The sequence below is a fragment of the Salmo salar genome, chromosome 06, assembly GCF_965601325.2.
Source record: "Salmo salar chromosome 06, fSalSal1, whole genome shotgun sequence".
Classification (NCBI taxonomy): domain Eukaryota; kingdom Metazoa; phylum Chordata; class Actinopteri; order Salmoniformes; family Salmonidae; genus Salmo; species Salmo salar.
Genome location: NC_138296.1, coordinates 62503403 through 62647581, shown reverse-complemented (window position 1 = coordinate 62647581; position 144179 = coordinate 62503403). Strand labels below are relative to the sequence as shown.

Genomic DNA, 144179 nt, shown 5'->3' with positions numbered 1-144179 from the left:
GGACATTAGGGGCTCTGAGAAATAGCCTTCCTGTGCCATTTTTCCTCTCTTTTTTTTCTTCAGGAAATGCCACCATTTGGATGGTGACAGTGAGAGTCTGATTGTCTCTCCTCCCTGGGCACTTGCCTCAGACACACGGTGACATTTGCAGATAAGACTTTAAGTGATTGATTGATCTGCAGAAAAATGGGCAGAATGTGATTTCTGAGAATTAATCAGGGAGTTAACTACTTGGAGCAGACAAATAAACCATCTGCCAGACAAGGTTTGGCTCTTGATGCTGAGGAAGTAGCTGTTGATTCCTCCTGGGGGTTACACTGCATATTTTGAATATGCTAATTCAAAGTTTCATTTTAGAACTGGCAGAAATACTTAAAAAATTAAAGGATCAAAATAGTTTATTTTCCAAAGCTAAACCTATTTAAATCCAATGAGCAAGCATCACAACTCTGGCTTAATTTTAATTCCAATGTTTTATATTCATGTTCTTTTTAAAAGCGAACAATAAACAAAAGATTTAGATGACCATACTTTCCATATTTACACCATGAAAGGGGATTTTCACTTCTATACTGTTTTATTGTCTCTCAAATAGATTTTGTTGATATGGATGCTGATGCAAGACATGTAAGTCATAGAGCTGAATTAGACTGTATTGAACAGAGTTCCAAATGCCTTCTGTTTCACTCCTCTATACTGTATTTCTGTCACAGTCAATCATAGACCCCTGCAGACATAGGAGAGGAGATGCACACGGAGAGTAACTCCGAGCTTATTTCTATGAATAAGGGAATTACCACCATACACATAGTGGCTTCAGAAAGTATTCATACCTCTTGACTTTTTCCACATTTTGTTGTAATACAACCTGGATTTAAAAATGATGAAATTAGATTTTTAGTCACTGGACTATACACAATACCCCATAATGTCAAAGTGAAATTGTTTTTTTTTAAATTATTATTAAAAAATGAAAAGCAGAAATTTCTTGAGTCAAAAAGTTTTCAACCCCTTTGTTATGGCAAGCCTATATACAGTGATTTCGGAAGTGTATTCAGACCCCTTGACTTTTTCTACATTTTGTTACGTTTTTATAATCCTCATCAATCTACACAAAAAAAGCCCAGAAATAACTTATTTACATATTCAAACCTTTGCTATGAGACTTGAAATTGAGCTCAGGTGCATCCTGTTTCCACAGATCATCCTTGAGATGTCTCTACAACTTCATTGGAGTCCACCTGTGGTAAATTCAATTGATTGGACATGATTTGGAAAGGCACATACCTGTCTATATAAGGTCCCACAGTTGACAGTGCATGTCAGAACAAAAATCAAGCCACGAGGTCGAAGGAATTGTCCGTAGAGCTCCGAGACAGGATTTTGTCAAGCCACAGATCTGGGGAAGGGTACCAAAACATTTCTGCAGCATTGAAGGTCCCCAAGAACACAGTGGCCTCCATCATTCTTAAATGGAAGAAGTTTGGAACCACCAAGACTCTTCCTAGAGCTGGCCGCCCGGCCAAACTGAGCAATCGGGGAGAAGGGCCTTGGCCAGGGAGGTGACCAAGCACCCGATGGTCACTCTGACAGAGTTCCAGCGTTCCTCTGTAGAGATGGGAGAACCTTCCAGAAGGACAGCCAGACAGAAGCCACTCCTCAGTAAAAGGCACATGACAGCCCACTTGGAGTTTGCCCAAAAGGCACTTTAAAGGACTCTGACCATCAGAAACGAGATTCTCTGGTCTGATGAAACCAAGATTGAACTGGCATGGATCAACAACATCGTAGTTACTCCATAATACTAACAAATGACAGAGTGAAAAGAAGGAAGCCTGTACAAAATAAAAATATTCCATAACATGCATCCTGTTTGCAATAAGGCGCTAAAGTAAAAATGTTGCTAAGAAATTGACTTTATGTCCTCAATACAAAGTGTTATGTTTGGGACAAATCCAACACAACACATTACTAAGTACCCCTCTTCATATTTTCAAGCATGGGGGTGGCTGCATTATGTTATGGGTATGCGTGTCATTGACAAGCACTAGGCAGTTTTTTAGGATAAAAGTTATCAGAATATAGCACAGGCAAAATTCTAGAGGAAAACCTGGTTCAGTCTGCTTTCCAACAGACACGGGGAGACAAATTCACCTTCCAGCAGGACCTAAAAATACTGGAGGCCAAATATACACTGGAGTTCAACTAAGACGACATTGAATGTTCATGGTTACAGTTTTAACTTCAATTGGCTTAAATCTATGGGAAGACTTGACAATGGCTGTCTAGCAATGGTCAACAACCAACTAGAGAGAGCTTGAAGAATTGTAAAAAGAAAAATGTGAAAATATTGTACAATCCAGGTGTGCAAAGCCCTTAGGGACTTACCCAGAAAGACACATCTATTATTGCTGCCGAAGGTGATTCTAACATGTATTGACTCAGGGGAGTGAACACTTATGTAAATGAGATATTTCTGTATTTCATTTCAATAAATCTGCAAAAAAATCTAAAAACACGTTTTTACTTCGCCATTATGGGGTACTGTGTGTAGATCGGTGAACTCAGGCTATAACACAACCGAATGTGGAATGAGTCAAGAGGTATTGTAGAAAAGGCTCACATTTGTCTGACACTGAAATTAGATATTTCTGTATTTCATTTTCAATAAATCTGAAGAAAAAAAAAATATTTATTTACTTTGTCATTATGGGGTATTGTGTGTAGATCGGTGAACTCAGGCTGTAACACAACAAAATGTGGAATAAGTCAAGGGGTATTGTAGAAAAGGCTCTCATTTGTGTGACACTTTTTAGTTAACTGTCCCTTTAATTGCACTTTTTAGTTAACTATTAAATGGACAGTTAACTAAAAAGTGCAATTAAAGGTACAGTTAACTGTCCCATTAATTGCAGGCACCTCTGAGCCATAGAGATGTACACTACCGGTCAAAAGTTTTAGAACACCTACTTATTCAAGGGTTTTTCTTTATTTTTACTATTTTCTACATTGTAGAATAATAGTGAAGACATCAAAACTATGAAATAACACATATGGAATCATGTAGAACCAAAAAAGTGTTAAACATATCAAAATAGCCACCCTTTGCCTTAATGACAGATTTGCACACTCTTGGCATTCTCTCAACCAGCTTCACCTGGAATGCTTTTCCAACAGTCTTGAAGGAGTTCCCATATATGCTTAGCACTTGTTGGCTGCTTTTCCTTCACTCTGTGGTCCGACTCATCCCAAACCATATAATTTGGGTTGAGGTCGGGGGCTTGTTTTCATTGCTCGTTTTTCTTGGCCCAAGCAAGTCTCTGCTTCTTATTGGTGTCCTTTAGTTGTGGTTTCTTTGCAGAAATTCAACCTGAAGGCCTGATTCACACAGTCTCCTCTGAACAGTTGATGTTGAGATGTGTCTGTTACTTGAACTCTGAAGTATTTATTAGGGCAGACATTTTTGAGACTGGTAACTCTAATGAACTTGTCCTCTGCAGCAGAGGTAACTCTGGGTCTTCCATTCCTGTGGTGTACCTCATAAGAGCCAGTTTCATCATAGTGCTTGATGGTTTTTGCGACTGCACAATTTTCCGTATTGACTGACCTTCATGTCTTAAAGCAATGATGGACTGTCATTTCTCTTTACTTATTTGAGCAGTTCTTGCCATAATATGGACTTAGCCCTATTTGGTAAAAGAACATATTCTGTATACCCCCCTACCTTGTCACAACACAAGTGATTGGCTCAAATGCATCAAAAAGGAAATAAATTCCACAAATTATCTTTTAACAAGGCACACCTGTTAATTGAAAAGCATTCCATGACGCTGGTTGAGAGAATGCCAAGAGTGAGCAAAGCTGTCATCAAGGCAAAGGGTGGCTATTTTAAGAATCTCAAACAAATCAAAATACTGTTTATTTAACACTTCTTTGGTTACTACATGATTCAATGTGTTAATTCATAGTTTTGATGTCTTCACTATTATTCTACAATGTAGAAAATAGTAAAAATAAAGAAAAACCCTTGAATGAGTAGGTTTTCTAAAACTTGTGACCGGTAGTGTATAGAGAACAAAATGTGTTAGTCCCCAATGACACTGGCCTTGTCCTCTAACCGGCACACCTGCACCTGTATCAGCTCCTGCCTTCACCCAGTGCATTTAAAATTGGCAACCTGCCTTATCAAGTGTACCTTCGAGACAAATATGGAGTGGGATACAGGTGTTCCCATCGATGGGGACCTCATTTCCTCCACCCTCACTGGCGAACCTCAGCCTGACTTCGCCATAGCTGGGATTGGCACATATGAGATGCAAGAAAGCGGAACCTTCATTTTCTCGCAGCCAATTGCAGCAAGTGCACTTCCAGCAGGAGCTGAGGAAGGGTGGAAAAATCCAGAGGGGGAAACAGCCCCCAGCCCATTTGAGAGACAATTAGGTTTTCTCCCACATAATCCGATTTCAGAAGAGATGATCCACACAAGCACAGCAGCTATCTGTGGCAGCCTACCTGGCTCAATATTCTCCATCCAAGCCCTTTTCCTCAGAGCCTATGGAGGCCCTAACACAAGAAGGCCTGCCATTTCACCAGTCTCTGGACACCTCACGGAGGATGTACACGAGGGGATCAGAGTGACATTCTGTTGAATCTCTCAGATCCACAAAATCATCTTATTCAATGAGAACAGAGGGCTGCTCCTCATCTCAGAGCAGTGGGAGTTAGGGTTGAATATTTTCCAAGTATTTTACAAATGTCCCATCCCAAGAATAAATCACTTTTCTCCTAGGAAACCCGGTGTTTCCCACCAAAACCAGAAGTGTCATTCAAAAGCATTATAAAAGCATAGAAATATGTATGGATTTGATTAGAACTTTGATCAGCATGAAAATCCTAACCTGACACTACCTGAGCCTGATGAGCCGTATGTTAAATACATTTTATGAGCCCTACATTAACAACATTTAATGAGCCCAAGCGCAAAAACGGCCAAATGATTGTGCCCTCTTCCGATACATATAGACTATACGATGTAGGTTACTGCACACTACTGTGAAGGAAAATGTTATGTTTGTGCTTTTCTAAATACCAATTGGACTGGGTTCATGCAAGTGACTGATTTGATCGTGCTTGGGAGGAATCTTCAGTGTACAGTGGTTCCTCCTTTAAAAGTCACGAGCTTACGCCGTGGGATTTATAGGTAATTTGTGGTTTAGTACGGTACCCTGCGTCACCACTTCATTGCTCCGGACAAGAGCAAGGGGGAGTTAGAGCACTGATTATGCATTTGGGTCCTACTGTGTCTCTAACTGACAATGAATGGGCGACATAAACCTAAATAGAAACTGATAATTGTGCACGACTTCAGTATTACTTACTAAAACTGTTGTTACACCTAGGTTTTAATTTAATTTTGTTAGGATTATTTTGCTCTTACTGTAGTACTGTAGGCCACTCCCGACCAGTCATGTTGTACAGCCCCTGAGTGGCGCAATGGTCTAAGACACTGCATAGCAGTGCAAGCTGTGTTGCTACAGCTGGTTCGATACCCGTGGCGCCCTTGACTGGGAGACCCATGAGATGACTAGGTTTTACTTTTTTCTCCCTCTAAATACAGAAATAAATCATTCAAAATTACAACCTGGCTTTATTTACAAATTAGTAACTATGTCTCACCCCATGTTCAAGAATGGCCTTTTTCTCGCTCATTTTACGTTATTTGAAAACGAAATCATCTCCAAAATATTTAAGGGGCATTGCACTAATAATGGCGCTGACTAGGGAAACATTCCCGCTGTTCTGTTAGTGCCAGTCTGCACGCTCAAACTAAACCAATGTAACTAATAATAGAATCTTTATGCTTTCATTAATAAAATAATGATAATATTCTTTCAAAATGCCTATGTTTATTTAGTTATGGATTCATAATGAATTACTATGGGAATAAATATCACTGAATTACAGAAATATTGGAACAAAATTGTCTAATGAAGGCAAACAAATTGTTGCTTACTGGAAAATACTCTTTCAAACACACATGGTCACGTTGTACAGCGTCATTATGGCTATTAGCAGGGCTATACTTTGGCTTTTATAAATATTATTTTGGCCTTTATTCGGATTACAATTCGCTCAGTCGTTTAAAAAAAAACACGTAATAATCTCCAAAATATCGTTATATAGCCTTCCCGCTGTGGACGTCTATTTCAGCACCGTTTCGCGCTGCTCTGAGACAAGCATGGAGAAACTAAATTGTTCAATTATATTCCATGATATTCTTAAGATATGTGTTGACTAAATATAAGCAAGTGATGTCTGCTAAATAATCAAGTTAGCTTTCTCCAGAAATAAATTATTCTAAATAACAAACTGGCTGTATTTACAAATAGGTGAGAATGTCTCACCCCATGTTCAAGAATTGCCTATTTCTCACTCACTCTAGGTTAAATGAAAATGAAATCTCCAAAATATCGTTACTTTTTAAACAAAGCGATTATTATTATTACTAATTAATTTAGAATTATATAAAAGCCCCTTAGATATTCTCACAGATCCTAACGGAAAATGCTCCTTAGATATTCTCACAGATCCTAACGGAAAATGCTCCTTAGATATTCTCACAGATCCTAACGGAAAATGCTCCTTAGATATTCTCACAGATCCTAACAGAAAATGCTCCTTAGATATTCATTTAGAATCCTCCAAACCTTTAAATGTAATTATTGGCAGAGTCACTTCATTGAACAAATATTTTTAGATATACTGTAGGCCTACCATAGGCGAAATGAGTATTGTTTACACTACAATTAGGGTGTGGAAATGTTATGCCCCTTAGATATTAATTTTAGAATCCTCCAATTCTCTTATGCTGTAACCTACTCCCGACCGTCACGTTGTACAGCACCATATTTTCCATTCCATCCTAACGGAAACCCTGAGGGTTTAGTTTTTCTCAGAATAGAAACACCATAATATTAATCAAATTAATTAAGCCAAATTTCTTAAAATAAATCCCATGTACTATGTTATTACAAAAAATTGTTGAAATTCTCTAGTAATGCCAATATGGGAAACTATCAAATGCTTGTCAAAGCTGGTGGTTGGTGGTCAAACTAGCACTAACTTGCATTAAATGTAAAAAATGTCTGACAATGAAATAACGTGCCATAGAATGCTTCAGCAGCCGGCAAGGTGTTCTGCAGTATGACGCAACTTTTAAAGGAGGAACCACTGCAAGCAATTTGGCAGTACGCCCAGAACATTGTTATGAGAACCGAAAGGGGTGTCTCAGTTTCAAGGTCTCAGCTTGGAGAGAAGAAGCCTCATGAGGTATTGGTTGGTCACATGCATGAACCAAACGTTAATTAACTAATTATGAGTAATGAATAAGCTAAATCATGCATATATAACTTGTCTGTGTAAGCAGCATATAAGAGAACTAATGGGACTGACCCGGTGGAGCTCCTGACAGACGCGTACTACTTGGTACATTAAGTTTGTTGGAACCTCTCCAGCTAATAAAGAATGATTCATTTAAAATTGACTTCAGGTGTCCCTGGTGGTAATTTCCACAACATTACACATGACAGAAAAAACAGAAATACCTTTGATAATATTTTCCCTAATGTTAATAACCTACCTCCTCTTTCTCTCTCTAGTGTTTCTTCAGTCCTTCCTCACTTTCAACAGTTAAATTAAACAAGTTTTGCTGTCCTTATCGTCATCATTCTAATGACATCCATGAATAACATAGGACGAGAATTAGATGCAAAAGACTTTCACTTCTCTTCACAAAGATTGAATAGTTATGGGTCTGAATAAATAACTGCTATAGCCTACTGCCATCGCTCATTCGCTCTTCTTTCAAACTACCTGCGAGTTCTGTATTTAATATTCAGTAAAAAAGAGCTTGCGTCCTTCTTTGAATATTCTACTGGTAAAACAATTCTAAAAACAGAATGTCTAGCAAGCCATTCTAGTCTAGCTTTTCCTGCATGCAAGATCTAAGGAGCTTTTTTTACGGGGAGGCCAGCGGGGGAGCATACAGTTGAAGTCGGAAGTTTACATACACCTTAGCCAAATACATTTAAACTCAGTTAACACTTCCTGACATTTAATCCTAGTAAAAATGTCCTGCCTTAGGTCAGTTAGGATTACCACTTTATTTTAAGAATGTGATATGTCAGAATAATAGTAGAGAGAATGACTTATTAAAGCTTTTATTTCTTTCATCACATTCCCAGTGGGTCAGAAGTTTACATACACTCAATTAGTATTTGGTAGCATTGCCTTTAAATTGTTTAACTTGGGTCAAACATTTCGGGTAGCCTTCCACAACCTTCCCACAATAAGTTGGGGGAATTTTGGCCCATTCCTCCTGACAGAACTGGTGTAACTGAATCAGGTTTGTAGGCCTCCTTGCTCGCACACACTTTTTCAGTCCTGTCCACAAATGTTCTATAGGATTGAGGTCAGGGCTTTGTGATGGCCTCTCCAATACCTTGACTTTGTTGTTCTTAAGCCATTTTGCCACAACTTTGGAAGTATGCTTGGGGTCATTGTCAATTTGGAAGACCCATTTGCGACCAAGCTTTAACTTCCTGACTGATGTCTTGATGTTGCTTCAATATATCCACATAATTTTCTTTCCTCATGATGCCATCTATTTTGTGAAGTGCACCAGTCCCTCCTGCAGCAAAGCACCCCCACAACATGATGTTGCCACCCCCGTGCTTCACGGTTGGGATGGTGTTCTTCGGCTTGCAAGCCTCCCCCTTTTTCCTCCAAACATAACGATGGTCATTATGGCCAAACAGTTCTATTTTTGTTTCATCAGACCAGAGGACATTTCTCCAAAAAGTACAATCTTTGTCCCCATGTGCAGTTGCAAACCATAGTCTGGCTTTTTTATGGCGGTTTTGGAGCAGTGGCAACTTCCTTGCTGAGCAGCCTTTCAGGTTATGTCGATATAGGACTCGTTTTACTGTGGATATAGATACTTTTGAACCTGTTTCCTCCAGCATCTTCACAAGCTCCTTTGCTGTTGTTCTGGGATTGATTTGCACTTTTCGCACCAAAGTACGTTCATCTCTAGGAGACAGAAAGCATCTCCTTCCTGAGCGGTATGATGGCTGCGTGGTCCCATGGTGTTTATACTTGCATACTATTGTTTGTACAGCTTAACGTGGTACCTTCAGGCATTTGGAAATTGCTCCCAAGGATGAACCAGACTTGTGGAGGTCTCCAATTTTTTTTTTGAGGTCTTGGCTTCTTTTGATTTTCCCATGATGTCAAGCAAAGAGGCACTGAGTTTGAAGGTAGGCCTTGAAATACATCCACAGGTACACCTCCAATTGAATCAACTGATGTCAGTTAGCCTATCAGAAGCTTCTAAAGCCATGACATCATTTTCTGGAATTTTTCAAGCTGTTTAAAGGCACAGTCAACTTAGTGTATGTAAATTTATGACCCACTGGAATTGTGATACAGTGAATTATAAGTGAAATAATCTGTCTTGAAAAACTTGTTGGAAAAATTACTTGTGTCATGCACAAAGTAGATGTCCTAACTGACTTGCCAAAACTATAGTTTGTTAACAAGAAATCTGTGGAGTGGTTGAAAAACGAGTTTTAATGACTCCAACCTAAGTGTATGTAAACTTCCGACTTCAACTGTAGGTGCTTGCATATTCCGCAAGAGACAGAGGCTATAAATTAGAAGCTTATTATGCATAACCAATCATTAATTAGCTAAATATAAGGCTAATACTGCATTGAATGCATTACCAGAAAAAGGTAGGCTAGAACATCTAAATATTGGGCTATATATCAATCTAGAACAGGATTATCTATTTTGGATGCAATTTGAATAGAGTTGATGGAGAGAGAGAAAGATTGCGAGAGAGTGCTCGCACGTGTACTGATTTAAAACAATGATATTAGAGTGATAGGCGGTTTTTAAACTCTGCAGCTGTAATAACAAAAAAATACATCTTTACAATTAAAAAACAAGGTGACACCCGAAAGACAGATGGGTAAATTAGACGTGCATTCTGTCTTTATATTACTGTAGCATAGGCTATGCTCCAGCAAATGCAGGCCTACCTATCACAAGAAAAAATGTGACCATAATGAGGTGAAAAGTCTACATGCATTGTGAGATGGGCTGTCTGTCCCCACCCTGAGCACTGATTCATCATGCAGAGGCCATAGAGAAGCCAGATTTAGACATTGCATATAATTGAACAGTTCACGCCATGCTGTTCATATAAATAATTTATTATAATTTACCGGTTTCTCGCAGTTATTTATCCTGGGAAAAGAGTGGTTTTGGGTGGTAAATCCCATTAAATCTCAGTAACCGGGTTCTCGCCATTCAACCCTAGTGGGAGTGGAGTCCCATCAGAGGCCATGAGTGACTCACAAGCTGCTGCTCTCCGGAAGCGTATGAAGCACCTTAAACTAGAAGACGTCAAACACCAAATCATAGAGGACACTCAAGCTGACGAGGAGTATAGGCGCTTGGACACCTAAACACGACAAGCCTTAGAAGCATGTGAAACCATAGTCAAACAGCTAGAAAGACATCGATGTCTACAGCAAGTTGAATGGGATCTGGAGGAGGTGCGGATGATAGCAGCCTTCTTAGAAAGGAACCGACAGTAAAGTGGTGAATCTGTGGCAACAACAAATGGTTGAGCCTGACCCCCACCATGGAGCTCATGGCCCTCTTCAACAGCAGGAGGGGCCTACAAAGCAGGCATAGCACCACAGCCTGTCATGTTGTCATTCTGCTCTGCCAGTGAAGAGTCAGAATGTGAGTCACAGGTTCAAGATCCAGGTCCGGATCAGGAGGAGTTGCAGGTTCAAGATCGAGATCAGGATGAATTGGAGTTTCAAGATCAAAATGGATCACAGGATCAGTCACCATCACCCCAATCTCCTTCACCATCACCTTATAGGCCTCTTCCTACACCCGGCTCAAAACCACCTCCTCATCCACCTTCTCCTACGCCACGCCCAGCTCCAAAACCTCCTCAGCCTTCAGAGACCATTTGGGTCCAAACTCAAACCCCACCTCAGCCAGTGCTTCCAAGCAGGGTTCTGGACTGCCAGTGGGGTCCAAATTGGTAACCTACCTCAGGCTTCCCTGCTTAGCTGGGTTCGAAACCCACATCAACCTTCTGGGCCACGCCCACCAGAAGAAGGCCAGGGGGCCCAGTCTGGCCCTGGCTCTGATCCACTAGCACAGCTATCCTCCCGGACTTCCACTCAGCAACTGACAGGGGTGGAGCACCTTGACCCCTTTCTCTCTCTATCGCTGCCACAGCCAGACAAGGGGGCCAACATGATGGAGCTCCTTGTTGCCTCCGCTTATGGTATACCAAGACCTACTGTTAGCTGCCTTACTTCGAAAGTGGGAAAGAGAGCTATTTCATCCACTTGAAAATGGTCCTAGACAGCCTCCTAGGTAACCATGGTCACCTCTCAGGGCAGTACAAGGTTCAAGTGCTCCTGGATCGTCTGAAACGGCCAGGTGCACAGAAACTGGAGAAGTTATACATGTACGACACCAGGCCATACACCTCAGCTCTCAATGCCCTGAATGCCAAGTATGGACAGACCCATCAGCTCATGCAGAGTGAAATTGGCAACATCCTCAACGTGTTACATGTGAGGGTAGGAGATGACACAGCCGTCCAAGAATTCACTCTCTCCATCCAATCCTTGATAGGCATGCTTTGGACATTGGAAGGTGACCAGGGCAGTGAGCTCAAGTGTGGTTCACATGTGGACAGGTTGCTGGGTAAACAGCCACCTGCATACTGTGAGGGGTTTATTGAGAACTGCTTGACTCGTGGTATCTTAGGAGATGGAGTAGGCCAACCCTATAACCTCCAGAACCTGTCTGACTGGTACCAGGTGAAAGCAAGGGCCAAAAGTCTGCAAGGAGTTACACCTCACCGTGCTACATGAGGTTATAACGCAAAAGCACAGGAGCGCCCTTATGGTAAGCACCGACAAAGCCAAGACGGGGGTCATCTACCCTGACCGCCCAAACCGCTCACGACGAGTGACGTTAAAAGTGGTCAGAGTCATACTACATCATGGTTAAGAGGTGACGGAGACATATGCCATTCTTGATGAGGGTTCTGAACGTTCCATCATTCTCCCTGCTGTTGCCTACTGCCTTGGGCTAGAGGGTGAACCAGAAGAACTGAGCATTCAAAATATATGTCAAGATGTACTGAAAGTAAGTAGAGCTTCTGTGTCATTCATCATATGCCCTGAAGGAGACAGTGGCAACTGGTATCAAATCCACAACGCTTTCACAGCAGATAGTCTCGGCTTAGCCGAGCACATCTCCCCCTCTGATATGCTTCAAATAAAATAAAATAAAATGTTATTTGTCACATGCACCGAATAGAACAAGTGTAAACCTTACAGTGAAATGCTTACTTACAAGCCCTTAACCAACAATGCAGTTTTAAGAAAATACCCCCAAAAAAGTAAGAGATAAGAATAACTAAAGAGTAGCAGTAAAAATAACAATAGCAGGGCTATATACAGGGGGTACCGGTACAGAGTCAATGTGCGGGGGCACCGGTGTCGAGGTAATTGAGGTAATATGTACATGTAGCTAGAGTTATTGAAGTGACTAAGCATAAATAATAACAGAGTAGCAGCAGCGTAGAGGGGGCGGGGCAATGCAAATAGTCTGGGTAGCCACAGGCACTTGACCTTGTGTAGGGATATGGTTCGAATGTGACCCGAAGGAGTGGGTTGGATGTTTTTATTTATTTTTCTGTTATCCCAACAGTTACCATAAAACTTTAAAGAAGAACCTCTCCAGCATTATCCATTTTATTTCTGTTTTCTGTGCGTCCAATACATAAATGTAAGTAACCCACAATATTGTCTACATTGTACTTTCTTTTTCATTTTTTAATTTCTGTGCATTTAGATGCCCTGTTTATTAGTGGTAGAATGTTTTGATGTTGCTGTGTATGGGTTGTAAAGTTGGATATGCCTTAATATATTTTGTAAATGCTTCGGAGAGAATTATGGTTTGGCTACTGGCTCTCTGAGATTGTTTATTTTTTTAATTTAACCAGGCAGGTCAGCTAAGAACAAATTATTATTTGCCATCTATCCCGGCCAAACCCTATCCCGGACGACCTATGGGAATCCCAATCACGGCCGGTTGTGATACATTCCAGGGACGAACCAGGGTCTGTAGTGACGCCTCTAGCATTGAGACACAGTGCCTTAGACCGCTGCGCCACTCTGGAGCCCGAAAGGAACACATACACACGTATTGTTTTACTGTGTATGACAAGGAATATTATTATGTTGTAAAATACCCCTAATGTATTTGTTTCTGTTTATTTTTAGCACATAATTCCATTGATTTATGATGAATTATGTTTGACTGGAGAAAATAAATGGGAGCTGAAGTCTCTCTCTCCCTATCCTTGTCCTTTAACCGGGACACCTGTATCATCTCCTACCTTCACCCAGTGCATTTAAAATAGGCAACCTGCATTAACAGGTATGAATAGAATCTGAAGGTACTGTAAATATGTTGGGGGGGATTACATATCCCATTCTATGGAGCCCAATTTTTTACAATATTCTTTCTCCATGCAAACAAGAGCAATTCATTTGAATAACTCTCCCTAAACCTGTCTCATCCACTTGTTCTCCCTTTGAGGAGCAATCACCCCTTGTCTGCTTGTAATTTATGAATGCAGTCAAATCCACAATGGTTCTACGGGGATGCCTAGAAGACCTATACTCTGTGTTATTGTGAAGTGTTATGGTAAATGAGGAAAAATACACTTTTTAATGGGAACAGACAGGTAGTTTCCATGCTGGATTTCCATCCCTATGCCTTTTTTTGAGACACTAAAAAGATTGATTGTTGTGTGTTGCTCACTTGTGCATCCTCGATAAATCAGATCCAAAATATACAAACAGTTTATCAATCTGAACAGTTTTAAGACTGTGCATATCTACAATTATGTTTTGTCTGAATTTCAGATGACACATTCAGCCTACACTTAACTATGGACAGGCTGTGTTCATTTACAGTATCACTCCTGTACATTAAAGTGCATTGTCTCATCTGCACCTATAACCAAGTGTAAACAAAGTTTTAATATACTTCTGGGCATATTTCTCCATTAGTAATAAGCCATAACTATTGTATATGCATCAGTGCACCCTTAGTTTTAGAACTGTTGTCTGGAAAGACGAGGGTGAAACGTTGTGTACCATCACAAGGAAGCCTTATGCAAGGTGCCATATGATGAACACATGAGTGTTGCTCACAAAGTAGGAGATTTGAAGATAACTTTTCTCCTCTCACAGCCTTGTCCTGTCAGACTAGGATACCCAACACCCTGTACGGAGAATGCCTAATGTTCCAAATTCTTCATGTAGAGAGTTGGACTGAGACTGCATTGGAACCATGACAGTATTAAGGACAGGGACATTGTCTCACATCAGATGGCGTCACTTCTTTGCGACGCTTGTCCCTCAACCGATATAAAGACAGTACCACAGAACAATGAGCCAGATATTTCCCCGGATGTAGAAGTGTGAAGGATCCAGTTGGCGTTTCCACTCACTACCAAATATTGTGATGAGAGGAAGCCCAGTGGCCGGCAGTGGGAGGAGATGGCTGTTTTTACACTGAACAAAAATATAAAACGCAACATGTAAAGTGTTGGTCCCATGTCTCATGAGCTGAAATAAAAGATCCCAGAAGTGTTCGATATGCACAGAAAGTTTATCTCAAAGTTTGTGGAGAAATGTGTTTACATCCCTGTTAGTGAGCATTTCTCCTTTGCCAAGATATTCCATCCACCTGAGAGGTGTGGCAGAAGAAGCTGATTAAACAGCATAATCATTACAGGTGCAACTTGTGCTGGGGACAAAAAAAAGGCCACTCTAAAATGTGCAGTTTTGTCACACAACACAATGCCACAGATGTCTCAAGCTTTGAGGGAGCGTGCAATTGGCATGCTGACTGCAGAAATGTCCACCAGAGCTTTTGCAAGAGAATTTAATGTTCATTTTGCGACCATAAACCACCTCCAACTTTGTTTTAGAGAACTTGGCAGTACGTCCAACCGGCCTCACAACCGCAGACCGTGTGAATGGCGTTGTGTGGGCAAGCGGTTTGCTGTTGTCAATGTTGTGAACAGAGTGCCCCATGGTGGCAGTGGGATTATGGTATGGGCATAAACTACGGATTTGTCGTGCCATTCATCCGCCGCTATCACCTCATTAACTAGATTTAAAAATGTGCATTTAGAAGGAGTGCATGGGCGAATTTAGTTATTGTACACGCCCACTTCAGAGTAGGCGTTCCTTAACGGAAATATGCAAATACATGCTACAATGCGCCTATAGGATCTCATTAGCTCGTGCTTGGCTCTGCCCCCCTCCTTGCTTGTTCTGTCCACTGCTTCTCCAATACAAACCTAGATCACACTTGTAGGCGATGTCATGGCGACATTGGCTAGCTAAGCTCACGCGTAGAAACACTTCATCGGGTCTAGCAATCTTCTTGCACCGAACTGCACATGTGCAAATCATAAAATCAAAGGTGCTCCTTCGATATAAAGTAGTGAAAACATGTCAGTTTGTCACTTTCATGAGGTTCAAGTAATAACTTGTTCAACTAAAGACATTGGCTTGAATCCACATTGTGCCTTTAGATTCAGAGAAAATTAACAACTAAGGAATAATTGTTCACTTCTCTCATTGACTCCTCAAACCCCAAACCCTGGCCTGGTCTGCTTGGTCTGTTGCGCAAGCGTTGCCTCTGGGTTTGTCTCTGGGTTTAGAAACTCTGTGACCAATCTGTCTTGTAGGATGTGGAACTTGTATTCAAATTTGATATTGAGCATCCACCATTCAAAAAATGAAACATAGTTGCCCATTTTTATACTACTGCGCTCTCTTATGACTCTTCATGAAATAGGTCGAATAACTATATACAGTTGAAGTCGGAAGTTTACATACACCTTAGCCAAATACATTTAAACTTAGTTTTTCACAATTCCTGACATTTAATCCTAGTAAGAATGTCCTGTCTTAGGTCAGTTATGATTACCACTATATTTTATGAATTTGAAATGTCAGAATAATAGTAGAGAGAAAAGCTTTTATTTCTTTCATCACATTCCCAGTGGGTCAGAAGTTTACATACACTCAATTAGTATTTGGTAGCATTGCCTTTAAATTGTTTAACTTGGGTCAAATGTTTTGGGTAGCCTTCCACAAGCTTCCCACAATAAGTTGGGTGAATGTTGGCCCATTCCTCCTGACAGAGCTGGTGTAACAGTCAGGTTTGTAGGCCACCTTGCTCGCACATGCTTTTTCAGTTCTGCCCACATATTTTCTATGGGATTGAGGTCAGGGCTTTGTGATGGCCACTCCAATACCTTGACTTTGTTGTCCTTAAGCCATTTTGCCACAACTTTGGAAGTATGCTTGGGGTCATTGTCAATTTGGAAGACCCATTTGCGACCAAGCTTTAACTTCCTGACTGATGTCTTGAGATGTTGCTTCAATATATCCACACAATTTTCTTTCCTCATGATGCCATCTATTTTGTGAAGTGCACCAGTCCCTCCTGCAGCAAAGCACCCCCACAACATGATGCTACCACCCCCGTGCTTCATGATTGGATAGTGTTTTTCAGCTTGCAAGCCTCCCCCTTTTTCCTCCAAACATAACGATTGTCATTATGGCCAAACAGTTCTATTTTTGTTTCATCAGACCAGAGGACATTTCTCCAAAACGTACGATCTTTGTCCCCATGTGCAGTTGCAAACTGTAGTCTGGCTTTTTTATTGCGGTTTTGGAGCAGTGGCATTTTCCTTGCTGAGCAGCCTTTCAGGTTATTTCGATATAGGACTTGTTTTACTGTGGATATAGATACTTTTATACCTGTTTCCTCCAGCATCTTCACAAGGTCCTTTGCTGTTGTTCTGGGATTGATTTGCACTTTTCGCACCAAAGTACATTCATCTCCAGGAGACAGAATGCATCTCCTTCCTGAGCGGTATGACGGCTGCGTGGTCCCATGGTGTTTATACTTGCGTACTATTGTTTGTACAGATGAATGTGGTACCTTCAGGCGTTTGGAAATTGCTCCCAAGGATGAACCAGACTTGTGAAGGTCTACAATTTCTTTTCTGAGGTCTTGGCTGATTTCTTTTGATTTCCCCATGATGTTAAGCAATGAGACACTGAGCTTGAAGGTAGGCCTTGAAATACATCCATAGGTACACCTCCAATTGAATCAACTGATGTCAGTTAGCCTATCAGAAGCTTCTAAAGCCATGACATTATTTTCTGGAATTTTCCAAGCTGTTTAAAGGCACAGTCAACTTAGTGTATGGACATTTCTGACCCACTGGAATTTTGATACAGTGAATTATAAGTGAAATAATCTGTCTGTAAACAATTGTTGGAAAAATTACTTGTGTCATGCACAAAGTAGATGTCCTAACCGACTTGCCAAAACTCTAGTTTGTTAACAAGAAATGTGTGGAGTGGTTGAAAAACAAGTTTTAATGACACCAACCTAAGTGTATGTAAACTTCCGACTTCAACTGTAGCTAGCTAAATTATTACAAACGTTGTGACTTTGATTTTATAGTTTGCAATTGTGAGAAAATAAAACAAGCCATCTCCTGAACATATTCTGTGCAAGGATGCTGATCAGCTGTGTAGCTAACTAGTTAGCTAGCTCTTCTGTCAATGACCTAAAAAGCTTGCTTAGCCTGTTTGAATGACCCTGAGTTGTAGACATGCAGCACTTGGGTTAGCTACTTTCGAGCTATCCCATTACCCTTTGCGAGACACAAGACAGATCAGTGCAGGCGGAATCAATGTGCGCTCTGACATAAGACAATGGGACAGGGACTCCTACCTCAGGAATGGGACTGTATTACAATATGCAACCTTATAACACCTGCTGTAAATATAAGACACTATAACATAGTATTCATTTTAAAAGCCATATGAATTCTTAGTTTCACAAACTGCAATCTATGGAACAGGATTTTCACAAGGAGTGACATCGAGGTCACAGCGGTCACTATGGCGATGACATCGTCTGCATCCCAACAAATATCAATTTAAACTTCTATAGCACTTTCCATAATAGAAATCTCAAAGCACTTCCCAATCACAAACAAACAAGCAATATATCCAATAGAGGCCAGTTCATGGCTTGAGCAGAGGCAGCTTGAAGAGGGCAAGTCTGGGAACCAGCCTGAGTCTTATAGCCACAGGACTTCTCCTCTTCCACTCTGTGCAGCATCCACTTGGGTGATGCCTCAGCAGCTCTGGGCACCAGAAAGCTCACCACACAAAGTTCAGAATAGTAGCCAGTGGTCCTCTTTACGAGCCCTCTGCCTCAGCACTGCTGGATTCCTCTGTCTCCCATTTCTTTCACACTTCAAGCAACTCCTCACATGATGTTTTCAAAAGCGGGTACTGTTTCCAGATGCATTTAAAAAATATATATATATTACATTTGTAATGCACTTTTCATTATACAGAATAATCTCAAAGTGCATTACTAGCATTTCATTTATGCATTTTTTTCAAACAAAAACCTTAGCCAGTTACCTAGCTAACTAACCAAGCCAAGAGTTGACCTATCAGTCAATCTGCGGCTCAAAACCAGCAGATATAAGCAATAAAACGTATTGTTATTGTAACCAACATTTTTTGTTGTTGATAACAATCAAAACCAAATGGCACCATATTCCCTATACAGTGAACAGTGGTGGAAAAAGCACAATATTTACATCCTTGAGTAAAATAAAGTTACCTTAAAAGAAAATGACTCAAGTAAAAGTGAAAGTCACCCAGTAAAATACTACTTGAGTAAAAGTCTAAAAGTATTTGGTTTTAAATGTACTTAGGTATCAAAAGCAAAAGTATAAATCATTTAAAATTCCTTATATTAAGCAAACCAGACTGCACAATTTTCTTGTTTTTTTTAATTTACAGATTGCCAGGGGCACACTACAACACTCAGACATAATTTACAAATGAAGCTTTTTTGTTTAGTGAGTCCGCCAGATCGTAGGCAGTAGGGATGACCAGGGATGTTCTCTTGATAAGTGTGTGAATCAGACAATTTTCCTGTCCTGCTAAGCATTCAAAATGTAATGAGTACATTTGGGTGTCAGGGAAATTGTAAGGAGTAAAAAGTACATAATTTTCTTTAGGAATGTAGTGGGGTAAAAGTAGTCATAAATAGTAAAGTAAAGTACAGATACCCCAAAAAACTACTTAAGTAGTACTTTGAAGTATTTTTACTTAAGTACTTTACACCACTGATATTGCACTACTCTTGTTTGAGGCGCTCAAAAAGCTTGTTTGAGGCGCTCAAAAAGCTTGTTTGAGGCGCTCAAAAAGCTTGTTTGAGGCGCTCAAAAAGCTTGTTTGAGGCGCTCGAGCAGCCCTCATTTTTATACAGGGCACATACCGCGGTGACGTCATTGATTATCTGAATGCATACAGGCTGGGATTTCAGCAGGAACGCTGGGGAAACTATTCCAACAGTTAGGACTACCTGAAACATGTTATAATGGAGAGGTATTTAGTATTATGTAATGTCTTGGTTCAGTTATAGCTAGGTCACACACACACCAGATATGGCATCTTTAAAGCTGGAATCCTTATTGGTGAAACAGACATGTTCGTTTGCGTTGTTACGACAACAAACATTTTGTTTCCCACTCGGACATCAGTGCAGGTGCGATAGTAGAGCACTGTGTACTGCAAAAAAAAATGTTTTACCATGCTGCGCAACGCTCCTCAGATCTGCCCGCAACAATAACAACATTGGTAGAGCGGCCAAGGATCGCTGTTTCCCCCTACGGCTAATTCCGTGTTTTAGTGCAACAATAACAAAGCATCTGCCCACCAGAGCCTCGAGAAATGTAACCACTCTCAATTAATAGACAGGGCTATAGATGCAAGGACTGACCATCCATGTTGAGGCTCTACAGTGTTTGTTTACCCACATTTGGAGTAAAACAAGCTTATATTTTGGGTTATGATGGGGGTACGACAGTTGAACTAAGCTCATGAGGCATTTACAGGTTATATTCTAATGGGTATATACAACTAATTTAATTCCAAAAATGGATGTAGCAACTAAGGATTCCAGCTTTAAACTGGTTTCATGTCATAGCAAGGCAATGTTATGAACAGTTCTAAGTACAAGGAGAATGTTAGCACCATCATGTGGTAAGAATGGTAAATTACACTTTTGAAGAATGAGGTTGAAATGACTTATTGCTTTGTAATATTATAACTTTAAAGAGCGACTGCCTTCAAAAAGTAACGAAGTCCTTTGAAAACGGCCTACGTGGCATTGATACGAGCCAAACAGTCTTTCTAGTGTCAAAAATTGATGCGTAAATAGGATAACTTTGGTCATAACGTCAGTCTTGTCTAAAACGGAGTTTGGAACATCCGTGCGTCACAACAGGTTGGGTTTTGTAAATGAAGGTTGGGTTTTGATTAGACGATGTACATTTGCCCATTGACATGAGATGAAAAGCTGTGTTGATTGCTCTCTATCCAATAGCATAGTGAGACAGACCTGCCCAGCAGTCCCGAGTTTGCGTACGTAAGACAACACGTCACACTTGTTTTAACTTGAGAAACACTGCACCAAACACCTTATTTTGATGTAAAATTGCGCAACTAAAACATCCGTTGCAAAAATGTCAACACTAATAAGATTTCGTGGATAAGGTCGGGAGCCATGCGTCCTCCGAAACACGACCCTGCCAAGCCGCACTATTTCTTGACACACTGAACGCGATGAAACAAGACATCCCGGCAGGCCAATGCTCACTAACAGGGATGTAAACAAATTTGTGCATACAATTTGAGAGAAGCTGTGTGTGTATGGAACCTTTCAGGGATCTTTTATTTCAGCTCATGAAACATGGGACCAACACTTTACATGTTGCATTTATATTTTTTGTTCAGTGTAGATTCTCACCACAGATTAAAAACAAATTTATACAAAAAAAGGTCTTATTCTTATGTATCAAACATGACATTCAATTCATCTTTCAATAAACACGTTTAAGGAAATAATCTGTTTTTTTTAATGAAGTGTACACTTTCATACAGGTTATGATCTACAAGTACAATCAGACATTTTTAAAAACGTATAAAATATTTTACAAAGTGATTGGTAATTATCAACAAGCACTTGTACAATTCCGGTCTCACCAAATAAGTCCAGTGTCACAACTTTTCAGTCATTGATCCATAAAATAGGCATGCTACAGAGCGAGAAAGGAGGTGGCACATTCCAACACCTCCGATCCATCATTCAATCAACATAAGGCCACTGCAGTGTGGAGAGCAAGCAGTCTCCGGTTATTCAATTCCAGTTCCTATTGCACAATAACAGCATCCCCACTATGACATACATAGACATTAGGTGAATGTACAATAAGATTTACTCTCCAAATCCTTCCCCCAAATCCAATTCCGTCCAGTTGAATCATATCTACTCTTTCTGTAAAACTATTCGATCAACATTACTCGGTCATTCCTATGTATTCATGAGTGTTCAGTGACATAGTGCCCTCTCTCACCATGCTTCAGAGTGGATAAAGCAAAACAAACAAAATATGCCTGATGAATACTTGGCAGCCAAGCAGTGGAAGAATGCGGAGTGAATGCAGAACTATTTCGCCAATCTAGATAGCTCCATCAGTCTTACTGGAGAACAGCTGTTGTTATGAAAGCCCAACCGGGCCATGGACAGAGTTTGTGACTTCATCAAAGGGCATCTAGTGAGTTTAGCAGTCTCAGTATCACGGATTTAGAAGTGCATTAAGTTTGGCGAACAAAATCTTAAAAAGTGGGAGTGTCACAAACGACAGTTACAATAGAGGATTATCCGTCATAGTCATGTCGGACTTTCTTTATTGACAATGCATGAGCAGCCAAATAAAACCTCCACAAACAATATTTTCTGATCAAACATTTTATGGTCCCACGTGTTCGACCGCAAAATATAATCCTAAAAAATAGATATTCAACCATAATGTGGTCAGGGAGAGGGAAGTTCAACTATGCTAAAATCAATTCTACCTGCATGCTAGATACAAAGTGTTGGGAGTATGAAATGCCTTTGATATTTGATTATATTACTTGTGGCACAGTGGACATACCCTACTTTCCTCTGCTGACCCATGAGCAGAGCATCATTGATCCCTGTATACAGTACTAGTAATGGTGGGCGTCATCGTAGGAGTTCACATCCAGGTCAAAGAAGTCCTCTAGCTTCCACTGTAAGGTCTCAAAGGTGGGTCTGTCGTTCTCATTCTCCTTCCAGCAGTCAGACATGATCTCATACATCACCTTGGGACAGCGTGATGGGTTCGGCATCCTGTAGCCTTTGGGCAGCTGCTGGACCACCTCGTAGTTGGTCATGGCTGGAACAATAACAGGGGACTATAGTTCTGATCTCACACAGTAACACAATCTAACCTGATGCTGTGCATTTAGTGTGGATAAACTATGAACGCTCCCTTGAAATTGCAAGTGGTGTACAAATAGACAGGGTGTCAGGTGTTTTTTTTAAACTGTTGACTGTAGTGCATGCTACTCATACAATATTCCTACCCCGCCCACTTACAATAATGTACACTCAAAAAGTCCACGGTAGTAAATAACAGGATTAACACCGACTGATCACACCAGCTTTATTTTCTATTGAGTAATACATTAAACATGCATGTAAAAGTCTTACTTGGATAGGGCATTCCGCCAAAGGTCATGATCTCATATAGCAGAATGCCGAAGGACCACACGTCAGACTTGATGGTGAACTTGCCGCTGTGGATGGCCTCTGGGGCGGTCCATTTCACAGGGAACTTAGTGCCCTCTTTAGCTTCGTAAACGTTCTCACTCTCCATCTAAAACAACAGGAATAAAATCTGAATCCTCAATACTTCAAAAGAGCAGAATAAATAAATACTTTTAGTGGGCCTCCAACAGTTTGATTTCATGTCTTAGAAAGAGAAATGGAGACTGGTCCTGAGAAAGACCTTGGTGCCAAATTTTTGACAAACAGTCCCAACTTATAACAAAATATCCCCTTTTCTTGTTTTTCTTACAAAAAGATAGAGATACCCACCATGAAGACTCTGGCGAGGCCAAAGTCAGCCACCTTGCAAATGTTGTTTTCTCCCACCAGAACGTTGCGGGCTGCCAGGTCTCTGTGGATGTAGTTCTGCAGCTCCAGGTAAGCCATCCCAGCAGCCACCTGGGCCGCCATCTCTATCTGGTCTGAGATTACCAGCTGCGTACCCTTGTCCTCTGTGGAGGAGGAGAGAAGGTAAGTACCATGGTCAGAGAACTGATATTTCATTCTAATGAGTGCTTAAGTAAAATGTTATAGTACAATTTCCAGAATAACAGTGTGCATGCAAAAGTATGACTATGCGATTCTTTGTAAAAGTTTCTGAAGTTTAGAGTCCCCCCTAAAACAATTGCTAGTAATGGCCGAATGTCTGAATTTGTGCCAGTGTGTAAGGGCATCCAGTAAAATATAGGGGATGTAATGCAGACAGCCTCGGGGCCACCAACATCAATTTCACATGGCTGCTCCAAGAGGTGACTATCACTCTGACAGGCAATGACACTGCATATTTCACGCTATGGCACAGCATCTCACATTGGGAGAAAAATTCAAGGAGTGCTGGCAGTCACCAGGGAGTCCATAACATCAGATTATATTAAATATACAGTGCATTCGGAAAGTATTCAGACCCCTTGACTTTTTCACATTTTGTTACATTACAGCCTTATTTTAAAATTGATTAAATAGTTATTTCCCCCTCAATCTACACACAATACCCCATAATGACAAAGTGAACAGGTTTTTAGAACAGTTATTTTTATTTTTTTACATTTACATAAATATTCAGACCCTCACTCAGCACTTTGTTGAAGCACCTTAGGCAGCAATTACAGCCTAGAGTCTTCTTGGGTATGACGCTACAAGCTTGGCACACCTGTACTTGGGGAGTTTCTCCCATTCTTCTCTGCAGATCCACTCATGCACTGTCAAGTTGGATGGGGAGTGTCGCTACACAGCTATTTTCAGGTCTCTCCAGAGATTTTTGATCAGGTTCAAGTCCAGGCTCTGGCTGGGCCACTCAAGGACATTCAGAGACTTGTCCCAAAGCCACTCCTGCAATGTCTTGGCTGTGTGCTTAGGGTCTTTGTCCTGTTGGAAGGTGAACCTTCGCCCCAGTCTGAAGTCCTAAGCAGGTTTTCATCAACTATCTCTGTACTTTGCTCCGTTCATATTTCCCTCTATCCTGACTAGTCTCCCAGTTCCTGCCGCTGAAAAACATCCCCACAGCATGATGCTGCCTCCCATGCTTCACCGTAGGGATGGTGCCAGGTTTCCTCCAGATGTGACACTTGGCATTCAGGCCAAAGAGTTTAATCTTGGTTTAATCAGACCAGAGAATCTTGTTTCTCATGATCTGAGTCTTTAGGTGCCTTTTAGCAAATGCCAAGCAGGCTGTCATGTGCCTTTAACTAAGGAATGGCTTCAGTCTGGCCACTACCAAAAGGCCTGATTGGTGGAGTGATGCAGAGATGGTTGTCCTTCTGGAAGGTTCTCCCATCTCCACAGAGGAACTCTGGAGCTTTGTCAGAGTGACCATTGGGTTCTTGGTCACCTCCCTGACCAAGGCCCTTCTACCCCGATTGCTCTGTTTGGCTGGGCGGCCAGCTCTAGGAAGAGTCTTGGTGGTTCCAAACTCCTTCCATGTAAGAATGATGGAGGCCACTGTGTTCTTGGGGACCTTCAATGCTGCAGAAATGTTTTGGTACCCTTCCCCATGCCTTGACACAATCCTCTCTCGGAGTTCTACGGACAGTTCCTTCAACCTCATGGCTTGGTTTTTGCTCTGACATGCACTGTCAACTGTGGGACCTTATATAGACAGGTATGTGCCTTTCCAAATCATGCACAATCAATTTAATTTATTACAGGTGGACTCCAATGAAGTTGTAGAAATATCTCAAGGATGATCAATGGAAACAGAATGCACCTGAGCTCAATTTCGAGTCTCGTAGCAAAGGGTCTGAATACTTCTGTAAATAATATTTTTTATACATTTGCAAAAAAAAGACACTTTTTCACTTTGTCATTATGAGGTATTGTGTGAAGACTGATGAGGATAAAAATAAAAATAAAAATTGAATAAGGCGTAACATAATAAATTGAGGAAAAAGGGAAGTGGTCTGAACACTTTCTGAATGCACTGTATGTAACTTTCAAAATATAGAAGCATGGCCCGTGTGATGCATTTAGCATATTCTTTACAGGCAACTGTATCACACAAAGTGAAGAGGGAGCAAAACTGTATCTTTTTTGGGTTGTTGCCAAATTAACACTTCATCCAAAACGTTCCCTATACACATCACTCAGTTACATAAGTTAAAGAAAAGTCTGTACTGTATTTCAACTCTCTACTGTTGGCACATTGTTGAGGTGGTGTTCTAATCTAAACGTCCAACAACAACCAGGGTCCGGTCCAATGAGGAAAGTGCAGTGGTCTTGTGTGTAGGTAGGTTACAATGCAATACACTAGTGTGTTCTTACTTTGGAGATAATCCAGCAGACTGCCATTCTTCATGAGCTCTGTGATGATGTAGATGGGTTCCTCCACAGTACACACAGCGTAGAGCTGGATCAGTTTGGGGTGCCGCAGTGTCTTCATGATATGGGCCTCCTGTAGGAAGTCCTTAGCGTCCATGGTGCCTAGGATAACAAGAACATGTATACGTTGTATTGCACTCTAACACTAGCTGGAATTCAATCCAACCTGCACTTTGACGAGAAATGTTAAGTGCAGTCAAAAACGGGATTTTCCTGTGTTTCATATACTGAACAAAAATATAAACACAACAATTTCAACGTTTTTACTGAGTTACAGTTCATATAAGGAAATGAGTAAATTTAAATAAATTCATTAGGATTTCACATGACTTAGAAAACAGGTATGCATCTGTTGGTCACAGATACCTTAAAAAAAGGTAGGGGGCCACCTGAGTGGCACAACGGTCTAAGGCATTGCATCGCAGTGCTTGAGGCGTCACTACAGACCTGGGTTCGATCCCAGGCTGTGTCACAACTGGCCGTGAAGCAGCAATATTGGCCCAGCATTGTCCGGGTTAGGGGAGGGTTTGGCCGAGGGGGCTTTACATGGCTCATCGCGCTCTAGTGACTCCTTGTGACGGGCCGGGTGCCTGCAGGCTGACTTCGCTCGTCAGTTGAACAGTGTTTCCTCCGACACACTTCCAGGTTAAGTGGGCGGGTATTAAGAAGCGCAGTTTGACGGGTCATGTTTTGGAAGATGCCTGACTAGACCTTCGCCTCTGCTGAGCCCATTGGGGAGTTGCAGAGATGAGACAAGAACGTAATTGGATATCACAAAATTGGGGAGAAGTGGCTCAGGTAGTGCAGCTCATCCAGGATGGCACATCAATGCGAGCTGTGGCAAGAAGGTTTGCTGTGTCTGTCAGCGTAGTGTCCAGAGCATGGAGGCGCTACCAGGAGACAGGCCAGTACATCAGGAGACGTGGAGGAGGCCGTAGGAGGGCAACAACCCAGCAGCAGGACCGCTACCTCCGCCTTTGTGCAAGAAGGAGCAGGAGAAGCACTGCCAGAGCCCTGCAAAATGAACTCCAGCAGGCCACAAATGTGCATGTGTCTGCTCAAACGGTCAGAAACAGACTCCATGAGGGTGGTATGAGGGCCCGACGTCCACAGGTGGGGGTTGTGCTTACAGCCCAACACAGTGCAGGACGTTTGGCATTTGCCAGAGAACACCAAGATTGGCAAATTCGCCACTGGTGCCCTGTGCTCTTCAGATGAAAGCAGGTTCACACTGAGCATGTGACAGACGTGACAGAGTCTGGAGACGCCGTGGAGAACGTTCTGCTGCCTGCAACATCCTCCAGCATGACCGGTTTGGCGGTGGGTCAGTCATGGTGTGGGGTGGCATTTCTTTGGGGGGCCGCACAGCCCTCCATGTGCTCGCCAGAGGTAGCCTGACTGCCATTAGGTACCGAGATGAGATCCTCAGACCCCTTTTGAGACCATATGCTGGTGCGGTTGGCCCTGGGTTCCTCCTAATGCAAGACAATGCTAGACCTCATGTGGCTGGAGTGTGTCAGCAGTTCCTGCAAGAGGAAGGCATTGATGCTATGGACTGGCCCGCCCGTTCCCCAGACCTGAATCCAATTGAGCACATCTGGGACATCATGTCTCGCTCCATCCACCAACGCCAAGTTGCACCACAGACTGTCCAGGAGTTGGCGGATGCTTTAGTCCAGGTCTGGGAGGAGATCCCTCAGGAGACCATCCCCCACCTCATCAGGAGCATGCCCAGGCGTTGTAGGGAGGTCATACAGGCACGTGGAGGCCACACACACTACTGAGCCTCATTTTGACTTGTTTTAAGGACATTACATCAAAGTTGGATCAGCCTGTAGTGTGGTTTTCCACTTTAATTTTGAGTGTGACTCCAAATCCAGACCTCCATGGGTTGATAAATTGGATTTCCATTGATTATTTTTGTGTGATTTTGTTGTCAGCACATTCAACTATGTAAAGAAAAAAAGTATTTAATAAGATTATTTCTTTCATTCAGATCTAGGATGTGTTGTTTAAGTGTTCCCTTTATTTTTTTGAGCAGTATATATATATATATATATATATATATAAATAATAAAAAATAAGGTAGGGTGTGGATAGGAAAATCAGTCAGTATCTGGTGTGACCACCATTTGCCTCATGCAGCACATCTCCTTCGCAGAGAGTTGAACATGCTGATTTTGGAATGTTGTCCCACTCCTCTGCAATGGCTGTGCGAAGTTGCTGGATATCAACGGGAACTGGAACATGCTATTGTACACGTCGATCCAAAGCATCCCAAACATGCTCAACGGGTGACATGTCTGGTGAGCATGCAGGCCATGGGAAAACTGGAACATTTTCAGCTTCCAGGAATTGTGTACAGATCCTTGAGACATTGGGCCGTGCATTATCATGCTGAAACATGAGGCGATGGCGGCAGATGAATGGCACAACAATGGTCCTCAGGATCTCATCACAGTATCTCTGCATTCAAATTTACATCAATAAAATGCCTGCCCATTCCACTCTTTTCACAGCGTTGACATCAGCAAACAGTTCCTCCACACAACTCCATACACGTGGTCTGCGGTTGTGAGGCCGGTTGGACGTACTGACAAATTCTTTAAAACGACACTGGAGGCGGTTTATGGTCGAGAAATTAACATTTAATTTTCTGGCAACAGTTTAGGTGGACATTCCTGCAGTCAGCATGCCAATTGCACACACCCGCATGACTAGAGACATCTGTGGCATTGTGTTGCGTGACAAAACTGCACATTTTAGAGTGGTCTTTTATTGTCCCCAGCACAAGGTGCACCTGTGTAATGATAATCCTGTTTAATCCGCTTCTTGATATGCCACACTTGTCAGGTGGATGGATTATCTTGGCAAATGAGAAATGCTCACTAACAGGGATGTAAACTAATTTGTGAAAAAAGATGAGAATTAAGCTTTTCTGGGCTCTTTAATTTCAGCTCATGAAACATGGGACCAACACATTACATGTTGCGTATATTTTTTTGTTCAGTGTATATACAGTACTTAATTGTTACCCAGAAATGATTTGATATTGAGATAAAAACAGCTGCATTGGAACTTTAAGGAGATACAAAATTAAGGATTTGAAATAACGTGATTTTATGGGTTTAAGTCCTGTGTTTGTGTTGTACAGGCTATTTACCAGGTTTGAGGGTCTTCACGGCTACTGCAGTGGTGTCGTTCCAGAGGCCTTCATGAACCTCTCCAAATTGCCCAGCGCCCAGTTTCTTCAGCAGTTTGACAGACGTCCGGTCAATCTCCCAGTGGTCGGCAGTGTTGTAGGACAGACCATGGGTCTGAGGCGCCTCCATCTGACACGAGAGAGATACAACAATCAGCAGAGACAGGAACTGTCCCAAAGTAGAACCTGACACCCTGTCCTCTTTACTGTTCAGGAAAACCACATGACTGTTGTTCTATTGTCCTTTGTGAACGGTCAATGGTGCTATACATGGTTGACACGGAACAGCATCAGGCTAGGAACAGCATCAGGCTAGGATTAGCATCAGGCTAGGATCAGCATCAGGCTAGGATCAGCATCAGGCTAGGATCAGCATCAGGCTAGGATCAGCATCAGGCTATTGTATTAGGCCCACTATTTGAAGAGGGTTTCTGTGATCTGGATATCTTTAGCAAATTTGCCAGGCACATTAGTTCCATAAAGTGTGTGTATGTCAATTCAGATCAAGAGGGCCACTAAACAAAGCCGATTTATCGCAATCACACGATACAGTAGTTAACAAAGAAAGTAAACGGAACACCATACCTTTTTACATGGTTCAAGCAGCCGTACACAGAGACCATCTTCCAGTTTTGAGTAGTGTTCCACCAACTCCCTCAGAGTTAGGAAGTTCTTGGACGCCGACACGTAGTAGCCTCCAGAGTCCATCTTCCTTACTTTGTAGTGCTTCACTTTGCACTGGTCCAGTACTGAAAGATCCATACAAAAGCATAAGGGCAGAATACTACAAAGTGTGAATGAAGACAGTAAAATCAACCATGGCCATGAAAATGTATGCCGAAGAGTAAATAAATGGGGAAAGTTCCATGTTAAAATCTGTTTATATGGCCATTATGGAATAATGAGCTGCCTACATGAAAACACTATTTTTGGTGATTTGGCTCATTGTACTGAAGACGTTCAGAATTTACAAGTCCGTGGTAACAGAAGGATGCCGAGACTCAATGCCAAACCCCAAAATATTGATTGCAAAGTTAAACAAACCATACAACTATGCACAAGGACTACTTTAAACAATTTCCACTGAAAAGTTAAAAACATATTTACTTGAAGAACAGTAGAGATGTAAAGTTTGGTTAACAGAATAACAGGAAATCTCCCTCAGTTTTTTTCGGTGACCATGTTTTCCAAAAACTCTTAAATATCTCCTCTGAATTAAGATCCAAAGATGTCTGCAGAAAGAATGGGGTGTCAGTTATGACACTGAGTTTGAATAAAATTACGTTTTATTTTGGGGTTATTGAACTACAGTAAGTGAAGTGGATTAACACCCGCTAACAGAATGACGTCATGGGTCCCTGATCTGTACTATACAGAAATGCATCATTATGAATGTCATTCTCCTCATGGTGATGTAACCCCTAGTACACAAAAGGTAGAAACATGTAATATCCTCTTTTGCATGTTTAGGTATTATTCTACACACTGGCTATTTTTCTAATGAGCTCAAACAAGACCAAATTTGGTTGGTCTGGACCAAATCTGTACCAATCATAGACGTCTATGTTTCGCAAGTTTGGACATCAATGTACAGCACAGTAGAGCACAGTAGAAATAAATTATACTGTACTCTACTCTACTCTTGTACTTAACTCTACTGACCTACTGAATACACTACTTATCTGTACTGTGCTGCCCAAATTTAGAAAACAGACACTTATGATTGGTTCAAATTTGGACTGACCAAATTTCAACTACTTTTTAAGATCATGGATGTCCGGTGTCGGTGTTCAGTGGGTGAGAAGGCTGGTTACAGTAAATGGGAAGATATTAATCCAGTTTAAAAATAATAAATATACAACAACAAAAAGTTACAAAACAACTGATTGTATCTCATGAAAGAGAAAAGAAACAGGGAGAAATATACACTGCTCAAAAAAATAAAGGGAACACTTAAACAACACAATGTAACTCCAAGTCAATCACACTTCTGTGAAATCAAACTGTCCACTTAGGAAGCAACACTGATTGACAATAAATGTCACATGCTGTTGTGCAAATGGAACAGACAACATGTGGAAATTATAGGCAATTAGCAAGACACCCCCAATAAAGGAGTGGTTCTGCAGGTGGGGACCACAGACCACTTCTCAGTTCCTATGCTTCCTGGCTGATGTTTTGGTCACTTTTGAATGCTGCCGGTGCTTTCACTCTAGTGGTAGCATGAGATGAAGTCTACAACCCACACAAGTGGCTCAGGTAGTGCAGCTCATCCAGGATGGCACATCAATGCGAGCTGTGGCAAGAAGGTTTGCTGTGTCTGTCAGCGTAGTGTCCATGGCATGGAGGCGCTACCAGGAGACAGGCCAGTACATCAGGAGACGTGGAGGAGGCCGTAGGAGGCCAACAACCCAGCAGCAGGACCGCTACCTCCACCTTTGTGCAAGGAGGAGCAGGAGAAGCACTGCCAGAGCCCTGCAAAATGACCTCCAGCAGGCCACAAATGTGCATGTGTCTGCTCAAACGGTCAGAAACAGACTCCATGATGGTGGTATGAGGGCCCGACGTCCACAGGTGGGGGTTGTGCTTACCGCCCAACAACGTGCAGGACGTTTGGCATTTGCCAGAGAACACCAAGATTGGCAAATTCGCCACTGGCGCCCTGTGCTCTTCACAGATGAAAGCAGGTTCACACTGAGCACGTGACAGACGTGACAGAGTCTGGAGACGCCGTGGAGAACGTTCTGCTGCCTGCAACATCCTCCAGCATGACCGGTTTGGCGGTGGGTCAGTCATGGTGTGGGGTGGCATTTCTTTGGGGGGCTGCACCATCCTCCATGTGCTCGCCAGAGGTAGCCTGACTGCCATTAGGTACCGAGATGAGATCCTTAGACCCCTTGTGAGACCATACGCTGGTGTGGTTGGCCCTGGGTTCCTCCTAATGCAAGACATTTACATTTTTTACATTTAAGTCATTTAGCAGACGCTCTTATCCAGAGCGACTTACAAAATGGTGCATTCACACAAGACAATGCTAGACCTCATGTAGCTGGAGTGTGTCAGCAGTTCCTGCAAGAGGAAGGCATTGATGCTATGGACTGGCCCGCCCGTTCCCCAGACCTGAATCCAATTGAGCCCATCTGGGACATCATGTCTCGCTCCATCCACCAACGCCACGTTGCACCACAGACTGTCCAGGAGTTGGCGGATGCTTTAGTCCAGGTCTGGGAGGAGATCCCTCAGGAGACCATCCGCCACCTCATCAGGAGCATTCCCAGGCGTTGTAGGGAGGTCATACAGGCACGTGGAGGCCACACACGCTACTGAGCCTCATTTTGACTTGTTTTAAGGACATTACATCAAAGTTGGATCAGCCTGTAGTGTGGTTTTCCACTTTAATTTTGAGTGTGACTCCAAATCCAGACCTCCATGGGTTGATAAATTGGATTTCCATTGATTATTTTTGTGTGATTTTGTTGTCAGCACATTCAACTATGTAAAGAAAAAAGTATTTAATAAGATTATTTATTTCATTCAGATCTAGGATGTGTTTTTTAAGTGTTCCCTTTATTTTTTTGAGCAGTATATTTTTAAAGCTGATCTTGTTTAATTTATTTATCCTTTTGGGGGGAAAATGGGAAGAGAGGGGGCCCATGGGTAAGTGTCAGTAAGAACAGGCAGAGTTGACTAACTGGAGAGAGAGGGAGAGCGACAGGGAGAGAGAAAGAGCGACATGGAGAAAGAAAGAGAGAAGAGCGACAAAGACAGATGGAGGGGTTGTCCAGACTGTTTTCACACTTTTGCTTTGACCACCACACCACAGAAAGAAAACAGTGGAAGGGAGGACAGTAGCAGGCGACCCAACTTTGGTTTGTGACAACTATGAATTCCCGTTGTAGCCAATTCAGTTGCAGCCATTCTTTTACCGATTTGATAAAATAATTATATGTGTTAAGCACTTAAATCAAACCACATTGTTATTAGTAAAAACATTAAGTAACAAGGGGTAGACCTACCAATTAGTTATGTAAACTTTCATTATCCGGGAGAGGAATTAGAAAATATCTTAAAGACATGTGGTCTTTTGGTAACAGAATTACAAGACAATGACAACATTTTATATTTTAGTCATTTAGCAGACGCTCTTATCCAGAGCGACTTACAGTAGTGAATACATACATTTTTTTTTAAACTTTTTTTTTGTACTGGCCCCCCGTGGGAATCGAACCCACAACCCTGGCGTTGCACACACCATGCTGGCTTGCAAACACCCTGCTCAACCAACTGAGCCACAGGGAAGACTCAATACTTTTTTTTTTACACTTACAGAAGGCAAATAATTTCTACAAAACCAGAGCTCCCAAGTGACGCAGCGATCTAAGGCACTGAATGAGCTGTTACTACAGTCCCTGGTTTGAATCCAGGCTGTATTACATTCGGCCGTGATTGGGAGTCCCATAGGGCGGTGCACAATTGGCCCAGCATCGTCCGGGTTTGGCTGGGGTAGGCCGTCATTGTAAATAAGAATTTGGTTCTTAACTGACTTGCCTAGTTAAACAAAGTTTAAATTAATAATATAAATCTTGATATTAGTTGGCAGGGGTCTTTACTTCAACGATGCGTTTTTATGCATTTCTAATACCTTTTAAGACTTTTTCTGCTAGATGTTTAAGACCCCTTTTCCATTTGTTTGACCAGAAATCAAAGTATTTTCTTTTTCCTAATTTTTAGGATAGAAAACGGTTGAAGAATGTATATATGCATTAATAACGTAAAAATAAACTCTTAGCTTTCATTTGACACCAAATTTCATGTGCTCCAACTACTTTATATATTAGTTAGTGCTCATGGGGCTTTTTACATTCAAACGCCCATGACTATTATTATGACTATTATAATATTATATGACTATTATTATGACTATTATTATATTATATGACTATTATTAACATGAACAATGCATAGGCAGATAGCAACACCACTGAACTTTCCTGTAATCAGGTTAATATGAGACTATCGCATTTATCGTGACTAAGTTTATACACCACTATAACTGTATAAGCAAGGGACTTTTTCCTTCCGACAGAAAAGGCCAGCCAGACTCATGTGGCCCTAAGTGATGTTATCACAGTCTCTTTTTGAGAATTAGAGGTCTCCCTATTTGTTTAACTTTATGACCTTGAACCATCAAACACTTCAGTGCACTATGGGAGACTGTGATTTACCCAGAGTGAAGTGGGGATTGTTCAGGAACAAAGAAACAACTTGAGTTATTTGTGCATCGAGTTCCCTCCTCATACCGGGATCACACGGAAATAGACTGATCGAAAAATAAAACAACAAAATACAATCCTGAACAATAGAGTCGAATACACAAAATGTGTCAAACATCACAAAGTCATTCAAAACCTGTTCCAAGAGCATATTGCGAGAGTGCATACTTGGTGGGTGACAGATCTGAGCTTTAGTCTCTTGCAGACGCGACAAGTACAAGACGACGACGCTGAGATTTACCTGAGAGTGAGAGCTCTCCTTTCTGACTCTCAGAGTGTCTGATGAGAAAGGCTCCATGCTGGTTCCCCTCAGACAGAAGAAGCTTCTCAGCATCCAGTCTCTTGGTGTCCGCAAAGTACCATCTGTATAGCAGAACAGGAGGAAACAACGGTCAACCCCAGCATCATAGATATTCACTGGCACTGCACAGTGATATTTACTTGGTGGGTAGGTACATTAAGGCGTTCGCCTAGCTTAGGGTTTTTACCAATACATCAAACAGATCTATATGATTGATACGATAGGCATCCACTGATCAAGTTAATCAGTTTATGTACACTACGAGACCGTGATACTTCAGTAAAACAAGTCCTGATTACCAAGACAAAACCCTCAAGGTTTCGCAGGATGCATCACACTCGGCCGTGACTGGGAGTCCCATCGGGCGGCGCACAATTGGCCCAGCGTTGTCTGGGTTTGGCCGTTGTAGGCAGTCATCGTAAATAAGAATGTGTTCTTAACTGACTTGCCTAGTTAAATAAAAGCTCAATTTAAAACAAATAAACATTCCCACAGACAGTGTGTTGAGAAAGGCAAAAACTAGACTGCAGCTTAACTAAAACCAGTTTCATGGGGATGATCACCAGGACAATACTTGAGTCACACCCAAAATAAGATCACTGACTTTGTTCAGAAGATGGACACCTCATTAGTAAATATTTGTTATATATATATACAGTGGGGAAAAAAAGTATTTAGTCAGCCACCAATTGTGCAAGTTCTCCCACTTAAAAAGATGAGAGAGGCCTGTAATTTTCATAATAGGTACACGTCAACAATGACAGACAAAATGAGAAGAAAAAAAATCCAGAAAATCACATTGTAGGATTTTTAATGAATTTATTTGCAAATTATGGTGGAAAATAAGTATTTGGTCAATAACAAAAGTTTATCTCAATACTTTGTTATATACCCTTTGTTGGCAATGACACAGGTCAAACGTTTTCTGTAAGTCTTCACAAGGTTTTCACACACTGTTGCTGGTATTTTGGCCCATTCCTCCATGCAGATCTCCTCTAGAGCAGTGATGTTTTGCGGCTGTCGCTGGGCAACACGGACTTTCAACTCCCTCCAAAGATTTTCTATGGGGTTGAGATCTGGAGACTGGCTAGGCCACTCCAGGACCTTGAAATGCTTCTTACGAAGCCACTCCTTCATTGCCCGGGCGGTGTGTTTGGGATCATTGTCATGCTGAAAGACCCAGCCACATTTCATCTTCAATGCCCTTGCTGATGGAAGGGGGTTTTCACTCAAAATCTCACAATACATGGCCCCATTCATTCTTTCCTTTACATGGATCAGTCGTCCTGGTCCTTTTGCAGAAAAACAGCCCCAAAGCATGATGTTTCCACCCCCATGCTTCACAGCAGGTATGGTGTTCTTTGGATGCAACTCAGCATTCTTTGTCCTCCAAACACGACGAGTTGAGATTTTACCAAAAAGTTATATTTTGGTTTCATCTGACCATATGACATTCTCCCAATCCTCTTCTGGATCATCCAAATGCTCTCTAGCAAACTTCAGACGGGCCTGGACATGTACTGGCTTAAGCAGGGGGACACGTCTGGCACTGCAGGATTTGAGTCCTTGGTGGCATATTGTGTTACTGATGGTAGGCTTTGTTACTTTGGTCCCAGCTCTCTGCAGGTCATTCACTAGGTCCCCCCGTGTGGTTCTGGGATTTTTGCTCACCGTTCTTGTGATCATTTTGACCCCACGGGTGAGATCTTGCGTGGAGCCACAGATCGAGGGAGATTATCAGTGGTCTTGCATGTCTTCCATTTCCTAATAATTGCTCCCACAGTTGATTTCTTCAAACCAAGCTGCTTACCTATTGCAGATTCAGTCTTCCCAGCCTGGTGCAGGTCTACAATTTTGTTTCTGGTGTCCTTTGACAGCTCTTTGGTCTTGGCCATAGTGGAGTTTGGAGTGTGACTGTTTGAGGTTGTGGACAGGTGTCTTTTATACTGATAACAAGTTCAAACAGGTGCCATTAATACAGGTAACAAGTGGAGGACATTTTAGCCTCTTAAAGAAGAAGTTACAGGTCTGTGAGAGCCAGAAATCTTGCTTGTTTGTAGGTGACCAAATACTTATTTTCCACCATAATTTGCAAATAAATTCATTAAAAATCCTACAATGTGATTTTCTGGAATTTTTTTTCTAATTTTGTCTGTCATAGTTGACGTGTACCTATGACGAAAATTACAGGCCTCTCTCATCTTTTTAAGTGGGGGAACTTGCACAATTGGTGGCTGACTAAATACTTTTTTCCCCCACTGTATATATATATATATATATTTTTTTATACATATGAAACACTTTACTTTGAATTGTATGTCTCACTGGCATTGATAAATTGAATAAAAGGTGCGGTTAGTTGTTTTTAATAGGGTATGATAAGATTAATTATTTCCATAATTCTTGAACAGCCCATTTCTGAATGGTACCTGTTCCATTATTTCAAAGCATTACCCAAACATTACTTTTGACCAAGATACCCAAGTTTTACTCTACGCCATGTCATGCGAAGTGCAATTTCCTTGCTTAACCGGTTTCTTTCTATATTTAAACAGTGCACTTGTATGTGTGTTGACCCTACACACGGTTGTCAAAATGTAAATACAGCTACATTGAATCGCTTTACACTTTAAGCACTTTTACAGTTGTATTTTCATCTGATCTGGATAATTATTAACTCATTCATTGTACTTCCTTATTAACTTGTTTGGCCAATCACTTAGGTCTAGATACATGGAACAGCACTAATAGTGTGGCATTTGCCTTTTGACTTAATCTGTTCACAATATCAAAAGTTGGCGTGCATTAAACCAAACTCTAGTGCTTTGTAAATTTCAAAACAATGACATTACTGTAGCCTATGTCAACTGTTGGTTAGTTGTGTGCCATGTGTTTGTTTGAGAGCAGTCACTCAAACCTCATCTAGGACTAGGTTATGAGGAAGTGCTGGGAATCCATAAAACACTTACAGTATGGTGACTCATCATATTCCACAACACCGAGTCAATGTGCAACTCTGAATTTAGCTCATTTTTGTATTGGGATAATAAACATTCAACACCAGATTGCACCAAGGCTATATAGAACATGCTCATAAACTGTGAATGTATTCAAATATTTGCCAGATCCTCATTGGAATGGTCCAGTGGTGTAGGGATACCAACAGGTCAGTTATGATGGTTAATCAAATAAGCACAACAGAAGAGTGTCAGGTAGATAGTGTCCCCTCCTAAAACGATGGCTAGGTGATCAGTGGGATCAGGGGTAAAGCAACTCTGGAACATGTCTCAAGTGTGAGAGTCTTTTCTGCTTTACTCTGGCCTCAAACTGCCCAAGAATAAGTAAAGGTTATAAGGGATGTAGAATGAATTTTAATAGGCTACTGTGTTTTCTGTAGCCCATTTTGTTCGTCGCCTCTTTGAATGAAGCCACCATTCATCAAACCTGACCTGGTGCTGTTCTAGTCTAGTCTATACAGTAGCATATATCAACTAGTTCAATAGAATCATTCACCCAGCGCATCATTTTAAATGTATATTGGTAGGCTACTTACGGCTCCGCATCCAGGCTCTCCACAGGTGCCACATAATTGGCTGGAATGTAACCCTTCTTGGTAGCTGAAATTCCAGTGAGTGCTTTTGCATACCACCAATCACCAGCACCTTTGTCTAGAGCGTCTAACTTGTCCCCGGCATTGAAACTCAAGTCCTCCACGGTTCGGGCGGTATAATCATAGAGGGCGATATAAACGTTGCCCGGTCTCCCAAGGGGTATTGGTGGCAAAGCCCTGTTGGTGGGATGCTCCGCGTGAATGTTTTTGATCACCACGATTTCGCTGATCTCCTTCCCCGGCTCTGAATCTGACGGCGGTTTATTAAAACACGGGAAAACAGTCTGACAACACCGCAAGCACGTACCTCGAATTTCCATTGTGAATACTCACTGGTTTATCATACTAAACCATGTTGTGATCAAATAAAATGTAAGCCGTCCCCTTTTGGCGTTTATATTCCACTTCGGTTAGAACTTATTTCACATGGATTGGATCCTAAAAAGTTTCACTCTTTCCAGAAACGTCTTGTCAACCCTGGTCTTTGGACTGGAATAGCACAAAACACCCTGCCCAACAGTAAAATAAAGCAATTTATTGCACGAGGCCAACAGTCACCATGTTTCCTGGTTAGCCTAGTTTAATTTATCAATCTTCTGCTGAGGAGACCTGTGTGCACTTTGAGCGCTACCCGCAGGGGTGTTTACTTCCATTGCACCGCCTGCAGTGCAATAAGTGTACCTGTATCATTCCTACCCCATTCGTAGACAACTACCTTTAGGGTCTATTAGACTTTAATATCACAGAGAAATACTTTAAAAAAAGGTTAAACTACTACACGCCTTTATAGGGTTAGTGTTCCCACATGTTACAGCCAGTGCCGTGTACTCATGGATTCTAAGGGAAACCAGGCTTCCCCCCCCAAAAAAAAATTGACCAAGAAAAAAAATACGTGATTTTATGTTTATCTCTAATTTTCCTTCAATTTGCAAGAGGCTGAATGTATATCACAGGAGAAAGCATCCGAACGAGCGAAATAGCGCTCCTTCTGTCGCCCTACGTGTAGGCCATTTATGTGACGTTGTCTGGTCCAAACGAGTATGACATTGTTGCTGCCAGCAGCATTGAACGCAAGGGAAGCCAGCGAGCATGGACTCTCTTGACAACAAAAAAAGTATAATAATTTGCTAATTAGCATTGAGCTAAACTGAGCGAGTTAAACTGTGAATGGTCCTGGCGCACCAGCTTGGATTTGCCATCACTCCTATCAAATCTCATTAAGAGCATAAATCATTGACTGAAAAACTTGTTGCATTTTGATGTGTCGTTTTCCTCCGGTGGTTAATTTAGTTGTCACTGTATTAGACTAAGCATATTTGATGATGTCGAAATGGTGCTGGAATAAAGGCGGCAGATGCTGTTTTCTTTGCGACTTGCGGTAACTATCTGTGGTTCTAAATGAATAGTTGTTTAGTGGTCCGAAAATGTTAACATTAACTTGCTTGACCATGCTGTAGGTCATGTCTGTTATTGTACAAGTAATATGCTTTGTGAATTTAACTGGACAGAGGTTGCCTGGTGATTTCACCCACGCACTGCTACTGGTTAAAGCACGTGTTACCTTATGTTAATAGCTATCAAGCGTACTCCAAACACCTGTGTCGGAACAAGCCCGCCAGAAACGTGTTGTATGGTGAATTCAGAGAGTAGGACATCATATAAACTGGGACAGCTTCATCCTGACATATTTATTTATTGGTCTGAGAAGAGCAAAGATCGAAACTAGTGTTGTTAATTAAGCCACATGATCAAATAACTAATAACTCGTTTTCTTCTTCGAGATTGGGTTGGCGGATCGCATCCAACTTTTAAGGTGCATACACCGCCACCGACTGTACTGGAGTGCGAGGCCAGTCATGGCCTACCTCATTACAGTTTCTTCACTTTCTTAGAGGAACACGACTAATGAAATGGAGCCCTAGACACCACTTCCCTCTGCTTTCCTCCCCCCACTACACCATGCAAACCCAACCCTGTCCAGCCTCTATAACGCTTTCACACAATTTCTACTTCATACAGTTCACAAAATATCAACACATGCTTCACCGTTTCCTCCCCTAAACACTCACACAGACCTGTTTCAAATCAAATCAAATTTTTATTTGTCACATACACATGGTTAGCAGATGATAATGCGAGTGTAGCGAATTCCTTGTGCTTCTAGTTCCGACCATGCAGTAATATCTAACAAGTAATAAGAATTTCACAACAACTACCTTATACACACACAAGTGTAAAGGAATAAATAAGAATATGTACATAAAAATATATGAATGAGCGATGGCCGAACGGCATAGGCAAGATGCAGTAGATGGTATAGAGTACAGTATATACATATGAGATGAGTAATGTAGGGTATGTAAACATTATATAAAGTGGCATTGTTTAAAGTGGCTAGTGATACATTTATTACATCCCATTTTTAATTATTAAAGTGGCTAGAGATTTGAGTCAGTATGTTGGAAGCAGCCACTCAATGTTAGTGATGGCTGTTTAACAGTCTGATGGCCTTGAGATAGAAGCTGTTTTTCAGTCTCCCGGTCCCTGCTTTGATGCACCTGTACTGACCTCGCCTTCTGGATGATAGCGGGGTGAACAGGCAGTGGCTCGGGTGGTTGTTGTCCTTGATGATCTTTTTGGCCTTCCTGTGTCATTGGGTGGTGTAGGTGTCCTGGAGGGCAGGTAGTTTGCCCCCGGTGATGCGTTGTGCAGACCGCACCACCCTCTGGAGAGCATAACGGTTGTGGGTGGAGCAGTTGCCGTACCAGGCGGTGATACAGCCCGACAGGATGCTCTCGATTGTGCATCTTTAAAAGTTTGAGAGTGTTTTTGGTGACAATCCGAATTTCTTCAGCCTCCTGAGGTTAAAGAGGCGCTGCTGCGCCTTCTTCACCACGCTGTCTGTGTGGGTGGACCATTTCAGTTTGTCCGTGATGTGTACGCCAAGGAACTTAAAACGTTCCACCTTCTCCACTACTGTCCCGTCGATGTGGATAGGGGGCTGCTCCCTCTGCTGTTTCCTGAAGTCCACGATCATCTCCTTTGTTTTGTTGACATTGAGTGTGAGGTTATGTCTGCCTATCATCCACAACGTGACAATCAACATTGAGGCGGCAGGTAGCCTAGTGGTTAGAGCGTTGGGCCAGTAACTGAAAGGTTGCTAGATCGAATCCCCAAGCTGACAAGGTAAAAATCTGTCTTATGAACAAGGCAGTTAACCCACTGTTCCAAGGCCATCATTGTAAATAAGAATTTGTTCTTAACTAAAATAAAAATTCAACCCCCCCAAATTAAAACCCTCTATCCTACATCCTTCCACCACATCAGCCTTCTCATTACGCTCCAACCCAACCTTACCTCCTATCCTCTCCAATCCAATTAACAGTACCATCATCTCCACAAACAAGTCTCCCCTATCCGACCTGCCCGTCTTCACACTACTCAACACTGCAGCCGAATCAGAACAGATCACCACTCTGAGTGGTTTCACCTCCTCCACCCATTTCGCAATCATTTTATTTGTATGTCCTATTGAAGAAAGCAGTTGTGTCACGAGTGGCTGTTTTTTCAGCGCATGAAAGGGGTTGCTGCCGTTGCCATGGCGACCTAGATAAACAAAACGATTGATTCCTGTTTTCAACAGCAACAAATGCATCAAGCTAGAAAGCTTCCTCTAAAAACTGCAACAGTAGCTATCACACCTGTAACCACTTTACACTGTGCCCTAAACATTAGTCTTGTTATTTCTGAAATGAACGGAGCTGATGTTTATTTAAACCATCTAACTTTATGCAAGATGTTGGCTAGCTAAGTCTAGCTACTGTCAGTGTCTCTTCTGATTAACGTCGTTAGCTCCATGGAGATTGTATTGTCATCATTTTTAAGCAAAGCATTGTTCTCTCTGTATTGTTTTCACAGTTCACAAATTTGGCCAGTAAAGCCCAGTGGTGTAAAGTACTTAAGTATTACTTATTATATTTACTTAAGTGCTACTTAAATCTGTACTTTACTACTTATATCTTTGACAACTTTTACTCCACTACATTCCTAAAGAAAAAATGTACTTTTTACTCCATACATTTTCCCTGACACCCAAAAGTACTCGTTACATTTTGAATGCTTAGCAGAACAGGAAAATGGTCCAATTCACACACGTATCAAGAAAACATCTGCCTCTGATCTGGTGGACTCACTAAACACAGATGCTTCGTTTGTAAATGATGTCTAAATGCTGGAGTGTGCCCCTGGCTATCTGTAAATAAAATAAAAACGGGTGCTATCTAGTTTGCTTAATAAAATAAGGAATTTTAAATGATTTATACTTCTCCTTTTACTTTCAACACTTCAATATATTTTTGCAATTACATTATACTTATTTTGATACTTAAGTATATTTAAAACTAAATACTTTTAGACTTTTACTCAAGTGACTTTCACTTTTACTTGCATCACTTTCTATTAATATATCTTTATTTTTACTGAAGTATGACAATTTGTTACTTTTTCCACCTCTGGTAAAGCCATGAAGAAATGCAACTCTTGTGAATTTCATTGGGCTGTTGTTAAGCATCCAGTCAAACTGTTAAGAAACACAGTGAGCACAGAACAGACATGATAGAGGGGGGCAGAGAGAGCTTCAAACAGGAAGCTCATCCCGCAAAGCACACGGTAAGATCATTGACATTGAGGGGCTATCTTTCTGTTTTGATGTTAAAGTGGAACTGGCAGCATTTTAGCAATATGACATCTTATTGAAATCTGTTCATATACACCACCAGGAAGAATATGACACTTTGTTTTTGTTACATTTTCTGACAAGCGAGAACATTTAGATATGGTCATTTTCATAAATTCGTAGAATGTTTGGGAATGATGTATATTAAGGCATTTGTGAAAATTCTATAGCAATATAGAATGGGAAAACGGCTGTGCGTTTTGGACAATTAATAGTCACTGCAGTAAATAAAACCTAGGAAAAAAATCATCTGTCGTGTTCAGGACCGGTGTTTCAATGCAGACTGGTGCGCCATAGCCAATCAGAGCTACAGTAGGCCTATATGAAAATAAACGATTTGCCATATGGGCCCTGCCATTCACTTTGAACTGGACTGTGTGTTTACAGGCAGTAGCAACACTGACTTTAGATCATTAGAACGCATCACCAAATGCCACAAAATAGACCAATGGATTTCTGCAAATATGGAAATACCACGGTAGTCCTCTTACATTTGGCAACTTCACCGTCCTATTGATCAAACAACCATGAAAAGGTAGGCTCTCCCCCTCAGTTGCCTATGCACATCAGCAACACGATCAACCAATGCTAGCCAGTGCGAATTGAGCTAAAAATCTAACGAAGGAACACTAGATAAACCCTCAAACTTTTTCAGCTAGATTGCAGTCAAAATTGCACTGATAAACGATTGGAATAGTAGCCTGCTCGTCATTCTGCAGCACGCCTGCCAATGCATGCTTGTCCCAATCCACGTTTTGACAACTGAATGGGAACTTGCCTGACAATACATTTGATTGACAACTAAGATAAACGACTGTTATCCACAGTTAGCTAGCTGTGCTGAACTTATGCTAACCATGACACCTGCTGCATCTCAAGCTCTAGCCACTGAAAAACGATGAGGGGAAGTCGGCCACTCACTCCTCCAATGACATAACATCCTCACAGCAGCTAGCTAGCTAACGTTAGGCTCCGTGTTTTTAGCCAGAGGTGGGACCAAGTCATTGTTTTACAAGTCACAAGTAAGTCTCAAGTAAGTCTCAAGTAAGTCTCAAGTAAGTCTCAAGTAAGTCTCAAGTAAGTCTCAAGTCTTAGCACTGAAGTCAGGCAAGTCCGATTCAAGTCTCAAGTCAAGACCGTCAAGTATCAAGTCAAGTCTCAAGTCCTAAACTTTGAGTTTCGAGTCCTAAACAAGTCATAATGTGCTCTTCACCAAATGTAATACCATTTCATATTTTTAACAATAGTAATAGTATATTACATTTACGCAAATCATTAATGCTTTTAAAAATATCTATATATTTATTACTTTCAAAATAAACGTTATATTTATATATTTAGGAAATCCTCAGATGTGTGTCCCAATTTCTCTAACCTGCTGTTCCAGTCTACCAAATGCGAACTGAAAATATGGTTTTGACCCAGTGTACACAAATGGGTGTGTCATGCCTCCTGTGAATATGATATCAACATTTTTTTGTGTGTGTGATTAGGAAAATTGAGGATTTCAGAAATGTATCTTGTGTTGGGCTAATACGTCGAAAGAGGTTACAGCAGACGGACATGCAAAAAGTTTCCCACCCTAACTGAAAAATACTGTTGGCTACAACTGTGATAAAGCCTGTTAAAACAGTCTACAGTAAGTGTATATTTTGCGTTTGTGAAATTATTTTGCTGTGATATGAAATTATAGGGCTTTATGTTTCTAGAACCGTATCGCAATTGAGAATCGATTCACGTTTAGATGGAGTAGTGTTTGACTGTTTTTGCTGCCAGAGCCAGTCCACCTCTGAAAATTACATATAATGTCCTTATAGGTCCATATAAGGCTCTACTACTGTGCACTCCTTAAAGCTAGAATCCTTAATTAAAACAATAACAAAGCGCCACCCCACCTCTGTTTTGGTATAAATCTGATATATGCTAGAAATGTGACCACTCTCAAATTAATTGACAGCGCTTTGGATGCAAGAATTGACCATCCATTATATCAAAATTATAGTTTTAACTGGGTTTTGAGTATATACAGTGTTTGTTTACATTATTTACAAACATGGATTTAGCAACTAAGGATTCTAGCTTTAAGAGTAGATTCTTGGGCTAGGCCTATCCATATGGGTGGGCAAAATGTTAAGCTTTTAGTTTAGTTAATTAACTAGCATAAATAATTAAGGCTACAATTTGAGAACTTCAAATTGTCTAGGATATGTGTGGACCCTATCAGAAAAGCTCCGCTCTTCGAATACCTATGCACATTGTTTTGATGTACTACGGTACACCCTGACCGGAAGCCTCGGGCCACAAACCTTTTGTGCACGTTCTGCGCACCTCCACCATGTATCACTATTGCGGTTAATACGGAATGTCAAACAATGAATGAACAATTCGTAGACCTTGATTTACTAAATGTGTACGATAGTGCCTGGTTATTGGAGACATTCTGTGAAGCATCCCCTTGTAACAGCAACCCACGTGTTGCCGTATAAACACATATATTGGAGGGTACAGATTCGACATTGACACATACAGTGTGCAGGCGTGTGTAGCCAACAGTACAATATCCTTGGTTTCGATTGTTACTAGCACCCTCGTTAAAATGAGCGAATATTTTTCCCTTTCAGATTGTGATGTAATTGGTTTTGATTTGGACCACACTCTCTGTCGGTACCATTTGAAGGAGACCTCTAGGGTGAGTTTATTTATAGCTCACGGGCTGTTCTTGTGATTTCTGACAATATGATACTGTAACAATAGCTAGCCGGCTAGTTAGCTACTAAGTATACTAACGCGTGCATTCAACATAAACCATCCTTTCCAGCTGGCAGTGTCAAGTTAGTCGTTCATGGCTCGCTGCATTTGATCAATAGCTAATACTCACAATGTATGATGGAACGAATGGAATGGAATACATACATCCTAGCTACATGGTGTTAATATGGTAAACATTGCAGTTGCGATGCATGCGCCCCCCAGAAACGACATTGTTATAATGCAACGTCTAGCTACCTACCTAACAACACTGTATAGTACGTGTTTACAGCATGCATACGTTTGATTTCTAAGCAATATGCTTGCAACAACAAATTAGGCAGCAGTCCAGCCAGAGTCACAGCTGAGTCTGTGTGACATCAGACTGCCAGCTGCAGAAACCCAATGGCATCCTCTCTTGTCAGGAACACATAAATGACATTGAAGTCGTGATTTATAAATAGGTTTACAGTGCATGCCAGCTCCATCACGGTAGTTGTCAATACAGCACAGTGTTTATGTATTGTACATACATAAAGGTTCAGTGTCACTGAATGTTCACCCTGCCGGTGGATAGAGTCACTGAATGTTCACCCTGCCGGTGGATAGAATAGAATGCAAGTGACCCTATATATTTGTGCTTCTTTGCAGCTGATCTATGAGAGCTTTACCAGGTATCTGGTAGAGCATAAAGACTATGACAAGGACCTTCTTATATTGACCCCTGCTTCCTGGGATTTCTGGTGAGTCACAAGCAGCAGCAGCAGAATGACTGAAGTAAATACATTGTTCTATAGGCTGTAATCATTAATCACTGTGGTGTGCCATTGTAAATTCAGACTACCTGCATGCATCATTCCACTACTGTGATTGACTACCACATTTTCAGTTTAGATAAAGGGCACTTTAAAAAATGAAAGGCATTGGATGAATGCATGGTGCCTCTGGGGAATATCGCTTACAGTTTCTTATTGTTATTGCTTAGCATAGGACATTGATCAACGTGCTTGTTCTTTGCCGGTGACCACTATGAAATGTGTGTTCTGTATGTCAAGTTTCAAAGGCTTAGTGGTAGACCTTGAGGATGGAAACTTGGTTAAGTTGGCTGAAGATGGAACTGTTTTACGGTAGGGTAACAGTAAATGATACAGTTAACTACATGCTCTGATATTGAGTTCCTTTTATATTGATAGGAAAAATGCCTGTTTTGAAGTGTTTGTATCAGTGTACAATATTTGGGCATGCCTTTTTGTTACTCCTCTTTCCTCCGCAAATTAATAAAAACCCTGATTTTTAAACCTGTTTGTTTTCATCAGAGCAACCCATGGGACCAATAACCTCAGAACAGAAGAGATCATTAAACATTATGGTTCAAAAAGGGAATGGAAAAACTTTAATAGCCTTAATACCTCATTTACAAAATCTAGTAAGTCTGTAATCTTGTCCCATCCAAATTGTGAAAGCAGTTTTTTCTTTATTTTTGTGATGCAGTTACATTTTTATATATGTAAAGACTAAAGAGTGTTTATTGATTGGATTGTTTCTTACAATGAATATGTTCTGTTTTATTCTCTGCAGCAAAGTACTATTTTTATGACAACTATTTTGATCTACCTGGGGCTCTTCTCTGTGGAAGGGTTGTGGACATGTTGCGTAAGGTAAAATATAAATGTTTTTAAGTGAATTATGACTAGATAATGAATATGTTTACACTTTTTTTTCTCCAAATTGTGTCTCCTTTCAAGAACATTATTTTGTTTTTGTGAACAGCGTGGGAATGAGGTGAATTCAGACTTCTGGAAAGACATTGTTGCTGCCATCGACCACAATTACAACACATCTGCATTTAAAGGTATGCTTATTACTTATGTAATAATCAATCACTTTCAGTTGTTGAAACAGTGCACCATATCAGAAATCACTATTTCAATTGGCCATATCAGTGGGCTGAAATAGTCCAACTCAAAACAATATTTTCAGTTTTCGTACTGTAGACTGACACAAAAAGAAAAGACAACAGCATCAGTTTCAGAAATAAGACTTTATTCTTTACTTTGATCAATAAGTTGAACATAGCATAATGCATCCTCAGGCATATAGTTGTTTTTGACTTAATACTTTTTTTTGTGACTGTTTTTCATCCTGTGTGTTGCAATATCACACTGCTGGTTTGTTAAAGGTGTTGCGATCTGACTTACAACATTGCCTAAAAAACAAGCATGATTTCCTTTGCATGTATATTACAAGATATTTATTAAAGACTTTGAAAACAACAACACAAATCTGCTATAAATGTTACAGGCAGTCAAAGAGCACCATTTTGTGAATTATTCAGACTGGTTTGTATTCCTTGATCATTGTTTGCTGAATACTTGTGCATATACTCGGAAAGGGAATAGTGATAACAACCAATTTAATTCCTAAATTATATTCTTCTTCTCATTTAATTTAAATGCCTTCATGAACCAAATGCCCTTCTTAATAGAATACTTGAGAGAATGCTGCTCTTGCCTTTTCAATGGCAAATTAACTTGTAGAATATTAAGTCAATCTTTTATTCTACAATGACAACCCAATCTCAATGGAAGTTATGAACTGAACTATTTCTTTAGGTAGTTTCTTTTAAGCTTTTCTTAGTGATTGTATCACGTTGAGGCAATCAGGAACCCAGAGAAAGAGCAGTGAACATTGTCGGCAGCGAAGACACCATTGGTCTCCTCATCAGGGACCTGAATGTAGACTTGGTCATGGGCATTCAGCATAAGGACAGTGCTGCCAGACAACTGATCCAAGAAGCCCTTGTTGTACTCATCGTATGAGAACATGATTGGCTCACCATTTTTGTACAGTGCCACCAATGCGTTAGCACCGTTAACATGCATATGGTAGGAGAAGTAGTAGAGACCTGGTACCTGGCAGGAGAAGATGCCAGTCTGGGGGTCATAGTGCTGCTCCCCATTGTAAATAATCTGGTTGAATGGAACGGGTGAACCCGCAGATGGGTAAGCCACCGTCAGAACAGCGCTGAAGGCGGACATAGGGGCCTTCATCATCTCATGAGGCATCATAATCTCATGGGACTTGATGGGCATGCTCTTCTCGTGATGGTAGACCATCTCACCAGGGGGACCAGGTGGGCCAGGAGGTCCCATAGCACCTGTGTTACCATCGTGACCTCTGGAACCAGGAGGTCCAGGTGGACCCATAGGACCAGACATTCCCTTGGCCATCTGGCCAGCTGGGCCGGGTGCGCCGGGAAGACCTGCGTGACCCCTAGGACCTGCTTGACCTGCTGGACCTGAAGGCCCCACTGGTCCTCTTGACCCTGGGATGCCGCTCTCGCCTGGTTTCCCTGGGCCTCCAGGTGTGCCTGGGTGTCCCTTTGCTCCTGCAAGCCCATTTGAACCTGGCTGACCAGGAGAGCCAGCATGGCCCTGAGCTCCCTTGTTACCCTGATGTCCTGTAGCGCCGGTTGCACCAGGAGGGCCTGCTGCCCCGGGGATACCTGCCTTCCCTGCGTAACCCTGATGTCCCTGATCCCCCTTGGTTCCCTTTGCCCCTGGAGCTCCCAGCATGCCGACATCCCCTTTAGATCCCTGCACACCTGGTTCTCCCTGGAATCCTCTAGCACCCTGTGGCCCAGCTGGACCCATAAGGCCAGTAGCACCTGTTGCCCCAGTGTAACCTGTTGGCCCTGGCTCTCCTTTCTGACCGGTGGTTCCTGATGTACCAGGTGATCCTCTGTCACCTGGCATACCATTAGCTCCTGGTTTACCAACTCCTGGAATGCCAGGTGCACCTGGTTGTCCGGCATGTCCCTGGGGACCTTTAGGTCCCATATTTCCAGGCATACCTGGACTGCCATTCTCACCTGATTTTCCTGGTGCTCCTACCCCAGGGTTTCCATTGTGGCCCTTTGGCCCTGGCTGACCCATAGCTCCTGGAGCTCCATCCCTACCTGGAGTACCTGACTTCCCAGGCTCCCCAGGGTATCCAGTGGCACCAGACTTACCAACTCCGGGTTGCCCTGGCATACCAGAGGGTCCCATTGGGCCCACTTGACCGTTTGCACCTGGTGCCCCAGGAATACCAACTCCCCTCTCTCCCTTTTGTCCTTGCAGACCAGGGATACCTGGATGTCCTTTAAGTCCACTCTCACCCCTTGGCCCCATGCCTCCGGGCAGACCGTGTGGGCCAGGTTTGCCAGGAGAAGAGTATCCAGCAGGTCCTGGGCTTCCAGCGGAACCGGGTGATCCTCTTGGACCCATGGCTCCAGGTGCGCCAGGATGGCCCTTCTCACCAGGCATTCCATTACTACCTGGTTTCCCAGGACCACCTGGATTGCCAGGCTTGCCAGGTGCGGAGTAGCCAGCGGGTCCGGAGGGCCCGGGTGGGCCCTGTTGTCCAGGATGTCCCACGCCGTTATTGCCGGGAGGCCCAGGGGGGCCCATAGGTCCTGGCTCACCAGGGGATCCGGGAATACCTGGCTCACCTGAAACAGCTGTGGAAATGGATAAATGTAATTACCTAAGATGCAGGTAACAACTACAGTTAACTGTAATAGGTTTAGATTTTAGGATATCTTTTTTTCATCTCATTAAGTTTGTCAGTTTTTCCAGAGTAGATTATTAGATTTCAGTCAAGGTGAATTTTCCAGTCCGTTAATTTGAATGGAAAGATATATTGATGCTTTCTCGGTGATGCCCCAAATGGATCTTAGATGTTTTGAAAAGCTGATGACTCTGATATCTGCGCCCTATTTGTATGGGTGTGGATGAACAACTCTGCCATGCACCAGTTGTTACACTTATTGATCCAGTCATGGTTGTTGTGTCCTATTGAGTCCTGTTGCAAACATATAGCATCGGGGGGTTTCCCTGACCTGACTAAACTACCATCTCTCAGATGTCCAACCTGTGCAAAATAGAATTCATAAAGCAAAGTATGAAATTTCTCTTGAATTTCAGTTGGAATTTTTTGTCATTTTGCCTCTGCCTGTCTTTGCTCCATGTTTTTATTGACATTTGTTTAGTCACATCCATTTCTCTCTCTCTTAGACCACTCGCTTGTCAAATTGGTTCCTTGAGTAACCTATGCTTTGGTATTCCACTCTAAAACACCACAATGTCATTTAAACCAACGAGGCTCTGTGATTATGGAGGGAGGTTGTGGGAACTGACTGCTTTTCCCAGGGTCATTTTGACAGCACCAGTGGTCTGAGAATATGTTCATATAAACACTGGGGTCCTTGTACAATGCTCAGCATATTGAGACTACATTAAACTACTGTAGCCAGTTATTTTAGTTTCATTTGCCCACGCAATGTTGAACCCTTTAATTTCACAAGTTGTCTGTAGTGCGTGATTATGGTTAGTGGTCCTCCAGTTGACGTATGTGCATCACCTTGAACTCTGGCCTAGGTCGTGAAATTCTGAAGGGATACTTTTATCCCCGTGTCTTTGAGAGGTTAGCCCACAATACCGCCACACCTTTGCCTATATCAATAACTTTCCTGAAGCCGTGTTGTTTGTTGCATATTATGCCTAACATTTTGTATTACCATTAATGTGTTCGCTTGAGCTATTTGTGTTAAATCCGTGACATTTTATCACTGTTCAGATATCAGAATTCAGTCCGTAGTGGTCAGTATTTGCCTTGTACTGTAGCTTGGCTGCATCTCTGAGTTGATGACCCCGCCCCCCTTGTATTATTAAAAGTGATTTTATAATTTACTGGCAAGGCTGTTGCTCCACAAGTAATGTGCGGTATAGTAGTGCCATGGTGTAAGATACATGCTACAGTACATGTACTGCTACAGAAGTCAGTAGGAAACATTTAGCTACAGTGACTGAAGTGGACTTGACGCATGATTTGTAGAAAAGCACATCAAGCGTTTGCCTTTTCCTGTTTTGGAATAGCACTTTGAGAACAAAATGGCCAGACAGGGCTGTAATTTGAAAGCCACTGAGGAGTAGGTTTGAAACCCGAGGAAAAACAGAAAGTGCCAAAACTGGACAGTTTGTCAGCCAAGTCAAACCTCAGAAACTGGAAGGTGATAACACTGTGGCATAGCCAGCTGTTCAACCTTGACTTGTCTAGGTAGGCCTAGGTCCTATGTCTATTGCCAGCCTCAAACCATACATCGTTCTATATATAGGCCATGCCATGGCTCTCACATTATACATCCTGAGGATGGCACTTTTTAAAATCTTACAGCATATTTAAGATGATTTGCATTTTTGTCTACTCTACTTTAGGGCATTTGTTTTGAGATGTGTCTGGGACAATTTAAGCACTACAAAAGCGGTTTGTTTGGGTGTGCCCAGTGCAACGTGGTAACATCTGTTTGCATTGTTGACGTGTGGGAAAGTTTTGTATTTCTGTCAGAGGACACCGGCCATTTAAAAAAAAATAAAAAAAAATGCATCAGAACATCTTAAACAAAGCTACTGAGTGACGTAGTCTGGTTGAGCGACAACACTCGTCTCTGGACCATATTCTTGACAGAATGGTCCCATCTCTGCCATTTTGTCAAGCCCCACTGTCTTACTCTCTATACTTTCCCCGCTGTCTTCTGAGCTTTCTCCTGAAGAGAGGACAGTAGGATATTTTGTAGGATATTTCAATATTTGTCAAGAGTGACATGGAATCTTGAAAGCAGTGTTATGTGGAAGCAAGCAACATTTAACTGGTGCGTTGGTGCTCTTTTCATGAGGCGTACAGAAGTGATAATTGCCCCTGGCTCTCACTTCTACAGAACCTCTGTGATCTGACTGTCAGCGTTGTTGTAGGAGAATGGTTATTATCTTAACTACTGTAATCATATTTTTATTATCCACTTTCTGTTGATGAATGACCGTGTCCTCTCTTGGGAGCTGTGGAAGGATGCATGGGCCCACGGTTTCCTATTTGTCACGACATCTATGGGCAGGTGAAAACCCTCAACAATTTGGACTGAGACATTGCCTCAGAATGCTACATTAAGTCTCAGTTTAAGTTACTTTCTCCCCTGTAAAGGATCATGTACTATCAATCCTGTTTCATAAGATAAGTATGTAGAGGTTTAATATACTACATCTGTGAGTGTTTTGGTAGCAATTAACTTCAACAGTAATGAAAGTTTTAAATGTAAAATAATGCTGCATATTTTGCTGTTTTACATTGATTTAACTTTTTTTTATTTTGATATGTTTATTTGTCCATATCCCAAATACATTTTTTTACCATGCTGTGCTTAGTTCCATTTGTTAAAGCTATATGGAATTCAAAACAGCCAAGTGTCTTCCAGTTTGACATTTGGGGTGTACTTGCACCCAGTATTTTCCTTTTGACACTGACGGCTATTAGGTGGCCAAGAAAAACTCCTGGCCCTAATGACAAACCTCCAGTACAGTCTAGAATTGTAATGAATTAAACCTTCCATCACCAAGAGAATGTACCGTAAAGCTGATACAGAATTATCTTCGGAACATTAACATGCTAATAGACATGAATATGTTGAGACTTACTTTGGACATGGCTCTTAGTAGGATAATGCTGCTGCTGCTTGGATACTTTCTGTACATGGTAGTATCTCTCTGGTGTTGCCACGGCCAAGGCCACCAGGAGGAGGAGAACGCTTGTCACTCTGAGGTCCATCCTGTGAAGCTAAATCTGCAAGAAAGAAATGTAGAACAAAATGTTGAAATGTGAATGGTCTTCAACATACAGAGACACTACACTGGGATCTCCTGTATTTCTCATACAGTAGCTTTGCTGTTCTATTGTCACTACAGCAGGGCCTGCAACAACAAACTAACATTTCTGTGTCAGAATGACAAGAAACGAGAACAGTAGGGAACGTTGCAGACCCCAAATCTTTAGTCAGACTTCCAGAGCTAAATCAGATTCAGACTCCCATGTATGGGTCGTTCCTTCCCTCGCCAAGTGAATCATCTCATCACAATGATAGATAAGACACCTGCTATGAGGACGACTTGAGGCCAGATGCCACCAGTACCTACTGCCCCAACCTGATCCTCAACCATGCCCCTAACTGCCTCCCCAATGGCCCAATGCACACTACACCTCACAGCACCAGGCACAGAGGGCCACACTCACATACACCCAGAGAGCAGACTAGAGAGAGCGGGCAGGGTACACTTACCAGCAGGCAGGCTCCAAAAGATCAGTGGGGGTCGGGAGGCTACTGTCCTGGCACGGTACTGTATAGTCCTTAGTCTGGCTGCTGCTACCCAGGCCACTGGGTACGGGGTATTTATACCAAATCTGTCTCCAGCATCACCCAGAATCTACCTAGTATAAAAGCCCCGCCCCGTTGTGATGTCAGCTTTAATGAGGGGTGCCATATCCTCAGAGAGAGAAGGCATGTCACTTCAGGATGATAGTCCTCTCATAGCATTTCAAAACCCCACAGCTCCTCCCTCATCCATCCATCCTCAATGGAGCAGCACTGAACCAGATTTAATTCAGTTAAAGATACGTTTTTATCTTTTTGTCTCTGAACTCTTTGACATTTGTGGGTATATGTGGTCGTATGTTCAAGTCGTAGTAATGTACAGAGCTATATGGGTATTCACTTTGATTCTTTGATGTCTTTGACATCTTAATTGCTGTGTTTTTTTTAGATGAATTAGAAAAACAACATAAGTGTTCCCCTCTTCTACCCAGTTATGCATATTTTCGACTGCTCAAATACAGGTGCTGGGGAACAGTACATTCATTGTCTCCAAAATAATTTTATTGACAGAGTGAGTATTTTGCCCTGGAAAATTAGACTGTCTGTACTTGAGCTTTTTCCTCCTGTCACCCCATGGAGTCCCTCTCTGTAACAGTAAATAACACTGTGGATGGCCCAGACCATTGAGTCCTTATGGAGGGAACTTCCAGGCAACAGTGAAGTTTCAGACAAATGTGTTGTTTTCTTAACAGGATTTTAATGTCAGATTGTGGTAGCAAAATCAATACAGTATGTCAGCTTAATGAACTCTGGTAAACATTGCTTACGTTTATAGACATTTATTTACTGGAGAGTTAAATTGATTCAACGGTGTGTGGTGTGGAGTGCATATAGCAGTACTGTGCCTCCACTGAGCCACAGTGCAAGATGGGTACACCAGAGGGCAGAGTTTAGTTTCTGTCCTCAGACCTCTGGTGGTCTGGCTTTCTCAAATGGCCATTGTCTCCTCCTTCAAATTATTTAGTGAAAGTCTACCGTGCACATTTGTCACATTTTTCTACCTTTTAAAATGAAGTCTTAATAGGAATAAAATGTATCTACACAACCCGCTCCACATTTTGAAAGTGAAAGAAAAAGTATAGAACATTTTCACAATAACATAAAATGTAAAAAATAAATAAATAATATTATCATTAAATGCAGATGTCTTGTATTTTCAAGTATTGTGGTGGCAGCGTTATGTTATGGGCATGCATGTCACGGGCAGGGACTGGAGAGTTTGTCAGAATCAAAATAAATAAATGATCAACACCCAGGTATAAAGTTAGAGGAGACCCTGTCTCAGTCTTTTGGATACCTAACCCTGGGATAGAGTTTTTATTTTTCAGTGGGACAATTACACAAATGTTAATGCACAACACACACCAGAATGGCTTTCCAAGAGGTGTTGATGATTGTTTCTAAGGGGTCTAGTCCCAGTCCTGACTTAAATCTGTTTGGAATTCAGAGACAAGTTTTTGATTTTGCTGTTCACCAATTATTCGTAACCAAATTTACTGAGCTTGAGCAATTTTGGCAAAAACAATGGATATGTTGCCGCAAGAGTTGTGCAGAGCTATTCAAAAATCATTTACAGCTGTAATCACTGCCAAAGGTGCTTCCACCAAGTATTACCTCTGGGGTTTGAAGACATACGCAATCATTACGTTTTTATTTTTTATTAATTTAGAAAATGTTTTATACTTTTTCTTTTACTTTGAAAATGTGTAGCAGGTTGTGCAGATTTGTAGGAAAAAATATGATGTAATCCCTTTTATAGATTTAATTTTAAGGCGACAAAATATGAGAACTGCACAAAGGGTGTGTTGACTTTCACTAGGCACTGTATCTACTCTTACGTGCAGTACCTGCCTTTCAGAGTCTAGCAACTGTGTTTTGTGATGTCACCATGGGCTAGTAGGAAATGCCTACTCCCCAAATAATGACGTTGTTATTACACACAATGTCAAGATAGCCTTCGATTTTGTATACAGAAGCTGTGCCTCAAATTGCTCCTTTTGTATATTTTGTTTGTCTATCGCCTAATCTGCAGTATTTATCTTTATTCTTCTATGAGTTGTTTTGCACCTGTTAATCCTTGCCAGCTCAAGTCCTTCTGTAGTAGACTGAAATGGGCTCGAGGATGTTTTAGGTTTAGAAAAACCGAAATAGTGTGTGCTTTTTTTTTCCCTCCGACATATTTCCAACTCCTAGTTTTACAGCCCGCAGAAGAAAGCCAATCAAGCCACCGGGCATCCTTGGTAAACCCCTTTAGTTAAATGACAGAGTTGCAGGAGGTGGAGTCAACACTTAAAAACTTTACAGGCTCCAGTCCCCCATCACACTTTCACCATGAAAGCTGTGTAGACCGCACAGTGCCAACATGTTTATTTTTTATTTGGGTCCACCATTTTTTGGTGTGTCAGGATTCATTCCTCCCTATCTAAAAGCATACTCTGTCATTTAACGTAAATGAATGCCTTGACTAGAGGCACACGAATGGAAGTGTACTGGAAATACCTTGTGGAGTATGAAAGGAGGAGTACCAGGTCTTACAGATCGTTTTTTTGCGCACAAGGATAGAAGTGAAATACCTTCAAGATCCCTCTATTTTGTACTTGTCATCAGTTTTGCATTGTGACCCTTGGGGGCCTGTTACAAAATGCATAAACATTGGCCTTTTTACAATAAGCATTGGTCACATCATATACATTGCCTCGTAGGACACTGTTACTGATTTGCTGCCGAGGTGTGGTGGTCTCTCAGGCTCTTTTAGCTGCCGAAGCATCACCCAGGTGCGTGCTAGACTTTCGGTGGTGGATGTTCCAGGCTACCTACCTACAGAGGATGAGTAGCCGGGAACTTCAGAGAAAGCGGTGCCTGATGAAAAGTTCTATGCCTGTCTGACTGACGTTCTCCCGCCCTGGCTTTACCATCAACCCAACCTCCACTCAAGCCAGTTACTCCTTTACTGAACTGCATCATCATCTGGCAGTGGAAGACCATCTCCCATGAACTGCCAGCTCCCTGAATTTGTTTTTTGTATGAAAAGCACTATATCAAATAAATATATTTATTATTATTATTATTATTATTACAGCACACCTGAGCCACTGTATGATGTGGTGGCATTCTGAGTCAATGAAAGGCTCTGGAGAGAGCGCTGCGGTTGAAACTGTAGAAGAATATGCAGCTTCTCTCTCCAGACGGGACTAATTCACTTTCATTAGTTTTAATTACTATGATAATGACAGGAATTCTCACACAACATAGAAAATGGGGCCAACCGTTTACCCCGTTATCTTAGTATGGGATACAGGCGTACTGTAGATCAAAAGTGCACTCTGCTATAATTTGTTTCTGATTAATAAGCACAAGGCAGATGTCTTAAATCTAGGCTAATTGATAGCGGAATCTTTTTCTATCTGTTTGAAATGGTCTTTTGCATTCGTCATTTAATTTTTTTTTTATGTCTGGTGTGCAAAATACCTACTGCTTTTCGTAGTTTATTATTCTCATGGGTAAAGTTGGTAGACTGGTAGTTAGGACTACAAATAAAATGAAGGCATTTTAAATCTTATAATGGGCAGCTCAGAAAAATCCCAATGATTTATAGCATTTTGTGTTTAGATTTATGAAATGTATGATTTTGCCATCATAATATCCCTCATAGTTGTCATAAAAATCATCATACATTTTCCCTGTGCTTGTCTTTGCTGCCCAAGTTCAGTTTTAGAGTGCTGTGGAAGGCACAGTCTGGGTTAGACAGATACGTTTTCTCTCTGTTATGAATCTCTCTCCTCTGTTTGTTCCCGGTGATTTGAGAATGCCACGCTGCCTGAGAGAAAGGAGGAAATAATTGCAGGTTGATGATATGACTAAGCTAGTTAGAAGAATGGAAAGTGGGAGTCTAAAGATGGCATGCTGGGAAGTGGCTGGGATACAGATTTAACATTTTAATAAACCCAATATGCCACTAAGAGGCAGTTGCAGCTTTATGAATGGAAGGGTTGATGTTGGCCCTCCAGGCTTAGTGTGGGTGCAATTACAGAGACCCGAAAGACAAACGTCTCGAAATCACGGTCGGAAGCAGAACCAACCAACCTGAGGAGTCTGAGGTTGTTTCAGAATAGGAACCCGAAATGCATCCCTCCCAACTTTTTTTTTTGTTGTCTTTTCGAAGTTATAAGTATTTAATTAGAGAAATTACTGAAAAGCTGGTAATTGGAGAAAGAGGGGAATTTAGGCCAATGTTTTATTTTTCACGCTGAAGTCTGAGAATGTTTCAAATCAGATTTGGTTCCAATTTTAGGCTCTCCTTGAGGACCAGGTAATGGGAGGGGATTGTTAGAAGTCAATTATGTTCATCGAGGCAGGACGCAACACAGAAGCAGAGCCTTAATGACTAGTGCCTTTAAGTCTAACTATGCCTTCCACACCCTCCAGAGCCCTTTAAGTGGAACAAACGGCTCACATGGATGCTTGAGCCAATCCCATGGCTTTTGTCTGGTGTTGAGACACCGTCACTGTCGCTCAATCTTCTTCTAAATATCTTTGAACTCAGACAAAGTAAGATTGAACATGTTGTCCAAAGCGCAACATTCTTGAGTCTGACAGAATTTTGTAATTTGCAGAATATTTTCTACTATGGATCTAAAAGTATGCTGACCAAGAAGTCTGCCTCCCGGATTGAAATCTGCCGACTATATATCTTTGTTTGACTCTGAACTAAGCCAAAAGTTGTGTTGTATAAGGTGCATGTAGCTTAGGTTGATGTCTATTGCCAGCTTATCAGAGTTAGCTGTTTTTGTAGGATTATTATAGTCATTTTATAGTGAGATGTGACATTCCATTAAAATGAGTAACTGGGGAAAGCTGGTATCCTATTTGGTTGGCTTGAGTTCCTGAAGAGGCCAAGGCTGCCATGTGTGCACTGACTGCATGTCTAATTTACATTACGTTAAACCTTTGATTAATGGTCACAATAAAGGAGGGGGAGTCTGCTTATATGGTTATATGCCTATATGGTTATATTCACCAAAAGCATATAATCTTATAGTCCTTTGAAAGACTATGGGATGTTTCCCATGTTTTTTCCATTATCCCTCACTCTGCTTCCCATGCACTTCTGTGTTGTTAATCAGATAGCTCCTGTCTAGTTTGTCATGTCCAACCCAGCCCCAAAGTCCAGCCCTTGAGCCTGGGGGCTTAGAGGGCTCTGTCCTGGGCTTGGCCGGGCTGGCTTGACTGTCTGGAGGTGGTGTTGGAGATAGGTGTCAGACGCCAAAGCTACCAACATGACTAGCCATGGTACTTTTTTGTTTATGCTTCACTGGAAGGAGCTCTTGTGTTTTAGCAAATTACGAAGCTCCCAAAATAATCATGGTCGGATGAAAACAAAGAATAAGCCATGAATAAGCTATGGAAAATCCAAGCCATTACATGTTTGTAAACAGCCCATAGCTATATTTTAGGGCTATCTTAGTATGCTGCGTTTTCACTTTGGTCTTTAGACCAGGATATGGTTGAAAACCTGAACTGCAGAGTGCCAAACCACCACTGGTATTCAAATGTGAAAAACCCACACTGATGCAGTAGGTTCACTTTTTAAGTTGCCTACCAACCGTACATGGATATAATGCCAATCCTCTTGCCTACAGTATGTTTTACACAGTGCCATTACACTGTAATGTCTGCACACACAATTTGTTTACGGTGCTTCTGAAGCTGCGGCCGATCATCCTTGGTGGCCTGCAGCACTAAAACATCTGGATATCCCCTTTCTGGGTTTCTGTCATAGGTCAGGTCTGTTTTTGTTTTTCTTGGTTAGATCTTTATTTTAGGTGTGTGGGTTGGGAAGAATCCCTGAACACCACTCTCAGTACGGTGGGAAGATTGTTTGGTAGAGTTTAAGAGGTAAGCTAGCTACTTCTTTTTTTTTTCAACAGAAATTCAGTGCCAATGAATGAGGAACAACTTCTGAATAACACTTTCTCTTGAATACCATGGTACCGAGGGATAAGCTCACTTTCCTTTTGTTGGAATTTAAATCAAATTACTCTCATTAGGCTGGCTAAAAAAAGGATTCCATATCTGCTCACCCAATTATTCTTGATGGTACTAAATTGTTTGGATAACAGTTTTTCTCTTATATTTTTAGTACTCGTGTTAGAAAAATGTAAATGTCTAGATCTTTGTAGTTCACCACCATATGTGTTCCCTCATTTTATACAATTGTTGTTGGCCATGTACACTGAGTATACAAAACATTAAGAACACCTTCCTAATGTTGCCCTCAGAACGGCCTCAATTCATCGGGGCATGGACTCTACTAGAAGTCGAAAGCGTTCCACAGAGATTCTGGCCCATGTTGACTCCAATGCTCTTCAAGTTGACTGGATGTCCTTTGGGTGGTGGACCATTCTTGATACACACAGGAAACTGTTGAGCATGAAACACCCAGCAGCGATGCAGTTCTTGACACACTCAAACTGGTGCGCCTGGCACCTGTTAACATACCCCAGTCAAAGGCACTTAAATCGTTTGCCTAGCCCATTCACCCTCTGAATGGCACACACATTGTCCATGTCGCAATTGTCTCAAGGCTTAAAAATCCCTCTTTAACCTGTCTCCTACACTGATTGGAGTGGATTGTACAAGTGACATCAATAAGGGATCATAGCGTTCACCTGTATTCACCTGGTCACTCTATGTCATGGAAAGAGAAGGTGTTCATAATGTTTTGTACCCTCAGTGCATAGGCCTAGGTGTTGTATGCATGTAACTATCATTAACTTAGCTCTTTCGAAATCCATACATTAAAGCCTGTTGAAACGTGTTGTTGTTTAGGTGTGTTTTGAGAAAAGAAAGAGTGGGAGGAGAATTACACATACTTTCTGGCATGGAGCAGAAAGTTCAGAACTTTTAAAGATAGTGTTGGGTTCTCCTCTCATCCCAAAATGGGTGCTTCACGTGTCCAATTAGGCTTTGTGTGGAATCAAGCTTTTTCCCATTTTCTCCACGTATTTGGCCTCCTGCAGTCGCAGGAGACGAATGAAATAGGGCTGTACAACACTGAACTTCGATTTCAAAGCACTTTCCTACCAGGAAAGAAATCATAGCATATAACCTATTTGAAAGGCATTTTGTCTCTGTGCTAATTTGGTTTCATATGCAGACCTGCCAACCTGCGCGCATTTTGCGTACCATGCACACAATTTGAGGTCAAAGTACGCTGGTACGAAAAACTACCCGAAAATATGCAACAACAGGCTTCTAGTTGGCACATTGTGGTTTTTGACTGAACCGTCTGGAGTTTAAGCTGAGCCAATCAGACTACTGAGCCAATCAGCTCTCCGCTCCGGCCTGCCCTCCATAGTCCGAGTACTATTTTCCTCCCTCAAGCTGGATGGCATCTCTCCACTTTGTCGGTTGATACCACTGATGTGTGAGGAAAAAGTTTAGGGAAAATGGAGAACGAGCTGTTTGCCAAATACATTTTCCAAAACTGTATTTGTTAGTCAAGCACATTACCACTACTATTTTGTAGTTAACTCCTTAGCTAAGGCATCATTATGACGAAGGTAGTAAGCTACAGCGTTTAGTCAACTAAGCGAGAACACTTTCTTGCCCAGACATGCTTTGACAGCAAAGAAACGTGCGGTTGTTCAGTGCGCGTCGCTGCGTGGATAGAAACAGACATGGCAGAGAGCTGTTAAACTAATACCGTCCTTCACAGAAAGTGATGTTAGTTAAAGATTAGTAGGACTATGTCAATTAATCAGTTATTGATCTATCCTCTTGATATAGCTGTATGTCAACAGTAAGCTAAGGATTTGATAATAGTCATTTCACCAATGACAACAAGGTGTGTTAAATGAAAGGTCTCCCTACTAGGCTACCAAACTGGATGGATTAGGTCAGGGATGGAGATCTGAAACCAGCTCATTATAGGCCTACTTTAGTTGTTTTATATTTCAAATAGCCTACAGTAAGCTAGAGTACAGTACTACAGTTGAAGTCGGAAGTTTACATACACCTTAGCCAAATACATTTAAACTCAGTTTTTCACAATTCCTGACATTTAATCCTACTAAAAATTCCCTGTCTTAGGTCAGTTAGGATCACCACTTTATTTTAAGAATGTGAAATGTCAGATTAAAAGTCCTAGAGAATGATTTATTTCAGCTTTTATTTCTTTCATCACATTCCCAGCGGGTCAGAAGTTTACATACACTCAATTAGTATTTGGTAGCATTGCCTTTAAATGGGTTAACTTGGGTCAAATGTTTCGGGTAGCCTTCCACAAGCTTCCCACAATAAGTCGGGTGAATTTTGGCCCATTCCTCCTGGCAGAGCTGGTGTAATTGAGTCAGGTTCGTAGGCACCCTTGCTCGTACATGCTTTTTCAGTTCTGCCCACAAATGTTCTATAGGATTGAGGTCAGGGCTTTGTGATGGCCACTCCAAGACCTTGACTTTGTTGTCCTTAAGCCATTTTGCCACAACTTTGGAAGTATGCTTGGGGTCATTGTCCATTTGAAAGACCCATTTGCGACCAAGCTTTAACTTTCTGACTGATGTCTTGAATTTTCCATCCTCATGATGTCATCTATTTTGTGAAGTGCACCAGTCCCTCCTGCAGCAAAGCACCCCCTCAACATGATGCTGCCACCCCCGTGCTTCACGGTTGGGATGGTGTTCTTCGGCTTGCAAGCCTCCCCCTTTTTCCTCCAAACACAACAATGGTCATTTTGGTCAAACAGTTCTATTTTTGTTTCATCAGACCAGAGGACACTAATCCAAAAAGTACAATCTTTGTCCCCATGTGCAGTTGCAAACCGTAGTCTGGCTTTTTTATGGCAGTTTTGGAGCAATGGCTTCTTCCTTGCTGAGCAGCCTTTCAGGTTTTGTCGATATAGGACTCATTTTACTGTGGATATAGATACTTTTGTACCTGTTTCCTCCAGCATCTTCACAAGGTCCTTTGCTGTTGTTCTGGAATTTATTTGCACTTTTTCGCACCAAAGTACGTTCATCTCTAGGAGACAGAACGTTTCTCCTTCCTGAGCAGTATGACAGCTGCATGGTCCCATGGTGTTTGTACTTGCGTACTATTGTTTGTACAGCTTAACGTGGTACCTTCAGGCATTTGGAAATTACTCCCAAGGATGAATCAGACTTGTGGAGGTCTACAATTTTTTTGGGGCTGATTTCTTTTGATTTTCCCATGATGCCAAGCAAAGAGGCACTGAGTTTGAAGGTAGGCCTTGAAATACATCCACAGGTACACCTCCAATTGGCTCAAATGATATCAATTAGCCTATCAGAAGCTTCTAAAGCCATGACATAATTATCTGGATTTTTCCAAGCTGTTTAAAGGCACAGTCAACTTAGTGTATGTAAACTTCTGACCCACTGGAATTGTGATACAGTGAATTATAAGTGAAATAATCTGTCTAAACAATTGTTGGAAAAATTACTTGTGTCATGCACAAAGTAGATGTCCTAAACGACTTACCAAAACTATAGTTTGTTAACAAGAAATTTGTGGAGTGGTTGAAAAACTAATTTTAATGACTCCCAACATAAGTGTATGTAAACTTCCGACTTCAACTGTACGTTGCATCAAGTAATGGAATTATCCTGAATTTTCACCCCAAACAAAATGAAGAAGAACACAGATTACTTTTTCACTAGACTATTCACATACAGAAAAATGTGAAACTGTCATTGAGACCACCTCAATTTAATTTAGGATCAAAAACAAGATTTCTGTGTTGGCAACCATTTTTTATATAATTTATGACTCTAGGTTTCAGGAAATGGCAGTTACAGGTAAATTATCCAACTTCCTTAAGCCAACATCAGCACCACCTTATCGGAAAATAAGGCGAGAGCCCTGATTTGTACATTTAAATGTATTTCTAGTCAGCTACTAAAGAGTAGCCAATTACCAAGTACCCATGAATCTATAGCCTACCATTGTTGCTGAGGCAGTCTTCTGCCCACATCATTATTAGGCTAAATAAGATGCATTTGCCTGTGATTTGAACAGTGTGGGTGTTGCACGCACGCCTTTGTGGGGTCCGCGGGGCAGTTCCCCAAATGGCATCAAGCACCAGACACTGTTTGTGATGTGGCAGTCTGACAAAAGCAATGACGTGGAGTCCCAGATTGTTTAGATAAGCTACAGTAAGTGGTAGTGTTTGGAAACTTTCACTCAGCTGAGGTGAAGGTCGTGAAGTCAACTTCCCCCACTTGAAAAGGCTCAAGTTATTCCTCCACAAATCATAAACCAATCGTTGGTGAGGCGAAGGGAGCATGTGAGATATGAGCCAGGTTTAACTGCATTGGGCTCTATAACTGCACTTTAATGATCACTGGTGAGGGCTTGTTAAGCATGTCCCCGACTTAATCACTATGAAGACATGAAAGTCAGGTTCGCTCAGTGGAAGTATTTTTGACTTAGCAAAGGAAAGCAAAGTGATGAATAGAACCCTCAATTTTCTTGGTGTTTTCAGCAATTAAGTCAGAATTAATCAAATATAGCCTACCATAATCAGCAAAAATGGTTGTACTACGACTGCTTATTTTGAAGTATTTTGGTGCAAGGAAAAAGTGACTTTTTTGCTGATTTTGCTGACTTTTTTGCTGATTTGCTGATTTGGTAAATACCAGTGAGCTTACGTTTGCTTTTCAAGATACTGCTGATGACAATGAAGTATCACACTAAATGAGAGAATGAAAATGATCACCGAACAACTGTACATATCATCAAGGAAACGTGTATTAGCCTAGTCCACATGTTGTTAAAAGTGGATTAAAGCTGGAAAGATGTGTGTTACTGGCAAAAAATAAACATAACCACTGGAACAACTATACTTATCTTTTACTGCACATTGGGGACACCAGCACATGCAGTCTACTCCACCATTTTGCCTGAGTTTTACTGAGTGACTGGGAGGAGCACACATGAGAATATACGTTTTTAATTGTGCCAGTAAACTGGGGTATGGCAACACTGAAATGTGCTTGGTTTCCCTGGCAATCCTGCAGATCTCAATAATAACTAGTTTGTTAGCTAATGCTTGTCAAGGGTAGCATTTAAAGGCAGAAAATATCAAACTAACCACGTCCTTGACCACTCATTGCCCTCCATGTGTTCCATATATAGATTTGCCAAACTTGTTTTTCTACCCTTAGTTTGACCATTCTTTGTTATTCCTATTTCTTGGGTCAGTTTCCGCAGGCGCAGATTAAGCCTACAGCAGGACTGCAAAGCATTCTCAATTGAGATTAACCATATCGTTTTAGTCCTGGTTTAGGCTTAATGTTACGGCTGTCGTAGAGAGGGGACCAAAGCGCAGCGTGGTAAGTGTTCATACTTTATTATAGATAACACTTAAACAAAAGAAACAAAACAAAAGCCAACAGTTCTGTCAGGTCACTGAATAACAAAACAGAAAGTAACCACCCACAAAACACAGGTGGGAAAAGGCTGCCTAAGTATGGTTCCCAATCAGAGACAACGATAGACAGCTGCCTCTGATTGGAAACCATACCTGGCCAAAACATAGAAATATAAATACATAGAATGCCCACCCCATATCACACCCTGACCTAACTAAACAGAGAAAAACGGCTCTCTCAGATCAGGGCGTGACAGTACCTCCCCAAAGGTGCTGACTCCCGGCTGCGGGTGGGCATCTATACTTGGCGGTGGCTCTGGTTCGGGGCGTAGCCCCCACACCGCCCGCTGATCCCCCCGCTTCTGTGTCGCCGGAGGAACCAGACCGTGGATCATCGCCGGAGGCTCTGAACTGCCGACCGCCGCTGAAGACTCTGAACTGCCGACCGCCGCTGAAGACTCTGGGCTGCAGGCCGTCGCTGGAGGCTCCGGGCTGCAGGCCGTCGCTGGAGGCTCCGGGCTGCGGACCGTCGCTGGAGGCTCCGGACCGGGGAGCGTCGCTGGAGGCTCTGTGCCGGGGATCATCGCTACAGGTTCCGTGCCATGGATCATCGCTACAGGTTCCGCGCCATGGATCATCACTGGAGGCTCCGCGCCATGGATCATCACTGGAGGCTCCGGGCCATGGATTATCACTGGAGGCTTTGTGCCATGGATCATCTCTATAGGCTCCGGGCCATGGATCATCCCTACAGGCTTCTTACAATGAATTATCCCTACAGGCTCCGGGCCATGGATCATCACTGGAGGCTTCGTGCCATGGATCATCCCTACAGGCTCCAGGCCATGGATCATCACTGGAGGCTTCGTGCCATGGATCATCACTGGAGGTTCGTGCCATGGATCATCACTGGAGGCTCCGGACCATGGATTATCACTGGAGGCTTCGTGCCATGGATCATCACTACAGGCTCCGGGCCATGGATCATCACTGGAGGCTTCGTGCCATGGATCATCACTGGAGGCTTCGGACCATAGATCATCACTGGAGGCTTCCTACTTGGAGCTGGAACCAGTCTCACCGGACTGGGGAGACGCACAGGAGACTGGGTGCGCAGAGCAGGCACAGGGTATACTGGGCCATGGAGGCGCACTGGAGGTCTGGAGCTTAGGGCTGGCACACCCCGTCCTGGCTGGATGTTTACTTTAGCCCAGCAAGGGCGGAGCGCTGGCACAGGACGAACTGGTTTGTGCGGGGGGGGTACCGTGCGTAGTGCTGGCGCAGGATAACCTGGGCCGAAGAGACGCACTGGAGACCAGGAACGCTGAGCCGGCACAATTATTCCTGGCTCACTGCAAACTCTAGCACGGTTACTGTGGGACGCTTGCACGGAGCGCACCGGGCTGTAGCTGCGCACTGGCGACACCGTGCACATCCCTGCATAACACAGTGCTTGCTCGGTCACTCGCTCCCCACCGTAAGCACGGGGAGTTGGCTCAGGTCTCAACCCCGTCTTCGCCAATCTCCCCGTGTGCCCCCCCCCCCCCCCCCCCAAAAAAAAGCTGCCTCTCGGGCTTCCGTCGTTGGGCTAGCTCCTCGTAATGTCGCCGTTCCGCTTTCACTGCCTCTATTTCCTCCTTCGGACGGCGATACTCCCCGTCCTGCCTCCAGGGTCCCTTCCCGTCTAGGATTTCCTCCCAGGTCCATTATTCCTGACCACGCTGCTTGGTCCTTTGGTGGTGGGTAGTTCTGTTATGGCTGTCGTAGAGAGGGGACCAAAGCGCAGCGTGGTAAGTGTTCATACTTTATTATAGATAACGAAACACTTAAACAAAACAAAAGTCAACAGTTCTGTCAGGTCACTGAATAACAAAACAGAAAATAACTACCCACAAAACACAGGTGGGAAAAGGCTGCCTAAGTATGGTTCCCAATCAGAGACAACGATAGACAGCTGCCTCTGATTGGAAACCATACCTGGCCAAAACATAGAAATATAAATACATAGAATGCCCACCCCATATCACACCCTGACCTAACTAAACAGAGAAAAATGGCTCTCTCAGATCAGGACGTGACACTTAATCTGTGTCTGGGAAACCGCCCCTATACTCTGTTCCTTTACAAAAAAATGTATAGCACCCTTCAAATGTAAAACACCAGAGCAGAACTGCTCCAAAGTATTTCTGAGCTGTGAGCCATCTAAAGCCTTTTAGATGTTGTTTTAATATACTTATTCAACCAAACTAATGTTATAAATCACAAGAACAGTCTTTAGCCATGGTCCGTAGGTGCAATCTGTCAAGATTCAAACTGCTCTGGCCAACGGGGTAGAACAAAATCAAGTTTATGGCTTGGCATATACAAAAGCTGAAGAACTTACCCACATCCAGGTACTTTTTTGCAGATGCTGGAGTTATAGGTGAATTGCTGAAAAATAAAAAGGGGAAACAGCGCACGCTGCTGTTCATGTTCCCAGGTGATTTTGTTACAACGTTTCGACCCTTGGGTCTTCACGGATGACTGGTGAAGACCTAAGGGTCGAAACGTTCTAACAATAAAATCACCTGGGAACATGAACAGCAGTGTGCAGTGTTTTCCTTTTTATTTTTCATAGACATGGCATATGCCTTCAAATTCTATCTAATTAAAGTTTCCCTCACTACAGTACACCGCAGCCGTGATGAGTGAGCCACGCCGTTTACCAACCTTTACCTCCTGAAATGGTATTTATTTTCTGAGTAACTACCTGGTCTAACATAAGGGCCCCAACTGAGTGGAAGGACACTTGCTGCCAAAGGGTATATTTTTCTCACCTCAGCTTATCTAAAGCCATCTGTGTGGCATTAAGTCATCACGGTCTACTTGGGTTCCTCAAGTGGATTTACTTGGTGGTCATCCATATTTCATCCATCTGTATCCATTCAGACTCTGGGCTAAAAGTAGTAATTGATCTGGTCGGGACTGCTCTTGTTCAGGACGGTCACCAGACTTTGGTGTACTGTCAAATTGAACTTTGGTGTACTTGTGAAATTTGAATGAGCAAAATCATTTTTCTTCTGTGACCTTTTGGTTGTAATCTTTTAAGCACGCAGGTACAATGGTTTAATCTCGCAGCCTACTTGTCATGAATTGAGCGTGTACATGCAGCCCGTGTTGACAGAGCAACATTATCCATGTTTTTACAGCTTTGTAAAGCTACATGTTAAACTTGGTACCATGAAGTCATCCATGTCGTCACACGCTGTATGTTCCAAACGATACGACAGTGGAAAACTGGGCAGAAAGGCCATTTGGCTGTCTATGTTTACGTTTACAGTGCACCCATAACGACTGTGAAATGAGTTGGCTTATTTGCAGAAACATGAAAGCAGTGAATCATTGAGGCATTGTACTATAGTAGAAGATCCCAGGCTCTCTGGTCTTTATTTCTAGCAGTCATTGTGGCCAGACTGCTACAGTACTCTCTGATTGCTCCGTGTTGTAGCCACTATCCATAACTCTTGGTTTATTTCAGTGGCATGGCCGTAGTTATCACAATTTTCTGCTTTTATGTTTTTAAGGTTGTCTTTGAAATGAGGTAGAAGCTTTTTTCAGGGTTGTGTCCGTATACAGGAAGGGCACAATTTACATCTGCTTGTCTCTGAGGAGTGTGTATCTCTAGTTGTGTCAACAGCATTTTCCATTTTCATTAGGGAGACACAGCTTCTTATTTGACCAATTAACATAAACACTCCATATTGTTAAAACTTTCAGGTTTTGGTTCTTGAATATTTTAATATATTGTATGGTTTAGTTCATATTTCTGTTTGATAATGGTAGGGTGCAAGTATGGTGACCAGTGTTGCGTAATAAATGTACGTCTGTTTTCATACGACTTCTGGTAAGGCATCATGCTTCAAAGGGTGGGAATGTACACTGTTATGTCTGACACTTCAAATGATGTCCCCGTTTTGTTTGTTCTTTGATCTGTGTTAGATTAGTGAGATTAGACAAGCTTCTGTTTTGCATGCAACAATAACAGCAGAAGTACAGGTGTAGGATCTTAATTTGACCCATATTGTCACATTTGAACGTTTAGTCCGTAATGTTGCTTGATCAGTGGTTAGGCTTAGTATTTTATTAGGAGCCCCATTAGCTGTTGCCAAGGCAGCAGCTACTTTCCCTGGGCTGGCCAAAAGTAAGCTACATGAAAAGTGCAATACTGTTAATGTAACTGTGTGTGAGTGTTGGTTTTCAGTGAATTTATGTAAATCACGAAGCTCATCTGCATGTGCAGAAAATCTCTCGGCAACAAAAGATGGATGAAATTAAGATCCTACATCTGTACATACCGTGCAAAACCAAATAGACCAGAAAGTCATTGTAGACTTAGGCAACCATACTTCTAAAATCTAGGCAGATTTGTTTCTTGAGGGTGGGAGGGTGGCAAGTTTATTTGATCAGAAACATTAGTTCAGCATGTTTTTATATTCATCAAGAGTCAATGTTTCACTGACATGCAACCATTATGTGGCCTCTTTAGGGGTGTGAAAAGACAGTTGTCATTCAGCACTATTTTCAGTATGCATGTTAGCAATTTGGGTTTAAATGTGTTGCACTGTACGGTAGCACCTTGATGTTGCCATAAATCATACTGTATGATGAATCCCATGAATAGGGCTTGCACAATTAATGTATAACCGTGTAACCGACGGTTATGGATAAAGACCGTCACGAACAGCTCAATGAATGACCACAATGCAGCAGCAGCACACATAGAAATAAAATGAATAGAACAGGCTTGGAACTTCTAACCCTGGCAGTTTGACTGGTAAACTTATGGGTACACTCGCAATGACTGCCTGGTATTGTTATGCAATAATTTCCATGGTAATGTACAATGTTAATTCAAATCATCCAATAGATGCGGCAAAGGGATCGATGGAACACAGACCTTTCCATTGACCAGATTGCTCCACATTCAGCAAATCTGATCTACCAAAGTGGATATTCGTCAAATCTGTCACGGTTGATGTATTGTAACAGGTCACCAATGTGGTTACTTAAGTCCGATGAGGATATATTTGGCTGTTTTCACTGCATAACGTTTAGAAGTTGTCCCTTTTCAGGTTTAGAAGAAGTGACTTCTAAATGCAAACTCCCATTCATATAAGCTGGCAGCATAGCTAGCATACAGAAATCGGTGGTGGTAGTCTGTCTTTAATGCAGTTGATTGGTGACGATGACATGAGCATGTGTTGACATCCATACAAGCATTATACTCCAATTTTTACCTCAACAGTGTGAAATACACATATAAACAATAGCCTAAATGTAGCCTACTTTTGCTGGGGGGGGGGGGGGGGGGGGGGCAATAAAGAGATTGGGGATCTTTCCCCCATGGCCTTTTCCGCCACACGTTTCCACGGCAATTCCATTGTTTTATTCGAGTTCGATTGACCTCTTTACCGCATCTATGCACTGTATTTTTTTGTAATGTCAGTTGAATCAACAGATCACAGCAAATATTTGAGCATATATTTTACTTCCTGCTTTGCTCCTATAGGTACACTTGCAATGGCTGCCAGTCCACCCGTTATGCCACCATTGACTTGAATGGAGACACCCATTCTCTTTCTATGGCAGCACATGAAGTCAGGAACGGAGGAGAGGAGAAAATGTGCAGTTTTTTTTTTTTGCTACAGTGATTACTTACATTTACATTTTAGTCATTTAGCAGACGCTCTTATCCAGAGCGACTTACAGTAGTGAATGCATAAATTTCATTTCATGCATTTTGTTTTTTGTACTAGCCCCCCGTGGGAATCGAACCCACAACCCTGGCGTTGCACACACCATGCTGGCGTTGCAAACACCATGCTCTACCAACTGAGCCACAGGGAGCCTACTTGCCAATTACCGTCATCCTAAATTCAATGAACGTCATAGCCCTACCCATGAATCCCACTTACGGTGTCTCTACCACTACCTATAAATAACTGTCTCTTTTGGGGCTAGGGACATGCCCAGTGGCAGATCTGAAAGCATTGTTTATGGAGATTGTACCTTTAGACAGGGGGGGATCATTCATCTCCATAAGTGCCATAAGCCTCTGTCATTAAAACAGTACCTGGCTGGACTTGCTGCATGTTGGGACTTTTCACTTTCTGTTTCAGTCCTTTTTGCCTCCTTTTTTCCCCTTCCTGACTCAGCAGTTTTGTGACCAGTGGCTTCCACCTGGGAGGAGCATCATACCGTTTGTATTTCTGTATTTTGAAAGTTATATATCTTGAGAACGTGATTGCTAACATGTAAAACATTTTAGGACTATATCCGGGGCCTAAAATGAACACCCGCCAATATCCACATGTGGGTAGATTTAGATCTAATTTACTTGAAAGGAAAGTCTACTGAACTGAGACTTGTCCTTTTGTTTCTTGGCTTTTAAAAATGTTTATTTTTTCACAAGCTAGGTTGTTTTTCAATGTTTGAGTTTCAACTTTTAGGGAAGAGAAGACAGCGCGGCTACTAGTCAGACTCAATCTCACAGGCACAAACATGACTTGAGTTGCCTTACCATGGTAACCTCTCACTCTTCACAGGGCAGGTGAACATTTTTGTCTCATCTGTGATATTTTGCCAATTTTGTTATTAAACAATATATACCACATTACTTCTTACTAGTAATTTTAAAAAAAATTGTTGAAACATTACCAAGCATGTTCAGACATTTTTTGTGTTTTGTTAGTGTAATTTTAGCCAAAAAAAATAGTATATTTTGGCTGGTAAAAATACTGAGTGGCTGGTAGCATTTTAGATATACCTGCCACATTAACAGGTAGACCAAAAAGTAAATTTTAGGTTCTGACTATATCAACAATGGACTAATAATATATGTATTTATTTCTATCGTTTTTGTGTGGAATTTTCCTTTAAAATACCACTTGTCAACTGAAAAATGATGCCCACAACTTACCCATGATGTTCCACCGATTTAAGTCAATACGTCATCGTTTTAGTCAAAGTATGATATATTTGGGCTTGACGTGGGAAATCCGAAGCGGGACATTTGTGGAAATTTCCTTTATGAGATGACGTACAAATACTTTCAAACAATTTTTTGATTTCAGAGCTGGTGTTTTATTTGAATGTTGACACCCGCCAGCATGGCGTTGTTTATTAATTAGAAACAGCTGCAAAGTTCTTCCTCTTCGTGACTTAGCTGTGCCAAACAGTCTGGTGTCCACTTGGCCGACCTGAGCCACGGAGCTAATTTAAAATAGGGGAAGCAAACTTATGTTGGATAATTAGTACATTTTCATAGATTTTTAGCTAGCCAGTATAAAAAAATGGAATATATCCATTTTTATAAATGGTATAATAGCGTGATATGACTGCATTTTGCAACCCCGCTCCCTCTGTTGACCCAAGATGACCACTAAAGTTTTGCTCTGCTACATGTTCCACTGCTTTGATTGGTGTAGCTAAAATTGTCTGTGCAATAATGAAAGGCACCTGTGAATGAAAATTCAAGGAACTTGTTTATCTATTTTGTTGTGCCTTTGTTACATTTGTATTGGTGTTTTGTGTCCGATGCGCTCAGGGTGTTGTTACTGTAATTTGCGGCGTGCATCACGGGCCTATCATTGAGGCCCATCATTTTACTTCCCCTGTGAGAACCATGAGCACGGGCTGACTTGGCTTTGCTGAACCGTAGTCGAAGCCTGCTAGCAGCCTACCTACCAAAGGTTGCATGCACCGTGTCTATTACAATGTAGAAAAATGCATGTCACTAAACCTTTCAATAGTTATCCATATTTCCGGAGCTTCATCTTTTATGGGAGTTTTTGGAAAATGCCAAAACTTTTGCAATAACAAAAGATGGCAAGGTCAAAGATACTGGTTTCCATCTGTGGCGAAGTTTTCCCCAAATGCTTATGACAAATCCAGCTCCACAACCTAGCCAGCTAGCTAATCTTTTGAATACAGTGTAGTAAAGGAAAAAACCCAGCAGCAACAGAAAACATTAGCTACTGTAGCTAGATAAGGTTAGCATGCTAGCTAGATACACTTTCAGCTGTCAGTGCCCTATTTGTGGATGTTTCTTCACTCCATGTGGAAATCACCTCACCATTCCATCCCACCCCCAATTTGTGAATGTGTATAAGTAGCCTGAGTCATTCTTTTAGAGGTGGCACCTAAACAAGCATTTCCCCTCTAGAACAGGAATTACTGTAACAGACACATGTATCTCATGGGCATGGACTTCTTGTAATCGGATTATTCCCACTAGATAATATTAGAGGGCTAGTGTTATGTTTTGCATTAGGGTTATCTTTTGCAATACTTGGCCCTGTCATGATATTTGCAGCAAATAATCCAGGTTTTTCACCCTGATGTATATGGGGAGTATAAGATGAGATGAAGCTTCACTTCCCTGAAGATCAGATCCTGAAATGCATCTCTACCCAACTCTTCTTTTTCTAAGATGTCCATGCTAAATATAGTCTAGGTTTTATGTAATGACATTGCAATGTCCACACTTTTGCCTTTTGGGGGAGAGTGACCTATGCAACTGGCATCAGTTTCCCCAAGCTACAGTAACTGCACATTGGTTTCCCAAAATCACTATCCATTCATCTGAATTGCCATCTGTTGTTCTTCATGTGTCACTTTTCTGTCTCTTTTCTTTTTTTAAATACACTGAGCCAAAGCTATTTTACTGAGTTACAGTTCATATAAGGAAATCAGTCAATTGAAATAAATCCCTTAGGCCCTGATCTATAGGAATACAGATATGCATCTGTTTGTCACAGATACCTTTAAAAAAAAAGTAGGGGCGTGGATCAGAAAACCTGTCAGTATCTGGTGTGACCACCGTTTGCCTCATGCAGCACGACACATCTCCTTTGCATAGAGTTGATCAGGCTGTTGATTGTGGCCTGTGGAATGTTGTCTCACTTCTCTTCAATGGCTGTGTGAAGTTTCTGGATATTGGCGAGAACTGGAACATGCTGTTGTACACGTCAGTCCAGAGCATCCCGAACACGCTCAATGGGTGACATGTCTGGTGAGTATGCAGGCCATGGAAGAACTGGGACATTTTCAGTTTCCAGGAATTGTGTACAGATCCTTGCAACATGGGGCCGTGAATTATCATGCTGAAACATGAGGTGATGGCACGACAATGGCACGACAATGAGCCTCAGGATCTCTTCATGGTATCTCTGTGCATTCAAATTACCATCAACAAAATCCCAAATTGTGTTCGTTGTCTGTAGCTTATGCCTGCCCAAACCATACAGCCACAATGGGGCACTCTGTTCACAACGTTGACATCAGCAAACCGCTCACCCACACGACGCCATACACAATGTTTGCCGTCTGTACGGTACAGTTGGAACCGGGATTCGGCAGTGAAGAGCACACTTCTTCAGCATGCAAGTGGCCATCGAAGTTGAGCATTTTCCCACTGAAGTCTGTTACGACGCCGAACACGCAGATGAGCTTCCCTGAGACCGTTTCTAACAATTTGCGCAGAAATTCCTCAGCCTTGTATTGTCCCCAGCACAAGGTGCGCCTGTGTAATGATCATGATGTTTAATCAGCTTCTTGATATGCCACACCTGTCAGGTGAATGGATAATCTTGTCAAATGAGAAATGCTCACCTAACAGGGATGTTAACAAATTTGTGCACAATATTTTTGAAAAAGAATTGGAAAAAATTATGTGATGTTTTATTTCAGCTCATGAAACATGGGACCAACACTTTTACATGTTGCGTTTATATATTTTTCAGTATATCTCAATATATCATCACAACAGACTTGGTGAGCTGGTGTCCTTTTGAAAGGTGCTTATCTCTGTGGAAGGACTGGCCTTCTGTGGTACCAGGTGCCAGGGGGGCAGACATCAGCCCCAGGCCTTCCGTTTTCGCATGCTCTCTTGTGGTCTTAATCACATCACATGCAAATCCTCGCCTAGTATCACCTTTTTAAACTCAGACACTAAAGGATACTGGCTGCTGATGACAGATGGCACCCGATCCTGAAGGCGCAGATATGTGTTGAACCATCTTACAAAATGTTTGTGTCCGTTCGCTACGGTAGACGCAGAAGGAAAAACAGATAAAATAAGAGTCTGTGTCTTTGGCTTTCTTGAACCATGCCATTATTGTTACCATGGGTCACAAATTAAGATTATCCTTGTCTTTTTGCTGGCCTCAAAGAGATAGAGAAATGCGTCATGGGACATGATGCAGCAATTTGTGGTCAGTCTTCTAAAAATGGCCAATGCTAGGCCGCTGGTGGCAGTTGCCACATTTTTCCCAGGGTTCAACCAGGTGGAGCAAAAAATATCCCCATGTTACCCTAGATTATAGCTTTCCTCTAAATGATTTATACATGGTCATGTAGTTGTTATCTATTAACTTCAATTAGGACTACATAAATGCACAGTGTATCTTCGTTTTGATAACCTATATCTTCCCTGTTGATTCTGTAAATGATAAGGAAAATGCTTGTGTGAATCGAGCTCTTTCCCCTTCACTTGTGGTGCAGCTGTTTGTGTGTTGCTGAGCACTGCCCTAATTTGCACTGTAACTGTTGATTTGTTCATCCTGTCGTCGGTCTTTGATGTCTGTGAGAGAGAGAGAGAGAGAGAGAGAGAGAGAGCTGGTCTGTTGGACGTGGTGCTGGCCTCAGATGCTGGGCAGTGCTCCAGTCAGGCCTCCCCCTCTTACTGTTACTGTGCCCAGCCCCAGGCTTCAGATGGAAGGGAGCATTCCCCACATATCCACTTTTAATGCCACGTAAACACACACACACACACACACACACACACACACACACACACACACACACACCACACACACACACACACACACAGGTTGATCGATAGATCAAAGGGTCCTCTTCTCTGTGCGCCACCATACCACTATGCCCCTGATGCATCAAGCTAGACAAATGAATAAGGATATGACTTCTACTTTACCATTTCAACCAGAGAGGAAGGGAGGAAGCCTATTCCAGTTGTGTGAGTTTTGAAGGCATCAGTGTATCCGTATCTGAGTTTTAAACGTGAGATGCATTGGATACAGTAGGTACAGTGTATAGCCGACATGGCCTGAGTGTTTAACGCTCTGTCCCAAGTGGCGCCCTATATAACGCACTACTTTTGACTGGAGACGTATGGGCCCTGACCAGAGTCATATGGGCCCTGGTCAAAAGTAGTGGGGAATAGTGTCTTATTTGGGACGCAACCTGAGTGTCTTAACTGTAGCAGGGTGACATTCCAGAGGGAGAGTAGGGTCCTGCAGGTTCCACCCAGCAGAGGTTGTCAGGCGGGCCAGGCAGACACTTTATACGCTGGCCAGGGCAGCCTGTTCTGTTTATTTGGAGATGAAATAGAGTGTGAGGAAAAACACTGGAGGGAACGACAGGGCTGGAGATCACAGCCAGATGTTTGTGAAATGATCCCAGCACCCTTTTTTCATAATTTCATAAAACACCTGGAATTTAACAGGGAGGAAATCACATGAATCCGTTTGTGTTTATCAGTTGTGTAATCTTTCATAGGACACATTTTAATGTGAATCTGAAGAGTCGGTTGTGAGATTGATTAGTGCTGTTCTTTATCTGTTCGTTTCTTTGGTCCAATGCTGCCCTCTGCTGTTAAAGTTAGCTTTACAACACTTTTAACATGATAAATAAAGCTTCCACAAAAAAATCTGTTGTATATTTGTCTTCCTTTTGGCCGTACTAAATATATGCTTTTCTGTGCAATGCATACTTTGTTATTTTGGAAACATTCGGAGTGCCTGATCTCGGGTATCAGTCTCCTATGTCGGAAGACTTGCACTTCATTAGGGTTGGTCTTGTTCTTGGTTAATGCAATGTTTCTGTTGTACCACATGATGGCAGCATGCGCAAATCTTTCACAGCCTGGAAGTCCTGTTTGTTTTGTGGAAGCGGAGGGTCATTTTCAGTACAGAGTGGAGCTTGACAAAATGTTTATTTTCTTTACACCATGTGGGAGCTGTAACAGATGCCCTTTAGTCTTTCACCTGTATATGCATGTTGCATATGGAAACACAACTCCTTCTTAGTACGCGGATGTGAGACTGTTTGTATTTGGCGTTTCACCTCCGATGCATTGACATTGCATATGACTAGGTAGACATTTTTTTATTTAACCCGTACTTAACTAGGCAAGTCAGTTAAGATCAAATTCTTAACCCGGAAGACGATGGGCCAATTGTGCGCCGCCCTATGGGACTCCCAATCACATCCGGTTGTGATTCAGCCTGGAATCGAACCAGGGTCTGTAGGGACGCCTCTAGCATTGAGATGCAGTGCCTTCGACCGCTACGCCACTCGGGAGATCTAGGATCAGCTTCCCCTCCCATCATCCTAACCTTAGGCATAGTGGGGAAGATGCAAAACTGACCCAAGATCAGCGTCTAGGGGCAACTTCACCCTACTCCCACGCTATGCAGCTAGCTGTTTATCCATGAGCCTCTGGTGTTTGTAGCTTATGATGACCTCTGGTGAGGTGAGGCCTGTGTTGCCTTGAGGGAGTGGAGAAGAGGGTGAGTGGGTGTGAGTGTGCTCGCCTATCCCTGCTGGCTGTAGTTTGGGCACTCTGACCTTTCCTCCCTAAGTGCTCCTCCCATCTCCTCTCTGCCAGGATAAACTCCTGGCCTGATGAATACACGCCCTACTCTTCTGCACCCGGGATGTTTCCCTAAGCCTTCTTTTCTCCTACTCGTGAAAAAAAGCAACGCCACTTCTCACGTATTGGCCCGCATTTTACCGCCCCACAGCAAATTCAACTATGTCCGGTTTCAGTAAACTTGCATATGTGTCAATGTTCATTTTCCATTTGGCCTTAAACTCGTCGTATTCACAGGAGACAATCAAATGCATTCCCGTTAGGGTACTTCTATGCGACATGTTCCACGGATTCCTCTTCTCAGACAAAGTAGTAGAAAAGCGTGTGTTGCCGTGCTGTATCAAATGACTCCCTCACATTATAAAGTATTCATTGCTTTTGATGCTGCATTCATCAGGCTTTTTTTTTCAGTACGGCAGGTCAACTGGGATGGTTTGACTGAGATCAGAGCAGGGTACCATATTTAACTCTGGCCTAATATCTTGGGCGCAGCAGGGGATCTTTGAAGAGCAGGCTGCCCGTACCGCTGTCTCTCTGTGGGGGTGGGAGATGACCCGCACATCCCCCTAACCGCCTGCTGCTTCCTGTCACATGGCCCAGGGAGTGGGTGTCCCAGACAGTCCTAGTGCCGTTGTACTAATCGGTTTCCCCCGTCCACTCTGTGTCTCATTCTACATGAGCTAGTCCTTTCCTTCATTCCAGTCAGACCAGTCAGCGTCAGAGTGTCTCAGGACAGTGTCTCATTATCCTGGGAAGACTTAGGCTGCATCACACATGGTCCCCTATTCCCTTTGCAGTGCACTACTTTTGATTTTTTGATCAGGGCCCATAGGGCTCCGGTCAAAAGAAGTGCCCTATATAAGGAACAGGGTGGCATTTGGGATGCATACGAAGTGTGTCCGTGGCTTATTATTCTCTAATGAAAACCATAGACTGGCTGAGAGCCTTTGAACTTCAAACAGACAATCCACTGGGTTAAAAGGGGAGTGTGTCTGTCTTCTGGCCTGGCCTGCCAGGATGTCAAACAGCCGTGTTGAATATTATTCCTCCACTTGGTCAGGGCTGTCTGCCAAATGACTTTTGTAATACTCCAACCTTTACGTGGAAATTCGAACGAGCGGAAGATCATCACTTAAACGTTACTCACTCAAGTTGTTGTTTATGAGAAAAATAGATGCTCTGTGTCTCTATGATTGTTTCACAAAGTCTTAGAGGAAGACCGCTTTTTAGAAAGAGAGAGCGGGTTTGCTAATGTTCAACACTCGTCGTTGAATTGTTGTCGTGAAATTGCTTTGCTCTCCGTCCAGGCATGCTTACCTTGTGTGTGTGTGTGTGTGTGTGTGTGTGTGTGTGTGTGTGTGTGTGTGTGTGTGTGTGTTTGGGTTTGCTGAGTTAAGCAGAATTTCTGTTCCTCAAATGAACAATAAAGTATCTATTCTCAAGTACTAGCTACTACAGTGCATTCAGAAAGTATTCAGAGGCCTTGACTTTTTCCACATTTTGTTATGTCACAACCTTATTCTAAAATTGATTAAATCGTTTTTTTTCTCTTCTCATCAATCTACACACAATACCCCATAATGACTAAGCAAAAACAGTTTTTTTCTTTTGACATTTTATTTAAGAAAATAAAAAACGGAAATATAACATTTACATAAGTATTCAGACCCTTTGCTATGAGACTCGAAATTGAACTCAGGTGCATCCTGTTTCCACTGATCATCCTTGAGATGTTTCTACACGCTTGGTTGGAGTCCGCCTGTAGTAAATTCAATTGATTGGACATGATTTGAAAAGGCACACACCTGTCTATATAAGGTCCCACAGTTGACAGTGCATGTCAGAGCAAAAGCCAAGCCATGAGTTCAAAGGAATTGTCCGTAGTGCTCCGAGAGAGGATTGTGTCGAGGCACAGATCTGGGGAAGGGTACCAAACAATTTCTGCAGCATTGAAGGTCCCCAAGAACACAGTGGCCTCCATCATTCTTAATTGAAAAAAGTTTAGAACCACCAAGACTCTTCGTAGAGCTGGCTTCACAGCCAAACTGAGCAATCAGGGGAGAAGGGCATTGGTCAGTGAGGTCACTCTCACAGAGCTCCAGAGTTCCTCCGTAGAGATAGGAGAACCTTCCAGAAGGACAACATTCTCTGCAGCACGCCACCAATCAGGACTATTCAAGAGTGGCCAGACGGAAGCCACTCCTCAGTAAAAGGCACATGACAGCCTGCTTTGAGTTTGCCAAAAGGCACCTAAAGGACTCTCAGACCATGAGAAACAACATTCTCTGGTCTGATGAAACCAAGATGGAACTCTTTGGCCTGAATGCCAGGCATCACGTCTGGAGGAAACCTGGCACCATACCTACGGTGAATCATGGTGATGGCAGCATCATGCTGTGGGGATGTTTTTCAGTGGTAGGGATTGGGAGACTAGTCAGGATCGAGGGAAATATGAACAAAGCAAAGTACAGCGAGACTCTTGATGAAAACCTGCTCCAGAACGCTCAGAAACTTGATCTCCACTATAAAAAGCATCTAGACATTATCTCACATTTCTTTGAGACTAACATGTAGTTTTCAACAGCGGAGATTTGTATACACCTTGCTGTCTGTCTCTCCGACATTTGCAACATTGATTAAATATAAAAATTTGATCTCCAGCTGTCCCATAGTAATGAACATCTCAGGACGGGAGACAGACAGGCAGCATTTCTCAGCCAGTTGAAATCATGAATCAGCTGGCATCATTTTTATGGATATATATACAAAGAAATGTCAATTGAAAAAAAGGAAAAAGGAAACGAAGTGCAGCTAGTTTCCAGTCTTTCCAGCTTCAGCTTGAAGTGATTGTGTTAGCTGTGTTGTTGGCTAGCTCCTCTGAACAACAGTGTCCTGACGAGAGAGCGCATTTTCTATGCCAGGCGAAATCGCGCCTCATTAGCTCATTGTTATGGATTTATCCAAATAAATGTCACTAGAAAACAGCTTATGCAAAGGCAGCTACTTTGTTGTTATTCTGGCTGCACTGTTTGACGTGACTAAATTAGTCGTAGTTGGCTAACTAGCAAGCAAGTGACAACATTTACAACGAACAACTGGGTTGCGTCTCTGGCAACCGAACCGATAAAACGAACGACCGGCCGGCTTGGGTAGCAACCCTAGATTTGTGTCGGGACTATATCTTGTGGAAGGACGAAATAGTATGAATAAATTCATCAAAACAACATTTTTAATGAAAATATCAATCATTATTATTATTATTATTATTATTATTATTATTATTTGAATATGTTAGTAACCCTTTGTATAAAAATGATAATGCCCTCGAAGCCGGTGTTTGGAGGATATATTGGCACAGTTTGCCGGCCCTCAACCCGTGCCATATATCTTCCAAACACAGGCTTTGAGGGCATTATCACTTAAATAATGCCCGCTCTAGAATGCCCTTCAAGCCAATCAGAAAGGAGTATTCAACAATGCCATGGTATGTGAAGTTATTGCATGTGCATGTTCAGCAAGGTTAGATATGTTTTTTTCTGTTTGCCTGTCCCTCAGAGGATGCAGGATGGTACTTCCCCAGTGTAAAGAGGGACCCTGGCCGTTACCTGCAGCCCTGCTCAGAGTCCGTCAAGACCTGGCTGAGGAGCATGAAGAGTGCTGGGAAGGTCCTCCTGCTGATCACCAGCTCTCACAGTGACTATTGCAGGCTCATCTGTGACCACATCCTGGGGTGAGTTAGTAGAGGGAATAGGTCTGGAGACCAGACCAGAGACCACACACTGCACTGACTGCACCCAGCCAGGTCCTAGGGCCCAGGACAAGACCCAGTCTGCCTGTCTTCGGCACCGTGTACCAACACTGCTTTTGACCAAATGACACACTAGTCCCTATATAATGCACTACTTTTTGACCAGGGCTTTTAGGGCTTTGGTCAAAAATGGTGTAGGGTGCCATTTGGGATACACAGCATAAAACACACCTCACTGGGGCCAGGCACTAACCAAACTGGTTGAGCCCCAATATGGGAGAGAATACCAGTCGGGGCTAAAGTACAGACTTTTTTTTATGGTTTTATGATGAGCCCCGACTGGTTTCAGCCCTACTGGCTCTTCTCCCGCAACCCACATTGCGTACAGCTCCCACATGCCTCTATCCGTCATTCCTTCAGTCACCCCCAGTTTTATATGGCTGTCTTGGGTTACAATCACCATCACACACCACTCGCACCCTGGTCAGCTAGCCCGCTGACCAGCACACCCTCTCACCACTGTGCACTGTCAACTCTCATTCCCACTCAGCCCAGCAGAAATAAAACAGCACATTAAACTAGTAAGTCTTCCTATAACTTCGCCTGACCATATGCAATGGTGATGTTTGTCCTAGCCGGCTCTCCATAGACTCATTATTACTAGCCAGCTGTGGGCTGACCTAGACCAGAGGACTGGACTGTGTCAGTATCACTGGTGCCTCTCCCTCTGCAGTGTACACCATGTGGTCTAGGGTTATTATTCTAGCCTAAACCCTCTTACACACTCGGTCAGGAGGCAAGAGGACGACTCGCGGAAAGCAGACTGGTGCTGTGGCTGAATATAATGCCTTCAAGAAGTGTCTCTGCCCATTATCTAAACAGATACAACAGCTAACAGACACACTGACACGTCACCAGTATTACTTCACAGTGGAGAACTTGATCATGAGTATTAATCCATCCAAGGCCATAGCCTAGCTAAAGTAAGATTTGATGCCCATCTGGTAAGAAACCAACCACACAGATGATCTATTCTTCTGCTCCACTCTGCTAGTATAGCTGACCGTTATGGAGAGTTGGACTCAGGGGAGAGAGGGGCGGCGGGGGCTGAAAGTCAACCGTTTGTTCTGAATGTCTACTAGGTCTCCAGGGACCTCTATGGCCCAGACTTTCCCCCACAGCCATTTCCTGTCAAACAGCCTGGCCTGGCTCGGCCCAGTCTCTGTTGTTCCTCCCCCCCCGTCTCTCCTCCACTGTTTCACTGGCCGCCCCCTTTCCTCCTCGCGACCTTTAACCCTCCGACATATGTCACCTCCCAAGGAGCCGCCACGTCAGGTGGGAGCCCGACTGTGTGTGTGCAATATAGTGTGTTCAGAGAATCAGTTTACAAGGCCTGAGGACGCCTGATTTATGTTGTGGTAACTGAGGCGAGGAAATCGCGCAGGCTGCGTCTTGTCCGTGTGGTAGCTCTGGGATAAGCTTTGCTTTGTTCTGCTGTACGGGCTGGCCTGCATGCTAATCCTCCTGTGTGTTGTGTTGTTGTCTACAGTAGCTGTTGTGGTAGGACAATGTTCTGGCTTCACAGTCAACAGACTCAGACGTGTGACTCTTTCTCCTGCAGCCCCAGGCTGGAGTCTATGAACTATATGGATTTCAACACCTCCATAATGCATAGGCACTCCCCAATTAAGAATGCCCTTTCTCCTGATCTGACTTCTGTTTTCTGTCAGGAAGAACAACTCATTTCTCCTGCCCTCTTAAAAGCCCACGCTTCTCTCAGTAGAGCAGTCTGGCAACTGTAGCCCTGCGGGCTGTGGGCCAGGGACAGAGGGCAGTCAGAAGTGTCACAACAAGACCAGGGCTGCCAGTCAGGCCCCTACCACCCAGGACCCATGGTCTGCTCCAGGAGTATCTAGGTGACTCCTTGGCATGGCCAGCCTTGGGACACAGCAAGATGAAACCATAAGTCTACAACAGATATTTTTATACTTCCCTGCTATGCCTTTTGCTGGCTAGAATAGGATGTAGCGATAATGTTATGCTATGTCAGGAATATGTTTGACTAGCTCCTAAGGCTGTAACTCTGAGACTGATGAGGTCCTGCATGTCTAAGGCCTAGCTTTAGAATGATGAGGCTTATATCAGAAGGCAGTGCTCTGAATGATCCTGGGCTTTGCCTCAGCTCAAGGTTGCCATCTACCCACGTAGGGCTGCAGTGAGAGGTCTCTCTCAAAGTGTAACCCCAGTCAGCCCTAGCCAGGCCGGAACAGCAAACACCAATCCACCCAGCCGCATGGCTCTGATCTGGAGAAGAGCTCCAGATAAAGGAGACCGGATGCAACCCTGGTCTGTATGTCTGCTAGCTAGTGCTTGGAGCTGGACGCTGATGCTAACCTAGTGTTAATAATCACTATGAGTGTATGTGTTTGTCTTTTTTGGTCTGTTTTGAGTTTATTTCTCTTGGGGAAATGTTGATATTGTTCCCTAACATTTCCCTCCGTACCCTTTCCATAAATGCACTGTTTATGGTTGACTGTTTTTCATCAACTCCCTAATGTTTAGTTCAAGCAATGTTTTTTTAATTTTCTTGTGCTAAACAAATCCAGTGGGATGGAGTCTGAACTTTGACCTTACACTAAGCCTGTATTTGTTTGTAATAATCAGATGGATTGTTTCTCATTGGTTATTGCAGAAAGGACTGGGAGGAGCTGTTTGACATCATCATCACCAACGCCTTGAAGCCTGGGTTCTTCTCCCTGGTGCCCCAACAGAGACCCTTCAGGACTCTGGGTGAGTTCCTGCCGGCCTGCCTATCTGTATGTCTGCCTTTTCACACAAGATACCCGATGTACAGTACACTTCACACCAACACTAAGCACTGTGGAACAGCCCTTTGCCTTCATCAAAAAGAGCATTGCAGGGCTGTAGATTTTACACCCCAATGGGATCTCAGGATGGTGATTACTGAAACTTATCGTGGGGAACAGGTCTCAGGTTGGACTCAGTCAGGATTGTTAGTCAGGATTGTTAGTTGGACTCCATCAGGATTGGCAGTCAGGATTGTTAGTCTCCATTGAGTGATGTTAACACACCAGGTTCCCAGTATCCAACAGTCAGAAGATAAAGCTGTGTTGAGATAAAATACTAGTTCTTCCAGCTAGCATGGAGATGAGTCTTCAGACGTTTAAGGATTTTTTAAATATTTCTTTTTATTTAACCTTTATTTAACTAGGCAAGTCAGTTAAGAACAAATTCTTATTTTTAATGACAGCCTACCTCGGCCAGACCCTCCCCTAACCCGGACGACGCTGGGCCAGTTGTGCGCCGTCCTATGGGACTCCCGATCACGGCCGGTTGTGATACAGTCCAGGATCGAACCAGGGTCTGCAGTGACGCCTCTAGCACTGAGATGAAGTGCCTTAGACCGCTGCGCCACTCTGGATAATTAGGAGTACGAAACTAGGGTATTTGGTGCAGTTTCCTGTTGCAGGATCACTTTTCTGATTCTGATAAAATCAGAATACTTGTGGAGTTGGAATCCAGAAAAAAAATCCATGCATTTAATACTCTCTCAAAACCCAAGCGTCAAATCACTACTGAAACCAGTAGGATAAACTAGCATCAAGACAGGTGGTGAACATCAAACTACAGATGTAGGATCTTAATTTGAGCCAGTTTGCTACAGCAGGAAAATAATCCTGCAGCGACAGAAAAAGTGAATTATTTTGTGATTTGTAATTTATGGACATTTTTGTAGGGGAAAGTCAAGTCTGAAATTCCAATATGGGAATTACAAACTTCAGAAGCCTTTTTAAACCTCAAAATACACTACAAGTTTAAATGTACTGCATTGCAGAAAAGTGATCCTGCAACAGGGTGATCAAATTAAGATCCGACATCTTTTTGTTCATATTAGCTGTCAGTATTTCTAATATGATCTGTGATCCACACATGGTCCCAGTTTTCCTGCTCAGGCAACTGATATTTAATCCCGATCGGTTCCTGAAGGTGTGCACCGGCTCTGGAATGCTCCCCCATCTGGACTGCGTTCCTGCCAGGAATAACACTGGAGGGAAGCATTATGTGTGAAACACAATGACCCAGCCGCTCAAATATTCACTCCTCCTCCAGCCCTCGCCACGTTGGCAGATATAGCCTCAGTCAGTGGCTGGTTCTATTCCATACTGAAGAAATATTTGATTCGATTTTCTTATTTCATCCATACAGAGATATTGGCCTCTGGGATATAACATCACTGTTGTGCACTACTTATGTGCCTCTATTGTAATGTTCTAAGTGTTGCTATAGTGATGCTGTTAAGTTGATCAGATAAAGCTGAGTTGACAAGGTCAGTCTAAGTTCAGGAGGAAAAGGCTAGTTTACTATCAGAAGGTCGAAATCTTGTCAACATATACCGTGGGGGCCGAAATGATTGACACCCTTGATAAAAATGAGAAAAAAGGACGGTATAAAATAAATAATTAAAATACTGAGCTATATTGTATGCTCCAAAGAAATGAGGAAACTATATTATTTTATACTAATACAATTGACAAGAGAAAGACATTTTGTTTAACAAGTAATATTTTTTTCTCTCAAAAAGGTAAGGGTCAAAATGATTGACACCCCTGTTTTCAATATCTTTTAATACAGTACTTTACCTTGCAAAGATAACGGCACTGAGACTTTTTCTAAAATGTTTTATGAGATGGAGAACACTATGGGAGGGATCTAGATCATTCCTCCATACATAATCCTTCCAGATCCTTGATATCCTTTGTCTGCGCTTATGGACTGTCCTCTTCAATTCAAACCACAGGTTTTCAATGGGTTCGGAGACTGAGATGTCCATTGCAAAATGTTGATTTTGTGGCCAATTAACCATTTCTTTGTGGATGTGTGCCTGGAGTTATTGTCTTGCTGGAAGATACACTTGAAAACGGGTGAAAAAAAATAATATATACTTGTATTTATTGTTGAACAAAATCTCTTTCTCCGAGCAATTGTATTAGTATAAAATAATATAATTTCCCCAAAAACTTTACCATACAATATAGGTCAGTATTTGAATTCTTTATTTTATAGTTTTTTGCTGATCTTTATCAAGGGTGTCAATCATTTCGGACCCCACTGTATGTATATATAGTCCAGTTTAATTTGTTGACATTTGGACACCTACTCTTTCCATGACATAGTAGACTGACCAGGTGAATCCAGGTGAAAGCTATGATCCCTTATTGATGTCACTTGTTAAATCAGTGTAGATGAAGGGGAGGAGACAGGTTAAAGAAGGATTTTTAAGCCTTGAGACAATTGAGACATGGATTGTGCATGTGTGTCATTCAGAGGGTGAATGGGCAAAACAACAAGAACTGCAACACTGCTGAGTTTTTAACACTCAACAGTTTCCTGTTTGTATCAACAATGGTCCACCGCCCAAAGGACATCCAGCCAACTTGACACAGCTGTGGGAAGCATTGGAGTCAACAAAGCCAGCATCCCTGTGGAACGCTTTCGACACCTTGTAGAGTCCATGCCCTGACGAATTGAGGATGTTCTGAGGGCAAAAGGGGTTTCAACTCAATATTAGGAAGGCGTTCCTAATGTTTTGTACACTCAGTGTATGTGTGCAGTTTTATGTCCAGCAATATTCAAGAAGTTATAGATTATTTTAAAGCTCACTAATTCTGGACCTACCTAAAAAAAATCAGCCTTATTTGATGGAGTGGCTCAAATACTGTATGTGTGTCATTGAATGGGTTCCTACACAGGACAGGAGTAGCTACATTATATAATTCATAAGAGCCCAGTTCCTGCCAGGTACTGTATTAGACTGAGAAGTTTTATAAATCAATCCTTTTACTTTGGCTGCTAGCATCAGATTCCTCCCAGCCTCTTATTAAGCGTGGGCTGCGTCCCACACAGCACCCTATTCTCTGTATAGTGCACCACTTTTGAACAGAACCCTATGGGCCCTGGTCAAAAGCAGTGTACTATATAGGCAGTAGGGTGCCATTTGAGACGTACAGTGAAAACGCCACAGGATTTCACATCCTGATAGGTGACCGGTATTCTTTGTGGGCGTGCGCAAGTGTGTTTCTGTGCTCAGTTTTTCTGGGGTTCCAGAGACCACATACTTCTCATTCCACTTTCTCTTAAGGTCCCTGCATCCTCACAGCTGTTACTGTGTTTGTGTGTGCGTGTGTGTGTGTGTGTGTGTGCGCGTGTGTGCGCGTGACTGAATCGCACAAACTAAAGTCTGTGCTTTGTCTCTCTCTTCTGCCACAATATTTATAGCATATTTAACCTTAGCGTGAACCTGGTGCAGCCCACTCTGTCAAGGACTGTCTTTTTCTAAAAAAAGAAGGTAGAGGTTGTCTTGCTGCCGGTCTTAAGCGCCCATCAGTCTCATAAAGACTGTTTTCTTCTCCTGTCCAGAAGTGCAGTCACCCACTTCAAAGTGTAGGGTTCCTAAAAGCTGGGCAGAAAAGGGTATACTTAAGCAATAAGGTCCGAGGAGGTGTGGTATATGGTCAGTATACCACAGCTAAGGGCTGTTCTTATGCACGACGCAACACCAAGTGCCTGGACACAGCCCTTAGCCGTGGTATATTGGTCACATATAACAAACCCCCGAGGTGCCTTATTAGTATTATAAACTGGTTACCCACGTAATTAGAGCAGTAAAAAATACATGTTTTGTCATACCCGTGGTATACGGTCTGATATACCATGGCTGTCAGCCAATCAGCATTCAGGGCTCGACCCACCCAGTTTATAATGTATTAAACTTAGCAAAAAAATAAACGTCCTCTCACTGTCAACTGCATTTATTTTCAGCAACTTAACATGTGTAAATATTTGTATGAACATAACAAGATTCAACAACTGAGACATAAACTGAACAAGTTCCACAGACATGTGACTAACAGAAATGGAATAATGTGTCCCTGAACAAAGGGGGGGGTCAAAATCAAAAGTAACAGTCAGTATCTGGTGTGGCCACAAGCTGCATTAAGTACTGCAGTGCATCTCCTCCTCATGGACTGCACCAGATTTGCCAGTTCTTGCTGTGAGATGTTACCCCACTCTTCCACCAAGGCACCTGCAAGTTTCCGGACATTTCTGGGGGGAATGGCCCTAGCCCTCACCTTCCGATCTAACAGGTGCCAGACATGCTCAATGGGATTGAGATCCGGGCTCTTCGCTGGCCATGGCAGAACACTGACATTCCTGTCTTGCAGGAAATCACGCACAGAACGAGCAGTATGGCTGGTGGCATTGTCATGCTGGAGGGTCATGTCAGGATGAGCCTGCAGGAAGGGTACCACATGAGGGAGGAGGATGTCTTCCCTGTAATGCACAGTGTTGAGATTGCCTGCAATGACAACAAGCTCAGTCCGATGATGCTGTGACACACCGCCCCAGACCACGACGGACCCTCCACCTTCAAATCGATCCCGCTCCAGAGTACAGGCCTCGGTGTAATGCTCATTCCTTCGACGATGAACGCGAATTTGACCATCACCCCTGGTGAGATAAAACCGTGACTCCTCAGTGAAGAGTACTTTTTGCCAGTCCTGTCTGGTCCAGCGACGGTGGGTTTGTGCCCATAGACAACGTTGTTGCCAGTGATGTCTGGTGAGGACCTGCCTTACAGCAGGCCTACAAGCCCTCAGTCCAGCCTCTCTCAGCCTATTGTGGACAGTCTGAGCACTGATGGAGGGATTGTGCGTTCCTGGTGTAACTCGGGCAGTTGTTGTTGCCATCCTGTACCTGTCCCGCAGGTGTGATGTTCGGATGTACCGATCCTGTGCAGGTGTTGTTGTGGTCTGCCACTGCGAGGACGATCAGTTGTCCGTCCTGCGATCAGCTGTCCGTCCTGTCTCCCTGTAGCTCTGTCTTAGGCGTCTCACAGTACGAAAATTGCAATTTATTGCCCTGGCCACATCTGCAGTCCTCATGCCTCCTTGCAGCATGCCTAAGGCACGTTCACGCAAATGAGCAGGGACCCTGGGCATCTTTCTTTTGGTGTTTTTCAGAGTCAGTAGAAAGGCCTCTTTAGTGTCCTAAGTTTTCATAACTGTGACCTTAATTTCCTACCGTCTGTAAGCTGTTAGTGTCTTAACGATTGTTCCACAGGTGCATGTTCATTAATTGTTTATGGCTCATTGTTTAACAGTGTTTAAACCCTTTACAGTGAAGATCTGTGAAGTTATTACGAATTATCTTTGAAAGACGGGGTCCTGAAAAAGGGACATTTCTTTTTTTGCTGAGTTTATTTACTCAATGGAGATTCCAGCAGCCCTAAACCCTTGCTGTTTAACTGAGTTCTGTTTTCAGCTAAACATTAGATTTGTTTTCGAGGAACTTGCTGTTACCTCCAGCCTTGCAGTTTCTAGAGTGTGTGTAATGCTCTAGAAGTTGTGTGGTGGTTTACATTCCAACCGCTCTCTATCTTGTTTTGGCTATCTTCCAATGCCCCCTTGCTCAAACTGAAGCAGACTGGGGTTATTGCTAAGCAGCAGCCCAACAGCCAAAACCAAAACCCCTCCAATCAACTAGGAATGACTAAGTGAAAAGTATTTGGCTGTTGTTGAGCATCAAGACCTAAACCATGTACCTGAAGTCTGGAAAGAGTGTTATTTATGAACTGTAAATACTTCCATGAGGTCATTGACACACTTTCTTGTACTGTATGATGTGTGACTTCTGTGACTGAGTGCCTGAAAAATAGTTTTTTTTGGGGGGGAAGGGGGTAGTCCTTTGGAAGTGTTCGTCTTCACTGAGAAGCTGACACATTGCCTGGTGGCTGAGGGTCTTTCCTAAATGGCACCCTATTCCCTATATAGTGCAGTACTTTGAACAGAGCCCTTATCAAAAGTGGTGCACTACAGAGGGAATAGGGTGCCATTTTGGGACGCACTTTGAGACGCAGCTACACCGGGCCAGACTGAGCCACTGCACCCACAGAGGTATGAGAGGAGGAAGCAGGCTAGCCTTCTTGGGCGTGTCCCAAAGGGCACCATATTCTGTATATAGTGCACTACTTTTGACCAGGGCCATCTTAATTACTTCATTAGTGTGCTAATACCGCGCCATTGGGGGCGCAGCCCATGACTCTGTTTTGACTCCGAGAACTGTTTTTCTCTTGCTGTGCTGATGTAATGGCCGCTGTACTCTGTGTATCAGCAGCAGCAAAGCTAAGAGCAGATCTTCGAAGGAAATAGATATCTAGCCTTAGACCACATGCTGAGACCTAAATATGAACTGTTTAGGAAACATACTCATGGAAGTAGCTCCAAATAGGCTCATTTCCCCTGTGAAAAAATCGCCCTTTTCAATTATGTATTTTTATCCCTCACAAGAGTACTGTATATTGAACTATGGAAATATCCACATTGTTAGAATCCATTTTGCCCTGTTTTAATTGTTTGTTGGCCCAGCCAATGTTGAGTAATGTGGCGGTGAGGCTTTGAGGTGTGGTTGTGTGTTGAGCGGTGTGGTCGTGTATGTTCGTGTCATTGAGCGGTGTGGTCAAACCGTGTGGTGACCCTGTGGTAAGGTTGCTCACTTTGTCTTGCAGTGAATGATGTGGAGGAGAGTGAAGGGCTGCCGTCCCTGGACAAGCCTGGCTGGTACTCTCAAGGAAACTGGCCCCACCTCCACCAGCTGCTCAAAACCATGACTGGGAAACCTGAGCCCAAGGTTAGATTTGTTGATTCATTGATTGTTTGTTTGATGGGTTAATTGATTATTTTCTTGTCCTTACAGAGGAAGTTATGCTCATCTGTTGAAGTAACTAGCAAACGTAATACATGTATCCAAATAACCATCACTTCCATACTATCCTGGGATCTGTCTCTCAATGTTTATCCACAGGACAGTGAGCTTCCGTTCCTGGCAAACGCACAGAGATCAGACGTCCTATATAAATCAGCTCAGGGAGATTTGCACCGGTGTGACGAAGAGGGAAACATGGCCGCGTACACAGCCTATACGATCTCTGGCAGGCAGCTAGCTCGCCTGACTCTGAGACTCTGTTTGTGCTCTGTCTCAGCTCTTGAGGAAAGGCCCCGGCAACAGCTGTGTCAAACCCCTTCGAGTGTACCCAGGCATGCTCATCATCATCATCCACGTCCTCAGCCTCTCCTTCCTCTCCCGCCTCCAAACATCCACCCCTCCGACCCAGCCAGGGGCGCTCAATGCCCCCCTCTGTTATCGGGCCACGTGGAGAAAGCGCTCGCGGAATGCAGTGTCAACCTGCACTTGTGGCAGCTTTAAGGCAGCCACTCTGGGGTGAACTGAGTCCGTCGACATTTTGAGTTCTTCACTTTTTACCTGATAGGACTTAATGTAGGCCGGTAGGCCGGCTGAATGGGAGGCATTCAGAGCAGATTACAGTCCCATGTAGGTCCCCTGTAGCAGTGAGTACATGCCTGGCTGCTATGTGTAGGATCACAACTTATACACTGAGCTGCCCAGCTCATACAGACTCAGTGAGTCAATGATTGAAACGGCGCTAGTTTTTTTATTCAATTAAAAGAGCAGTATGAGCCTGCAACAATCGTTTGGCGTGATCATAAGGCGTTCGCTATACATTGGCAATTTCACATATTCATAATTTACATAATTTTTGTCATCCAAGAAAGACAGCATCAGGATATTGCAGCTCAGTTGTGTCCTTACCATTTCATTAGTTGCATATCAGCAGCGTTGCTAAGTAACATGGATTATAGTCCTTATCTCCCTGGCCCTCTCATGTCAGATATGTGATCTCCCTCTTGTCTGTTTGCATCCCAAATAGCACCCTATTCCCTAAATAGTGCATTACTTCTGACCAGGGCCCTGCTAGTAGTGCACTATGTAGGGAATAGGGTGCCATTTTGGACGTGGGCTCTGTCTGTCGCAGTCAGGCCGCACACAGTGGAGCACAATGGCCTCATTAAGCTGGGCTTTCTGGGCTGCTGTGGCTTTTCAGACCTGTTTATCCAGGGGTGGCTTTACCTCTAATCGCTGCTCTGAGTGATGCATTGATAGGTGTAGGAGGGCACAGTGTCAGGGTGAAATGAACTGGGCTGGGGGGTCTCTTGACTGGGGCTAGGGGAAGGGAGGGAGCCACAGGTTGTAGCTACAGTTGAAGTCTGAAGTTTACATACACCTTAGCCAAATACATTTAAACTCAGTTTTTCACAATTCCTGACATTTAATCCTAGTACAAATTCCCTGTCTTAGGTCAGTTAGGATCACCACTTTATTTTAAGAACATGAAATGTCAGAATAATAGCAGAGAGAATGATTTATTTCAGCTTTTATTTCTTTCATCACATTCCCAGTGGGTCAGAAGTTTACATACACTCAATAAGTATTTGGTAGGATTGCCTTTAAATGGTTTAACTTGGGTCAAACGTTTTGAGTAGCCTTCCATAAGCTTCCCACAATAAGTTGTGTGAATTTTGGCCCATTCCTCCTGACAGAGTTGGTGTAACTGAGTCAGGTTCGTAGGCCCCCTTGCTCGTACATGCTTTTTCAGTTCTGCCCACAAATGTTCTATAGGATTGAGGTCAGGGCTTTGTGATGGCCACTCCAATACCTTGACTTTGTTGTCCTTAAGCCATTTTTCCACAACGTAGGAAGTATGCTTTGGGACATTGTCAATTTGGAAGACCCATTTGCGACCAAGCTTTAACTTCCTGACTGATGTCTTGAGATGTTGCTTCAATATATCCACATAATTCTCCTTCCTAATGATGCCATCTATTTTGTGAAGTGCACCAGCCCCTCCTGCAGCAAAGCACCCACACAACATGATGCTTCCACCACCGTGCTTCACGGTTGGCATGGTGTTCTTCGGCTTGCAAGCCTCCCCCTTTTTCCTCCAAACATAACGATGGTCATTATGGCCAAACAGTTCTATTTTTGTTTCATCAGACCAGAGGACATTTCTCCAAAAAGTACGATCTTTGTCCCCATGTGCTGTTGCAAACCGTAGTCTGGCTTTTTTATGGTGGTTTTGGAGCAGTGGCTTCTTCCTTGCTGTGCTGCCTTTCAGGTTATGTCGGTATAGGACTCGTTTTACTGTGGATATAGATACTTTTGTACCTGTTTCCTCCAGCATCTTCACAAGGTCTTTTTCTGTTGTTCTAGGATTGATTTGCACTTTTTGCAACAAAGTACGTTCATCTCTAGGAAACAGAACGCGTCTCCTTCCAGAGCGGTATGACGGCTGCATGGTCCCATGGTGTTTATACTCGCGTACTATTGTTTGTACAGATGAATGTGGTACCTTCAGGCCTTTGGAAATTGCTCCCAAGGATGAACCAAACCTTTTTTTCTGAGGTCTTGGCTGATTTCTTTTGATATTCCCATGATGTCAAGCAAAGAGGCACTGAGTTTGAAGGTGGGCCTTGAAATACATCCACACGTACACCTCCAATTGACTCAAATGATGTCAATTAGCCTATCAGAAGCTTCTAAAGCCATGACATCATTTTCTGGAACGTTCCAAGCTGTTTAAAGGCACAGTCAACTTAGTGTATGTAAACTTCTGGAATTGTGATATGGTGAATTGTAAGTGAAACAATCTGTCTGTAAACAATTGTTGGAAAAATTACTTGTCATGCACAAAGTAGATGTTCTAACAGACTTGCCAAAAGTATAGTTTGTTAACAAGAAATTTGTGGAGTGGTTGAAAAACAAGTTTTTCAACCTAAGTGTATGTAAACTTCTGACTTAAACTGTAGTTACAAATTATGGAGAAAGTCGGAGTTAACCTGAATTCTGTTGCATTATCTTTCCCAGCCGTATGAAACTGTTTAGCATGAAAGCCTCTCTATAATGTTTTGCCACTGTGTTGGAATTCCTGGCCCTGTAAATATTTATCCTACTGATCCGATGCCTCTGGCAGCAGTGGGGAGCTGAAAAACAATCGGTGCACTCCGCAGCAGTGTTCTCTCTCCATGTCTGTGGCCAGTTTCTGGGAAAGCCTGGAAACCTGATGCCTGAGCCCGCCCCCGACCTCCACAGGCCCAGCTCACAGCTCCACAGCCTGGGCCTCGGGCTGGCCGACTGTCCTGTTTATTTATGCGTGGGACTGCGAGGCCTGGTCAGAGACGCTGTAAAGGGCCTGAGAAGAGGAGGGGGTTTCCGGAGCGAGGCCTGCGGCCCACATGAATTCATTAGAGACCCTTCACTCCTCCCTCACCCCCCTCCTCTTTATGGATGTCTGCCTCATCTATACCCCCCCCCCCCCCTCCCCTCCCAAACACACACACCCCACTCTGCATTCCACACAGAGAGCTATGTGAAGGACTCTTTAAGCGTGTGTCTTTAGTCCCAAGATTTTCTCATTATCCTTATGGCCTGGGGTCATAACCTTTCTTCTCTCCTTAAATGGACCCCTTGAGAAGTCAGAGTTTTGTGATGTGCTGAAACTCAAGGAGCTATTTCCTCTAAAGAGCTGTTTCCATTATGGCAGCATTCTTGTTTTTTTTCTTCCTCTAGTTGTTCCCTAATCTGACACTCTTCTTAACCCTTTGTTTCCACTGGGTTTGCAAGGAATTCAACTATTTACATTTCAATAGTTTCAAAAGTAAGGAAATGGGTTGCCAGTCAGTTTTGGTATGCTGTTCAGCTAAGCCTGTCTTGACGTGTTTTTCTTGAGTACAAAACAGAAATGATGGTCAAAGAAGACGTGATGAGTTTTGCAGCCCCATCGTGTCTGGTCTAGTTCGCCCTAAGGGGCTAAGGCACATGTCAGATTTATTGAATTTGACTACTGTTGAGCGCTCCCTTGAAACGAATCCAGAAAAAATTGCTATTTTATTACAGCACTTTACTAATCAGATGAGGAGGTAGTTACTATAACATAGAAAAGTCAACTTCATTTACTGAGCAGCTGCGAATGTGGCCTCATTCATTGCCTATCCTGTCTCCTACCCTATACAGGTGGTGTACTTTGGGGATAGCATGCGGTCTGACATGTTCCCTGCTAGCACGTTCGGGAAGTGGGAGACGGTGATGATCGTGGAGGAAATGGAGGGAGAGGGCGTCCCGAGGTGCGACGCAGCGAAGACCAACGAGGCCCAAGCGGAGCCTCAGGACAAGAAGGGAAAGTTTGAGGTTAGTTCACACAAGCAGCTGTTTCCGTTTAAAGCGCTCTCCCACCTTTTTACCTTGCTCCCTGAAAGACATATCCTCCCAACCCCCAGCCCCTTTGCTCTGCTCAATGCCACAATATACCCACCGTAGCGCGAGTCGTGTTTGAGTGGGTACGTGGGCTTGTTCATTTTGTAAGCGTTATCAAAAGACTTACAGTGTTGTAAGTGTTCCGTGGCAGTTTTGTATCATTACAGTTCCACAGCTAGTGGCGAAATCTGTAAAAGCAGTCATGTTGAAACAAGTTTATATGAGTCTGTATCACTGCCTAGTGTCAGTACAGGAAAGTTGGCAAAGAAAATGTTCACGGCAATTGACGTACTGCTAGGAAGGAAACTATAAACACATTCTTACAACTGTTATGTAATATCATCAGTGCTGCCCTCTCCCTCACTGACCAGGCCATAGTCTATCCATATCCAGAGGGGTCAGTGCTTCCTGAGAGGGAATTAGGTGAGTCAGCATATATGTTGCCAGGAACGATGAGAGGAACCACCTGGTTTGGATAGGACACCACTAAGGGTGTGTCCGTAAATTTACTCTGGATTGCCAGAGTGCGCTCAGAATGTGCTCTGAGCATTGCCAGATTGTCCGTTTTGTAAATACAGATCGTTTCGCTCTGGGAGCGTTCAGAGAGCACCCTGGACACTGCCCGAGGAGTAGGGTTGATCCGAGCGTTCTGTCCTCACAACGGCAGTCAAGCACCCAAGCTAACTGGCTAAAGTTGTCTAGCTACTTCCAGACACAAATGAGAGAACACCTCACTCTGACCATTTTACTCCCCCCAGCAGAGCTGGTTTAGCTATTTTCATGTTATCCAGAGCGTTGGTGACTAAATGTGCTGCTGGCATCAATTTAATTATATATATTTTTTGGCCAATGTTTACTGACACCGGTCATATTCAACGGGTGATGCGCGTTCGTAAATTCGTCAGTTATTCTGTGCTCTGGCACACAGACGAGAATGCTCTGAAATAAGAGTTGATAGCCAGAGTGTATTGACGAACGCACTCTAAAGACAGATTGGAGCACAGGGCCTTGTAGATGGACAAATCGTCTCGGCCTAGACACACTACCTCTACCTCTCTTTCTCATGCTCTTTTCTCTTTCTCTCACTCCACTTCCTCTTTTCAGTTCACCTTTCCTTACTAAAACTTCATTCCCCATTTGCCTCGTTTATGAGAAATTCATTATCTCCTGACTCCTGGAAGCTCCAGTAGGTCTCTCTCTCTCTCCACTGTGGTGTATCTGCTCTGAGCTGTAGCTCCGCTGCAGCCAAAGTGTATGTAACACATTAGACAGTCTCAGAAAGCTGCCTGGAACAACATGTTTCTCATCAGTTTCCCCCAGATTCCTTTTGGTTACATTTTGGCTCTCAATATCTGGTGGAAATTTCCACATGAATAGGCAATGTAATGCTGTGCATCAATTTGCCAGTTATTAATGATGAATTATGAGGTTCTGTGTAGTGTAGAAAAGCTCCAAACTAGGGAAGAATGATAAGTAGTTAGCACAGTAGTTTGAGACAGAATATTTCCATGCCTTGGATTCATTGAATCTTATTAATGACTTTTAACATAAACCGTTTTTCTCTGCGAGCAACTCCGCCTCTAAGTCTGGTTGGGAGTCAAAAAGCTTCACCATTCAGAATAACGTCTTCATCACACTTTCCACCAAGAGAGGGGAAAAAGTAGCAACAATTTTCATTTGAAGCATTGACCTTTGTCCCAAATGAACTGAATCCCATTTCAAGGAAGTATCTGGACGAGTTGACTAATTTAGATGTATACATTTCTTCTGCTACCTCTGTTTTGATTTGTTATGAGTCCATGCTTGTTAACCACATCCTGTTATTAACATCTTAGACAAATGGCACTGAAAGTGACCAACTCCACATTGCTTCTTATGCTGAAATTCCTGTTAAAAAGTGGATCCATTATTACCCACAAGTTTCCTCCCAAGTAGGAGGATTTACATTTACAATTTTTGTCATTTAGCAGATGCTCTTATCCAGAGCAACTTATAGGAGCAATTAGGGTTCAGTGCCTTGCTCAAGGGCACATTGACAGATTTTTCACCTCATCGGGTCGGGGATTCGAACCAACAACCTTTCTGTTACTGGCCCAACGCTCTTAAACGCTAGGCTATCTGCCGCCCCGTACCTCTTTCTGGTCAGAGAATCACTCCCTCTTTAACCCATGTGATGTGCTTTCAGGACCAGGGCATGAAGGCGCCCTCTGCTCCATCAGAACAGTGGGGATCCTACTTTGTGGACACACACAAGAGTGGTGAAGGGGATGAGGAGAGCCAGAAACTCACCTGGTGCTGCCATAGCATCCACAAATACAGCACCATGGCCATCCCCAGTGTGGAGTCTATTGCAGGTACAGGGAGAAGAGGGGCTCCGGGGGCCCACTGACTCTGTGTTGCGTAATGACCTACCAAATTTCTGTATTTATTTAACCTTTATTTAACTAGGCAAGTCAGTTAAGAACGTATTCTTATTTACAATGACGGCCTACACCGGCCAAACCCGGGCGACGCTGGGCCAATTGTGCGCCGCCCTATGGGACTCCCAATCACGGCCGGTTGTGATACAGCCTGGATTCGAACCAGGGTGTCTGTAGTGACGCCTCTTGCACTGAGATGCAGTGCCTTAGACCGCAGCGCCTCTTGTCTTGAGAGAGGCGTGCTCTGCTAGTTTAAAGAGTAATTTGACCCCAGATATCCTCTACTACCTGTTCCTTATTCTATGCTGGTCACACTTTATTTGGATAGTCCAGATAGTATGACCATCTGTAGAATAGACTGTTGATAAGCAACTGCTTACTAAGGTTACGGTTATTGTTAAGGTTAGGTTTAGAATAAGGGTTAGGTTAAGGGGTTATGTTTAGGGTTAGGGTTAGTAGATAGATAGATAGTTTAAATGTTATTGAGCATCTACAGATGGACTATCCAAATAAAGTGCTTGCCGAAGTGCTTTCTAAAACAGTTTGTTCCTTTTTGTGAAGGTTTGGTTTGGCAAAGCTTTGCGCAATTTCCAGAAATCATAGAGAAAAAAAAATTAGTCATGGACCACTCCTAGCTATTGTTGATGATGTGTGCAGAATGGAAACTTTGAGGGTTACATGTCCTAGCTAAGCAGGCAAAACTGGTTGATATGACATCATTTTCACTAGTTTATCTCTCGTCCTCCTCCGTAGATCTCCCTCTGGACTACAAGTTCCCCAGATTCTGTCCCAACAAACCCTGCACCACCGGCTACTACCCCAGACCCCCAGATTCCCTGCTGAAAAAGTTCCAGAGTCAGTCGTCTTAAAGGGTCCTCCTCCCAGAGACGCCCCTCACCCTCCTCAGCTTAAAGGGGAGGAATGTGCCTCCCATCTCGCCTGTAGTTCCACACCTGAACCACGTCATCTATCCCTCTAGGGCAGGAAATCACGCTCACGTTGATAGAAACCGTGGGAATGTAAAAGCACAGTATCTCTCTGCAAGTAACCTGGCTACATTTGAACGTTGTTCTGTACGTGGATTATTGTACATGTGTGTGAAAAATGTGACTTGCCAATTGTATGTGTGTGGGTGTGTCAGCAAACAGTGCTGATTTAAAGCATATTATTCATATTGTTTAATGTGAAGACCACTTTTGTAATGTAGTTAGATAGGTAATTCATGTTCCAGTTAAAACCCCTATAAGTATATCATCCAATGTAAGTTAATAACTCTTCAGAGTACTAAAAAAAACTTTAAGCCCTGTAAATACTGTCCTACATTTTAGTTTTTTGGTGTGTTTCCTTACCTCAAAAACCTGATCTGACCTGGAGTGCAACGTTGCAGTCACAGCGATGTTGTCTGTTCTCTCCAGAGAGAAATTCCTAATAATTCATTATGTCCAGTATCCTTGGTATGATGTGTGTGTGTATAATACATAATAAACAGCCATTTTGGTTTTCTGTTTCACTGTATGCATTTCAGTGACAGTAACTTAAGATGTCCTTAAAGATAAAGCATTTCCCTTGTGTTTGTCACAGATTCCCCCGGTACTGCTGCTCATTCCTTGCACCAGTTCCGGAGTTCTACATCAACCGGCCTTCTAGGCTTCACTGAACTGTCTAATTACGCACTCCTGGTTCCTGGTTCCCATTTCCCCTGATTAGTAATTGTGTATATACTCTGTTCACCATTGTCACCATGTCCGTTGGTCCTGTGAGTACCTGTGTTGTTGTTTCGGCATTCGTGCTGCGTGTTTTGTACCATTGTTATTACGGGTCTCGTCCCGTGCATTGTTATTACGGGTCTTGCCTCGTTCTTTTGTTTGGGTTGCATCCCAGTGTGTTTTGTATATGTGTTTGTTTTGGGCATCGTCCCCGTGCCTTTCATGGCATGTTGTTTCATTCGGGTGGGGTATTAAAATTACGTATTCCTGCGCCTGTCGCCAATAGTTTATACAACGTGACGGTATTTATTTTGTGAAAGGTGTTTAAGAGAATTGTTCTTGAAGAAATGGCGCAATCTGTCCTTAGTGTTACCTTTTTTGTTGTTGAAAGAATTGCAAATAATAAAACGGTAATATTGGATGCTTAAAGATTATGCTCTGTGTACTCTGTTATTTTTTGGGGTGAAACGGTAAACTATAGTGCTGTTGGAGTGACTACTGTGTAAAAATGTGTTATACTTATGCTTCATATGCAGTACCAATTTGAAGATATGCTTTAACTGACTTCTGAATGGTTACATGTGTTGGTTAGCTGCATATAGACTAGTTGTATTATAATGTTAAGAAACAAGTCTTAATATGCTTGTAGAAGTATTTTTTACAGGAAGTACTTTAGAGAGGACAGCAGACCTTAATTGGTCATTGGATTATTTATGTTCTAAATGTGTGTGTTGGTGTTAAATGCAATTGCAGCTTTGGTGATTGTATTCCATTTACTTTTCCCCCCATCTGATTTAGAAACGTTTATATGCTCATTTGCCTTATGTTCAATTCATTAGTGGTATTTTAGTGTTCTAGAGAAGATGCAGGGATAGTGTTCGATGTACTGTCTGTGAAATAAATGAAGTTATACAATTTTGTTACACACTGCTTTTTCTGATGATTTGAGTTTTCTTGAAAGTTAAAATAAAACATCAAATGTGTCGACGTCAGATCATTACAAAATGGGATTAGACTGTTCCAAATGTATTTTAGACTGGCTACTTTCAATTCTACACATATGTTCTCTCTACCTGGATGTTTGCGTCTACAATCAGTCATTTCTGTCACCCTCCTACTTCTTTAGTCACTTTCCTCTACTGCCCCTCCTCATTCGGCAGAATTGATGACGTTTTTGTCTCCAAAACCTTGCGCAAAGAGGGTATACTTTGTTTCACTACTTGAAGATTCAACGCATCGATGCATGTCGCGGGGATTACATTTATAACACAGAAATGACTTGTAGGGGGAGTGTCAAATCTGGACTACAATTGTACAACGGGTTTTGACAGGTAGGCTAATCTTGATCAGTGTACTGTTCTTTCTTTACAACAAGCCACAGATCGGAAAAAGACTTCCGATCCAGTGTGCTATCTGCGCATATGTATATGTTAATGCCGTGTGTTAAACGTTTTTCGATGTTGGAATAATAATTCAGTAATTACATTTAAGAAAAGTACTATTTATGTAAGTAGATGTACATATTTACACGAAATAAAGAACTAAATATTTTTGTCAGTGTGACATTCGGAAACGGATGACAAAAGTCACATACAAGGACATTATCCAATAGATGACATTAGGTACGGTATGTACAAGTGTAGGATATTGTCGGAGTTGTGTATAGGTATTAAAATATGGCAATTATATTTCCAATATGAAAAAACCGGACACTTAGGCAAAGGTGTCTTTTTATATGAGTAAAACATTATTTGTTAGGACGCTGGCGATCTGAATGTAGGCTATCCAAGGTAAGGAGCTGTGAGAGCAGCCAGGCAGGAAAGATACTCTGTGGAGCTACTTTACTGTAAATTGGTGGTTGCCACTGTAAACCCTTGAGTTTAGGGTTTGTATTAGGCCTACTTTAGAGTGATGGAGTAGTATAGAATAGTTTTCATAATACACATTCCACAGTCATTTATTTGTTTTTCAACATGTGGTCATTTGAAATCGTCTTATCAAGTTTCAAGGGCACAGGTCTTTTAAAAGCTAAACGTCTATTTGAGAACGAATTGCCCATTTTGTGCCATCAGTTTGTAACTTTTGTGTAAATTGAAAGAAAACAAAGCAGTCAAAGGTTAATCCAGACCAGGAGAGGGACAGCTGTCCCCTCAACTGGTTTCCTTTATTCCCCTAAACCAATCTCCATGTCCCTAAACACATAGCAGGAATAGGTTTCACTTCCACATCCAGGGTTCATGGGCTTTATAGCAGTAATGATAGACTATCTGATTATGTCTTTAAATGGGCGATCTGCAGTTGTTACATCCATTTTTCGACATTTAAATTAATTCAATATACCCATTGGTTCTTGAAGGATAGAATTTATAGATCCCTCATGAGCTTAGTACAACCGTCATACCCCATCAGAACCCCAAATATTACGTTGTTTTACGCCTTTGCAAACAATGTAAATGTAAACCAATACTGTTAGCCTCAAAATGGTTAAAACAAATAGTTTGTATATCATGGATGGTCAGTCCTTGTATCTATATCTCTGTCCATGAGTTTGAGAGTGGTTATATTTCTCCAGCCCCATCCCTCAGCTGTTACAAAGCTTACCTCTTTGTTATCGTTCAAACTACAGATGCCCCCAGTGTTAACTGGAATGTGCCCGTTTATGAGGTCAGGTGTTATATCTAGCTAGTTGGTCAAGTGAAGCAACATCTGCAAAATAATGGACATTTAGCTCCCTTGTACCATTGGTGTACCATTGGTGTACCATTGGTGTGTCATTTTTAGTAGGTAATACTAAATTGTGGATTAAAATACACGAAAGAGAAAACTCACGCTAATACAACTGACCAGAGTCTAGACTCTCTCGACTTCCTTCAAATCACCACCAATTGATTTTGCCTTAGGCAAGTGCCGAGAGTAAGGCAATGAAATGGACGTCCACGTTCCCGAGAAGAGATGACTTGCACAACCATGGCGTTAAATGTACCATGTGACGTTCGTCATTGGTTAAGCCAAACCAATATGACTGACGAATAGAATACCACAGAGACCTGTATGACCTTTAGAGTGTTGAGGACAATGATTCTGACTATGTGTGTATACATGGCTAGACTCACCTGAGACACTGCCAAAACAAATGAAGGATGAACTACCCTGGTGAACACACCTCTCGCCAATAGCTGGATACACTATCAATCTGAGGTATGATAGCACACTATACACATTACTGCTACCTCTTCTCAAGATACACATGGGGGAGGAGGAAGGGAGGGGGGGGAGTGTAGCCTTCCCTGTAGCTCAGTTGGTAGAGCATGGTGTTTGCAACGCCAGTTTTGTGGGTTTGATTCCCACGGGGGGCCAGCAAAAAAATGTATGAAATGTATGCATTCACTACTGTAAGTCGCTCTGGATAAGAGCGTCTGCTAAATGTAAAAAATGTAAAATGAGTCTATTTTGATTATTCATATTGATAAGTTGCATTTTTACAACAGAGATCTGAGCTTTCCTTTCAGTTGTCACAGTCTACAGTCTACTTGTAGCGTTTTCAAACTTGTCAGAACAGTAGGGGGGAAGCCAGAATGATCAGGAATACAGCTGTATCCAATTATTCAAGGAATGTAGCCCTCATATGAAAAAGCTGGGGAGAGTTGAGAGAGAGAATATGGCTGGCTGGCTTTCTTAAAGTCGTTTCTTCTCCCTTTCCTTTCCTTCTCAGCTGAGCTCTGTTGGAAATGCCACTGCGCCCTCTCTGATGTGAGGATGAGGACCTACACCCGAGGGGCCCCCACAGTGTTCTTCATAAGTCTACTGTGGCCCCTGGTGGCCCCGGTGGTGGGGGTGGCGGAGGAGACGGTAGACCCCAGCGGAGGGATACCCTTCATGGGAGGGAACTACGATGGACACCCCATGCTGTACTTCGGCCAGGGCGAGGTGGAGGAGCTGCAGGCGGCGGCGGCTGGGACCCACCGGGAGATGGCCGCGAGGATCCGCGAGGCGGGGGAGGCCATGCTGGAGCACCCTGAGGAGTACCTGCCTCCCTGGAGCCCGGCCGAGTTCAGCGCCCGCTGGAACGAGGTGTATGGAAACAACCTGGGAGTGCTGTCTATGTTCTGTCTGCTCTACCCACACAGGGCCGGGGCCCTCGACCTGGCCAAGGATTACATGGAGAGGATGGCAGCTCAGCCTAGTTGGTATATTTTCTATCTTTGTTCTTCCCTTAATTTTGTGTGAAATTTCTCATCCCAGGTGTTGTAATCAATTGTCTGTGAATAGCATCCCTAACCTATAGGGACACAAAACAAGAGATACAATCAGATATGCCCCTGTGGAAACAGTTACTGTGTAGCTACTCAAATTCAACCCATGAGTGAATTGCTCGCTTCTCAATTGCAGAAAATCGCTTAGTCTACCCTTAGCGGTAAGAAAAACTCCCACGTTTTTCTCATTACGTGAACAATACTGGTCTATTTGGAGAAGGTACAGATGCTGCCTGCTATCTGTATTTCTCCTTCCTATCACCATGTGACCACTGGGGATAAATGCCAAATCCTCCTCTCCAGAGGACCTTTGACTGACTCAATCCCCCTCCATAGTATCACTGTTCAGTTTTCACTGTGGCCGGCCAGACCTGAAGAAGAGATGCCCTGTGGTCCAGGAAATATGTTTAGCAGATGTATGAATTTATTGCTTAACATGCCCCCGTTCAAAGGAAATTAAATGTTCAGATGTTGAGCTGAATGGCCTGGTGCAGTGGGATGGGAGGACTAGGGTTCAGGTGGTGGTGAGAGGCTAAGAAACTCACTTTACCTGGGTTCTCAGAGGGGTAACATGGGAAATCTCATCTGCATCTCACATTGTTCAGCCCCAACCTAAGGGATGGGCTAATGACTCTCCCAGTCCATAGACTCTAGAGGGGAATAGCTTCGGTAGTCTGGATGATGTTGTATTTCATTTTCATTGTACAGTACTGGGCTGTACTATCTTGCAGACTTCTTCACTTTCTGTTGCATAAGAATAATAAGCTAAGAAGAGGCCAGCAATGAGACTGCATGTTGTCGCTGTGTATCTAGCCAACCCTTACAGTACTGTACTTCAGAAGACCCCTGACCGCCTGGGAGGGTTGTGAAACTTCAGTGGTTTATTTTTTTTCCCCTTGCAGTGCAGTTAGGAAAGTGCATTATAGCAAGCTTTCTCTGCACGTCCCAAGCCAAGGAATTCAGTGTTAAGGAGGGGTCTCTGATATATCGGGCAAGGCGTTTCACTGTCGCAGCCAATTTAGTCACGGCGCCTGCGTTCTCAGGACGTTCTGTTCTCTGCTATCAGCCTCGTGGTCAGAGGGCTTCCCTTTTTCAGTTTTGCCTGCTTTCTTTCATTACTTTTCAGAAATAAGCATTGTCTCAGCTCCATTGTTTTTAATCCTCTAATTTAGCCATCAGCTGCTGTGTCTAGCCAACCTAGTTCAGAGAAAAAGGTTTTCTTTAGGGTCAGTGTTAATGGGTACATTTACAGTTTATCATTAGTTCAAATTTGTGAAACTTCTCACAAAATGGAAGTCTGTGCCACAAGCTGAGAAATGAAAACCCACAAGGACGTTTTCACATTTTAACTACACACAATGTGAGTTCTCTCCTCAGCCACACATTTACTAGGGTTTTGGAATCTCTCAGGGATCCTTAAAAGTGGCTCCAGGAATCAGTCAACTGTGGTATCTGTGACCTTCAATTATGTCTCCAACAACTTGTTGAGGAGAACCATATTCCATATTCCAACTCCAGCTTGTGGCGCACTGGTTGGGTTTTTAAGGCAGTTCATGTGTAAACACACAGAAGAGACGTCTTGTGTGCTTTGGCGTAATGTAATATACAGTACAGTAGTGACAAAGAATCACTCTTCACTCATTCTAACGACTTATACAGTGCATTAAACTTGGTTGGTGAACCAAAGACTGTAATAAAACATTATTTAAACTCCTTTTTTGATGAATAAAGTTGAAATCAAGGGCCCCTTTTTATTCAATTTAATTTAAACCCATGTAGAAGGAACATTTATTTCCAATGAACTTCCACAGGTCATTGACAGATGGAAATAATGTATTAGCTAAATCAAATGGAAGAAATGCTGCCAGAGGGTGGTGGCATGTCTTTGGTATTTATGAATATTAGAGTCGCATTTAAAAGAAAAGCAGGCCGCTGTTTTGATATTTGGCACTGAGTAAAGTTTATGGGTCCATGTGATGAGTGGAATGGATTTCAACCTATGTCTTTTAGATGTTCTGAGAGGAACGATTGTCAAGATGGAGCTGAAAACGTAATTACATGGCACGCACTTTAATAGTAACTGCTCAAAATACAGGTTGCTTTTTGGATTTATATTTTATTGCCACATCTGAAGTCAATTTTACTATAATTACACAGAAAGAGCTTTTAAAGAACACCTCTTAGCAGGTGGTATATGAGATTAATGTATGGGCACAGACTATTTTGCCAATTTAACAATTAGTAACTCTTAGAAATAGAAGTCAGTCAGCGTTCTGAGGTGCCAACTACTTTACAAATAGCACATAGTGCACTTTAAACAGCACTTTAAAAGGCAGGATATGTTGGAGTTGGACTTTAAAGCATGTGTGAAAATGCTGTTTTGCATGTTCTTTTGTAAAGAGAACAAAAAGCTTTGTCCAAGCTGATTACAAGCTTGGATAATTATGCAAATAGCCTGAGAAGGATTAGTTTAACTCTATACTTTTGATGACATTTCACTTTCCAGAATATATACTACCCTTTCTGTTTTTGCAGCCTTGCTTGGGCTAGTGTGAAAAGGGAATTTCAATCAATTCAAGACTATTTGTAAAGATACTACATCGTGATATTACTGCATTAACCCTGTGAGACCCAAGCATAGATCCAAATGAGGAAAAACATGTATTTACCATTCAGAAATACTTCTAATCGGCCTCTGATTATGAAAATAATCTGTTCGTTTTATTTCAAGTTTGTAGAACAATTTTATGGAAACGTTGCAAAAATACACCATTGAGCTTCAGTGGTAGGAACATTTTGTTGTAAGAACATTTTAAAATTCTACAAAAATCACATAAAAATTGATCAAAAGCATTGATGGGATGGAAAATATTGTCTTATGGTATATAAACTATATATACAAAAGTAAGTGGACACCCCTTCAAATTAGTGGATTCGGCTATTTCAGCCACACCAGTTGCTGACAAGTGTATAAAATTGAGCACGTAGCCATGCAATCTCCATAGACAAACATTGGCAGTAGAATGGCTTTACTGAAGAGCTCAGTGATTTTCAACATGACACCGTCATAGGATGACACCTTTCCAACAAGTCAGTTTGTCAAATGTATGCCCTGTTAGAGCTTCCCTGGTCAACTGTAAGTGCTGTTATTGTGAAGTAGAAACGTCTAGGAGCAACAACGGCTCAACCGCGAAGTGGTAGGCCACACAAACTCACAGAGCTGGACGGTTGAGTGCTGAAGCTTGTAGCGCATAGAAATCGTCTGTCCTCGGTTGCAGAATTCACTACCGAGTTCCAAACTACCTCTGGAAGCAACGTCATCACAAGAACTGTTCGTCGGGAGCTTCATGAAATGGGTTTCCATGGCCGGGCAGCCTCACACAAGCCTAAGTTCATAATGCGCAATGCGAAGTGTCGGCTGGAATGGTGTAAAGCTCGCCACCATTGGACTCTGGAGCAGTGGAAACGCATTCTCTGGAGTGATGAATCACGCTTTACCAATCTGGCAGTCGAACGGACAAATCTGGGTTTGGCAGATGCTAGGAGAACGCTACCTGCCTGAATGCATAGTCCCAACTGTAAAGTTTGGTGGAGGAGGAATAATGGTCTGGGGCTGTTTTTCAGGGGGATAGGCCCCTAAGGGGCTAGGCCCCTTAGTTCCAGTGAAGGGAAATCTTAACGCAACAGCTTACAATTACATTCTAGACGATTCTGTGCTTCCAACTTTGAGGCAACAGTTTGGGGAAGGCCCTTTCCTGTTTCAGCATGACAATGCCCCCGTGCACAAAGTGAGGTCCATACAGAAATGTTGTTGAGATCGGTTTGGAAGAACTTGACTGGCCTGTACAGAGCCCTGATCTCAACCCCATCGAACACCTTTGGGATGAATTGGAACGCCGACTTCGAGATAGGCCTAATCGCCCAACATCAGTGCCCGACCTCACTAATGCTTTTGTGGCTGAATGGAAGCATGTCCTGGCAGCAATGTTCCAACATCTAGTGAAAAGCCTTCCCGGAAGAGTGGAGGCTGTTATAGCCTCCATGATCATGTTTGGTCATGTAGTGTACATCTGAAGTTGTCATATTTTGTCTGAAATAGCTAAATTGATCAACTTGATCTATAAAGATGGTGCCGAAGAACATGGCTGACATTTTACATTCTCCCAACCAATTATGCAATTTTGTTATTTTTTTTTTGTGTAACTTCTTTTTTAACTTATTGTGTACATAATGTTGCTGCTACCGTCTCTTATGACCGAAAATAACTTCTGAACAGAAAAGGGATTACTCACCGAGGACTGGAAGAAACTTTTTCCTTTAACGAGTCCGATGAGAAGGATATCCTGCTTTCACTGGAACAGGCCCAGATCCACGCCTTTTGCGTGAAGAAAAGACGCCGGAAAAGGGGACGCAGATCGGGGATCCTTCTAAGAAGCCAGAGGCGAGCGAGCAAACTCCCAATGCCTTCCATTCTCCTTGCTAACGTGCAATCGTTAGAAAATAAAATTTATGACTTACTATTAAGATTATCCTACCAACGAGACATTAAAAACTGTAACATCTTATGTTTCACGAGACGTGGCTGAACGAAGAAACGGACAATATAGAGCTGGCGGGATTTTCCATGCACCGGCAGAACAGAGACACTACCTTTGGTAAGACGAGGGGTGGGGGTGTGTGTCTTTTTGTCAATAACAGCTGGTGCACGATGTCTAATATTAAAGAAGTCTTGAGGTATTGCTCGCCTGAGGTAGAGGACCTTATGATAAGTTGTCGACCACACTATCTACCAAGAGTTCTCATCTGTATTATTCGTACCCGTCTATTTACCACCACAAAGCGAAGCTGGTACTAAGACTGCTCTCAACCAACTCTAAAAGGCCATAAGCAAAGAAGAAAATGCTCACCCAGAAGTGGCGCTCATAGTGGCCAGGGACTTTAATGCAAGCCCACTTAAATCAGTTTTACCACATTTTTACCAGCATGTCACATGTGCAACCAGGGAAAATAAAATCCTAGACCACCTTTACTGCAAACACAGAGATGCATACAAAGCTCTCCCTCTCCCGCACCCCTCCATTTGGCAAATCTGACCACAATTCTATCCTCCTGATTCCTGCTTACAAGCAAAAACTAAAGCAGGAAGTAGCAGTGACTCGCTCAATATGGAAGTGGTCAGATGACGCGGATGCTACACTACAGGACTGTTTTGCTAGCACAGACTGAAATATGTTCCGGGATTCATCCAATTGCATTGAGGAATACACCATCTCAATCATCGGCTTCATCAATAAGTGCATCGATGATGTCATCCCTAAAGTGACTGTATGTACATATCCCAACCAGAAGCCATGGATTACAGGCAACATCCGCATCGAGCTAAAGGCTAGAGCTGCCACTTTCAAGGAGCGGGAGACTAATCCGGATGCTTATAAGAAATCCCGCTATGCCCTCAGACGAACCATCAAACAAGCAAAGCGTCAATACAGGATTAAGATTGAATCCTACTACACCGGCTCTGACGCTCGTCGGATGTGGCAGGGCTTGCAAACTATTACAAACTACAAAGGGAAGTCCAGACGCGAGCTGCCAAGTGACGCGAGCCTACCAGACTAGCTAAATGCCTTTTATGCTCGCTTCGAGGCAAGCAACACTGGAGCATGCACAAGAGCACCAGCTGTTCTGGATGACCGTGTGATAACACTCTTGGTAGCCGATGTGAACAAAACCTTTAAACAGGTCAACATTCATAAAGCCGCTGGGCCAGACGGATTACCAGGACGTGTACTCAAAGCATGCGCGGACCAACTGTCAAGTGTCTTCACTGACATTTTCAACCTCTCCCTGACCGAGGCTGTAATACCTACATGTTTCAAGCAGACCACCATAGTCCCTGTGCCCAAGGAAGCGACGGTAACCTGCCTAAATGATTACCGACCCGTGGCACTCACATCGGTACCCATGAAGTGCTTTGAAAGGCTGGTCATGGCTCACATCAACAGCATCTCTAGACCCACTCCAGTTCGCATACCGCCCCAACAGATCCACAGATGACGCAATCTCAATCACACTCACACCGCCCTTTCTCACCTGGACAAAAGGAACACCTAATTGAGAATGCTGTTCATCGACTATAATAGACGGTGTCAGAGGAAAGCCCATAAAATTGTCAGAGACTCCAGTCACCCAAGTTATAGACTGTTTTCTCTGCTACCGCACGGCAAGCGGTACCGGAGCGCCAAGTCTAGGACCAAAAGGCTCCTCAACAGCTTCTACGCCCAAGCCATTAGACTGCTGAACAATTCATAAAAATCGCCACCGGACAATTTACATTGACACCGCCCTATTGTACACTGCTGCTACTCGCTGTTTGTTTGTTACCTATGCATAGTCACTTCGCCCCCACCTACAAACCAACCTAGAAAAAAGAACATAGAACGCCCAACCAATGTAACACCCTGGCCTAACTAAAATAAAGAACAAAATCCCCTCTCTATGGCCAGGGCATTACAATACTAAACTAGTCTAAAGAAGGACAGTTTCATTGCTTCTTTAATCAAAACACAGTTTTCAGCTCTGCTAACATAATTGCAAAATGGTTTTCTAATGATCAATTAGCCTTTTAAAATGATAAACTTGGATTAGCTAACACAACGTGCCATTGGAACACAGGAGTGATGGTTGCTGATAATGCGCCTCTGTATGCCTATGTAGATATTCCATTAAAAAAAAGAATTCTGCCGTTTCCAGCTACAGTAGTCTTTTACAACGTCTACACTGTATTTCTGATCAATTTGATGTTATTTTAATGGACAAAAAATGTGCTTTTCTTTCAAAAATAAGGACATTTCTAAGTGACCCCAAACTTTTGAACGGTAGTGTATATATTTGAAAGGATCAACTATTTTGTGGGTTTTCTATGTATGCAGACCATATAACTTACTTTTAGTAATATGTAGTTGTCCTTTCTGGATTAATTACTTCTCTACGTTAAAATTGATGGTCGTAAATGGCAGTATTCTACTACTACTCTATATAACAGTAAGTTGAGATCCTGACTGACTTTTGGGGGCCCCTAGCGGCCGCTAATGTCACTTATGCCTAGAAATAGCACTGAACAGGCAGCGTTGCATTTTTACAACTGTGTGTCTCACAGGGTTAAGTCTTGAACATGTATTTCTTACAGATGAATATACTTATCTATCCTTTTCTCTGTGTCTTGCAGGTTGGTAAAGGATGCTCCCTGGGATGAGGTTCCTCTAGCCCACTCTCTGGTTGGCTTCGCCACAGCGTATGACTTCCTGTATGAGTACCTGAGCAAGGTGCAGCAGGAGCGCTTCCTGCAGGTGATTGGCAACGCTACGCGCTACATGTATGAGAAGTCCTACATCCGCGGCTGGGGCTTCCAGTACCTGCACAACCACCAGCCCACCAACTGTGTGGCTCTCCTCACCGGCAGCCTGGTTTACATGACCCAGGGTGAGTACCACTGATTCATGCACTGTGTGTGTGTGTGTGTGTGTGTGTGTGTGTGTGTGTGTGTGTGTGTGTGTGTGTGTGTGTGTGTGTGTGTGTGTGTGTGTGTGTGTGTGTGTGTGTGTGTGTGTGTGTGTGTGTGTGTGTGTGTGCGCGCACGGGCAGAGAAACACAGAGAAACACCATGATTACTGCATTATCAGCTTTCAGACGGTTCCTATAGTATTTACTCTGTAGCCTAGATATACAGTTAAAGTCAGAAGTTTACATACACTTATGTTGGGAGTCATTCAAATTTGTTTTTCAACCACTCCACACATTTCTTGTTAACAAACTACTGTTTTGGCAAGTCGGTTAGGATATCTACTTTGTGCATGACCCAAGTCATTTTTCCAACAATTGTATACAGACAGATTATTTCACTTATAATTCACTGTATCACAATTCCAGTGGGTCAGAAGTTTACATACACTAAGTTGACTGTGCCTTTAAACAGCTTGGAAAATTCCATAAAATGATGTCATGGCTCTAGATTCTGATAGGCTAGTTGACATCATTTGAGTCAATTGGAGGTGTACCTGTGGATGTATTTCAAGGCCTACCTTCAAACTCAGTGCTTCTTTGCTTGACATCATGGGAAAATCGAAAGAAGCCAAGACCTCAGAAAACAAATTGTAGACTGGTTCATCCTTGGGAGCAATTTCCAAACACCTGAAGGTACCACGTTCATCTGTACAAACAATAGTGCGCAAGTATAAACACCATGGGACCATGCAGCCGTCATACCACTCAGGAAGGAGACGCGTTCTGTCTCCTAGAGATGAACGTACTTTGGTGCGAAAAGTGCAAATCAATCCCAGAACAACAGCAAAGGACCTTGTGAAGATGCTGGAGGAAACAGGTACAAAAGTATCTATATCCACAGTAAAACAAGTCCTATATCGAAATAACCTGAAAGGCCGCTCAGCAAGGAAGAAGCCACTGCTCCAAAACCACAATAAAATAGCCAGACTACGCTTTGCAACTGCACATGGGGACAAAGATTGTACTTTTTGGAGAAATGTCCTCTGGTCTGATGAAACAAAAATAGAACTGTTTGGCCATAATGACCATCATTATGTTTGGAGGAAAAAGGGGGGAGGCTTGCAAGCCGAAGGACACCATCCCAACCGTGAAGCACGGGGGTGGCAGCATCATTTTGTGGGGGTGCTTTGCTGCAGGAGGGACTGGTGCACTTCACAAAATAGATGGCATCATGAGGAAGGAGAATTATGTGGATATATTAAAGCAACATCTCAAGACATCAGTCAGGAAGTTAAAGCTTGGTCGCAAATGGGTCTTCCAAATCGACAATGACCCAAAGCATACTTCCAAAGTTGTGGCAAAATGGCTTAAGGACAACAAAGTCAAGGTATTGGAGTGGCCATCACAAAGCCCTGACCTCAATCCTATAGAATATTTGTGGGCAGAACTGAAAAAGCGTGTGCGAGCAAGGAGGCCTACAAACCTGATTCACCCAACTTATTGTGGGAAGCTTATGGAAGGCTACTCAAAACGTTTGACCCAAGTTAAACCATTTAAAGGCAATCCTACCAAATACTAATTGAGTGTATGTAAACTTCTGACCCACTGGGAATGTGATGAAAGAAATAAAAGCTGAAATAAATCATTCTCTCTGCTATTATTCTGACATTTCATGTTCTTAAAATAAAGTGGTGATCCTAACTGACCTAAGACAGGGAATTTTTACTAGGATTAAATGTCAGGAATTGTGAAAAACTGAGTTTATAAATGTATTTGGCTAAGGTGTATGTAAACTTCCGACTTCAACTGTATATAGATCCAGTAGATTGGTAGATTGGTCGTTTTCTGCTCAGCCTATTCATTTTCCTCTTTGGAATACTGTGGCCTCTTCTTGGCAACTTCATTCCTCCTCAGTTACATCCTTCCTGTGTCACATTCGCCTTAAATGGATGGCTGCAGTCCAGTTCCATATGACTTCTGTGAGATTGGTTCCTCCAGGGGAGGCTTGCCTGGCAGTCCCCTCTGCCCCTGAGGAGAGAAGCATTCTGGGCTGGAATTTCAGTTCAGTCAGCCCTGGGTTATTCTCCATAGCACCACTTGCCTGGTTGTTCTTTAAAAGTAATTTCCTCGCCATCTTAAATAAGCATGCCCCTTTCAAATAATGTAGAACTTAGAACAGATATAGCCCTTGGTTCACTCCAGACCTGACTGCCCTCGACCAGCACAAAAACATCATGTGGCGTACTGCACTAGCATCGAATGTCCCCGCGATATGCAACTTTTCAGGGAAGTCAGGAACCAACACACACAGTCAGTTAGGAAAGCAAAGGCTAGCTTTTTCAAACAGAAATTTGCATCCTGTAGCTCCAAAACGTTTTGGGACACTGTCCATGGAGAATAAGAGCACCTCCTCCCAGCTGCCCACTGCACTGAGGCTAGGAAACACTGTCACTACAGATAAATCCACGATAATCGAGAATTTCAATAAGCATTTCTCTATGGCTGGCCATGCTTTCCTCCTGGCTACCCAAAACCCTGGCCAACAGCTCCGCACCCCCCGCAGCTACTTGCCCAAACCTCCCCAGCTTCTCCTTCATCCAAACCAAGATAGCAGATGTTCTGAAAGAGCTGCAAAACCTGGACCCGTACAAATCAGCTGGGCTAGACAATCCGGACCCTCGCTTTCTAAAATTATCCGCCGCCATTGTTGCAACCCCTATTACTAGTCTGTTCAACCTCTCTTTCATATCGTCTGACCTCTGGGAGTCTCTATGGGGGTACCACAGGGTTCAATTCTTGGGCCGACTATTTTCTCTGTATATATCAATGATGTCACTCTTGCTGCGGGTGATTCCTTTATCCACCTCTATGCAGACAACACCATTCTGTATACATCTGGCCCTTCTTTGGACACTGTGTTAACAAACCTCCAAACAAGCTTCAATGCCATACAACACTCCTTCCATGGCCTCCAACTGCTCTTAAACACTAGTAAAACTAAGTGCATGCTTTTCAACCGATCGCTGCCCGCACCTGCCTGGCCGACTAGCATCACTACTCTGGACGGTTCTGACTTAGAATATGTGGACAACTCCAAATACATAGGTGTCTGGCTAGACTGTAAACTCTCCTTCCAGACTCATATTAAGCATCTCCAATCCAAAATTAAATCTAGAATCGGCTTCCTATTTTGCAACAAAGCCTCATTCACTAACGCTGCCAAACATACCCTTGTAAAACTGACTATCCTATCGATCCTCGACTTCAGCGATGTCATTTACAAAATAGCCTCCAACACTCTAATCAGCAAACTGGATGCAGTCTGTCACAGTGCCATCCGTTTTGTCACCAATGCCCCATATACCACACAGCACTGCGACCTGTATACTCTCGTCGGCTGGCCCTCGCTACATATTCGTCGCCAGACCCACTTGCTCCAGGTCATCTATAAGTCTTTGCTAGGTAAACCTCCACCTTATCTCAGCTCACTGGTGACCATAACAACACCCACCCGTAACACGCGTTCCAGCAGGTATATTACATTTACATTACATTTAAGTCATTTAGCAGACGCTCTTATCCAGAGCGACTTACAAATTGGTGCATTCACCTTATGATATCCAGTGGAACAACCACTTTACAATAGTGCATCTAAATCTTTTAAGGGGGGGGGGGGTTAGAAGGATTACTTTATCCTATCCTAGGTATTCCTTAAAGAGGTGGGGTTTCAGGTGTCTCCGGAAGGTGGTGATTGACTCCGCTGTCCTGGCGTCGTGAGGGAGCTTGTTCCACCATTGGGGTGCCAGAGCAGCGAACAGTTTTGACTGGGCTGAGCGGGAACTGTGCTTCCTCAGAGGTAGGGGGGCCAGCAGTCCAGAGGTGGATGAACGCAGTGCCCTTGTTTGGGTGTAGGGCCTGATCAGAGCCTGAAGGTATGGAGGTGCCGTTCCCTTCACAGCTCTGTAGGCAATCACCATGGTCTTGTAGCGGATGCGAGCTTCAACTGGAAGCCAGTGGAGAGAGCGGAGGAGCGGGGTGACGTGAGAGAATTTGGGAAGGTTGAACACCAGACGGGCTGCGGCGTTCTGGATGAGTTGTAGGGGTTTAATGGCACAGGCAGGGAGCCCAGCCAACAGCGAGTTGCAGTAATCCAGACGGGAGATGACAAGTGCCTGGATTAGGACCTGCGCCGCTTCCTGTGTGAGGCAGGGTCGTACTCTGCGAATGTTGTAGAGCATGAACCTACAGGATCGGGTCACCGCCTTGATGTTAGTGGAGAACGACAGGGTGTTGTCCAGGATCACGCCAAGGTTCTTAGCACTCTGGGAGGAGGACACAAGGGAGTTGTCAACCGTGATGGCGAGATCATGGAACGGGCAGTCCTTCCCCGGGAGGAAGAGCAGCTCCGTCTTGCCGAGGTTCAGCTTGAGGTGGTGATCCGTCATCCACACTGATATGTCTGACAGACATGCAGAGATGCGATTCGCCGCCTGGTTATCAGAAGGGGGAAAGGAGAAGATTAATTGTGTGTTGTCTGCATAGCAATGATAGGAGAGACCATGTGAGGATATGACAGAGCCAAGTGACTTGGTGTATAGCGAGAATAGGAGAGGGCCTAGAACAGAGCCCTGGGGGACACCAGTGGTGAGAGCGCATGGTGCGGAGACAGATTCTCGCCACGCCACCTGGTAGGAGCGACCTGTCAGGTAGGACGCAATCCACGCGTGGGCCGCGCCGGAGATGCCCAACTCGGAGAGGGTGGAGAGGAGGATCTGATGGTTCACAGTATCAAAGGCAGCAGATAGGTCTAGAAGGATGAGAGCAGAGGAGAGAGAGTTAGCTTTAGCAGTGCGGAGAGCCTCCGTGACACAGAGAAGAGCAGTCTCAGTTGAATGCCCAGTCTTGAAACCTGACTGATTAGGATCAAGAAGGTCATTCTGAGAGAGATAGCAGGAGAGCTGGCCAAGGACGGCACGTTCAAGAGTTTTGGAGAGAAAAGAAAGAAGGGATACTGGTCTGTAGTTGTTGACATCGGAGGGATCGAGTGTAGGTTTTTTCAGAAGGGGTGCAACTCTCGCTCTCTTGAAGACGGAAGGGATGTAGCCAGCGGTCAAGGATGAGTTGATGAGTGAGGTGAGGAAGGGGAGAAGGTCTCCGGAAATGGTCTGGAGAAGAGAGGAGGGGATAGGGTCAAGGGGGCAGGTTGTTGGGCGGCCGGCCGTCACAAGACGCGAGATTTCATCTGGAGAGAGAGGGGAGAAAGAGGTCAAAGCACAGGGTAGGGCAGTGTGAGCAGGACCAGCGGTGTCGTTTGACTTAGCAAACGAGGATCGGATATCGTCAACCTTCTTTTCAAAATGGTTGACGAAGTCATCCGCAGAGAGGGAGGAGGGGGGGGGAGGGGGAGGAGGATTCAGGAGGGAGGAGAAGGTAGCAAAGAGCTTCCTAGGGTTAGAGGCAGATGCTTGGAATTTAGAGTGGTAGAAAGTGGCTTTAGCAGCAGAGACAGAAGAGGAGAATCTAGAGATGTGGGACTGAAAGGATGCCCGGGCCAGGCGAGTTTTCCTCCATTTCCGCTCGGCTGCCCGGAGCCCTGTTCTGTGAGCTCGTAGTGAGTCGTCGAGCCACGGAGCAGGAGGAGAGGACCGAGCCGGCCAGGAGGATAGGGGACAGAGAAAATCAAAGGATGCAGAAAGGGAGGAGAGGAGGGTTGAGGAGGCAGAATCAGGAGATAGGTATATCTCACTGGTCATCCCCAAGCCAACATATCCTTTGGCCACCTTTCCTTCCAGTTCTCTGCTGCCAATGACTGGAACGAATTTCAAAAATCGCTGAAGTTGGAGACTTATATTTCCCTCACTAACTTTAAGCATCAGCTATCTGAGCAGCTAACCGATCGCTGCAGCTGTACATAGCCCATCTGTAAATAGACCATCCAACTACCTACCTCATCCCCATATTGCTTTTATTAACTTTTTTTGCTCTTTTGCACACCAGTATTTCTACTTGCACATCATCATCTGCACATATGGCCTATTTATTGCCTTACCTCCTTACGCCATTTGCACACACTGTATATATATTTTTCTATTGTGTTATTGACTGTACTTTTGTTTATCCCCTATGTTGTTGTTTTTTGTCGCACTGCTTTGCTTTGTCTTGGCCAGGTCGCAGTTATAAATGAGAACTTGTTCTCAACTGGCCTACCTGGTTAAATAAAGGTGAATTTGCTTTTTTCTTTTTTTAAATACAACGGAAACACGATTCTATAACATTCTGGATGGACCTTTTCCCAATGTTTTTCTTAGTAGATTCAGTGTGAAAGGAAGGAACATATGACAAAAAAAGGGCCTTGTTATTTCCTGCACATTTGAAAACTGTTTCCTCTATTGTTTTGGTTTAAATGTCCTGGTTGTATATTCTTGGATGTTTAAGTCAGAGGCAGAGAGGCCAAAGGAAGGTGAAGTTGTTGTTGTTGTTCCCAGCACTGCTGTACAGCCTAGTTTGTTTACAAGGGAAATGTTTCTGGTAGAAAAAGAATGAGAGTCGATGTAAACTAAATGACAACAGGCTTATGGAGATGACTGTGGTCACGGTGGTTTTTCTTTGAGGCTGGTTTATGATAGTGAGCTGGGGGGGGGTGAGAGAGGGGTTGGGGGAAGGGGAGCGGCAGGGGGCAGGAGGTGCAGACTCTGGAGAATTATAGCACCCCTCTTTGTTTTGGATCAGCTTCTTTCAAGTCGAGGAAAAACAGAGTGGTCCAGCAGCATTGGTTGTTAACTCTTCTGTTACCTTGGAAAAAAATGTAATTTGGTCATGGCCTGGTGTCTTTGTGCTGACTGTATAAATGTTTAAAGCTGACTTTGCACTTCAACGTTTTCATTTGGCTGCAAATTGTTAAAGGTATCTAATTAGAAGGTGGCTTAACTAACATACAGTATTTGCTTTGAGTACGACAGATTGAGGAAACGTGCAAACTGTTCGCTTTCTCATTCTTGGACCAGTTCATTTAAGGGCCTAACTCCCGCATAATTATTTGACTGTGTGCTATGCAGACGATCCTATTCACTTCCTGCATACCTTTGTCACAGATTTATCATTCATATCCTGTGCAAATGTAACCGATGTGAAATGGCTAGTTAGTTAGCGGTGGTGCGCGCTAATAGCGTTTCAATCGGTGATGTCACTCGCTCTGAGACTTGAAGTAGGGTTTCCCCTTGCGTTGCAAGAGCCGCGGCTTTTGTGGCGCGATGGGTAACGATGGGGTGTCAGTTGTTGATGTGTGCAAGGGTCCCTGGTTCGAGCCCGGGTTGGGGCGAAGAGAGGGACGGAACCTACACTGTTACACAAAAGTATGACATTACGTGCAAATATTATTCCATTAAGATCTGAGTGAATAAATGGAACTTTGCCTGTAAGGTACCGCCAGAAGAAATCAAGAGCAAACATTGGTCTCATGTCACATTTCTTGCAGAGCTATTGTATTGCACAGGTCTATATTACTCAGATTTATAGAAGAACACAGCACCTCTCTTCCTGTGTATTATATTATAGGCAACACCAAAAAGCCATTTTGAAGCCATTTTGAAGCATTTATTCATAAGGAAGGGATAGGCTCCATCTGTTGAAAATAAAGGAAGACATACAGTATCTGTCCAAAGCATAAAACTTCTTAAGACCTGTATGGGAATGTTAAGCACAGCATGTAGGTACTGTATGTATAGTGTATTCTTATCATGTCATGTCTTGATTGTGAGTCAGAAGGGATATTGTATGGGCTCTGTCCAAAAGGAGAGACACCGGGAGAGATGACTAGATCACAGGACAGCAGCTTATAGGGGATCAGCGCATTCCTGATGCAGGTGTCTGCATGTTTCTGCTTTGCGGCTGCCTAGCTCCGCTCCTAATTGAACAGTCATATGTGGCATAGTTTACCCTGAGTTCATCTATAGTCAAGCATCAGTAGTTAAACCTAAGACCCTCAATCACCCACTTCTCTGCTATGGCCACCCAGGTGCTTAAGTTGTATTATCTGGTGTAGAACGCTGGGACTCTGGGGACCATTCAAAGTCATAGCCACAGTCACACTACATTGTGTTGCTTCCTTGAAAGCTGTTATACATGAACACTTGATTCATTTGTCGAAAAGTGTCTATTTTACACCAAATGGGTTGAGTCAACGTAGTTCCCTTGTTATTTCAATGTAATTGACCTTATATTCAACCACAAACAGGGTTTACAGGTTTGGTTTAAGATTGTTGACAACTTAATCAAATGTCAAGCAAAATTGAATGTTTATCTAGTGTCTTTGCCCGTTGGCTACAGTGTGGAAAATTATATTGCCATTTCTCTCTAGTGGATGCAGGTTTAAGCAATTGTCTAGACTTGTTCATTCTCTCAATACATGATTGTCATGTCAATAAATGAAGCATAAACTCTTGGTAGACAACTATCATGTAATTTTTTATTTTTTAATTGAACCTTTATTTTACTAGGCAAGTCAGTTAAGAACAAATTCTTATTTACAATGAAGGTCTACCCCAGCCAAACCCTAACCCGGACGACGCTGGGCCAATTGTGCGCCGCCCTATGGGACTCCAAATCATGTCCGGTTGTGATACAGCCTGGAGTCGAACCAGGGTCTGTAGTGACGCCTCTAGCACTGAGATGCAGTGCCTTAGACCGCTGCGTCACTCAGGAGCGTAACTCATTGATCCTACGTAACATTTGAAGTTATTCCATTCTTGGGAAATCATTCTTTGTTCATTCCTGAAAATGAACTAAGAGGAACCAGAAATGTCTCAATGTCTCATCTAATCAAAATTAGTGAAGAACCTCAAAGGAGTAGAAGTCAAGTCAAATGGCACCATCTCTTGACCTCCCACATTCCTGCAGATCTCATTGTGATGGTGCTGGGGAGTTAACAGACCAGATCTTCCCCAAACAGCGGCTGGATGACTAATGTGTACTGATGGGAGCTCCAGAGATCTAGAGCCAGTAACATCACTAACAGCATGGCTGAAGAAAAGCCCCTAATAACAGCAACAAAGGCACATCATTAAATCCTAGAGGGGTAGAGGAGGACATTGCTAGAGCACAGTGTGAATGTATGGGATGTGATTGAGCCATGGGGAAGACGTTTATAGCTTTTGACTTCGTAGGGTTAATCAGATTTTTTTAGTTCATGAATTCCTATATACATTGAGCCACTATGTCTAATAATGGAAAATGCAGAACAGTCCAAACACTGTGTGGAGCCGGGGTGTGAGCGTAGTGCGATGCCGTTTGTGTAAATGTGGTCTTTGTGTGCCAGCAGTTCCTGTTTGATGGTAAATACCTGCTCTGTGTAGGCCACTGGTCTCCCAGCCCAAACCAAACACTGGGGTGGACGCCGGCTCCGGGGCTGGGCTGTGGGCTGTGGGTTGTGGTGTCCGAGTGGATCCAGTCCACCGGGTAGCTGCCAGGCACCCGTGATGGACTGGGATTCTCAATGAACTGCGGCTAGAGTGTTTATGTGGTCACTTCTTCTCATAGAGAGAGAGAGAGAGAGAGTCTATACATTAGTCTGGTATGGTAGTTTCATACTTTCCATGCATAACGGGAGGTTCCAGTATGATGTTCCTGGAAAGAAAATGGGAATGTGACTGACTGAGTAGCTTACTGTAACCACATTTATGATCAACCTCACTTGAGACCACACTTTACACCGAGCTTAATTGGGGTATGTCTCGAGAAAACAAACACTTTAGCTGGGTGACAGCAGTACAGTACAAATGTTTGGGAGCCACTGCTCCATAGACATTGATGGACATGACCTTCCTTCGAAACCCAATAAGCTGACCCTGGTTTCTCCTCTGTTCTGTTCCAGGTTACCTGCAGGAGGCCTACCTGTGGACCAAGCAGGTCCTGGCCATCATGGAGAAGTCTATGGTGCTGCTGCAGGACGTGACGGACGGCTCGCTATATGAGGGTGTGGCCTACGGGACGTACACCACCCGCTCTCTTTTCCAGTACATGTTCCTGGTGCAGAGACACTTCTCCATCAGCCACTTCGACCACCCCTGGCTCCACAAACACTTTGCCTTCATGTACAGGACCATCCTGCCAGGTAATACAGCTGTTTTAGATGTTGTGTGTGTGCTCTGCCATTCAATTCAATATAACTTCATTTCTCCTCTTAATGGTGTTTTTTCTCCTCTTAATGTTTCCCTTTGAAGAAGTTGCTTGGTTCGATCCACTTTTTATCTCTAACAGTGGATTTAGTCTAGATGTCACGTGATAGATGCAAAGGGGATACAGATACTATATAGGCAGCATGACAGGCTATTTTGAAATTAAATAGAGTGCACGTTAGCAATGAGTAAATATAGTTGAAGTCAGAAGTTTACATACACCTAGGTTGGAGTCATTAAAACTCGTTTTTCAACCACTCCACAAATGTCTTGTTAACAAACTATAGTTTTGGCAAGTCGGTTAGGATATCTACTTTGTGCATGACACAAGTAATTCTTCCAACAATTGTTTACAGACAGATTATTTCACTTATAATTCACTGTATCACAATTCCAGTGGGTCAGAAGTTTACATACACTAAGCTGACTGTGCCTTTAAACAGCTTGGAAAATTCCATAAAATGATGTCATGGCTTTAGAAGCTTCTGATAGGCTAATTGACGTCAATTGGAGGTGTACCTGTGGATGTATTTCAAGGCCTACCTTCAAACTCAAAGCCTCTTTGCTTGACATCATGGGAAAATCAAAAGAAATCCGCCCAAAAATTGTAGACCTCCACAAGTCTGGTTCATCCTTGGGAGCAATTTCCAAATGCTTGAAGGTACCATGTTCATCTGTACAAACAATAGTACGCAAGTATAAACACCATGGGACCACGCAGCCGTCATACTGCTCAGGAAGTAGACGCGTTCTGTCTCTAGACATGAACTTACTTTGGTGTGAAAAGTGCAAATCAATCCCAGAACAACAGTGAAGGACCTTGTGAAGATGCTGGAGGAAACAGGTACAAAAGTATCTATATCCAAAGTAAAACGAGTCATATATCGACATAACCTGAAAGGCCGCTCAGCAAGGAAGAAGCCATTGCTCCAAAACCGCCATAAAAAAGCCAGACTTACGGTTTGCAACTGTACATGGGAACAAAGATCGTACTTTTTGGAGAAATGTCCTCTGGTCTGATGAAACGAAAATAGAACTGTTTGGCCATAATGACCATCGTTATGTTTGGAGGAAAAAGGGGGACGCTTGCAAGCCGAAGAATACCATCCCAACCGTGAAGCATGGTGGTGGCAGCATCATGTTGTGGGGGCGCTTTGCTGCAGGAGGGACTGGTGCACTTCACAAAATAGATGGCATCATGAGGTAGGAGAATTATGTGGATATATTGAAGCATCATCTCAGGACTTCAGTCAGGAAGTTAAAGCTTGGTCGCAAATGGGTCTTCCAAATGGACAATCACCCCAAGCATACATCCAAAGTTGTGGCAAAATGGCTTAAGGACAACAAAGTCAAGGTATTGGAGTGGCCATCACAAAGCCCTGACCTCAATCCTATAGAATATTTGTGGGCAGAACTGAAAAAGCGTGTCCGAGCAAGGTGAACTACAAACCTGACTCAGTTACACCAGCTCTGTCAGGAGGAATGGGCCAAAATTCACCCAACTTATTGTGGGAAGCTTATGGAAGGCTACCTGAAACGTTTGTGTCACATCCTGACCATAGTAGCTTGTTATTTTCTATGGTAGAGTAGGTCAGGGCGTGACAGGGGGTGTTTGTCCGTTTTTGTATTTCTATGTTTAGTTTCTAGTTTTGTGTTTCTAGGTTGGTTTTTGTTTGGCATGACCTCCAATTAGAGGCAGCCGGTTGTTGTTGTCTCTAATTGGAGGCCATATTTAAGTTGATGTTTGTCCCACTTGTGTTTTGTGGGTGATTATATTTTGTGAGTGTGTTTGTTCCTCCTGCGTCACGGTTTGTTGTTTTGTCCTTAAGTTTATTTTGGTATCGCATTAAGTTTCACTGTCCAATAAATATGTGGAATGAAACCGACGTTGCATTTTGGTCCGATCATTCGAACAGCCGTGACAGTTTGACCCAAGTCAAACCATTTAAAAGCAATGCTACCAAATACTAATTGAGTGTATGTAAACTTCTGACCCACTGGGAATGTGATGAAAGAAATAAAAGCTGAAAGAAATAATTCTCTCTACTATTATTCTGACATTTCACATTCTTAAAATAAAGTGGTGATCCTAACTGACCTAAGACAGGGAATCTTTACTAGGATTAAATGTCAGGATTTGTGAAAAACTGAGTTTAAATGTATTTGGCTAAGGTGTATGTAAACTTCCGACTTCAACTGTAAGTGTTCCTAAATGCCTTAGCAAACCTCTGTGGCACTTCTTGGCAACATTGTCCAAGTTATAAGTAGATTAGGCATGAAAACCTCCTGGGTGCATTACCCCCATGTTAGAGAGTGTGACTGCTCGTTTGTCTTGATATGGGTTATGCATGCGTTACCTTCCTGGGGGGCTGTCAGAGCTGTGTTGATCCAGCCCTCCCCATCTCCACTCTTCCCTCATCTCCTCTGCTCTCCTCTTCTGGTTTATTTTCAGGGGGAGGGTAGTGCTGGAGGAGGGGCTCTCAGGTCTGGACATTTTATAGCCCCCTGCCAACACTCTCTGTATTGTGACTGGGGCTGGGCGCCACTGCTGCATTCAGAGAGCAGCTCTTAATTGCAGCAGCCAGGAGAACGCTGGACTCACTACCCACAATGCCAGCTTCCTCTCTCCCAGATTATCCTGCCTAACTGCCTTCTGCCTGAGTGGACTATGTGACTGCACTGCACTCACTGACCCTGTACAGTCAGGTCTATAATTATTGGCACCCTTGATAAAGATGAGTGAAAAAGACTATAAAGTAAAGAATACAAATACTGAGCTATATTGTATGCCAAAGAGCATGTGCATGGCTCTTTGGCCATGCACACCAGTGGTTGGTTTGGAGTCGAAAAATGGAAGCAAATGCAGAAAAGTACTTCATACCTACAGTAAAATATGGTGATGGATCTTTGATGTTATGGGGCTATTTTGCTTTCACTGGTACTGTGGCCCTTGTTAAGGTCAACAGCACTATGAACTTGACCAAGTACCAGGACATTTTTGGCAAAAACCTGGTTGCCTCTGCCAGGAGGCTAACAATACAGAGTCTTTTTTTGCTGATCTTTATCAAGAGATCCAAAAGTTCCTTAACCCACTGTATGTCTCTGTGTTCAAATGATGGGTTTGTTGGTGTTCCAATAGGTTACACTGTAAACAGGAGCTGTGTTTTAAATGTATTTTGTGTTGGACTTTTACAAAGATAGACCTTGAACAAACGAATATCACCTCAGTGTTCCGGCACAACAGACCCCCACATCATTTGGATTGGGCATTTGTTTATCCAAGGTCTAGTTTTGCATCACAGCAGGAATGTTGTAAACAGACACTTTTTACAAAGGGTAAACACGCGTATTGTCGTACTGCTTGTGCACTCATTTTGGTTATTGCTGTTATTGTTTTTGGCTTACATCTGATTTATTGTCGTTAAATATTTACTACCGGTTGCTAGGTTTTAAGATCTCTTTTGGCACCAGACTGCCATTCTTTGTGTTGGGGAAATGGCTTCAGCGATAAAGCTAGGGAGCTACGGTCTCAACAGGGCCTGTAGTTTGGCTCATTTCCTGATGTTAAGGACATGGCATGCATGGATGTAAAAGCTTTTGTTACCTATTCAGTAAAAAAAGGAAAGAAATGAATCATGATTTTTGTAGCCTATGTATTACTATGCATTCAATCAAATAGAAAGCTATGTGGTTTGTACAACTGAACTGGACCTTGGACAATATGTAGCTGTCACTTCATATTTGTCTGAGTTTTATGATAATAACATTCAATATTCCTCTAACAAACCAGTACGAAAGGCCACTATATTGAAGTTGCCTTCTCCTTTATTTTAACTGTAAAATAATCCATATTGATCTATTGCCCTTGCCTGTTCCATCTCACCAGGGTTCCAGAGGACTGTTGCCATTGCAGATTCCAACTACAACTGGTTCTACGGGCCCGAGAGCCAGCTGGTGTTTCTGGATCGCTATGTGATGAGGAACGGCAGTGGAAACTGGCTGGCTGAGCTGATCCATCAGAACCGGGTGTTGGAGGGGCCGGGACAGGCCGGGAAGGGACAGAGATGGTGCACACTGCACACAGAGTTCATCTGGTGAGAATCTCTCTCTCTCTCGTTCTGTCTCTTTCTCTCTCGCTCTTTCTCTCTCTATTGGTTTAAGTGTACTGTCATACACTGAGTGTACAAAACATTAGGAACACCTGCTCTTTCCATGATATAAACTGACCAGGTGTCACGCCCTGACCTTAGAGAGCCTTTTTTATTCTCTATTTTGTTAGGTCAGGGTGTGACTTGGGTGGGCATATCTATGTTTCTATTTCTTTGTTGGCCTAGTATGGTTCCCAATCAGAGGCAGCTGTTTATCGTTGTCTCTGATTGGGGATCATACTTAGGCAGCCCTTTTTCCCACCTGTGATTGTGGGCTCTTGTTTGTGTGTAGTTGCTTTCTGAACTGCATGTAGCTTTACGTTCGTTTTCGTGTATTATTGTTTTTCCCGGTGTCATTTTAAATGAAAGAAAATGTACGCCTACCACGCTGCACCTTGGTCTCATCCCAACAACGGACGGAACACCAGGTGATGTCACTTGTTAAATCCACTTCAATCTGTGTAGATGAAGGGAAGAAACATGTCAAAGAAGGATGTTTAAGCCTTGAGACAATTGAGACATGGATTGTGTATGTGTGCCATTCAGAGGGTGAATGGGCAAGAAAAAATATTTAAGTACCTTTGAGCAGGATATGGTGTCAGGTGCACTGGTTTGGGTGTGTCAAGAACGGCAACGCTGCTAGGTTTTTCATACTCAAAAGTTTCCTGTGTATATCAAGAATGGTCCACCATCCAAAGGACTTCCAGCCAACTTGACACAACTGTGGGAAGCATTGGCGTCAATATGGGCCAGCATCCCTGTGGAATGCTTTTTGACACCTTGTAGAGTCCATGCCCCAACGAATTGAGGCTGTTCTGAGGGCAAAAAGTATGCAACTCAATATTAGGAAGGTGTTCTTAATGTTTTGTACACTCAGTGTATATGCTGATTTACTCAGTTATTAATGAAATATTTGCTTTTAGAGCAACTGAATTCAAATGTATGAAGTTTATTTCTTGTTATATTTCCATTCTGCAGGTATGATCCCAGCCTGACTCCCAGAGCTCCTGCAGACTTTGGTACATCCCAACTCCACTACTTTGAGGACTGGGGGGTCGTCACTTATGGAAGTTCTCTACCCGCAGACACCAACCACACCTTCCTCTCCTTTAAATCGGGGAAGCTGGGTGGACGGGCCATATTTGACATCGTTCACAGGAACAAGTACAAAGACTGGATCAAAGGGTGGCGGAACTTTAACGCTGGCCACGAGCACCCTGACCAGAACAGCTTTACGTTCGCCCCTAACGGTGTTCCTTTTATCACAGAGGCTCTGTACGGGCCCAAGTACACCTTCCTCAACAACGCAGTGTTGTTCTCCCCAGCTACCTCAGGAAGCTGCTTCAAGCCATGGGACGGCCAGGTCACAGAGGCCTGCGACTCCAAGTGGCTGAAGTACAAGGTGGGGCTGCCGGCGGACGCCCAGGGCAGGGTGGAGGCGGCTCTGGAAAGGCAGGGCATGGTGTTCATTCGTGGGGAGGGCCAGTCGGCCTACAACCCTGACCTGAAGATCAGGAGCTTCCAGAGGAACCTGCTGCTCCTGCATCCCCAGTTGCTGGTCCTAGTTGATCATATCCATCTGGAGACAGACAGCCCAACCAGGGCCATGAGTGCCTTCTTCCACAACACGGACCTGCCCTTTAAGGACACCAAAATAGACGGTGTGCACGGAGCCTTTGTCAGACATGGGGAAGACCCATATCAAATGTTTTGGATGGATGACACAGGCTTCAGTGAGAAAGGGGTCTTGGGGTACTGGAACTATCCCCGTGGTTACCCCTATAACGGCTCTAACTATGTGAATGTGACAATGCCTCTGAGGTATCCCCATACCAGGGTGGCATACATCTTCTTTGGGCCAGGGGTGGATGTGCAGAGCTTTAGTCTGCGTGGCGATGCTAACAGGGTGGACATTTACCTGGCCACCAACGAGCACACCTACACCATCTACCTGCTGACCGGGGAGGTGACCACCAAGCCTCTGTTCGCTATGGTGCTGGTGGACCAGAAGAAAATAGTATTTGAGAAAGCAGCAGGAGTGAAGAACGGCACGCCGGAGGAGGTGGAGGAGTATGTCAACGTAGTAGAGGACAACCTCCAGCACGCCAAGCCTGTTTTCCAGCAGCTGGAGAGACACATCCTGGGCCGGGTGCTAAACACGGCCAGCTTCCGCAAGACGGCCGAGCGCCTCCTCCAGTTCTCCGACAAGAAGAAGACGGAGGAGGCCATTGAGAAAATGTTTGCTCTGACTAAGAGACAGGGCAAGGGGGCCAATAAAGCCTTGGGGAACCTTGGGGACAAGCTCTCAGAGAGCCTGCCGGACATCTTTGGACAGATCGAGGTAAGGGAGAAGAAGGAGAGATCGAAGACAACAAAGAGGATTATTGAGGAGAACCCCGAGGAAGATGGAGACTCCAGGGCCTTTATGGATTATGGAGACTCCAAAAAAGGCAGGAAGGGAGGCTTCGTGAAGGGTCGCAAGTTCAAGGAGGTCCACGTGTTGGCGACGGCCAACAGTGACAGTCTGTTCAACTCATCCTCTTATATCAGACTATTCCTCATATTAAACATAGCCACCTTCTTCCTGCTACTGGCTGTGTTATTGACACGCTTCCAGAGAGGCAGAAGTCTGCACACCCAGAGGTGTTTCTATGGCGTCCTGCTCATCGACAGCGTCATCTTACTCTGCCTCTACTCCTCCTGCTCTCATGCACAGTGTTGACATGGTCACTGTGCGATGAGTGGAATGTCCATGTGCAGACCGATTGAACTGTTTGCCATGGGTGAATAAAATGCACCATACGCCTCAGTCTGAGCCAAGTCTACCTGATGAGTGTCCAGGAAATAATTAATTCCAAATAGGAATTGATAGATTTAATAACGAAATTAAGCCAGACCACCTTTGAGATCCTAAGCTTCTGTGGAGCTTTAAAATGGAGTCTGTGTGAACTTTTTAATGTAGTATTTAGAGTGGACAATGTTGCTTTATATCAAAGATTGCTAGCCACTAAAATGCAGATATCTGCCTCTCTCTGTGGACATTATAGAAATAATGTACATATGTTCAAACAAGATATATTTTTGTGGTATTATTTCTACTCTTTGTAATGAAAAAATAACAATATGCATAGATGTGCAAATGTGATTTTCATTGTGTATTTGCTTTTGCCTGATGAATGTGGGGACTTTGCAGATAAAAAGCTATAGAAATATGTTACCTCAGTCGGTGGTCCTCTCTGTGTCCATAACTGCAGTATAATACCGTTGCATTTAACCAAATTGGCTTACCCGCATAACCGATCACATTGTCACCCCCACCACCCCAATTGAAGTCTTGTGATATTGTTCTTAAGCTGTCAGGGTATATGTAAGTCCATTTAGAGTAATACACTTGGGAAAGTTATTTTTACTCTCCAACTGTAACAGATTTTCTTTCATGCTCTCGCCTGTATGACTACTTGCAGTATGTTGGTGAAGCCCATTCACGTATGCTAGCATAGATTCGTGTTATTGTCCATCACCAAACCCACCTAATATAATTACACAACATGCTCCCCCTCTCGATGTTATGATGTGGAATCGTTGGGAACCCACGTTTCTTGTTATTACCGACTCTTAACTAATGGGTCTACAGGCGTCACTACAGGGATGAGGACCTTTGACCTTTGTGTTACTTTGGTTGGGAGGAAACAACTACTCTGCTAGTCATGGATATGTGAGGAAAGGGAGAACTCAAATGCTAGGAGAGGGGTCGATTTTTGGTGGGCATTGGTGGAGGAGATTTGGGGGGGGGAATACTGTATGTAAATAGCCTTGTACCTGTATAGACATATCTGTCGTCAAATGAGTGGATGATAAAGTTATCCTCCGTACAGGAGGTTGGTTGTATCAATATGTACTCACTCCTGCTCAGTCACACAGATAATAAGGAGAGACATGCAAACAAGTCTTCACTTCCTCTGGTGTGTTTTGGGCATGTGAGGGTGGGCACTGTCTCTCTTTCTGTAAATTCCCAGGTGTGTCTACTGAAAATGTGCACGCCAACATTACAGTTTAGATTCTAGACACATGACTCCGCTGCCTGCAAGTGGGAGGAGCTACAACACATCGCTAGTTGAATTCAATTTGATTAGGTGGGTGGGGTGCTCAATCCACTATACCACTACAGCCTAATCCTGCTGTATCTTGCCAATGAATTTACCTAAACTATGAGTCATGGAAGCCCTAGTCTCTTGTGACAGCGCGGAGATTTAGTTCTGGGTGCCGAGATTATGAAAGCCCTCATGACAATCAAGTAGCATCTTTTGGTCAGGGCTGGCTAGCAACAATCAGAATTCATTGTTTTGTCATCTCATTAAAAAAGGAATTTTCACTGCCTTTTATCATTGTCATGTCATTCAATAAAGAGTTTTATGCAAAATCAAATGTGATTGAAAGGATACCAGTATCGTGTCTCAAATGTTGTGGTGATGTACAGTACCTGTCAAAAGTTTGGACACACCTACTCATTCAAGGGTTTCTCTTAATTTTTTACTATTTTCTACATTGTAGAATAATAGTGAAGAAATCAAAACTATGAAATAACACATATGGAATCATGTTAGGAACCAAAAAAGTGTTAAACAAATCTAAATATATTTTAGATTCTTCAAAGTAGCCACCTTCTGCCTTGATGACAGCTTTGCACACTCTTTTCTACAATGTAGAAAATAGAAAAAATAAAGAAAAACCCTTAAATGAGTAGGTGTGTCCAAACTTTTGACTGGTACTGTAGTACGAGTTCATCATTCATCTCAATGGCCGTGGCTGTGTTTAGGACTGATCCGACTGTCAGAAACATGACCCAGGTAGTGAGATAGCCAGGCAATATCAAATGTACGTAGTCCATGACCTTTGACACATTTTCATCATTGCTCAAATTCCACTTAAGCTGTCAATTCCTATGAACATGAGTAGTGGCACACGAGTCAATGATATACAGTGCCTTCAGAAAGTATTCACACCCCATGCCTTTTTCCACATTTTGTTGTGTTACAGCCTGATTTTAAAATGGATTAAGTTGAGATTTTTTAGAGTCACTGGCCTATACACAATACCCCATAATGTCAAAGTGGAATTATGTTTTTAGAAATGTTTACAAATTCATAAAAAATTCAAAGCTGAAATTTCTTGAGTCAATAAGTATTCAACCCCTTGCCTAAGTAGGTTCAGGAGCAAAAATGTGCTTAACAAGTCACATAATAAGTGACATGGACTCTGTTTGGAAATCTATGGCAAGAACTGAAAAAGGTTGTCCTGCAATGATGAACAACCAATTTCACAGAGCTTGAAGAATTTTGAAAATAATAATAAGCAAATGTTGCCCAATCCAGGTGTGGAACGCTTTTAGAGACTTACCCAGAAAGACATAACAGCTGTATTCGCTGCCAATGGTGATTCTAACATGTATTGACTCAGGGGGTTGAATACTTATCTAATCAAGATATATTACTGTTTTATTTTTCATAATCATTTTTACAGATGTAAAAAATATATATATTTACTTTGACATTACAGAGTATTTTGTGTAGATCGTTGACAAAAACATGACAATTAAATCCATTTTAATCCCACTTTAACACAACAAAATGTGGAACAAGTCAAAAGGTGTGAATACTTTCTAAAGGCACTGTATAGGCAAAATGTCTGTCTCTCCAATACTGTAGGCTACAGTATTTTGATATTTGTCCTTGGCAGTAGATCATTGCCAGATGTGCTCTGTAGGGTTCACTTATGTAAAGGTGATTTAGCTGGCCAAGCTACTCAAGAGAGAAAAACCACAATCTAGGCTCCTATATAATCCACAACCAAGTCAGACACACTCAAACTCAACCTATAGGTACACTATCAAATACAGATGTTATATTTACTGCATTTATGAATGTAAAACCTGCATGATAATGTTTTCCTATTTAAAAAAAAAAAAAAAAGACTGAAAACCTGTAAGACTCTAGTGTCACCTACCTACGATAACCAGTTCATCTTCGGGTTTTAGCGTCAGATTAGAAGTGTCACTCACACCCACTCATAGAACAAACGGTACACTACACCAGAGGCTTCATATAGGTGTCCCATCCTTTCTGCCTACCTACCTACACTATACTGTACTCGTACTGAATAGGCTCCAAGGCTCTGCTGCCACCTGTCGGTAATTGTGTGCCTAGCGACATTATGGACGTGGAACAAAGATGCTTGATGTCCTCTGCGCCAGACGGGGTCGCTGTATAATTTCCAGCTACCATGATAGAACCGTCTCGCTCTCCGTCGAAAATGTTGGAAACCGCTCCTCGGAAAGAGGTCTTTGGAACGGTCGAGCACGGAATGTGCGTTGAGAGTTCCTGGAGGTGATTGTGTCCAAAATGGGGGCACGCGTTGCACGGTTGTTTAGGAATTTTAATTTAGAAAACCGAGTACATCGTGAGATTGGTAAGGCAAAACCTGAAGTGGCACCCCGACATTTGACCCATATTGACCCTGTTCAGAGTACAGAGGGTGAGTACATAGGGCTTTTTGTTATTGCATTGAAGAACTTGTGAAAGTCGGAGGGTCAACTCAACCGGTAGCTACGCCAGCCAGGCTGTTAGCAAGTATACCATAGCCTGCTGTCCTGGCTAGTGTTTCTTAACGTTACAGCTTTGTAGCTATTTGAAACCAGGGTTTTAGTGTTGAGTACGTATTTGTGGTTTTCCAATTCTGTAACAAGCTCAAGCTAAGATACCTAACTAACTAACAGCAAAGATGGCAAATGACCCATTCAACACTAGGGTTCACCCTCTGCTTCTAACGTTATGATTTGCTGCCAGTACATACCAGTCTGTATCACAGTCACACATCTTTTATATGTTGTCCTTTGTCCCCTGAGGCCTAAACGATTTTGATTCCTTCAGTTACTGAGATCAATGATGCCATCCACAAGAGAAACGACCCCCTCCTGGGGTTGCTGAAGTCGGTGTATGTGGAATCAAAGGATCCTACCGAGGTGAGAGCCTAAAATATTGACTATTCAATTGACATTTCAAATGAGGGCTATTTGCTTGATTGGCACCCTACTCTGTTTCAATACAAACAGGCTCCAAAGGAGATCACTGAGGAGAACGTGGAGGAGCGCAGACCACTGAAATTCAGCCTACCGGGGGACCCCTATGGGATTGTAGAGATCACTGATGTCCCCAAAGGCAAACTGTCTATTGTTGAGGCCCTAAAAGCTCTTAACAATCACAAGAATGCTCCCCAAACATGGACATTGGATAAGGTTGCCCAGGAGTACTCTCTTGACTTGAGAGACACTAAAGCGCTTCTAGAGCATTTCATCCCCTTCGAGGTTAAGATCATACCTCCCAAGACAAAGGACGATGCAAAGCAGATCAAAGATACCTAGGACAAATATGCAGTACACCTGGCCTTTAAAGACATCTATCAGCCAAGTTAATTATTTATTTATGTTAATGTACTATAAGGTTGTCTGCCTTGCTTCAAGGTTCAGGATAGGAATAGAGAACGTGTGGAATTATTTGTTTTTCTGTTACGAAACGAGGGAGACGCATGATTTAAACCCAGTACACTACTGTTCAGAGCCAGACATGTTACTGCTACTCCAAGAAAGCTAGCTTCATTGTGGGAAGGGTAATCAGTGTTGTAAACGGCAAGGTCATAACACTACTCCATATGATTTGTGTCAATCTTTAGTAAATCTCAATACAAATGTTAATAATGACAAAATCAACCAATTCTATAATTGTATGAATGATGCGATATTGGCCTGCAAATCCATTCATACTACTTCGCTAATTACCTTCCTAACAAGGCCTTCATCCCTGTATCACAACGGACAGTAAATTGACTGTCACTTGCTACTTTGGCATCTTTCTACTCTCTTCAATTTTGTACTCTTCAATTTTTCATTTATATGAACCAATGTTATGTATTTTTGTAATTCCTATTAAGAGTGGAAAACATTTTGATGTTGGATTTTTTTGGTCTTCCGTGGGTATCCAAGCAAGCACTTGTGTTAAGTACTGTTTCATGATTATATACACCACATGACCAAAAGAAGGTGGACACCTGCTCGTCGAACATCTCATTCCAAAACCATGGACATTAATATGGAGTTGGTCTCCTCTTTGCTGCTAAAACAGCCTCCACTCTTCTGGGAAGGCTTTCCACTAGATGTTCGAACATTGCTGCGGGGACTTGCTTCCATTCAGCCACACGCATTAGTGAGGTCGGGCACTGATGTTGGGCGATTAGGTCTGACTTGCAGTTTGCATTCCAATTCATCCCAAAAGTGTTTGATGGGGTTGAGGTCAGGGTTCTGTGCAGGCCAGTCAAGTTCTTCCTCACCGTTCTCAACAAACAATTTCTGTATGGACCTCGCTTTGGACATTGTCATGCTGAAACAGGAAAGGGCCTTCCCCAAACTGTTAACACAAAGTTGGGAGCACAGAATTGTCTAGAATGTCATTGTATGCTATAGCGTTAAGATTTCCCTTCTGGAACTAAGGGGCCTAGCCCGAAACATGAAAAACAGCCCCAGACCATTATTCCTCCTCCACCAAACTTTACAGTTGGCACTATGCATTCGGCAGGTAGCGTTCTCCTAGCATCCACCAAACCCAAATTTGTCTGTTGGACTGCCAGATGGTGAAGCATAATTCATCACTCCAGAGAGTGTGTTTCCATTGCTCCAGAGTCCAATGGTGGTGAGCTTTACATCACTCCATCTGAAGCTTGGCGTTGCGCATAGTGATCGTAGGCTTGTGTGCTGCTGCTTGGCCATGGAAACCCATTTCATGAAGCTCCGGACGAACAGTTCTTGTGCTGACGTTGCTTCCAGAGGCAGTTTGTAAGTCGGTGGTGAGTGTTGCAACTCAGGACAGATGATTTTTACACGGTTAAGCACTCGCCGGCCCCGTTCTGTGAGCATGTGTGGCCTACCCCTTCGCGGCTGAGCCGTTGTTGCTCCTAGACGTGTCCACTTCACAATAACAGCACTTACAGTTGACCAGGGCAGAAATTTGACGAACTGACTTGTTGGAAAGGTGGCATCCTATGACGGTGCCACGTTGCAAGTCACTCAGTAAAGCCATTCTACTGCCAATGTTTGTCTATGGAGTTTGCATGGCTGTGTGCTCTATTTTATACACCTGTTAGCAACGGATGTGGCTGAAATGGCCGAATCCACTAATTTGTATATATAGTGTACCCCGCCTCTAGTGTCATTTAATATCATCAAAAGGAAATGTAAATGACAAACTATTGATCAGTAACATGACTGCTTTCAAGTGAGTACTACAGTATAGTAGTGGTCATCATCGGTCACTAGACCTTTGCTATAATTTGAAAACTTCCATACACCTTTTGAATAAGATCACTGTTTGTGGGAATATCCTTCCTAAAATGTGTCATACACTGAGTGAACAAAACATTCGGAACATATATAGACTGACCAGGTGAAAGCTATGATCCCTTACTGATGTCACTTGTTAAATAATTTATTTTTCCCATTCACCTTCTGAATGGCACACACACACAATCCATGTCTCAAGGCTTTAAAATCCTTCTTTAACCTGTCTCCTCCCTTTCATCTACACTGATTGAAGTGGATTTAAGTGCCTTTGAACGGGGTATGGTAGTAGGTGCCAGGCGCACTGGTTTGTGTATCAAGAACTGCAATGCTGCTGGGTTTTTCACTCTCAACAGTTTCTTGTGTGCATCAAGAATGGTCCACCACCCAAAGGACATCTTGCCAACTTGACACAACTGTGAGAAACATTGGAGTGTATATGGGCTAACATCCCTGTGGAACGGTTTCGACACCTTGTATAGTCCATGCCCCTATCAATTGAGGCTTTTCTGAGGGCAAAAGGGGTTTCAACTCAATATTAGGAAGGTGTTCCTAATGTTTTGTACACTCAGTGTACTTTGCAGGGCCATTTATTTCATAAAAGAGTAGAATCACGATGATGCTGTTTACTTTCCGTGAACGTTGATGATGTGGATTATTGTGATGTTTCATTTAATAAATTAAACGCATTATTTTATCAAAATAGTGGACATTGTTTAAAAAAGAACAACAAAGCGGACACAATTTGAGTTTGCTATTCACAAGAAGCATTGCCTGATGTGAACCATGTCTCGAACAAACGAGATCTCAGAAGCCCTAAGATTACCAATTGTTGACCTGCGTAAAGCTGGAAAGGGTTACAAAAGTATCTCTAAAAACCTTGATGTTCATCAGTCCACGGTAAGACCAAGTTCAGCACTGTTGCTACTCTCCCTAGGAGTGGCTGTCCCGCAAAGATGACTGCAAGAGCACAGCACAGAATGCTCAATGAGGTTAAGAATCCTAGAGTGTCAGCTAAAGACTTACAGAAATCTCTGGAACATGCTAACATCTCTGTTGACGAGTTTACAATATGTAAAACGCTAAACAAGAATGGTGTTCATGGGAGGACACCATGGAAGAAGCCACTGCTGTCCAAAAAAACATTGCTGCACGTCTGAAGTTTGCAAAAGAGCACCTGGATGTTCCACAGCGCTACTGGCAAAATATTCTGTGGACAGATTAAACTAAAGTTGAGTTTGGAAGGAAGGAAGGAACACACAACACTATGTGTGGAGAAAAAATGCACAGCACACCAACATCAAAACCTCATCCCAGCTGTAAAGTATGGTGGAGGGAGCATCATGGTTTGGGGCTGCTTTGCTGACTCAGGGCCTGGACAGCATGCTATCATCGACGGAAAAATTCCCAAGTTTATCAAGACATTTTGCTGGAGAATGTAAAGATATCTATCCGCCAATTGAAGCTAAACAGAAGTTGGGTGATGCAAAAGGACGACGACCCAAAACACTGAAGTAAATCAACAACAGATGAAAATACTCCTTCTGAAGTGGCCCAGTCAGAGTCCTGACTTCAACCCGATTGAGATGCTGTGGCATTTCCTCGAGAGCGGTTCACACCAGACATCCCAAGAATATTGCTGAACTGAAACAGTTTTGTAAAGAGGAATGGTCCAAAATTCCTCATGACTGTTGTACAGATCTGATCGGCAACTACGGAAAATGTTTGGTTGTGGATATTGCTGCCAAAGGAGGGTGAACAGGGGTTCACATACTTTTCCCACCATGCACTGTGAATGTTTACACTGTAAATTCAATAAAGACATGAAAACCTATAATTGTTAGTGTGCTATTAGTTTAAGCAGACTGTGTTTGTCTATTGTTGTGACTTAGATGAAGATAAGATCACATTGTATGACAAATTTATGCAGAAATCCAAGTAATTCCAAAGGGTTGACATACTTTTTCCTGCCACTGTATATAATTAATTTATGTCCAAAAATGGAAAGAAGGGGATTCAGGCTATCTATTACATGCACAAAATATGTAATATTAAGAACATCTAACGACCAACCCCTATACTTTATGGAACCTTGAAATATTGTATTTATCTCGGTGCTTGATTGTATACAATGTGACAATACAACGCTTATATGCACGTGCCCTGTAGGCCTAGTTCTTGAACCACAACGCTACGCCTCTTTATGGCCATTTGTCCATTTCAATTGGAGCTCTAGATAATGGGTGTGTCCTAACAAAGGACCCTACCCGAGCTGTCCATACTATTGGATGATGGGACTGTCAGTTAACCAGTATACGGACAGTGATCGTAGTTCGTAACAGAGATGGAATATTATACCGTGAACCACGAATAGTGGAAGACGAAATTATCATTCTCAGGATAACAGAAAGATGAGGGTTGGAAAGAAAATGAAATGACTGACAATGAAATTGTTTAATGCCTCTTTGAGTCATGATTTTGACTTGTAAACCAATCTAGCGGTGTTATCTTTTGTCGTTGAACCGATTCCCTGCAAAACAAAGACAGAATGATACGCGGAACTACATTTTACTTACCGCTTTTGTTGAATTGTGTAGGTGGCATTGCTCGTTTTTCTCACTGTAAATAATGTTATTTGATTAGATTTATTAATTCGCGTGCAATGAGAGATTAATACAGTATATCTAGTTGTGATTTCGAGGAATTACAAAAAGCATCTGGACAGCGAATTGGATCAACTGAAAGACTGAAATGAGCTGCGAGGAATTGTCTGTCTACTGAAACCCAACGATGTCAACCTGGAAGCAAAACGGTAATTTCACTTGAGGATTCTGCTGTAACAAACAATATACTCCCTGAAAAGTGGTTTTACGTAAACATATTTTCAAACAATTCTGCTTGTTTGATTAAACTAATCTTAGGTTCTCATCAAACAAGCATTTGATCTTACATTTAATTCCACAGTATAATAATAATGCTATCAAAAATATCAAAATAAATAGGCCTACACTCAAAACAATGCTGGGTTAAAAACAACCCAATTTGGGTTATTTGGTAACCCAGCGCTGGGCTATTTTGATCCAGCCAGTTGGGTTGTTGGAATTACACAAACATGGGTTAATTTGTAAGTAAAGAGACTTGGGGCTTGTAGGGATAGCCCAAGGCTTAATTTTACCATCAGTTGGGTTTTTATTCACTTTCATGCTGGGTCTTTTTTAATGTAATCCAGATACTTATTTTTGGCCACATGTGAGAGTAAATGTCATTCCTGTTGATCATGTTAAGTTTGTACATTGCACATTTTATTCAAATATAAAATGTATAACATTATTATGAACATATTATAACAGTGGTAGCTATCCCAACGTTGGGATATAAACTCAGTGGCCAGTTTATTAAGTACACTAACCCGTTCAAGAAAATGGTTCACCCTTACAGACAGTGAGTCATGTGGTAACGTAAGCGACTTTGAGCGTGGTGTGATCGTCTGTGGCAAGTGCGCCGGTTCCAGTATTTCAGAAACTGCCGGCCTCCTGGGCTTTCTACGTACAACGGTGTCTAGGGTTTACCGAGAATGGTGCGACAAACATAAACATCCAGTCAACGGCAGTCCTGTGGGCGAAAACATCTCTTTGATGAAAGGTCGAAGGAGAATGTCAAGAATCGTGCAAGCTAACAGGCGGGCCACAAACTGGCAAATAACGGTCCTTGTCCCAGATGGGTGATTGCAGCAGACGACCACACCGTGTTCCACTCCTATCAGCTAAAAACAAGAAGAATCGGTTCCAGTGGGCATGCGATCACAAACACTAGACAATTGTGGAATGGAAAAACAGATTCTGTAATAGAGAAGGTAAAAAAAATATCCCAGCAATAAAGTAAGAAATAATGCATTGCTGGGTCAAAAATACATATATAACAATAACCCAGCAAAAGAGTAAAAAGCAACCCACTGCTGTGTCATAATAACCACATTTTTGGGGTAAATAAAACATCCCAACATGGGTTATTCACGCAACCCAGCTGGCTGGGTCAAAGTATTCCAGTGTGTGTTTTGTCCAATATTTACCCAGTGCTGAGTTACCAAATAACCGACATTGGGTTCATTTTAACCCATTCTTTTTTTTTGTGCAGTGCATTCGGAAAGTATTCAGACCACTTTACTTTTTCCACATTTTGTTACAATGCAGCCTTATTATAAAATGTATGAAATAATTTTTTCCTCATGAATTTACACACAATACTCCAAAATGACAAAGTGAAAACAGGTTTTTTGAATTTTTTGTAAATGTATCACAAACAAAAGCATGAATACCTTATTTACATAAGTATTCAGCCATTTCCTATAAGACTCGAAATTGAGCTCAGGTACATCTTGTTTCCATTAATCATCCCTGAGATGTTTCTACAACTTGATTGGAGTCCACCTGTGGTAAATTCAATTGATTGGACATTATTTGGAAAGGCACACAGCTGTCTATATAAGGTCCCACAGTTGACAGTGCATGTCAGAGCAAAAACCAAGCCATGAGGTCGAAGGAATTGTCCATAGAGCTCAGAGACAGGATTGTGTCGAGGCACAGATCTGGGGAAGGGTACCAAAAAATGTATGCAGCATTGAAGGTCCCCAAGAACACAATGGCCTCCATCATTCTTAAAGGGAAGAAGTTTAGAACCATCAAGACTCTTCCTAGAGCTGGCCGCCTGGCTAAACTGAGAAATCGGGGGAGAAGGGCCTTGGTCAGGGAGGTGACCAAGAACACGATGGTCACTCTGGCAGAGCTCCAGAGTTCTTCTGTGGAGATGGGATAACCTTCCAGAAGGACAACCATCTCTGCAGCACTCTACCAATCAGGTGGCCAGACGGAATCCACTCCTCAGTAAAAGGCACATGACAGCCCACTTGGAGTTTGCCAAAAGGTACCTAAGACTCAAGATTCTCTGGTCTGATGAAACCAAGATTGAACTCTTTGGCCTGAATGCCAAGCGTCATGTCTGGAGGAAACCACGCACCACTTATCACCTGGCCAATACCTTCCCTATGGTGAAGCATGGTGATGGCAGCAGCATGCTGTGGGTATGTTTTTCAGCGGCAGGGACTGGGAGACTAGTAAAGATGAGCGGAGCAAAGTACAGAAGGATCCTCAGGACCTCAGACTGGGGCGAAGGTTCACCTTCCAACAGGACAACAATCCTAAGCACACAGCCAAGACAATGCAGGAATTGCTTAGGGACAAGTCTCTGAATGTTCTTGAGTGGCCCAGCCAGAGCCCAGACTTGAACCCGATCAAACATCTCTGGAGAGACCTGAAAATAGCTGTACAGCGACACTCCCCTCCCAACCTGACAGAGCTTGAAAGGATCTGCAGAGAAGAATGGGAGAAACTTGTAGCGTCATACCCAAGAAGACTCAAGGCTGTAAATGCTGTCAAAGGTGCTTCAACAAAGTACTGAGTAAAGTGGCTGAATGCTTATGTAAATTTGGTATATATATATATATATATATATATATATATATATATATATATATATATATATAGATTTTTTTAAAATATATATCTTTTTTAAATGTCTAAAAAACAGATTTTGCTTTGTCATTATGGTGTATTGTGTGTAGAATGATAAGGGGGGAATAAGGTTGTAATGTAACAAAATGTTGACAAAATGAAGGGGTCTGAATACTTTCCGAATGCACTGTATACACACACAAAAACAATAAAAAATCAACTGAACTCAGCAAAAAAGAAACGTCCTCTCACTGTCAAATGCCTTTATTTTCAGCAAACTTAACATGTGTAAATATTTGTATGAACATAACAAGAATCAACAACTGAGACATAAACTGAACAAGTTCCACAGACATGTGACTAACAGAAATTGAAAAATGTGTCCCTGAACAGGGGGGGGGGGGGGGGGGGGGGTCGAAATCAAAAGTAACAGTCAGTATCTGGTGTGGCCACCAGCTGCATTAAGTACTGCAGTGCATCTCCTCCTCATGGACTGCACCAGATTTGCCAGTTCTTGCTGTGAGATGTTACCCCACTCTTCCACCAAGGCACCTGCAATTTCTGGGAGGAATGGCCCTAGCCCTCACCATCCGATTCAACAGGTCCCAGATGTGCTCAATTGGATTGAGATCTGGGCTCTTCGCTGGCCATGGCAGAACACTGACATTCCTGTCTTGCAGGAAATCATGTACAGAACGAGCAGTATGGCTGGTGGCATTGTCATGCTGGAGGGTCATGTCAGGATGAGCGTGCAGAAAGGGTACCACATGAGGGAGGAGGATGTCTTCCCTGTAACGCACAGCGTTGAGATTGCCTGCAATGACAACAAGCCCAGTCCGATGATGCTGTGACACACCGCCCCAGACCATGACGGATCCTCCACCTCCAAATCGATCCCGCTCCAGAGTACAGGCCTCGGTGTACCGCTCATTCCTTCGACGATGAACGAAAATCCGACCATCACCCCTTGTGAGACAAAACCGCGACTGGTCAGTGAAGAGCACATTTTGCCAGTCCTGTCTGGTCCAGCTACAGTGGGTTTGTGCCCATTGGCGACGTTGTTGCCGGTGATGTCTGGTGAGGACCTGCCTTACAACAGGCCTACAAGCCCTCAGTCCAGCCTCTCTCAGCCTATTGCAGACAGTCTGAGCACTGATGGAGGGATTGTGCATTCCTGGTGTAACTCGGGCAGTTGTTGTTGCCATCCTGTATCTGTCCCGCAGGTGTGATGTTCGGATGTACCGATCCTGTGCAGGTGTTGTTGTGGTCTGCCACTGCGAGGACTGCCACACATGTGGTCTGCCACTGTGAGGACGATCAGCTGTCCGTCCTGTCTCCCTGTAGCGCTGTCTTATGCGTCTCACAGTACGAACATTGCAATTTATTGCCCTGGCCACATCTGCAGTCCTCATGCCTCCTTGCACCATGCCTAAGGCACGTTCACGCAGATGAGCAGGGACCCTGGGCATCTTTCTTTTGGTGTTTTTCAGAGTCAGTAGAAAGGCCTCTTTAGAGTCCTAAGTTTTCATAACCGTGACCATAATTGCCTACCGTCTGTAAGCTGTTAGTGTCTTAACGACCATTCCACAGGTGCTTGTTCATTAATTGTTTATGATTCATTGAACAAGCATGGGAAACAGTGTTTAAACCCTTTACAATGAAGATCTGTGAAGTTATTTGGATTTTTACGAATTATCTTTGAAAGACAGGGTCCTGAAAAAGGGACGTTTCTTTTTTTTGTTGAGTTTATATTCATTGAGCTTGTCTGACGCTTTAAGTTTACGGTTTGAAGAAATAAGACACATGCCTCAAGAGGGCGCCAGAGATCTAGATAACCAGAATTTAAAAAAACTTAACCTGACCCAATTCTCCATTACTCTCCAGAAGTTTCCGATAATAGGCCACACGAGGAGTCGGCAACCTTTCTCATGTTGAATCCCAATTTATCTTACCATTTCTACCGATCTGCGTGCCAGTTATGGTTTTCATATAAAAAAATGTGAAACAGTTTCGATTCATTTATAATAACATCTTCATATCTCAACATCATTGTCATGTGGTTAATCAAAATTCTGGGTCCAGGCCCAAAGCATGCGCTAGCGAACTTGCAACATTGTATAAAATATTATGGGCTCTCAGAGTTTCCCTCACGAGTGAGCTCGGGACAGACACAGCTGTAGGCTATTTGCGCAAGGGATAAGAAGCAGTGCTTAACTTGGGCAGGAGCTCAACGGAGCTGAGTACCAGCACCTCAAATGTTCTACTGCTTGAGCTCCTGTTCCTCTTATAGAATATTAGCTCAAAAGTATTGTGTAGCTCCTGCACCTAAATATAAACAGTACCAGCACCCAACTACCGGAACCTATTTCAGTCCAAGTCAAGCACTGATAAGTAATCAGGTAGGCCTATTTTATGACATTTCCACTGGATCAGAGCATTACATTTTTCCCTTTTAACGCTGAGTGGTTATCGAAAGGGAGAGATCTGGAAATATTTTCCAAATTCATTGAGGAACTATCATAATTCTCAATGGATGTAAAAACAGACGTTGTTTGCTTGTTGTTTTAGGTGAAGAAAGCATTACTTTGAGAAGCTCCACAGGTCATTAGTGTTGGTGCGTTAAATCAATTAGAAATACTAATCAGATCCCCAAATGGGCACATTTTATATGCCTACATTTGTTCACAGGCCAGGTAGCCTATAGGCCTACTTCTATCCGTGTGTGTCCTTACTCAACATTGACAGGAGCGCTCCAAACAAAAGACAACGACTAATTGACAAAACTCGTAAATGGAATGAAATATACCAAAATGTGTTTCTCACAAGTGTAGCATAGGTTGAATGTATGAAAATAAATGACCATAATCAAAGTAACAAACATTGTAGATGAGAAATTATAGGAATGAATGGTAAATGTACTACTAGTGATATGTAATGGGGAATTGATATAAATGCAAACAATTAACACAATGAAATTATGAAACAATGAATGTGCACAAATTTGCGGGAGAGAGCCCATTCTGGAGAGGAGTGCATTGTGCATCTGGGCGCATGGTCAAGCCGACTTCCGCATTGGCCATGCAGCATTTATGGTGATATGGACTCAACAGAGGTCAGGGAATTCATACTCTTTGCGCTTTGTGGATCAGTGCAGAACTGTTGTCAAGGAAGGGAGTTTAAACATTTTTTTTTAACCTTTATTTAACTAGGCAAGTCAGTATAGCTAGGTTTTTTATTCCTGAATGA

At 42.9% G+C, this 144179-nt stretch overlaps 6 protein-coding genes across 9 annotated transcripts in view; 4 read left to right on the top strand and 2 right to left on the bottom strand.

Annotated features, from left to right (window-relative positions):
• Positions 1-20957: 20957 nt before the first annotated feature.
• LOC106607729 (tyrosine-protein kinase SRK2-like) lies at positions 20958-38745 on the bottom strand. Its single transcript, XM_014204999.3, has 8 exons — positions 38088-38745; positions 34475-34596; positions 29546-29709; positions 28922-29090; positions 25702-25860; positions 23215-23396; positions 22828-22993; positions 20958-22510 (listed from the first exon to the last, which is right to left on the bottom strand). Exons 1-8 carry the CDS (start codon positions 38462-38464, stop codon positions 22302-22304), a joined length of 1548 nt encoding a protein of 515 aa, XP_014060474.2. The 5' UTR covers positions 38465-38745; the 3' UTR covers positions 20958-22301.
• A 6434-nt stretch (positions 38746-45179) lies between these two features.
• On the top strand, positions 45180-100886 carry LOC106607728 (5'-nucleotidase domain-containing protein 1-like). 2 transcript variants are annotated; one of them, XM_014204997.3, is made up of 12 exons: positions 45180-45568; positions 46279-46370; positions 46683-46754; positions 46944-47053; positions 47206-47285; positions 47398-47479; positions 81466-81640; positions 84351-84448; positions 91245-91366; positions 95606-95779; positions 98031-98199; positions 99019-100886. In XM_014204997.3, exons 1-12 carry the CDS (start codon positions 45476-45478, stop codon positions 99132-99134), a joined length of 1383 nt encoding a protein of 460 aa, XP_014060472.3. In that variant the 5' UTR covers positions 45180-45475; the 3' UTR covers positions 99135-100886. The 2 variants fall into 2 exon arrangements, with proteins under 2 accessions (XP_014060472.3, XP_014060473.3); XM_014204998.3 differs by lacking the exon at positions 98031-98199.
• On the bottom strand, positions 47650-53925 carry col10a1b (collagen, type X, alpha 1b). The gene is made up of 3 exons (XM_014204996.3): positions 53774-53925; positions 53136-53280; positions 47650-50128 (listed from the first exon to the last, which is right to left on the bottom strand). The coding sequence occupies exons 2-3, from the start codon at positions 53263-53265 to the stop codon at positions 48273-48275; spliced, it is 1986 nt and encodes a 661-aa protein (XP_014060471.1). The 5' UTR covers positions 53266-53280; positions 53774-53925; the 3' UTR covers positions 47650-48272.
• Positions 100887-101131: 245 nt separating the features above from the next.
• dse (dermatan sulfate epimerase) lies at positions 101132-130469 on the top strand. 3 transcript variants are annotated; one of them, XM_014204994.3, is made up of 7 exons: positions 101132-101302; positions 103079-103169; positions 103684-104158; positions 111450-111703; positions 121593-121832; positions 125783-125990; positions 127023-130469. In XM_014204994.3, the coding sequence occupies exons 3-7, from the start codon at positions 103728-103730 to the stop codon at positions 128764-128766; spliced, it is 2877 nt and encodes a 958-aa protein (XP_014060469.1). In that variant the 5' UTR covers positions 101132-101302; positions 103079-103169; positions 103684-103727; the 3' UTR covers positions 128767-130469. The 3 variants fall into 3 exon arrangements, with proteins under 3 accessions (XP_014060469.1, XP_014060468.1, XP_045576734.1); XM_014204993.3 differs by lacking the exon at positions 103079-103169; XM_045720778.2 differs by lacking the exons at positions 101132-101302; positions 103079-103169 and having other exon boundaries at positions 104020-104154.
• A 1860-nt stretch (positions 130470-132329) lies between these two features.
• On the top strand, positions 132330-134038 carry ndufaf4 (NADH:ubiquinone oxidoreductase complex assembly factor 4). The gene is made up of 3 exons (XM_014204995.3): positions 132330-132575; positions 132971-133062; positions 133153-134038. Exons 1-3 carry the CDS (start codon positions 132443-132445, stop codon positions 133459-133461), a joined length of 534 nt encoding a protein of 177 aa, XP_014060470.1. The 5' UTR covers positions 132330-132442; the 3' UTR covers positions 133462-134038.
• Positions 134039-137731: 3693 nt separating this feature from the next.
• Positions 137732-144179, top strand: part of LOC106607724 (putative G-protein coupled receptor 63) — a 12504-nt gene continuing 6056 nt past the window's right edge. The window contains exon 1 of the mRNA XM_014204991.3: positions 137732-138238. The gene's annotated coding sequence lies outside the window, so the exon portion shown is untranslated. The remainder of the gene's footprint in view (positions 138239-144179) is intronic.

Excerpts from the sequence above, each read along its gene's own strand:
- LOC106607729 (XM_014204999.3), bottom strand. The coding sequence starts at position 38,464 with ATGGAAATTCGAGGTACGTGCTTGCGGTGTTGTCAGACTGTTTTCCCG. Across the intron at positions 23,397-25,701 it reads TCTGCTGGATTATCTCCAAA|AGGACAAGGGTACGCAGCTG; the intron begins GTAAGAACACAC and ends CCTCCTCCACAG. Across the intron at positions 22,994-23,214 it reads GCCTCGCCAGAGTCTTCATG|ATGGAGAGTGAGAACGTTTA; the intron begins GTGGGTATCTCT and ends CTGTTGTTTTAG.
- col10a1b (XM_014204996.3), bottom strand. The coding sequence starts at position 53,265 with ATGGACCTCAGAGTGACAAGCGTTCTCCTCCTCCTGGTGGCCTTGGCC. Across the intron at positions 50,129-53,135 it reads TACTAAGAGCCATGTCCAAA|CTGTTTCAGGTGAGCCAGGT; the intron begins GTAAGTCTCAAC and ends CCATTTCCACAG.
- dse (XM_014204993.3), top strand. The coding sequence starts at position 103,728 with ATGAGGACCTACACCCGAGGGGCCCCCACAGTGTTCTTCATAAGTCTA. Across the intron at positions 111,704-121,592 it reads CCTGGTTTACATGACCCAGG|GTTACCTGCAGGAGGCCTAC; the intron begins GTGAGTACCACT and ends GTTCTGTTCCAG. Across the intron at positions 125,991-127,022 it reads CTGCACACAGAGTTCATCTG|GTATGATCCCAGCCTGACTC; the intron begins GTGAGAATCTCT and ends TCCATTCTGCAG.
- ndufaf4 (XM_014204995.3), top strand. The coding sequence starts at position 132,443 with ATGGGGGCACGCGTTGCACGGTTGTTTAGGAATTTTAATTTAGAAAAC. Across the intron at positions 132,576-132,970 it reads CCCTGTTCAGAGTACAGAGG|TTACTGAGATCAATGATGCC; the intron begins GTGAGTACATAG and ends TGATTCCTTCAG. Across the intron at positions 133,063-133,152 it reads AATCAAAGGATCCTACCGAG|GCTCCAAAGGAGATCACTGA; the intron begins GTGAGAGCCTAA and ends CAATACAAACAG.
- LOC106607728 (XM_014204997.3), top strand. The coding sequence starts at position 45,476 with ATGAGCGAATATTTTTCCCTTTCAGATTGTGATGTAATTGGTTTTGAT. Across the intron at positions 47,286-47,397 it reads TTGTGGACATGTTGCGTAAG|CGTGGGAATGAGGTGAATTC; the intron begins GTAAAATATAAA and ends TTTTGTGAACAG. Across the intron at positions 84,449-91,244 it reads GAGACCCTTCAGGACTCTGG|TGAATGATGTGGAGGAGAGT; the intron begins GTGAGTTCCTGC and ends TTTGTCTTGCAG.